Source organism: Monodelphis domestica, chromosome 4 (genome assembly GCF_027887165.1).
Source record: "Monodelphis domestica isolate mMonDom1 chromosome 4, mMonDom1.pri, whole genome shotgun sequence".
In the NCBI taxonomy this organism is placed as follows: Eukaryota; Metazoa; Chordata; class Mammalia; order Didelphimorphia; family Didelphidae; genus Monodelphis; species Monodelphis domestica.
This window is the reverse complement of record NC_077230.1, coordinates 122,732,972-122,877,150: the sequence shown is the minus strand read 5'-3', so window position 1 is coordinate 122,877,150 and position 144,179 is coordinate 122,732,972. Positions and strand designations below refer to the sequence as shown.

At 37.2% G+C, this 144,179-nt stretch overlaps 1 protein-coding gene across 1 annotated transcript; it reads left to right on the top strand.

The window, feature by feature from the left end:
• The first annotated feature begins 77,744 nt into the window (after positions 1-77,744).
• Positions 77,745-143,871, top strand: MARCO (macrophage receptor with collagenous structure). Its single transcript, XM_007494065.3, has 17 exons — positions 77,745-77,917; positions 92,760-92,861; positions 94,416-94,673; positions 96,663-96,698; positions 101,817-101,906; positions 102,003-102,047; positions 102,884-102,928; positions 103,473-103,580; positions 115,944-116,042; positions 116,133-116,168; positions 116,831-116,929; positions 117,139-117,201; positions 138,990-139,034; positions 140,343-140,432; positions 140,930-140,947; positions 142,376-142,540; positions 143,503-143,871. The coding sequence occupies exons 1-17, from the start codon at positions 77,809-77,811 to the stop codon at positions 143,631-143,633; spliced, it is 1,539 nt and encodes a 512-aa protein (XP_007494127.2). The 5' UTR covers positions 77,745-77,808; the 3' UTR covers positions 143,634-143,871.
• The last annotated feature ends 308 nt before the right edge of the window (positions 143,872-144,179 follow it).

The following is a 144,179-nucleotide window of genomic DNA, read 5'->3' as shown; positions in this document are numbered from 1 at the left end:
CATCTGGTCCTTGTGATTTTTTCTTAGGGAATTCTTTGATGGCTTATTCAGGGATTATCTAAGTATTATATTTCCTCTTCTGTTAATCTAGGCAATTTATATTTTTGTAAATATTCATCCTTTTCAACAGATTACCATATTTATTGCCATATGATTGGGCAAAACATAGCTTAGTAAATAACTTAATTTCCTCTTCATTAGAGCTGAGATCACCCTTTTCATTAATGATACTGTTAGCTTGGTTCCCTTCTTTCTTTTTTTTTAAATTAGATTAACCAATACTTTATCTATTTCATTTGTTTTTTTTTTCAAAATATCAACTTCTAGTCTTCTTTATTAGTTCAATAGTTCTTTTATTTTCAATTTTATTAATTTCTCCTTTGATGTTTAGGATTTCCAATTTGGTCTTTATCTGAGGGTTTTCAATTTCTTCTTTTTCTAGTTGTTTTTTTTTTTAGCTGTATGCCCAATTCTTGAATCTCCTTTTTCTCTTTTTGTTAATATGGGCAATTAGGGATATAAATTTTCCCTTAAGTAATGTCTTTGCTGTATCCCCAAAATGTTTATATGTTGTTTCCTCATTGCCATTCTCTTCAGTGAAAGCATTAATTGTTTCTATGATTTGTTCTTTAATCCACTGTGATATTTAAGGTTGCCAAGGATTTTACTTATGAAAATCCTAAATGAAACACTCAAGGCAGAATGGAGTTTTATGGTAGTTTAATCACAACAGGAGTAAGAAAGAAGGAGAGGGAGAGGAGGAAAGAAGGGGATGAGGTAAGAGGTTAACTCAACCTTCTGGCAAAGCCAGAGGGAGTTTAGGCCTTGGAAGGCCAAGGTAGAGAAGGGAATCAGTCCTTCACTCATGTGACCAATCTGAAGGAAATCTGCCTGCGGGCCTCCTCCCTGCTCGAGCTCCTAGAACAAACTGGTGCCTACCCCTGTCCATAGGAAGTGAGTGAACTCCAGAGGCTGTTCTCTACCTCACTTCCTGCGTCTCATACGTGCCAATGGTGGCTCAAGCTTGGCTTAGGACAGCCCAGGTGGGTAGTTAGTTATTTCTGATTTGTCATTGACTAGCACATAAGACTTTGATAGTCTATATTTTCATTCAGAAATTATCTTCTTTTATTTGGATTTTTCTGATGTCTTTTTAATTTATCTTGCCAATTGATCATATACCTAATAACTCAGCCATGCATCCCTAAGTGATCCCTGTGTTTTTCAATCACCCTTTTCAAGGGGGGAATGTAAAAATATTATTATTTTAAATTACAAAGTTTAAATTCCTTTTGAGAAGAAATTTTAGGTTAAGAAACATGCAACCTCTCCGAATACAGAAACTGAACTGTTTGGAGAAGACACCATGAAGATGCCTCCAGACCACAAGCTGCACGAGAAGATCAAGAATAAACTTTGGGTGTGGTTGATTGAATATTTATTTGTATATATACTTTCATGCCAAAGGGGAATGCCCCCTAACTGGCTTTTTGTCAATGCATCTAGCAATTATTGGTTTTGTTCTTTTTTCCTCGTTTCCTCAAATTATTGTAATCTTTACATTGATTGTTTTCATGATCCTTTTGGGGAAACTGGTTTCCCAATAATGGTCAAAGGGGGGGAAATGTAAAATGGAAATTTGAACCCTGGATTTCAATCCCCAGAAGTCCCTGGTACTTCCCAGAATTTCCTATAATCTCACCTGAGTCCTCACCTGAGTGCAAGAGCACAATTTTAATTTAAAGGACTCTCTGCCTCCCAAGACTCTCTTCTTCTGCTACTAAGCACAGGCATCTCTCTACCTGGCAGGCAAGATGTAGTGAGTAGGTTGTGAATGGGCTAATGTGTCCTAGGCAAATGCTTTTCTTATTTTGTATTTTCTTATTTCTTTGATTTCTAATAGTCATTAATAAACCTCATGAAATTATAATACTTTTATCACTAGAGACTAATTTAACTGTTACACCACTGGTTTTGGAGAATCAGATTATTTAATTTCCAATTATTTTTTAATTTGCCTCTCCATGTACCCTAACTAATTATAATTATGATCTGGAAAAAATTGCATTTATTATTTCTGCTTTTCTGCATTTGTTTTCAATGTTTTTATGCCCTAGTACATGGTCAATCTTTGTGAATGTGACATGTGATGCTGAAAAGAAAGGATATTCCTTTTTATCCCTATTTACTTTTCTTCATATATCTATTAACTCTAATTTTTATAAGATTTCATTCACATCTTTCTTATTTATTTTTTTGGTTTGATTTATCTAGAGTTGATAGAGGAAGGTTGAAGTCTCCCACTAGTATAGTTTTACTTTCTATTTCCTTCTTAAGCTCTAATAGTTTCTCCTTTAAAAATCTGGATGCTACACCATCTGGATGCATACATGTTGAGTATTGATATTTCTTTATTGTCTTTACTGCCTTTTATTGGGATGTAATTATCTTCCTTATTTATTTTAATCAGATCTATTTTTACTTTGGCTTTCTCAGATATCATGATTGCAACTCCTGCCTTCTTTTTTCTCAGTTGATGCCCAATAAATTCTGCTCCAGCCTCTTACCTTTACCCTGTGTGTGTCTACCTGTCTCATGTGTGTTTCTTGTAGACAACATATGGTGGGTATTTTATTCACTCTGCTATGTGCTTCCATTTTATGGTTGAGTTCATCCCATTCACTATAATCTCTCCTAAGAGTTTTATTTACTCTCTAACCTTTAAACTATTCAGATGGTGTCCAAATCATTCTGTCTTCTGAGATACAGACCTGCTTCTAAACGTAAACTATTGAGAAGGTAAACATTTTAATATATATTATACATACCCCTCATGTAAAACATATTTCTATATTATTCAGGCTGTGAAAGCAAAGCTCAAAAACACATATAAGAAAAATAAAGTTTAAAAAATATGCTTTGATCTGTATTCAGACTATCAGTCCCCTTTTTTCTGGTTACAGATAACATTTTTTATCATAAGTCCTTTGCAATTGTCTTGGATCATGGTATTGTTGAGAATAGCTAAGTCTTTAATAGTTGACCATCCTTACAACATTGCTGTTACTTTGTATAATATTAACCTGGTTCTTCTCATTTCACTTTACATCAGTGCATGCAAGTCTTTACAGGTTTTTCTGAAATCATCATGAAATCATTTCTTATAGTGTAATAGTATTCCATCATAATCATATAACACAATTTGTTCAGCCATTCTCCATTGATGATCATTTCCAATTCATTGCCACCACAAAAAAGAGATGATATAAATATTTTTGTACATGTATGTCCTTTTCCTTTTTTTTAACTTGCTAGTATATACAGGCCTAGTAGTGATATTACTGAGTCAAAGGGAACTTTTGTGGATATTTTGGGATTGTATCTTTTTGTTAGTAAGATGGGCCAGTTGTCTTAACTTTGTAACAAAGTTAATATAGGCTGGGAAGAACAGTGGGCCTTTTTGAGGGATTTTGACTGACACAACTGTGAAGACAGTAGCTAAAAACAAACCCTATGTTTATTAAGGCTATAAGGATTAAAAGGTTTAACAGAAAGGTAAAAGCATGAAAGATTCCTAAAAAACTAATGGGTTACTACCTCCAACCACCCAAACTCAAAGTCTATCATGAGACTTCCTTCCATCTGGTAAAAACCAGACCTACTCTGTCTCCTTATTACTAACTTACCCAATTTCTAACTCTCTAAATCTATTTCTAATTATTAATAATATTTATTATTCAGTACTGCCTCCTTGTAGTTGTTCAGTTAGGTTTTTAACTTCTAGTAAGTCAAGGTTTTAGCCTAGTGGTTTTAGGCCTGAAAAGACTGAGCTCAGGCTGCTCAACTCTGTAACCAAAAAGGAGCAAAAACCAGATTTTCTTCTCTCAACTGTAGATCATCCTTTCACAGCTCTTCCCCAAACTTCCACCTTCCTCCTCTTTCCAAAACTACCACTCTGGTTTAAGGAATTTCCATAAGCCATAGTTTAGCCACCTTTCTGGGAAGGGAACACTAGCAGAAAGAGAGAGAGAGAGAGAGAGAGAGAGAGAGAGAGAGAGAGAGAGAGAGAGAGAGAGCAAAGAAGCCTCCAAGACCTTGCTTATTCCCAGAGACAGAATGACAATTGGTTTTAACAGAACTTTTCCAACTCCTCTCACAGAATTCCTAATTTAGATCTTAGCTTCAAGGTTGTATCTCAGGCAGTCTTCCAGCCTGACAGGATTCGGACTCCTGTCACATGCTTACCAAACCCCCAAACTTATTTTACCCCTAATAATTCCCCCTTATGATCATAATTGGGAGATGTAACCCCCCCAATTTAGATCATAGTAAATTATTCCTAAACTCATCCTATTAACCCCCCAAAACACAGTCTTTAGCTAAAGCTTATCTTACTCTCACTATGCCATCACTATACTAAGCTAAGCTATACTAAGGTTAAAAAGAGAATATCAAGAAACAGGAAAAAGAAATCAAGGAAAACATTTGAAAACATGAAAGTCCTAACATTAAAATTACAAAAATCCAAAATGCAAACATTTGTGAAAATACAGTAGCAGAACAACAAATTTGCAACCTATGCTGTTACAGAAAACAAAATCTATCTAAAACAAAATTCTATGTAAAACTAATGCAAACTGCATCTTAAAAATCCTATGGAAGAAAACTTCAAACCAAAGTTTTTAACCTATGGCGAAATACTGTGCTAATACAGGAAACCAAAAAGTCTACAGTTAAAACTTAGAATTAACTTGCAATGCTAAGAAAACTAAGAATCTTTTAAGGAACCTCTGTGTACAAATATACAGATATGTACAGATATGTGCTATATAATTGAAAATCTGTTACCCTAAAAAAGAACTACATTTCCTGGGAGCCCACTGACTTCCTGTTGTTAGATACTTCCTGTAGACAGGGGATATTAGGTGGGAATGTGGAGGGTCCCTCCCTCTTTTGACTCAATGATGGTGAATGGGATTTTCAACAGTCTGATCAGCCATGGGCACATGGTCTTCATTGTGATTCCCTCTTATTCCTTTATTTCTAATGATCTTTTAATAAATCTCCTAAAATATGACATTTTATTATTAAGATTTAATTTTAACTTTTACAGTAGAAATCTACAGTATCTACATGCTTTTTACATGCTATTTACATATACTTTACACTATTTATACACTCTATACAACATATATCCATTTTCTGTTAGAATTACCTATTAGGAAAATCTGACATCCCCCTTGAAATTGGTACAGAAAACCTTAACATTTTTATTTTACTAAAGATGCACAATGTCCTTTGTTGTTATCTAATAGGAATATATGAAATCTTCCTTTGAGATAAGAATCTAATCTATAGTGTTCATACCCATTGCAATGCTTCTACTATAAGTTGATTCTCTCTCATTTATTTATCATGTATTCCATTTTTCTTGAGTTATGTGGTTTTGCAAATCATATTATAAGTGTGTCCTATATGTTACTGATCTTTTAAAACTAAACATTTACCCAAATATGTTCTGTATACAAACCTTCTGTGTTACATAAGTCCATCTGTCATTAACATGCCAAGCAATATCTTCAGTCTTCTGTCTTCTTGTACCAGCCTGCTTCTCAGCATTCTATGTTGTTTGCAGCTATATGCTCTTAGTGCGTTTTATGTATGTCAGTTTATACATACAGTAAGTGTCCATAGTCATTCTGTTATCCTCTTCCCATTGTTACTGACCTTGTCCTTGTGCAGTTGTCTCCATTTTAGCTGTGCCATTGTTGTTGTTGTCACTGTTGTCATTGTTGTTATGTAGCTATCACTCTGATTTTTTTCTCCTCATTCTTGATTAACCTCTTCATGTGCAGACATTTGTCAGAAGCCTCTTTGTGTGGGCCATGCAGCAAACCACTGCTAATTCTTTAGGAAGTTATATAGCTTGCAGAAGCTCATGGATTATCTCTGCATTAGCTACTGTTCTACCAAATGATGTTAGGAAACCACACTGAAGCCATAAAGAACAAACAATGTGACAAATCCTACCTAAACTAATCCACTTATTCAATGCAATCCCAATCAAATTACCAAACAAATCATCTTATTGGACTAGAAAAAATAACAAAATTCATTTGAAAGGACAAAAGATCAAGAATAATCAAAGAATTAATTAAAATAAATGTAAAGGAAGGATGTCTAACCGGACCAGATTTTAACCCATGCCATAAAATATTAATCATAAAAACTATCTGGTGCTGGCTAAGAAACAGAAAAGTAGATCAGTGGAATGGAACAGACATACAATGAACAGTAGTAAAATATAGTAACTTTATATTAAAAAAAATAAGCCCAGGCTTTGGGGATAAGAAATTACCTTTTGTTAAAAATTGCTAGAACATCTAGAAAGTAGTTTGGCAGAAACTAGGCAGAGGCCAATATCTTACACCATTCATTAAGAAAAGTTCAAAATGTAATACATGATCTAGACACAAAAGGAGATATAAGCAAATCAGAAGAACAGGAAACATATTACTTATCAGATTTATGGAAAGGAGATGAATTTATGAGTGAACAAGAGATAGAAAGTACTGTGAGATGTAAAATGGATAATTTTGAATACATTAAATTGAAAAGTTTTGTACACATAAAACAAATGTTGTCAAGATTAGAAGGAAAGAAGAAAATTGGGGAAGTTTTCATAAATAACCTCTTAGATAGATGTCTCATGTCTTAAATATATATGGAACTTTGTCAAATTTGTGGAAATAAAAGTCATTCCTCAGCTGATAATTGAGCAAAAGATATGAACAGATAGTTTTCAGATAAATAAATCAGAACCATATATAGGTATATGAAAAAAATGCTCCAAATCATTACTGATTAGATAAATTCAAGCCAAAACAATTTTGAGGTATTGTCTCATACCCATCAGATTGGCTAAAATTACAAAAGGACAGGTTAACAAATGCTAGAGATGGTGTGGAAAAGTGAGGATACTAATAAACTGTTGGTTGAACTGTGAACTGATACAACCATTTTGGAGAGCAATTTGGAATTATGTCCAGAAAGCTATAAAATTTTGTATATTCTTAGACCCATTTCCCAAGGAGATCAGAGGAAAAGGAAAAGAATCTATGTGTTCCAAGAATCCTTGTGGTGGCAAAAAACTGGAAATCAAAGGGATGTACTTCAATTGGGAATGGATAAATTGTGGTATATGATTGTGAAGTAATGCTTTTGCACCATAAGAAATGACCAACAGATTAATTTTTTTAATTTGGAAAGAACTATAGAAGCAGGTTACAGAGTAAAATGTAGCTGATTAAAAACCAAAAGTTATCAATAAAGATCAGTTAAAAATATGCTAAAGATGTGCAAATATAGGGAATGGCTCTGAGGAAATAGAAAGGCTGTATTACCTACTTTAAAAAAAATATTAAGTATGTTTTGGTAAGTTCTTGGGAAATATGTGTACTGAGAATAAAAAGAACCGCTATGAAATTCCAAAGGGCATTTCAAGAAGATTCTTCCTCTAGGAAAATCTTGTGGCCTGAGTTTAAATTAACAGAAACTGAATTTCTAGCATGAGAACAGATGATGGTTTGCCTACAACTAGCCAGGAGGTGGCATTGCTAAATCCTTTTGGTATAAGTTATGTTTTAATTAGTAAGAATTCTAAGACAGTAGTTACAAATATAAAATGAAGAATAAGAATGGTGGCAATTGACCTGACAGCTCAATTAAGTGCAATTTTAAAAGTAAATATATATATATATATATATATATATATACATATATATATATATATATATATATATACTTATATACTATGTGCCCAAAACTAGGTGCTAGGAGCTAAATGTCAGGGAAACAAGATGTAAAAGACATATTTTCTGCCTTCAGAAACTGATCTTCTTGTTAGGGACAAATAACCAATTTTTTTCCCATTTAAAAAAAAAAACCTCTGAACTTAACAAACTAAAATCAGCATGTTCATATATACTATACATTAAAATAGATAGGTTTGTATCTGAAATCAAGATTCCATTATGTATAGAGTGATTTTCTTTTTAAGAATATAATAAATTCAACATATAACTTCCAAAGTGATCCTGCTTATGGAAGGAATTATTTATATTCATGAAATAACTTTTCACTAAACTGTTTTCTATCCATTGTGAGCTTCCAAACCCTCAAAAAATCAATGGCTCCCTACTACATTTCCTGTAGGATGGAATACAAAACCCTCAGTTTGGAACATAAAAGTTTCTGTAATCTGGATACCATGATTCTTTCTAATCACATTTCCTATTACTCCTCTTGACACACCTGCCATCCCAGTTAAACAACCCTATTAGATGCTTCCAGAGAGGACATTCCATCTTCCACCTCTGCAGCTTTGCACAAATTGTCATCCATTCCTGGAATGATGAGACCCAGTTAGGCTGCTACCTTCTTCCAAGAGACCATTCCTGATAACTTCAGTGGTTATTTCTTTCCTTTAGAGATTACTTTATGTTGTTTTTATATGCTTCATATTTGCTTCTCTGTGTACATGTGGTATCCTTCTAATAGAAATTACATTTCTGGATGGCAGGGACTTATGTTTCACTGTTTCATATTAGTCATTTTATCCCCGTTTCCTAGAAAAATAGTTTGCACAGAGAAGGTATTTAATAATTGAAAGTAGAATCATAATCTATTTAAATAAATAATAATCTTTAAAAATTAAAATATATTTATATTTTATATAGCATATATTGTTATATATAATATATTTCTATTTATTTCTTTATAATATATAGATATAATATAAAGAATAAATTATATTATACATATAATACATTTTAAAATAAAATAAAATTAAGAATAAACAATTTGTCTACAAACAAACCTCAAACACTCTATAAATTCCAGCTATTATTACTAGCAGCAATCATAGTAATTCTTGGACATTAGTTCATGACTGATACCTTGACTGTTCTTCCCAATACTTCAGTGTGTTTCTTAGTAGCAAATTAGAAAGAGGAGATCCCCTTAGAACTTAGTTGTGTGTTGAGTTTTGAATCAGATTTGATCTTGTAGTGCAGATTGTCAGCCCCTAGGGCAGAGGTTGGGTCTCCTTTCGAACTTGGAGGAAGCCAAGTTGTTCTGTCAGCACTTAGTTAATCATGAATAATGAGAATTAGATCATAAGACAGATTAATTGTGGTCTCTCCATCAAAGGAGCTCCAAGCCCTCAACAAACACACAGACCTGTTGTTACTTGTGACTCTCCTGGGAGGCACAGAAGCTTGTGGGAGGCATGGATTGGCAAAGAGTTTATTCTTGGCTTGACAGGGGGAGAAGGCAGAGTACTGATGAGTAAACAAATAAAGGAAGTTGAGGGAGTCCCTTTCTTGAAAGATTCTAGACTCATAGACACACAGAAAGCTAGAAGTGGGAGAGCCCCTTGCAGGGTCATCTAAATTACCCACCTACTCCAGCTGATAGAGTAAGAAATTGAGTTCTAGAGAGAAGTGATTTGTCAAAGTGTCAGGGCAAAGATTCAAACCCAGGTCCTCTGACTCAATTGACATCCCGCCCAAATAATTAGTGGAACTTCCCAGCTAGTTGCAATGCCAACTCCCTAAATAGGGAGAGACACTTTTAATACATGTCATTTTAGGGGAATGGGGTTATTATTGACATGGTGAATCTCACATAGAGGGTCTAGCCCTAGACATAAGGGTACATGAATAACAACAAAAAATCAACCATATCCATATTCAGTGATAAAATAGTTTATATTGACATGGGATTATAATACTAGTTGATACGTTTAATTTCTATATCATCCAATTGCTCAAAACATCTATTAATTCATTTGTAGGTACTCCTTCCTCTATCATAACCTGAGAATATCTGTGGTCAAAGAATCATTAGCTGATGGCCATAATCTCTAGCGTTGAGGTTTTTAAAATTTAGTTGAACTGGTTTTCAGATGATAGACATACATAATTCAATTAATTTAAATTAAGATTTGATAAACTCCTGCCAGGTATTGTACTAAGTGCTTTGGTTGCAAAGAAAAAGATGAGAAATGGTCCTGGCCCTCAAGAAGATTACACTATCCAGGGGACTAGAGGGTAGATATAACAGGCAGATAAGGAAATGCTCAGTGATTGGAGGAGGAGGAAGAGCTGCAAATAATAGAGAGATTAGAAGAAGCTTCCTGCAGAAGGTATCAGATGAGCTGAAACTTGAAGGGAGCAAGGGTTGTAAGATATAAGGGGAAAAGGAAGTGCTTTTGATACAAGGAAGACAATCAATGTAAAGCCAGGGACACAGGAGATCGAATATTATTTGAGGAACAGGCAACAGGCCAATTTGACTGGAAATAGAATTCAGGAAGGGGAATAATGTCAAGTAAGTCTGGAAAGTTAGGCTAGAACCAGATTGCTAATGATTTTAAATGCCATACAAGGAGATCTCATATTCTATCTTAGAGGCAATAGGGAGCCACTTAAACAAGGGTTTAGCAATTTAGCAGCGTCAGACTTGTGAGTTAGGAAGATTGTATTGGACATTGTGTGGAGCACTAGAGGGAAAAAGAAGAGGCTGGAAGCAGAGACCAATCAGCAGGCTAGCCTAATAGTCAGGGTGAGACGTAATAAGGGTCAAAACTGGTATTTTCTACATTTTGAGTGAAGAGGGGGAACTAAAATGAGCTAAGTTATAGAAGCAGAATTAACAAAGCTACATGAATGATAAGAGAGGACATAGAAGGATAGGGTATGGGGGAGAGAGAATGAAATGCCAAAGAGGGCCCAGGTTGATATTTGGATGAATGGAAGGATGGTGAATTCCTTAACAGAAATGAAGCACCTTGGAGGAAGGACAGGTTTAGGCATTCTTAGAAGGCAGAATAGAAATAATGGTCCAGTAAAGCCCATGGTTTGACCCATATTCAAAGGCTTTCTATTTTGGTAACACTAACTATAGCTTTGCCTTAGCTGACATAGTTTCTCTCTACCCCACCAAAGATTATTATTTTTTTCTCAGCTGTCATAGTATTGAAGATTAGTGACCTCCATCTAATAATAGGAGTTCATGGCAGATGAGATTTGTCCATATATTTGTATGTATATGTATATATATTTGAATATATACATATATTATTATAGTCATATTACTGCCTCTGAATAATTAAAAATGACTCTCACAGAAGGGGTAAGGAAGCTTGTCTGTCAATCCATATGGATACAGGATACTGTAGGGGAAGAGTGTTGGAGTGTCAGGGGACCCAGGATCTAAGCCCAGGTCTACTGAAAAAACAACAACAACAACATAATTATGACATATAAGCTTTGCCTTCTGGAAAGAAATGGTTCTTCTTAGATTATTCCCTAGAAAAAGTGACTGAACATGTATCCAATGAAGCCCATCATGGAATTGGCTTGGAAATCTCCAGAAGCATGGTTGGCATTCCTTTTTTCTTTCTTTCTTTTCTTTTTTTTGGTAGAGCCTAGAGTTAATTAAATATAAATGGAAAGTTGTCACTCTTTCCATCAGAGACACTGAAGCCCAAATCAGAAGGAAATGGAAATATTTCTTCTGATCTTCTCCTTCCTAGGGGTAATCAAAACCTCTCATCCTTTATAGTTAAGCTATGTTGTTGTTTCACTTTTTTTTTGTATTTCTGTATTTTAAAATATCTTTCTATGTTTGCATTATTCATTTTCTTTCCCTCCCTTCTTCCCTCCCCTCTCCCAGAGCTGACAAGCAATTCCACTGGGTTGTTATCACTTGTTACCTAATATGTTGTTGTTTCTTAATGGGCACCTAGGTGATGTAGTGATTAAAGTTCCAGGCCTGAAATCAGAAAGATCTGAGTTCAAATACAGCCTCAAATACTTACTACCTGACCCTGGGAAAGTCACTTAACCATGCTTGCCTCAGGTTCCTCATTCGTAAAATGAACTGAAGAAGGAAATGGCAAACTACTCCAGTATCTCTGCCCAAGAAAACTACAAAATGCGTAACCCTCCTCTTGCGTAACAGGTAGGAATCTGGCAAGACCCTATTTCTTTACAAAATAATGACCTTGGGTGAAATAGAGGGCTTATACAAGCAAAAGATACCTTGGAAAAGTCATCTCCCCTCTCTAGGTCTCCATTTCCCCATTTGTAAGATGAGGACTTTGGACTAAATTGTCTCTAAGGTCCATTCCATCTCTAGCATTCATTCTATCATCCTATGATTCTTCGACTAATGGATTCATTGCTAAAATGTGGCAAACTATTACAGAGTTGGAAAGAGACCTCTAAAATCCTCTGGTCTCAGAGGAGGAAACAATCCAGAGGGACATAAGGAGATTATTGAAAATGGGTCCTATTTTCATATCTTGTTGAAACATCAGCTTCACTCTCTCTAATGATTCTTGGCTTATAACCGAATCTGTTATTTTTCGACTTCACAGACTATGGTATCCTAAGATGCTTTGTTTAAGGTTGTTGGCCTTAGTAGCAAGATATTCAGTGAAATTCCCAGCACTTTGAACCATAGATTTAGAGCTAGAAGTCCCTTAGAAAACTTTTAGTTCAAACCCTCATTTTGCCGACTAAAAAACTAAGATCCAAAGAGGTCTTTGGTAAGTGACTGACCTAAGGTCACTTAATTAGTAAAGTCTAATTGCTTAAGGATTCTGTTTTTTACCATTTTCATTATCAGGTGGAAGAATTGTTCCCTAGTTTGGGCTTAGATGGTTGTATGTTAGAGAAGAGGGAAGGTTAAGTCTGAAATAATGGCATATGGGTAGTTTGACATTATTTCAGACTTAACCTTCCCTCTTCTCTAACATACAACCATCTAAGCCCCAACTAGGGAACAATTCTTCGAGATGAGAGCTCCATAACCCTCACAAGAAGGAAAGGACAAGAAAGAACAAGTCCTTCCATTAACTTCTGATTTAAGTTTAAGGTCTCTGGTGGAAAGGGAGGAGGCTTTGCATTGACCCTTAATTAACTCTCCATTCTACAATGGTAGAGAAAGAGAATGTCAGCCATGTCTCTGGGATTTCCCAAGTTCACTTCATGCTTGTCTTCACTGGATATAAATTCAGATCTTTTCTCTAAGGAAGGGTTTAAGGAAGGCCATTCATTGTTTCCCAGTCCTCCATAGGTCCTACCCTACAAATTACATTGAAGGTCTAGAACCTCTCCTACCTCCTTGCCCCATTTTCACCTCCTTCTGGCCCAATGGGATACATTTGTCTCAGTAAAACCCACCTTCTCTTACCAGACACTTGTTCCTCTCTCATGTCCACATGCTGCCTCCTCACCTCTCCACCTCTTCACTGAGGTTGCCAAATGTGATTGCATTTGACCAGGATGGATTGTATCTCTTCTAAAACTCCACTTTCTCTTCCTGGAGTTTTCCTGTATGTCACAACAATCCTATCTCTTTCCCATAATTTCACCCTATACTTGCCCTTCTCCTTCTACCTGCTACAGGGAATTCTTCTGAAAGCAGCTAGGTGATGAAGAGGATGAAGTGCTGGATTTGGGTTCAGGAAGACTGGAATTCAAATCCAACCTCAGATATTTACTTGCTCTGTGGCTTTGGGTAAGCTACTTAGCCCGACTGCCTCAATTTTCTTACCTGTAAAATAGAGGGTAACAATAACATACAACTCCCAAGCTACTGTGAAGATCAGACAAGATAACATTGTGAAGTGCTTTGCAGTCCTGAAATCATTACATAAAATATTAGTTAATATTGTTTTGTTATTCTGTATCTCCTCTATCCATGGAGATATCCTGGTTTGATTGCAGAATTTGGAGGGTGGAGTGGGGTGGGGTGGGGTGGGGTGGAAACTCTCCTATTGCTATAAGAAAAGACAAACAGGATGATTTAAAAAAGAAAAGCTGGAAAGATCTACACAAACTGATGCAGAATGAAATAAGCAGAACTGGGAGAACATTATACACAGTAACAGCAATATCATACGATGAAATACTCTGAAAGATGTTGCTACTCTCAGCAATATAATGATCTGGGACAATTCTGAAGGATTTATAGTAGAGAATGCTATCCACCTCCACAGAAAGAACTGTTGGAGCCAGATGCAGGTCAAAACATGCTATCTTTCACATTGGTTCATTTGCAGTTTTATTTTGGAGTTTTGGTTTGCTCTGAGTATTCTTTTACAACAATGACCAATATGGAAGTATGTTTTCTATGATGATATGTATATAATCCAGATCAAATTCCTTATCATGTCTGAGAAGGAGGAAGGACAGGAGGAAAGAATATAATTTAGATCTTAAAATTTCAGAAAACATGTTGAAAATTGTTATTGCATGTAATTGGGAAAATAAAATGTCATTGACTAATAAAAAAAAGAAAGAAAAAACTCTCCTATATGAACTGCCCTTCTTTTAGTTCTTCCTAGGGTTTGCCTGGCATGACTATATTGCAGGGAGAAGATTGTCCTGTGAGGTGTACTGACAAAGATTGAGTAACTGGGTCTTTGAAACAAAAATCTATGCATGACATAATTTTAAATCTAATCTGAATTGTTAACATTTTCTCCATTACTTTCTTAAATAATTGACAGTGATCAAAATAATGAATTAAACCCTAACTTTGTAGCATTTGCTGATTCTCACACCTCTTTCCCTAATAATAATAGCTAGTGTTTGTCTAGCATCTATTATGTACCAGGCACTTTACAAATATTATCTCATTTGCTCCTCCTTCCCCTTTGTTCTAGACATCCCCAATTCCTTCAAGTAATCCTTGTAGGGCATGGTCTCCAGTCTCCTTATCGTCTTCCTTGCCCTTCTCCATGTAATTTAATGGAATAAAGCATTTCCAGGGTGTGCTGGATCCAGCTGCACTGACAAGCCAATTATTAAATTTTCAATGTGAGCATTTACCCCTCATTTACCCTTTAAAGTCAGGGCTTGATTTATTGTTTTGCTAATAGCCTCGACTTTAGAAAATGATGGAGAAAAATGTCAATATTGCAGATTAACCTTAAAAATGTGCCCTGGTTTTTAACATTTACCAAAATGTTCTTGAGTACTTCAGATAGTTCTGACCATAAAAGACTCCAGGGGAATTATGCGAGATTTTATGAGTTTTGGAGGTTGTTGACTCATACTGAGCTTGTTTTACTCTTATGCCCCTAGATCTTTTTCTTGGGAATGGTCATTTGCCACACCCAATAGTTAGACTCCATTTCCAGATACTAAACACCTAGATTTTTGTAAATGTGTTTAGGAACATCCAAAAATGTAGAGGAAATAGCTTTATGATTCTCCCCACTCCCACCCTTTGGATCTGTTGTATTTACAAAGGAACAAATGTGAAGAAATTGATTTCTTTCCAAACTGTCAAGAGGTAGAGGAATGGCCCAAATGACCTTTGGAGTTCTCATGAAGCTCCATTTTATGCATCTTGACTTCCGAATGCTTCCAAGTAGACCAGCAGGGGCTGGCAGCCTGCCTTTCTTTGTCATTTTCCATTTAAATGGGATGATGCTTGAAGAACAGTGTTATTAGAACAATGTCCCTAATTGAGTCTTAATTACTTCTTTTTAGAAAGAGTGGAAGCTAAACCTTTTTTCTCCTCATATGATTAAATTAAGGTTAACAGATTGGCATATTTCTTATCTCACACATGTATCATTTCTCTTCCTTATCTGAGCAGGGAATTCAAATTTGGACACTATTTTTTAATAAATGAAGCTTAAGAATGACACATGGGCTTTCCTCCTTTTTAATTAGTGATGGTTAATTGGAAGATGAACTTAATTAGGTCTCTAACAGAGGGAGAAGTATGTACAGGTGAAATGTATCTCCTAGGTAGGAAGATTTCTAAGGAAAGAGGAATTGAGTAAGTTTGGAGAATTTCTGGAGCTTCCAAGAAGGGTGGCTTTCCAATGTGAATAATTAAAATCCTTCAAGGAGGCTGATTCAATTTATCTCAAAAAATAAATAAGGAAAACCTATTCTGTGCAAAGTACTGTGGTCAAGTGGGGTGGAGGAAATGAAGACAGGATCTTGACTTTCAGTAGGATTATTTTTTAATAGGGGACATATTGAATTCAGGGAAGGAGCTAAAGTTTTGACTGATTAGATAAATTAAATCAAGGCAAAAAACATTTATAAAGTGCTTATGATGTTCTAGGCATTGTGCTAAGTTCTTTAGATATAAAAAAAGGCTCTATAGACTCGGATCTCAAGGAGTTCCTATTCTAATAGAGATGACAATATGTAAATAACTAGGTATGTAAATAGGTACACAGAGAGACATGGATAGATATAGATAAACATAGATATAGAAAGTAGATAAAAAGTAGGTAATCTCAGGAGGGAAGACATAAGCAGCTAGAAGAAGTGGGACTAGGAAAGACATCCAGAAGATAATGAAATTTGAGCTGTATCTTGAAAGGATGCTAGAGAAGTTAAAGAGGTGGAGATGAGGAAGGACAGTATTTCAAATAAAGGGAATAGTCAATCCATAGCTGTAGAGACAGTTGGTAGTGTTGGCATGTGGGAGGAACAGTAAATAGGCCAATATTGCTGAATCCTAGAGAGTAGAGAGGAGTAAAAAAAAAAATCCTAGAGTAGAAGAGAGGAAAGATAGGAAGGGGCCAGGTCCTCAAGGGTGTTGAAAAGGCCAAACTTTCAGGGGCAGCTGAGTGACTCAGAGGCTAGAGAGCCAGATCCAGAGACATGGGAGGTCCTGGGTTCAAATCTGACCTCAGACACTTACTAACTATGAGATCCTGGGCAACTCACCTAATTCCTCTCTTCTGCATTGGAACCAAAAACATATTATTGATTCTATGATGGAAGGTAAAGGTTTTAAAAACAAACATTCCCTACAAACAGTGATTGGGGATATAAGTCCTAGAAAGTTGCTAGAGTCAGTCATATAGATGTTAAATGATTACCCCACAATTGTCAGCTAGTAAATGACCCAGGGAAGTAAAACAAATTACAAAAGGCCAGAAAATTTAGTAGGGAGCAGAGGCAGAATTTGAACTTCTCATTCTAAATGCAGTGCTCTAAATTCATACATATCAGATGAGATATATAAAGTGATTTGCAGATGCCAAAGCATCATGCAGGTAGGAACTGGCTGATATTATTACTGCTAAGTAACATTAATTATGGTTATTACTAATTACAAATGTTTATTGCTGTTACTATTGTTAATTAATGTTCATATTCTTTTCCCTACTCAAATATCACCCAATGAGGAATCCTTCCATAACAGACCAAACTCAAGCACTGGTCAGCCCTGGATTACATAAAAACTAATGATTCCCTTTTGTACTCTATGATTTTATGCCTCTTGGGTATAGTCCTGGCAGCAGGTAGGAGGTGCTGGGTGGTGCAGAGGATGGAGTCCTGGTGTTAGAGTCAGAAAGACTTAAGTTAAAAATCCTGCCTCATATACTTACGTTGTGACCCTAGGCAAGTTCACTTAACCACTGTCTATTTGAGTTTCCTCATTTGTAAAGTTGAGATAATAATTGCATGTATCTCTCAGGGTAGTTATAAAACCTTGAGCCTGATACAAATGCTAGCTATTATCCCTGTCCTCTTCATTGGAAGAGGCAGCTACTGTTGGGCCTGCTTGCTTTTTCTGGCTGCAGCTGTACCAAAGGACTGATGGATTATTTAGAATTTGGAAGGGACCTTGGTCCAACCTACCTAATTTTCCAGATGAAGACCAGAGATAGGAGACATGATTTGTTTAAGGTCATAGATATTTTAAGTTACCAGAGGCAGGATTCAAACCTAGTTTCTTCAACACAGCTTTCTATTGCTACTGTTCCATTGCTCTCACTTTCTATTACTATTGTTGAATCAATGCTTTCTTCTTCACAATCTATATGTATACTGTTGGTCTCAGGGTCTCTATTATCATTCATATAATTTTCCCCACAAATTGTTTCCTGTTGTCTTTTGTCTCCTATCACTGTGCTGTACTAGGTATACCTTCATAATGCACAGGCTCCCTTCTGCATATCCCCATTCTGGCAACTACTCCCTGCCCCCTGCGAGTACTTAGGTCTAGCTCCATTCTTTACAAACTCCTGCATGGTGTGGAGATCAGGAGCTTGTTGGCATCCTTGGCAACATGCGTGGGCACAGCAGTTGTTTTGGTCTTGTCTCTAGTAGGCATAGTCATAAGAATTTGGCCTAGACCCATTGTTATTATTGTTGTAGTCATTATAGTTGCTATTTCCTGTTTCCCCTGAATGCTTGACCAGAGAACTGCCCCCTAAAACATCACTCTCTCATAAAATGGCCAAATCTATTACAAAGGTAGCATCTTGGTGGATTTTGTCTAGGCTGCCTAGGAGTAAACTCAGTTTTAGGTCTGTATGATCTGAAAGCTGCTATTGCTTTGACTTCTTTGGTTTCACTATCCCTTAGTTTTTGATTGGCTTCCTTCATTTGTTTTCTTAGGTTATCAGTCCAGTCACTCTTATCCTCTGTTTGTTTTTCCTTATCTGCCTAATATACATAACTAGTTGTTCTCTTTATCTCCTCAAGACCCATGGTGTACCAATTAGGACAGTTAGTCTTAAAGTTTTTTATTGAGTCACAGCAGTTCTTAACAAATTGACATCAGATATGACTCAGATTTTCCTCTGTAAGAGTATCCATCCCTAATAAATGTTCCCTAGCCTCTATAATCCTATCTAGGAATGTTGCTGGGGTTTCTCCAGGCTCCTACCTAAACTTCTCAAATTTAGACCAAGTATCTGGGTGCTTAGAGTTAGCCTTCATTGTCTTAGAGTTAGCAATCATTGTCATGATTGATTCCCTTGTCTGTCCTACATATATGGTTGCTTCCACAGAATTCATTTCCAGGTCCAAAGAGTCCATGGGCCAGGATGTCAGGGCTGTTTACTCAAAAAATTGTTGTTTTTCTCTTTTTGTTAACAGTTCTTCCATCAAGATTTCAAAGTCTCTAAATTCTTGACTGAAGAGTCTAATAACCCATTGAATTCTTTGATCACTTTATGGGGATCATCATAAAATTTTGGGGTTCTGTGTTTGATGGCACCCAAATCAGCTGATGTAAATTGCTTATGGGATTTGATATGGACTATGCCCACATCTGGTGTAATGTAGGACACATCACAGAGTGGGAACAGATTTACAGCATTATTTTCCAGTGCCTTGGTTTCCAACTGAAGCTTGGTCAGTGCTTGGGTACTGTCTTCACCCCCTTGCTTAGTCAGTTGCCTTGGCATAACCCCATTTGCCTTGCCTAATTCTATTCCGTAGACCTCTTGTTGATTCAGTTTCAGTTGCAAAGATAATACCAATTGTTTTAATTCAGTGTCACCAAAGTTAAAATATCCAGCAGCCTTTAATTGTTTAACCATAGCTACCACTACCTTCTTAAACTGGTAGGAGCACAGCAATAGCAGAACTATAAGTGACAAGTATGATAGCATTTGTTGGAGGGTTAAATCCTTAGTGGGAAGTAGAAGTTTACATCCCATAAGTTGATATAAATACTCTGGTAAAACTACCAGGAAAAAACAAGGTATTATGGTGAGTTGATACCAGACTAGTTCCATTATGTTATTCAGTTTCTGTCCTGAGTAGATTGTATATACTCAGGAACCCACAAGGTTCTATTTCCCTCCACTTTAAAACTCAAGCAATCTGAGTAAAAAAGAAACTGCTTGACTGTTTGATTGACAGCTAGTTAGAGAGAGGTTTTTGGAGCCCCCTCTGGCTCAACCACAGCCCAGCAGTGTTGTGAGTGTTCCATTGGGCTTATGATTTCTGAAGATTCTGAGCCCTACTCCAATTGCCTGTTCAGAGAGCAAAAGTTCCAAGTAGGCCTCAGAATGGCAAGTAGGCCTCAAAATGGCTGTTATACTTTTCAACTCCCAAATCGTTTAGGTTCTCACCCTTTTATGACTCAGCCAACTGAAATAATAGAGCACACTCAAGTGTATGGGATTTCTCAGTGAAGTAAGGCTGATGGCCCTACCTGCTGGTCCCAGTGCACAACCAAGCCTCCAAGCAGTTGTAGGTATAAAAGTAAAGATTTATTATTAAAAGTTATGAAGGGAGGATTAAGGGAAAAGTTTTCCCTGACACTATAATTCTTACTTCCCTTTCCCTCTATATTCCCGGCATGGCGAAGTCTTCATTTTTCTTCTTCTCTCCCTAAGCCCTTCCCGTCTCTGGCTAAATTCCCCAAAGCCCTCTCTGAATCTACCAGACTCGGTATAATCCTCCCAGGTGGTTTTTCAAGAGATAATAGTCTTTTAAGATGGAACAGGGATGAACCCTTGATGACTGAGTTCAACCCAACTGGGCCAGGCCCTGGGCTTGGCCTCAGGCCTCACACCACAACTGCCTCTTGACAATGAGGTTTTATCAGCTTCGATGTTATACAATATCTTCTCAGATGGCTCTCTTCAGAAAAGTACCCCCAAGAAAGTCCAAAGGTTTCCCTTCAACCTCACTGTACTTTTGGTATCTCCAGGATCAGCAGAGCTTGGCTACATCCTCTCCTCTCAGCTCCCAGAAAACAGGAACTCCTTCAGTTGGTCAGTAGCCCCTTCAGATCTCTCTCCAGACTAGAATCTACAATCACAAGGTTCCTAGCATGCAGCCAGATCAGCCTCTGCAAAACCAACCTCTCACTTACACTTAAACCCATTTCTCTCTCTGCCATTTCTACACTAAGTTTCAAGGTGCCAGTACCATTTCCACCATATACCAGTATGACAACCAATCTCTCCTCCATCCCTTCCAAACCTATGCTTTCCTGTGGTCACGTGTACAGAACTGACATATTTAATCTAGCTTCATTTATTCATTCAGGTATTTGAGTTGGTTAAGTTGAACCATTCATTCAAATGATCCCATTAGCTCAGAATCCTGAGTATATTTCCCATGAAACCCAATAAACATTTGTGCCAGGTGCTAATTTGGGGATACAATTAATAAAAAGAAAGACAACCCCTGCCTTCAAGGAGTCTATAATCAAGTGGAGAGGGAGATGGTATACAGGAAGAGATAGGAAAGTCTGGGACCAGGGAGTATCTTGTTCTGGGGAGTTGAAACCAGGAAGAACAACAGAGACAAAATAGAGTGAGGGAGTCCATCTTTTGCCCTCTCTAAAGGGAGGCTTTGGGAGGAGTTTGTCTACCCTCCAGTCCTCCAATAAGTGGAGAGAGGAGGCTGAGGAAGATGATGAGTCATTCAAGGCTTGAGTTAGCAGCCTGGTGATTGTGTGGGATGAGATTCATTGTGTAGTTCTCAGAGTAGTATTTGTTTTGTTGTAATCTCCATTTTCAAGATCCCTTCATATTACTATTCCTTAGACTAAAACTCTCTACCACCAGTACCCCATAAAACTTATTTTTCCTGGCCTATTTTCAAAAACCTTGAGAACAGTTTATCTCTAGCCTGGGAAACTTGCTAACTCCAGGAAGACGGGCAAGATAAAAAGGAATATCAAGTTTCAAAAGCTTCTTTTTTTGTCCTAAGCTGGGAATCCCATGATAATCATGAGGTTTTCTTGATCAGGGGGGTCTTTAGGGGTACCTAATGTTGAAAATCACATGCTCAAGAATCTGAACATCACAACCCCCTTTTCTGTGGGATTGGACAGAGGGGAGGAGGAGAATTGTGCATCGGGATTATTATAAAAGATTATTATTAGAAGAAAAGAGGACATTTTTGCCCCAAGCAAGCTGCTTGTGTGGGCAGAATCCTTTTTCCTGTCCTTGCCCTCCCACTTCCCCCCCATGCCTGCTGTCTGCTGTTTTCACCAAATAAAGTGGCTTTTCTCTGCCAGCATCTTATCAAGTCTCCTGTCTGCTCATTAGAGTGATTTCTGGGGGTACAAGCCTCCCCAGAATTCCACTCCACACAGTGATGAAATTAGAAGTGATGAATTGAAACCAGGCAGAATAACAGATAGAGAATATTGGAATATTGTTGCCATGGTTATCCTCCATGAAATGAAACTCCCAAGTTTAGGATGCCCAAAACTTCTTTTGATAGCCTGCTATGTCTCTGAAGTTGAGGAATTTAAATCTTTCTTGAACAATCCTCATTAACGTGTAAACTTCTTGAGGGCAAGCATAGCCCTAGTCTCTAGTGCAGTGCCTAATACTTGAGAAATGCTAAACTATTTATTGATTGACTAATTGAACTAGTTATGTTTTTAGCTTTAGCATAAGCACTCTTTTTTTTATTTTTATTTTTTAATAGTATTTTATTTGATCATTTCCATGCATTTTTCATTAAAGACAAAGATCATTTTCTTTTCCTCCCTCCCACCCCCCCTGGCCGACGCGTAGCATAAGCACTCTTATGGGTAATGAATCTTATTAATTTTCTTCCTATGCAATGTCAAAGCAAGCTTACTGTAAAAGAGAATGCTAGATAACCAGGGAGCACCATGATGTCAATAGTCAACAAGGAGACCTAGAATGTGAGAAGAAATAGGATTTCAGAACCTGAAAGGAGCTTAGAGCTCACCCATTTTAACCCCTTCCTGCTTTCCAGAGATCAAAAAAATTAGTTCCAGAAAAAGGGACAAATATGCATATACAAGTTTGAATTGAGGACAGAGGAAGAGAACTTGGGGAAAATCATGAGGAAAGAGCTAAAAGGAGAGATGAAATGGCAACAAATAGAATCACAAATTTCATAGTTTAAAAGGACCCCAGAAAACATCTAGTCTAACCCAGAGGAAAGAAAAATCTTTGCTGTCTATTTAATTATTTTGCCAATGACTAGCTCTGACTTAAAGATACAGAGACAAGTGGGGCAGCTGATTAAACAAACCACATGTGACTTGGTCCAAACAACAGATCAGGAGTTGTTGACCTGGTTTCAAATCCTAGCTGTGAAACCTTGTGTTAATATAGCTCACAAGGACCTGAGTGAAGTGATGGCAGTAGGAATGGAGAAGAAGGGCAGATGTTAGAGATGTTAGCTAGCTTTCTTCTCTACCCTCCCTCTGATTGTCTCTGGAGGTTTCCTAGAACCCAGCTGGACCACTTGACTGCTGCTCCTGTGGCTTAGATGTGATGGGAGTTGCTAACTCTATGCCATCTAGAGAGATGGACAACTACTAGACCGTATCATCTGAAGCACTTCTCTGCCCTGCAGACTTTTGGCAGTATCATCTGACCTATTAATATAACCTAATGATCCTTGGACCTTGCCATCTGTTGTTCTGATACTCTCTTAGGACTTCCAGGATTTTTTATTCCTATTTCCTTTATGTATGGTCTTTCCCATTAAAGTGTGAGCTCCTTGAGAGTAGAGGCTCTCCAGCTTTTTCCATTTCTGTCCCCAGTGCTTAGCACAGAATAAACACCTAAAAATACATTTCCCCATTCATTCATTCAATTGACTTTGAATCACTTTTCATCACTAGGCTTCAGTTTCCTTATTCGAGAAAGAATAGGGTCAGGAAAAATTCACTTTAAGGTTTATTACAGCTTTCAATTCTAGAAACTCAGAAGGCTTGACCACAAACAAAAGAGCAATTTGTCTTTCAGCCACAAGATGGTGATATTGGGATGCTTTCCTATTAGACTGACTACCTGTCCTGCAACACTACCCATCCTCTAAGCCCTATTTTGGAGGAGTTTTCTTTCCAAGATCTTGTTATTTCACTCAGGTGAATCCTCTCCGGTCTCCCCTTTACAAAAGCAGAGGAGCCCTCTTTCAAAGGATACAATAACTATCTTTTCTGGGAGCTAGAGGGGATCTCCTACAAAAATCTGGTTTAAAGATTTGGAATTGAAACTTAGCACTTCTTAAGCACGTCCGACCTCATCTTCCTTCCAAGTCAAAGTAAAGCTTAGGCCAAGATGCTGGCATTTGTCAGAATATTTTCCAAAAAATTAGCTTGGCCTGCCTTGCTTATCTTGATCAATGAGACAGGGAGAATATACCAGTCAATATGCATTTATTTGTTACCTACTATATATGCTAAGCACTAGGGGGAGAGGGAGGGACAAAAATACAAAGACAGTCCCTATTCTCAAGAAGCTAGTAGTATAATAAGGAAATATGTGGTACAAGATGAGAAAGGCAAAGAAAGAGGGGAGGAAGGAGGAAAAGAAGGGGTTTTTTTGAAGCCTAGAAGGAGGGATGAGGCACTATTTTCCAAGAAAATGTCAAGATGCTTGGGAAGAGGTGGCTCAGTGGAATTGAGAGTCAGGATGAGGTTCTGGGTTCAAATCTAAACTCAGATATTTCCTAATTATGTAACCCATGGCAAATCACTTAATCTCCATTGCTTAGCCCTTACTGCTCTTCTGCCTTGAAATCAATACAAAGTACTGAATCTAAGGTAAAGATTCTTTAAAATGCTTTGGGGAGGAGGGGAAAATATTTTTTGGATACTGTCCTTGGTATAAATAATTCACAGAATCATAGAATTTGGAACAATGGAACAATTTTAGAGATTATTTAGTTCAACCACTTACTTTCACAGTAAGGAAATAGAAAATCAAAAAGGTAAATATCTTGCCAAAGATCATATACATGAAGTAAGTGGTGGCTTTAGGATTTAATTTAGGTCATCTCATCCTAAATCCACTGCTCTGAAAACTATACTAGAAGTCCTGAGCAATCTTGTTCTTGTTTATTAGTGTGAGATCATGGGAATGGATGATTGTGATGGCAGTGTCAATGGAGAAAAGGATTCAGGATAATTCATGCAGGTAGACAATTTACAAATATATAGTTAAACTTCCATTAAGCAGAATGCTTGAACCTATTCTAGAAAGATAGAATTTTAGAACTGAAAGCAGGCTTAAATTTACTTTGTATATCACCAGGAGGGCAAGGTTGCTGGTGAATTCTTAACAAATGACTCTCTGAAAAAAGAATGTGTGCAGGACACACTTTTATGATTTTTATGATTTCTCTGTCACTTTCTTAAGTGATGGAAACAATCAACCAAACCATAAATCAAGCCCTGTTTTATAGCATTTGGATATCTGGAGAAAAAATGCTCAAACTGAAAATTGAACAATTGATTCTCAAAAGTCAATTTGAACCAGCTCCAGCACACTCTTGAAAGACCAATGGAGGAAATTTTTAGAGAAGTAGATTTCAGCTCAATAGAAGTATGATTTTTTTCTGATACTTACCACATCTTAAAAAAGGAATGACTGCTTTATGATATAGTGACCTTCAAGCATAGTCAGCCAACCAGGCAAGAAGAATTTATTAAATGTTGATTATGTAGAGAACATTGTGCTAAGCCCTGTGAATGGTGACTAAATAAAGAAGATGAGAGGAGGGTAGCTAGATAGCTCAGTGGATTGAGAGCCAGACTTAGAGATAGAAAGTTCTGGGTTCAAATTGGGCCTCACACACTTCCTAGCTATGTGACCCTGGGCAAGTCACTTAACCTCCAATACCTAGCTTTTACCACTCTTCTGCCTTAGAACCAATACACAATATTGATTTCAAGATGGAAGATAAGGGTTTTAAAAAATAAAAAGAGGATGAGGGGTGGCTGAGTTTGATTGGGCTATTTTCCAATATGGAAGTCCTAGGAAGAACTCCCCAATGAGAGAAGGAGCTTAAAGGAGCAGAGGCAAGAGGCAGCTGAGACATGGTGGCATAGCCTGAATAATGAGGAATGAATAATTATCTGGGCCCTTTCCCATAATGGAGGTGCTAGAAAGAACTCACCAGTAAGAGAAAAGACTTGCAAGAGCAGAAATAAGAGGAATTCGAGGCAGGATAGTAAAATCTAGAGATTCAGAAGTGGATATTTTGTCAAACATGGACTGGATAACCATTTTTCAAAGATCTTAGAGATTTTCAGTATCAGGAGGGAGGTTATATTTGATTAGTGGATAAAGTGCTAAACTTGGAATCAGAAAGACCTGAATGTGAATCCTCCCTCAGACATTTACTGTGTAAGAATGGACAGATCACTTAACTGGCCTATGCCTCAGTTTCCTTATTTGTAAAATAGGATTAATAATAGTACTTGCCTCCCAAGGTTATTAGGAGGATCAAATGAGCTTGGCAAGTCATAAAGTACTATATAAATGTTAGCTATTATTGAAGACTTCAAGATTAAGATCCATTCCAACTATTACACATGATAAAATGTTTTAAGGCTTATGAAATGTTTTCCTTACAATTATCTTGTTAGAGTAAGTATCATTATCTTCATTTTATAATTGAGGGAATGGAGGCTCACCCAGGAGAAGTTACCAATACAGCTAATGAAAAGCAGAGTTGGAACTAGAATCTATGCAAGCTGAAGAGTTCTCCAAATCATAAACTAAAGAGAGAAGATGAAAAGAGGCTGAGACAGAGCCTTGGGGGACACCCAGAATTAGTGCATATGACACAGATGATGATCCCATGAAGAAGATCCAGGAAAGAGTGGTTAGACAAGTAGGGAGAGAACCAAGAAAGGACAGTGACACAAAAACCCAGATCAGAGAGAGTATGTGGGAGGACAAAGGAGATCAAATCCTTCAGAAGGTTCAAGAAGGATCATTGGTAACTTTCGACAGAGCAGTGTCCTTTGAATGGTGAGACTGGAAGCAAAATTCCAGGGTTTAAAACAGAGAGAACATCGGAAGTGGCACCAAGTTTAGGCAACTTTTTAAGGGGTTTATGTGAGAGGGGAGAGGAGATAATAGGATTATAGCTAGGGGGAAGTATAGTGTGGTCTATTCTTTTTACTTTAATTTACCCTCTCCCACCACACTTATCTATAAAAACAGTTTCCAACATTTTTCAAAGAATTTTGAACCTTGAATTCTCTCCCCTCCCCTTCTCCCCTACTCCCTTGATGCAGTAAGCAATCTTATATAGATTTTACTTGTGCACTTATGTAAAACATTTTTCCATATACTTTTGTGAAGTGAAAATCAAAAAGAAAAAAATTAAGTCTAGATTCAATCTCGAGTCCTTTTTCTTTGAAAGTCGATGGCATTTTTTTTCTTATCATGAGTCCTTTGGAATAGTTTTAGATCATTATATTGCTGAGAATAACTATTATTCTTAGTTGTTTGTTGTAAAGTACTCCTGTCAGTGTACAATGTTCTCCTAGTTCTGCTTATATCACTCTGCTTCAGTTAATGTAAATCTTTCCAGGTTTTTCTGAGCTCCTCCTGCTTGTCATTGCTTAGCACAATAGTATTCCATTATAATCAAGTACTATAATTTACTCAACTATTTCCCACTTGATGGATATCTCTTCATTTTCCAAATCTTTCCCACACACACCAAAAAGAACTGCTTTAAATATTTTTGTACATATAAGTCTATAGTGTGATCTATTAAGAGGTTTTTTTCTTAATAACAAGGAGACAGGCATATTTCTAGGCAACAGGAAGGAGACAGACAGATCAGAGATTAAGAATGATGATGGGGCAATCTACTAAAAAATGTGAGAGGTGAGAGCATCTAGGGCACATATAGAAAGGTTGATCTTAGTAAGCAAAAAAGTCACCTCTCAACAGAAACAGAAGTGAAGAAGGATGATGTCAAAGGGAGATAATAAGAGGAAGAGGAAAAAAAGGGAGCTTTGGATGAATTTTTGTTGTTCAGTCATTTTTCAGTCATCCAACTCTTAATGATCTCATTTGGGGTTTTCTTGGCGAAAACTAGAGTAGTTTGCCATTTCCTTCTCTGGTTCATTTTACATATGAGGAAACTGAGACAGAGTTAAGTGACTTGTAAGGGCCACACATCCAGTAAGTTTTGGGGGCCAAAAATGAACTCAGAAAGATGAGTCTTGCTAAAGTATGAGGTAAGGTCCTCAGTTTAAAGGATTGGAAGAAAGTAAAATAGGAGGTTTTAAGAGAATAGAAGTTTAGTACAATTGTGGTAAGTAGAATAGGGAATCAAGTAGTCTAAGTAATTATAGTTCTCTACTCCAGTGGTCGAGATTACATAACATAAACTTATAATATACTCAGACAGCCCAATTTCATATTTTCTCCAGTTATATTCATTAGCACTTGAGTTAGAGTAATGGAGGTAGATAGTGAATAGGTTGGGGTTTGGCAAGTTGTGAACAGTGACAGGATGAGGAAATAAGCACCTTGATAATAAAAGATAACAATGAGTTGAACTTGCTTATTGCAGGGTCAAGATTGGGGAGAAAGGAGAGTATAATCAGAGCAGAAATAATGGCCTAAGATAGTTTTGAGGAATAGAAGAATTGGAGATCATGGTGAGGATTAAGAGTAAGTTTAGGAAGAGTAAGCCATAGGAAAAGATGGAAAGATAAAAGATTATTATTGGCTAACATACATTTTTAATTCTTGAATGTAGAAATGGAACACTTGAGAGTGAAAGATCAATGATATGATCATCTGTGTGTTGGTTTCAATGTGTGTGTGAAAGGATGGGTGGAAAGAGAGAGAGAGACTGATAGATTATTAGACAGCAGAAGTGGAGTGAAGGAAAAAGGCATGAGAGTTAAGTAGATTGAGGAACATACATGAAAGAACAATATATACAGGTTGAAATCCCCTAGAATGAAGGACAGAATTCCAACAGTTGGGATGGAAAGGAAGACAGTGAGCCAGGCACTGAACTAAAGAGGATGTCCTAGAGCTGATAGATAACAGCTTCCAAACTCAGAATTAAATAATAAATTCGATTGTTTGACCTTTGAAGGAGAGATTGTTGTGTTATATTGGGTAGAGAAAGGGTCTGAAAATGGCAACAAAAGGAGCAAAGGGTATTTCAACAACCAGTGCTCTGGGAAAGTATTAGTGAAAATGCAATGGTTACTGGAAAGGGTAACCAAGGGTTCAATGTCATCTGGGAGGAACTAGGTCTCTGTTGATCTAGAAGATGGAAGGAACAAAAGAGGCAGTGGTAGAAGATGACATGGCAGTTTGGTATTTATGGGGCAGGAGTGAAGTATTTCTTTATGCTCTACTACTATGCTTCCTACGTGACTAGAATTTTGTGATTCTTTATTTTGAAGGCGAGAGGGAAGCTGGAGAATTCAGAGCACTGGATCTTATCTAAAGAAGAAGGCCTAAGTGGGATGCCACAATGGAGGGCTCTGGTCCCTCAGGGACCCAGCATAAGGGCACTTGATATTCGTGGGTGGGCCAAACAGCAAAACCAGACTTTGCCTATTTCACAAATTTCTACTCAGGCTGAAACTGTGTATAGCTTCACCATTTTTTTTTATTTCAATTTCTGATTTCAGAAACCTTTGGTCTCTATGGAGCCAGTCTCACTTATATTTTCTAATATTGAACATTAAGGTGTTTGTGTTTGTTCCACTCATCAATGAACTTGTATTTGTTAACACCTAGTAGCAAATAAAATCTTCAGGGCCATCTGAGAGGAGAGACAGTTCTTTGTGTTACTTAGCTTCACATAGTCAGCCTTACAATGTGTTGCCAAAGGACTATGAATTGTAAGGCTGCCTTAAATGAAGCCGAGCAGCCTAAAAGAAATATGTCACCCATCTCAGACAGACAAATTACAGAAGTTCTGCTAAGTTGGTAAATTCACACTATAGAACCTTAACTCAGGTGACTGAAAAATGAGGGATATACTTCTATGCAAAAGAAGGGGTAGTCTAGCCCCAGAGATGTGTTGCAAAATATTTAATAATGCATTCTCAAGAGGAAAAGCATAATATTCTATAGCTACATTATATTATTATGGTGAGCTGTATCTGAGGCAAGTGCCTGGGCAAACTTCATGAATGAACTAAGGAAAGATTTTTTTTTTTAACTTTTAAATGAGAAGTCCCATTGAGGAAGCAAACTACAACGGAAAATGTGTTAAATATCCGAGATTCATATCAATCAGGACTGGGAATTGGTAGGGCTACAACAGGAAAAAACTCTATTACTTCTCAAGTTCCTTCCCAGATATAAAACTTCACTGAGGATTGGGTTTTCCCCTTTTATACTTGGTTGTACACTCTCCTGTACAGTCAAAGGAAATGGACTTTTCCTTCTCTATTTTGTCTCCTCAGACTCAGCCAGTCTTGGGGTTCCTCCAAAGACAGTGAGGTCCTTTGCAAAGCAAAATCCAGGCAAAATTATGATGTAGTTAAAGTGTGTCTAATGCCCAAATTATCATTCCATACATAATGGTTAGGTAGATGGTCAAAAGGAAAGAATCCTCTGGAATTCCAGCTCCATCTTCCCAGCTATGTGATCTTGAAGGGATTGGGTTTTTTTGTGTGTTTTTGTTTTTTCCATTTGAATTAGTTTATTTAGTCAATTTAGAATATTATTACTTGGTTACAATAATCACATTATTTCCCTCCCTCCCCTCTACCCACACTTCTCGCAGCCAAAGTGCAATTTCATTGGGTATCACATGTGTCCTTGATCAGAACTTATTTCCATGTTGTTGGTGTTTGCACTAGGATGTTCATTTAGAGTTTACATTCCCAACCATATCCCTTCAATCCATGTATTCAAGCAGTTGTTTTTCTTTGGTGTTTTTACTCTCACAGTTTTTCCTCTGGATGTGGATAGTGGTTTTTCTTGTAGATTCCTCCAAGTTGTTCAGGATCACTGCATTGCCACTAATGGAGAAGTCCATTACATTCGATTGTACCACAGTGTCTCAGTCTCTGTGTACAATGTTTTCCTGGTTCTGCTCCTCTCACTCTGCATCAATTCCTGGAGGTTGTTCCAGTTCCCATGGGATTCCTCCACTTTATTAAGGTATTTTTTTAAAATAGTATTTTAATTTTCCCCAGATACATGGAAAACAACTTTCAACATTCATTTAGTTTTTTGTTCCAGATTCTCTCCCACTTTCCCACCCTTCCTCTCTTATTCCCTTCCTCCCCACTCCCTGAGATTGTAAGACAACTGATATAGATTCTACATATGGAATCATGTGAAACAATTTTCCATATCAATCATTTTGTGGAAGAAAGCAAAAACAAAAAAAGAAGTAGAAACAAATTGAAATATAAAATGTTTCAGTTTGTATTTAGACTCCACCAGTTCTTCCTGGAGGGCAGATGGCATTATTCATCATGAGTCTCTGGGATTATCTTGGATTTACTACATTGCAGAGAATAACTAGGCTATTCAAAGACATTCATCCAAAAATATTGCTGTTACTGTGTGCAATGTTCTTCTGGTTCTGCTCACTCCACTTTGCATCAGTTCATGTAAATCTTTCCAGACTTTTTTGAAATCATCCCACTTGTCATTTCTTTTAGCACAATAATATTCCATCACTATTATATAATAATTTATTCATCCCTTCCCAATTGATGGGAAAAAACCCTTAATTTCCAATTCTTTGCTGCAGTAAAGAAAAGCTGCGATAAATATTTTTGTTAAATAAGTCCTTCCCCCACCTTTTTAAAAAATATCTTTGGGATACAGACCTAATAATGGTATTGGTGGATCAAAAGGTATGTACAGTTTTAGTGTCCTTTGAGCATAGTTCCAAATTGCTCTCCTGAATGGTTGGATCAGACTGCAACTCCACCAGGTAGTAGTGTACCAACTTTCCCATATCCCCTCCAACACTGATCATTTTTCTTTTCTGTCATATTAGCCAATCTATTAGGTATAAGGTAGTACCTCAGTTGTTTTAATTTTGCATATGAGGGGAGTTTTTTTTCAGGTCTGGGTTGGATTAGATGGTCACTGAAGTCCCAAGTCTAAGTATAATCTCTCTGGATCTTAAATTTCCTCATTGGAAAAATGGGAATGATACTCTTTGCATAATTCTTGCATCAAATAAACATTAAATGATATTACATATGCAAAAATGTGTATTCCATGCATGGTGTGATTTTTCTAACTTCTTTGAATGCATGTATTCTTTTTTAATTAATTAATTAAGAATATTTTTCCATGGTTACATGATTCATGATTTTTCCCACTCTTCTTCCCTCCCCCCTCCCCGGAGCCTACAAACAATTCCACTGGGTTATATATGTATCATTGTTCAAAACCTCTTTCCATATTATTAATATTTGCAATAGAGTGATCTTTTAAAGCCAAAACCCCAATCATATCCCCACCAAGCCTCGTGATTGATCATATGTTTTTCTTCTGCGTTTCTGTTTCCACAGTTCTTCCTCTGGATATGGATGGTATTCTTTCTCATAAATTCCTCTGGATTGTCCTGGATCATTGCATTGCTGCTAGTAGAGAAGTTTATTATATTCGATTGTGCCACAGTATCAGTCTCTATGTACAGCATTCTGTTGGTTCTGCTTTTTTCTCTCTGCATCAATTCCTGGAGGTGTTTCCAGTTTACATGGTATTCCTCCAGTTCATCATTCTTTTCAAGCACAATAATATTCCATCACTATCAGATGCCACAATTTATTCAGCCATTCCTCAATCAAGGGACAACCCCTCATTTTCCAATTTTCCAAACCTGGTACTGGTATTTCTGGATCAAAAGATAATCATTCTTTTAAAGCCCTTTGGGCGCAGTTCCAAATTGCCCTCCAGAATGGTTGGACCAATTCACAACTCCACCAGCAGTGTATTAGTGTCACAATTTTGCCATATTTCCTCCAACATTTATTACGTTCCTTTGCTGTCACATTAGCCAATCTGCTAGGTGTGAGGTGGTACCTCAGCGTTGTTTTGATTTGCAAGGAAATAATTTTTTTGCCAGTGGAAGTGATTTGGCAGGTTCCTATTTTTGCTTCATTGTAGCAATTGCTTTACAAAAGGTTAAAATTGCTTTACATTTCATCATCCATAGAGAATTGTTGCTACACTCCACTGGCATAGCCTTCAAGACCCTAAAACTACTATGATAAAAGAGTAGAACTTTTGTGAAGGAAATGGGGTTTAATTCAATTAAGATTCAAGGATTCAAGAAGTGACTAATAGTAAAAGAGACTGATGTGGAAGAGATCACAGAGACTTTGTGGAAATGAAAAGAGCAAAGGTTCCAGCAACAGCAGGGGATAGGCTGGAGAAATTTGGAATCTTGACGGAAGAAAGGAATACAGGGAGTAAGCATTTGGGACTCTGAATCTGAGACACTCTCTGGCTCTGAGACAGTTGAGGTGAAGTCCAGTCTTGGCTGGGCTGATCCCAAGAAAACCTTCCTTTCCTGAAATTCTGATTTCCATCCTCTCAAACACCCCCCCTACACACACACACAAGTGGATGAAGACAGAAGAAGAAAAGCCTATAAAAAGAATCTCCATAGTCTCCCCAATTGAATTGAAGCTCCTGCTGGACAGGGAGATCTCTTTTCATTTCAATACACTCATCTTTGGCAAGCCATTCTATCTCCCATGGCTCCCTTCAATTAAAGTTCTGATCTTTAAAAAAAAATCCCCTTTTTTCCATCTTAGAATCAATACTAAGTATCAGTTCTAAGGCAAAAGAGTAAGAGCTATGCATCTGGGGTTAAGTGACTTGCCCAAGATCACACAGCTAGGAAGTGTCTGAGGCCAAATAGTACTGATCTTTAATAAATATCTATTGAATAAATAAATTGGCTACAAATTTCTCAATAGTCAGCTTTCCTTAGGTTTTGGAAACGCATGGTGTGATCAATAGGGCCATTCTGCATGCAAAGATGTAAGTCAGCCTACTAGGATTTATTGAGCAACCATAGGTCACAAAAACCATTTCCCCTAGTTTCTGCATGGGGCAAGAACTCATTTCCTTCTTCAAAGAGGAGGTTTTGTAGAGTAAAGAGGAAGTCTTGGAGCAAAGTTAAAATTTGTTTAAGGGCAGAATTTTCCCTTTGGTCTTTTGTACATATAAGATATCCTTCTGCTGCAAATCCACTCTTGATGTCTTTACTTCCTCATCATCTATTCATTCAAATACTTACAATCTAACTTCTGGCACTACTACTCTAATGAAACTGCTTTATTGTCAACAATGAACCATTATTGCTAAATTCAGGGTATTTTTCTCATTCTTCATTATCCTTGGTTTGACATTTGACATTTGACACTTTGACTTGGTCTATTTTTTTTGTACTCTTTGCTCCCTTGACTTCTGTGATACTAGTCATTCCTGCTTCCCCTGCTACTATCTGACTTCTCTTTCCCAATGTCCTTCACTGCATCATCTTTTTTTCTCTCTAAGACTCACTCCTATCTTCTTATCTTTTCTCTGCACATTTTCTCCCTTTTTATCTGATCTACTTTTTAAGCTTCAAATATTAATCCTATGCAGATGATTGCCAAACCTAGCCTCTCATTTCTATCTTGGGCTTTTTGCTCCACATCTCCTGTGGTCTCCTCAATATTTTTACCTATGTGTTCTGTTGGTATCTGAAATGTACTCATTTATCACATCCACATTTAAACATTACACCCTTCTCCTACTTTCATTATTTCTATTGATGACACCACCATTCTCTAAGTCACTCAAGTTTGAAACGTGTCCCTTTCCCACCTCTGCCTCTTCAAAGCCAGATCAGGTATCTTCCTTCCATGATCCCTCTAAGTTAAAAAAAAATCTCTTTATTCATACATCCCAACAGAAATCTGTGTGAATCCTTTGTTATATGCTTTTAGCTTTATTTTTTGTATATATGTTTTATGCTATTAGAATACAAGAATGAAGAAATTGTGTCCCTTTCTATCTCATATCCAGCAGGAAACTATGCCTGTTTCATCTTTTCATCCCCAGTGACTTGTTTATAGTAACTGCTCAACCATTTGTTGAATATAAACGAATTGCTCCAAATGCAGACCTAGACTACAGAGTAAAATGACTCCTTCAGACAGTTGGATATGTTGAATTTATGATGCCTATAAGGTATCAAGTTTGAAATGTCCAAAAGACAGTGAGAAATGGGACTGGAGATTAGAGAAGAGTTTAGAGGTTGATTTGCAAATCTTAAAGTAGTCTGCATGGAAATAGTCATAAAGCCCACAGGAACTAATGAGGCCACTAAGAGGATATGTAGAGAGACGAGAGCCCAGGTCAAAATGCTAGGGACTACCCACAATTAAGGTTGATAATCCAACAAAAGAGACTGAGAAGGAGCCATCAGAAATGTAGGAAAAGGACCTATACAGGGTAGTGTCACAAAACCTCAGGAAGAGAAGAGAATCTTGAGCCAATAGTCAACATGCCAAATGGCACAGAATGTTTAAGAAGGATGAGAACTGAGTAAATGTCATCAGATTTGGTTGATTAGAATATAATTAGTGACTTTGGAGACAGACTCTACCATGACAGACTCTAGTTGAGACCAAGACCCTGTCAGCAACCCAAATTACATTCCTTCATTTTGAGGAAGATTGCTAGCTCCCATGAGAAGCAGAAACTGTATCACAATGTGTTCAGGAATTTGGGGGGTCAGAAATGACTATGGAAAAGAAAAACCTTTTCCTGCTGAGTATGATAAAATCAATTATATACATACACATATATATATATACACACATATATATATATACGTAGGCTATTTTGAGATTTGCAAAACACTTTATATATTAATAGTTAACATTTTTATAGCACTTAGTAAGTGCTAGGCACTGTTCTGAGTGCTTTACAAATCTGAACCATAACCCTAGGAGGCAGGCATTATTATTATTTTCATTTTATAGATGAGGAAATGGAAGCAGACAAAGGTAAAGTGACTTGCCCAGAGTCACTCAGCTAGTAGGTGTTTGACATAAGATTTGAACTTGGGTCTTCCTAATTTGAAGTCTAGTGCTTTATCCACTATTCTACCTACTTGTCAATCCTTTCTTCCACTCCCCAAATAGCTCCCAAAGGGATATTTCTAAAGACAGGTCTGACCATGGTACTTCCTTGCTCAAAAGTCTCCCTAATGTTCCTAGGATGGGATAGAAACTCCTGTATTCAACATTTAAAGTCTTTATACTCTGGTTCCAACCTATCATTCTAGTCTTCTTGTACATTAACCTTTTTCACACATTCAATGTTCGAGTCAAACTCTTCTATTGGCTATTTCTTCTAGAGGAGGCTGGGTGGGGCAGTGGAAAGATAGTTCAAATCTGACCACAGACACTTAAGAACTGCTTGAGGAAGACTCTGGGTGTCACAGGTTCCTTAATTATAAAATGAAGATAACAATAGCACCAATCTCTATATTTGTAAGTCCTCAATACAGCACCTGGCCCATTGTAAAGATTTAATAAATGCTAGTTCTCCTACGTAACATTGTGTTTTCTATTTCTGTGCCTCAAACACACCCCTTAAAATCTGGCTCTTAGAATCCCTATTTTCTTTTAAGATGGATCCAAGTGCTCTGCTCTCCTTTGGAAGGTCTATGCAGATGTTTCTAGTTGTTACAGTTTCTCTACTTTGAAATTACTTTGTATTTACTTTAAATATATTTTGCATTTATTCATTTGGTCACTTATTTATTTATTTTTTGTTTATTCAATAATTCACTCATTTCTCAAGTTATATATCCATGTATTTATGTACATGCATACTTATTTGATTGGTTAATAGTGTATGTGCATATGTTTTCTCCAGTAGAATGTAAAGACTTCTTGAAAGTAGGGACCATTTATCATGATCTTATTATCTGGAATGGCTTCAATCCATTCAACTGGCTAGGCAGGATCCTAGGAGCAGATGAGGACATCATCAAAGAAAACCATGAGCTGATGGTCCAGGAGGTCTTGAAACAAAACACCAAATGCACAGGCCTTGAAGAACTGAAGGAGGGTTGTTCAAAGGGCATCATTAGGTCATAATGAATGCAGAACAATTTCTTCCACTGATATTTAAGCCAGCTCATCCATCCTTAAGAGCAACAGTTAATGATTGATTACTGCCATTCACTACTATTATTGAACTGATCAACTAATTATTAGGTAGCAGGCATTGCAAAGAGTTCTGGGCTACAAAGACCAAAGTGAAATAAGCCTTGCCCTCAGGAAGCTTACATACATTGGGGGAGGTAGAGGCTCAACCTATTGTCAGATAGATACAATTTTAATTTATAAAAATATGTAAAATAACTGGGTGGGGAACCAACCTGGTAGAATTAGGAGAAGTTTCTTTTGGAGGGTAACACAGACTGAGCCTTGTGGAGAGCTAGGAATTATGAGAGGCAGAAGGAGAAGAGAGAGCATGCCAGCTATAGAAGACATCTTATGCAAAGGTGGAAAATGATATGTCATGTCCAGGGAATTTGCAAGGTTAAACTGGGAAGTATGTGAGAATGAACGATGTACAATTACCTTGGGAAATTACGTTGGTGTCAGATTGTGAAAGATTTTTAAATGCCAAAAAAAGTTTTTATTTTATCCCAAAGGTAAATAGGGAGCAATTAAAGCTTCTTGAGCTGAGGAGTAATATCACTATTATGGCACTTTGTGGCTGAGTATGGACACTAGTATTCATACACAAAAGTAGTCAGTTCCAGGATGTCATATTTTAGGAAGAACATATATTATGTTAATATATTAATAATACTTAACAAATTAGAGCAGATTTATAATAGAATAATAATGACATTGAGATGACTGGAGATAATGAAAATGGGTTGGTGAACTAGGTCTGTTTATTCTCAAAAACAAAAGTGTTAGGAGAGACATATGAGATATCTAAATGCTTTTGAAAGTCTTTCATGCCAAGAGGGATTAGATTTCATTCCAGTGGGAAGATCTAGGAAAAACAGAAGAAATTTGCAAAAAAGCAAATTTTTTAAAATTAATTTTTATTAAATTAAATGTTATTAAAGGAAAAATACCCAAGCAATTAAAAATGTCAAATATCAAATGGACTGACTCTGAAGAGAGTAGGTTTTCACTTACTTGAGGAAGGTTAGCCATTTGTCAAAAATTGGGAATTCCTGTCCAATTATGGATTAGTCTAGATGATCATTGAGAACCAATCCATCTTTGAGATCTGTGATCCTAAAATAGTTGCAAAAGAAAAGTTAGAGCAAAGTACAATGAGAAATTTGGGAAGGAATCACTTTCATCTGTGGATATCAGCGTCTTCAAAGAGGAAATGGCATCCAAATTGGACCTTTAGGTAAAGGAAAGACGGGTGAGTGGAAAGGTAGTCTTTCTAGGGTTGAAATGATTTCTTCTGAACCATGATCTTAAGTGACTTCAGGAAATCTTCCTTATTATTAATACAACAGTAAACAGTAGTGGGTTTAGATTTTAGAGGCCATTTTGTTCAACCACCTCATTTTACAAATGAGGAGATTGAGGCTAGCAGAGGTTAAGTGACTTGCCCAAAGTTACATGCTAATAAGTGACAAATTTGGAATTTGGCCCAAGACCTCATATATTTTCAATTCTCTTCACTGCACCAGGCTGCTTCTGAGGGGACAAGGGATGATGGGGTGGGAAGAGAGACTCATTTATTCATAGCCCAGTATGATTTTAGTCAAGAAAAGATAGGCCATTCAGGAGTTAGAGGAGTCTTTATTTTATTTTTAAGAGTCCCATCCAAAGTGATGAATGAAACAGCTTTCATAATCTGGAAAGCTCATCTATGGGCTCCACCTCACTTTCTGAGAAGCAGGAGTCATGAGGTTCCACTGTGCATGCATGCAGTTTTAGGTTGGTCTCAGTTGACGGTGGTTTTTGTTTTATTTTTGTTTTTAATGAGTTTAGTTCTTATATCATTAATTGGCTTGTTACCTACCTCTGCAGAGTGTATTAGAGAGGAAGTTTTACATCTGTATATCACCTTAAAGAGAAGAGGCTCTGAACAGGACTGACTGTATTAAAAAATAATAATGCGTTAATGAACAACACCACAGAGAGTGCGTCAACTCTGATTTCTAATAGAATAATCTCAGAGAGGTACTCATTAGAGATTCAAGGCTTGTGACTGACTTTAATTAAAATTTGAGCTGAGACAGTTTGGAGAAACCAGCCCAGCGAATTAGTTTTAACAGAGAAAGAGGGGAGGAAGGGGAAGGATGTTGACAAGAATAAGGGTGAGCTTAATTAAAGGATTAACATTGACAATAACAATAAAAATCTCTTTTTCGTCATTAAGCCCTTGCCATTGGAAGATCTCCTAGCATTCTTATAAATGCTAGACTCAGGACTATGCCTTCACACTCCAAAGGGAATGAAGAGCTGAGCCATTAATCTGATAATTCAGGCAAAAGATTTTTTTTTTCCTTTTCTGAGTGTTGCTTGATTCTTTCAGACAGTTGAATTTGGTACCCAAATTATCTGGACCATTGCTTCCAGTTCTCTACTCCATTTTTGTACTGTGTTTTTTAAAAAAGCATTACTTACTTTTTTAATGGAGACCACCTCCATTAAAGAAAGATTGAAAGAAAGACCATTTGACTTCAATTGTTCAATTCTATATACCTTTTTAAGACATCTACTATGCACACAGTGGATAGGTTGCAGGGCCTGAAGTCAGGAGGACTCATCTTCCTGAATTCAAATTTCATCTCAGACATTTACTCGCTTGTGATCTTGGGCAAGTCATTTAACCCAGTTTGCCTCATCTATATAAAATCAGCTGGAGAAGTAAATGGCGACCCACTTCAGATTCTTTGCCAAGAAAATCCCAAATGGAATCATGAAGAGCTAGACATGACTGAGATGACTGAACAACAACTATGTGCCAGCCCTGTAATAGAGCCTCGAATGTAAAGCAAAAATAAAAGCAATCCTTACCCTCAAGAAGATTATATTCTACTAGGGAAAATAGCATGTGCATAGGAGTTTGAATACAAAATATAGACAAAATAGTTTCCAAGTGAAGATTATAGGTCTAACATGAAGAAAACTTGGTTAACAATAGACCAGGGGTTCCAAAGGCACTATCTGGCACAATGGAATTTATAGAGGCTTAGAGATTTGGGAAGGAGGTGACTGACACTGATGGGGATGAGTCAGTGGGGAGTAAGGGTTCAGAAAGGGACCTCCAATTCAGGCAGTCTGTTACTCAGACTCAGAGATTCTGAGTGGAGCCCTAGGGCAGTAGATTGGCATGTCTCTCAAAATAACTGTGATAGTGTTGATTTGATCATTGACCCTGAAAAAGAAGTTGGGAATGTAGGAAGACACCAGCAGGCAGGTAGACATCAACCAAAAGAGAAGAGCAAATGTCAAGTGCCTGCTCCCACTTTATGGTCAACAATGAGGTCAATAGAGTCCACAGGAGACCTGGTCTCCAATCCTTAGCTATTAGTTTTATCTCGGGCTTCATTCCAGTTCTGAGTAAGCTATCTTTCCCCAAAGTGGTTGTGGTTTGGGAAGGGGCAAAGAGAAGAGATGTTTAAGAATATCTTTGGGAGGCAGGTAGGTGGCTCAGAGAATTGAGAGTCAGATCCAGAGGCAGGAGGTCCTGGGTTCAACTTTAACTTTAAACACTTCCTAGCTGTGTGATCCTGGACAAGTCACTTAACTGCCATTGCCTAGCCCTTACCACTCTTCTGTCTTGGAACCAGTACTCAATATTGATTCTAAAATGGTAGGTAAGTTTAAAAAAAGATAGAATATTTTCACATCTTGGACAGGTGGCTAGTATGGAGGAGGAGAGGTGGCAGAAAGGCAAATGACTTGTCTAACATTATACAAATACTAAGTAGCAGAATGAGGATAAAAATCCAGGCTAACTCCAAATCCAATGCTCTTTCCACATTATTATGCTACCTCACGGCACCTAGATTGAACTCAGCTTGTGAAGTATAAAAGATGGGAAATCCTGATTCTGAATTCTAAATCAGCTTCCACAGCTGCCCTTTACTTTTCCCTTTTCAGAGAGATTTAGTTTCCAAAGAAGGGCCAGACACTTTAAGGAAAAGAAAATAAAGCAGCAATTAAATTATAATAACAATATTCAATATTTGCATAGTGCATTACATGAATACTTTTCAAAGCATGTTCTCATTTGTGCCCTCCTTTGATTTTCACAACAAATCTCTGAAAAGAGCTGGCAGATTTTGCAATTTTCCATGAGAGTTTTAGGGAAGTGTCAGTGATTTAGCCAAGGTCACATAGATAATAAATAACAGAGGCATGATTAGAACCCAAATCTCTTGCCTCAAGTGCTAGGGTTCTTTCCACTGTACCTCTCTATTTCAAGGAAGGTAGGATGAGGAAGACAAAGGCCTTTGCCCAATCTAGCTAAGATAACTGTGATGATATGGAAAAACCTATGTCTTGTGATAAGGTCTCTCAGCTACAGACATATTTGCTCTCTTCTCTTGGATGGCAACACATTTTCTGGAATCTGCCAAGACTGAAAACTTTCCCTGAAGAAATTTCCACTGCAACATTGCAAATTAAACTCTCCCTGCCTGTGACATCAAAGAAGGTGAAACAAATCAGATGGATTGGAGTGAAAACTATCCCCCATTTCCCACTGTTTTTTCCTTCCTGTTGCTCCAGGATGCCACCTTTCCTAGATTATCTCAATCATTGTTCTGTTCTAGTATATAAAATGGCCCTAGAATGAACCACTCAGGTTGTAGTATCCAATCTCCTCTGATATCTATAAAGCAGTATAAAATTATAATTCTACTCTAATGGTTTGGATTTTCCTTGAAGGAGTCACCTGCCTTGGTTTTAATCCTCTCACTCTCATGGTCCTTCAATGGCTGGCCATGTTCATATATAATTCTTTTTTTTTTTTAATCTTTACCTTTAGCAACAGTTCTAAAACAGAAGGGTGGCAAGAACTAAGCAATCAGGACTTAAGTGACTTGCTTGGAGTTACACAGGAAGCATCTGAGGCCATATTTGAACCCAGGTCCTTCCTGGCTTGGCACTCTATCCACTGTTCCACCTACTCCCCTTCTCTTTCCTTATTTATTTAGTAAAATGTAAACACTCAGAAAATACAGTATAGGAAAATGAAAGATCCAGAGTCTCATCCTAATTCTATATAATCTTGGAAAAGTCAATAAACTTTTATGGGCCTCAGTTGGCTCCTTTGCAAAGTGACAGACTGGACAAGGTCATCTCGAAGGTTCTTGATTTTTACAGGTGCTACACTCATGTAAACTGTGTGACTAGAAGCATCTGGTCAGCCTGAGGGAGTTAAAGTCCTTTGATTATATCTCTTGATGGGTATACATGTTCATTGACTCTGATCTAAGGGGAATGGGGAGTGCTTTTGGCTTGAGCATTTTTCAAGTCTACTGGGTCACTCAGAAAGGAGATGTTGGAGGTGGAAATTCAAGAAAAAGTAGAAATAATATTAAAAGATGTAAAAATATGTGGTTGAATATGGAGATGACTAGAATTTCTCAACAGAAGCTGTCTCAAGAGAAGCTAATCCTTTTCTTCTGTAAACCATCCCCTGGGGCCCCTGCCAAAGGAAAATTTTGGCTTGAGGGTTCCATGAGGTCAACCTACAGAAGCAATTCTGCCCTGATCCTTAGCAGTGGCAAAAAGCAAGGGAAGTTCTATGCTCATATTATCCTTTCTTTGGAACATTCAGATATTTTTTTGAAGGCAGGAAATGTGTCTTTCCTTGTTATTTTCTTTTTGTGTATGTGTATTTGTGTGTATGTGCCTGCATGTGCTTGGTACATATGACTTTTTGCTAGGATAGTGAAAGATAACCATTTACTATCTCCATTTCTTGGGTACAGGCAATGTTTTCCGTCTCTCACTCTTCTTGGAATTCCCCACTGGCCACATGGCTGATGGGGCCTCTTTACACATTCCCACGGACCTGGCCAGTAAACTATCAGCCATAATGGGTGTCCATGGAGGCTATCCCCAGAGGCTGCCCTGGAATCTGCTGGTTACATTTCCCCCCTATCTCATCTCCCTATTAATGGGCAATCCAGGGCCTTCCTTCAGTGAGGCCAAATCTGACATGCTGCCAAACTTCTGAATGGAACCTGGTGAAGATCTCATTCCCAAAGATCAAGTTCAGGGTCTGCCATTTAATCATCACAACCACCACCATCATCATCCTCTCCCTTTAGGTCAAGGGTTCTTTTTTGTGTCATTAATCCAAGGCAATGAGATGAGGACTTCTCAGAATAATGTTTAAAAGTTCATAAAATGAAACACAAGATTGCAAAGGAAACTAATTATTTTGAAACATAGCTATTGAAATGCTTTTTAAGTAACAAGTTTATGGATCCCAAAGTAAAAGTCCTTCCTTTTGATGGTATAGGGACCTTACTTTAGCCACAACAAAATTATAATTCAGGTAGCACAAGTATTATTACTAATTGTATAAACTTGAGAATATCACTTAGCCTCTTCCTCACTGAGCCTCAATTTCCTCATCTGTAAAATATTCATAATAATGTCTAACCTGATTACCTTACAATCTTATGAGGATCAAAAAATATGTATATGAATGCATGTGCATGAAAGTACTTCATAAATTATTGTGTGCCCTTCTATTATGATTTTGCATGTGTGTGTAGATATCATATATCACACTAATCATCAAATTTTGTTAGCATTCAGTATAAGATTTAAATTAATGTCTAATATTTCAAGTATTTTATTTTATAAAGTTTATTATCTAACAAAATAGAACCACATGACTAAGTTTTTCTACCTGCTCCAAAAGCCCATTCCACCAAAGCTGCAACAGGAAGACAAGAGGAAGAGAGATGAAATTCCACCCAATTTATATCCTGTCTACAGTCAGCAAGACTGGAAGTGAGTGGGATTCTGGGAATTGTAAGTCTGCTGGGTATTTTTTTGGAATAACAGATTCTAATTACACATCTGTGAGGTCTAGCAATAGGACTGCCAACATTGATTGGGACTTTTTAGGTGTAGGATCCCAATGTGATAGAGAATAATTTGGAGAAATTAGGATTCCAGGCTTGGCGGCAATGGAATATTGAATAGAATACCAAGGAAAAGCCTTGATCAGAGGAAGCAAGGAAGGACACTTAGGAGAAGTGTGGAGATCTAGCCATTAGGACTGTGATTTGGGGTCAAGATTCTAGTCAGTCCCTTTGAGAACTCATGAGATCAGGGCAGAATCTTGGAGCCAGAGTTACTCTGATTTCAAAAAAAGTTCTTCAGTGAATTTTTGTGCTTCTTTTACAATTAGGCCAATTTCATCTCTTAAGGTGATATTTTCTTCAGTATTTTCTTTTCTGCTTCTTTTGCCAAGTCACTAATTCTATTTTCATAATTTTCTTGCATCATTCATTTATTTCCCCAATTATTCCTCTTTCACTTTTATCTCTTTAACTCTTCCAGGAATTCTTGCTGGCTTTGAGCCCAAATAGAACTTTTCTTTTGGTTCTTTTGGTAGCTGTTTTCACATTGTTGCCTTTTAATTTTATCTCTTGGTCTTCCTTTGACACCTTAGTAGATTTTTATGGTTAAGTTTTCTAATTTTTTTAGCCTATTTGTTGATTTTGAACTTTATATTAAAGTTCAGTTCTGCTTACCTTGTGGTGGGAATGTACCATGCCAAGCTGCAGGTTTTTTATGTTCCTGCTTTCATAGCTAGTTCTGAGAGTCTGCAAAGTTTTAAAGTGTTTCTAAATTGGTGTGGTGTTATGCTGAGATAAGTGTGGTCATTACATTCTTTGTCTATGCCATGGTGTTTACCTACCCTGATGCCAAAAATATTAGCATTCCTGTTGGTTCTGAAACTGTGTCCAAGACCTCTGGTTCCCTATAGTCACAAGTGCTAGTGCTCCTTTCTGCTCTAAAACCATGACCTGGGTTCCTACTCGTGACCAATTATCAGCACTCCTCTTAGCCCCAGAACTATGACACAGAATTACTTGTGGACAATAGAGTTGTCAATCAGTGCTAGCAAAGAGTCCCCTATAATATCTTTCTGGCCAGTTGTCCAGTGTCCCTTACTATTTCTAGTCCGGGCAGTTAAGAAGCCACTTAGAAGGTGACTCCTAGAACTCTGAGAGCAGTAATAGATTCTCCTCTAGGGCCTCGGAGTTGGTGGAGGGAACCAAGAGGAAATGCTACAAAAATAACACTAAAAGCAGGGGGGATAAATTCACATTAATCATAATGAGGAATCTCAGGCTGAAACATGGTTGCTAATGCTATACAACTTGGTTTCTTTGTTGGTCAGTTTTGGTTTATTCTTTGTTGCCAAAAATCTTAAGTTTGTATGGTTCTTTATATTTACAAATTATTTTCATATTAATGATCTCAATTGTCCTCCTAATACACAGGCAGCTACCTCACTTACAACTGAAAAAAGTTTTGTACCTAAGGTCAAATTTCTTCTCTGTTATTTACTACATGTATGATTCTGGGCAAATCAATCAAAATTCCTGGGCCCTAATTTCCTCATCTGGAAAATAAAGTTGTTGAACTTGGGGCTTCTGTTGTCTTTGTCAAACATTTGGCAAGTTATATTTTTAGGAGAGACAATGAGGTATAGTGGAAAGGGCACTAGACCTAGAGTCAGGAATACCTGGGTACAAGACACCTGAGTAACCCTAGTCTGATCACTTTCCTTCTCTTTATCTCAGTTTCCCCAACATTAAAATAAGAAGATTGGTTTTGATGGCTTCTATGGCTCTTGGAAGCTCTAAGTTCTATGAGTCAGTGGTCATTTGACTTATAAGGGAACTAAAGGAAAAACAGGTGAATCAATCACTGAATTAGCAACCATTTGTTTATACAGCTATATATCTGAGAGAGTTGAGTAGAAACCATATGGGAATTTGAAGAAATCAACTTATTTGGAATGTACCAGTATGGCCAGAGATGCAGAAGAGTAAGGTGTTGGCTCTACTCTCAATGAGTTTACATTCTTGTTGGGGAGAGAAGAAAAAGACTTTTATTAAAGTAATATGTGGTTTTGATATTCTGGGGAAAATAGAAATATGAAAAACAGTGTGGTTAAGGGAATTTGGAAATGGTTAAGTGGACACCTGCAGTAATAGAATCAAGATGATAAGGACACTAAAAACCACTCCCCGTTGTAGGTAGTTTGAAGATAATGAGATTTTAAAAATGAAGACTAGAGGATTTAAAGGTGACATGATATCTATATTTAAGTACTTAAAGGACCAACATGTAGAAGAAGGATTAGATTTGTTTTTCTTCAGCCCCAGGGTACAGAACTAAGAGTAATGAGTAGAGGTTGCAGAGCTGCAAAATATGCCTTGAAATGAGGAAAAACTCCCTAAAAAACCAGCTGAGGCATTGAAAAAGGAGTAAAAACCATGGAGGGTTCCTGCCTATAACTTTCACTTCCAATTTGAACACTCTGAGGTGTGTCTGAGAATAACCCCAGGCATAGAAGGTTGAAATAGTTCTTCCTCTGCCTATTTCTCTTCTCATTTTAAGCTCTAGGGTCAAAAGGGCAAACAATTCCATCTTGAAGGACATAGTGATGATAGGCAATTCACTAGCCATCAAACATTGGTGTTACCACTTTTATTGATGCCTGGAGCATTATAAGTCCTGGTAAGTTCCATTCAGTTCATTTTGGGTTAATTCATCTCATCACATATCAGTCCTTTGTCTATGACCCTTACCCACCAGCAGTTTTGACTAAAGAATAAAATGGACCTATTAGAGATGACTTTTGGGTACCAGCTGCCATGTTGAACAAACCTTCAGGTACAGATACAGCAGCATGTGTCAGGTAGAGATTGTTGTAAATAGTAAATTAGAGATGTTCACCATATTTCTTAAAAAGCCTGCTTCTCAGATTAGAAAGAAGTCTTAGAATTTTCTACAAGACTATGAATATAATTTGGCTACTCTAGTCAATGAATGTTATTTAATTTTAGTTTTAATTTAAACTTTTCATGCTATAAATTGATTTTCATGAAATTATTCTTGATGGATCCCAAGTTTCCATTGAAGAATGTTTATTCAAGTCCATAACTTGGAGTTCCCACCAGTGTATCTCTGTGTCAGATAATCCATGAATTCAAAGTAAAAAGATATTTGGTGAACTCAAATAGGAAGGTAATAACACATAATTAAGTCAGCAAATTGTTTTGCACTTATACATAGATAGCTGTTACTTTCAAGGGAAACAAGGAGTCAACTCCCTATTCAAATCCCAGCACAGGAGATAGACACAATCAGTTTAAACTCTTAACACTGATGTCAAAGTTTGGAGTATGGACTGATTAATCAAGTTTCCTGGGGAAGACTGTAGATCTAGAGCTAAAAGATTACTCAAAGTCCATTTAGTCTAGCCCTCTCATTTTATAGATGAGGAAATTAGGGTGCAGGAAGGATAAGGGGCTTGCTCATGGTCACATAAGTGACACAAGCAGTTAATCATCAGGTATAACTGAAGCCAAGTTCTCTGACTCAAGAACCATTGATTTTTTCCACTATAACATGTCAATGAATTAATCTTTTAGGTTTTTTTTAATTTTGAGGTCCTAAAGTGACATATAAGTGGAGATATCCAGCTGGCAGTTGTACACGTGAAATTAGAGTTCAGGGTAGAGACAGGGGCTGATGACTACATGGGTATGTCAAGGCTTGGAGTCAAGGTATGTTCTTAGCACCTAGAGTCTGAGTTCATTGGTAAAACAATCTTTCTCCAGGATTGTTAGCCAAGAAAAGACCCTGGATATTTGATATATTGCTTAAAAGTAAATATATTGATATAAGAAAGAGGTGGAATGCCCCCTTTTAGAGACAAATACCTATTAATGCAGTATAGCTGGTCTGGGGGTGAGAGTTTCAGCAGCAAGGAGAGAAACAGGTGAGATCTTTGGCATTCTTGTAAAAGTACCTAATGCCACTGAACTATTTTCCTTTCGCTTTGATAAAAAACACAAGGCAGAAGCCATGAGTTGTGGGTAAAAGAAAAATCAGTTCCACTTTGGTCTGAGATGCTTGGAACCCCACTTCCTCTTGGGCATTTAAAAAGCAAAACTTTTAGATGGGTGGAGCTAGAAATCAAGACAGACTCAGTAAAGTGGCTGGAGGAATGAATACACTTGCAATGGTGGAGATGCCACTGATTTTTGGATTTGTTGTGAGGCTTCCCTGGCATTTAGAAAAGTAAAGTCATAAAACAGACTAGAAGGAGGTAAAGAAAATGTATAGGGGAGGAAGAGAATGAAATGAGTGTAGATTATTCTATTTTTTGCAAAACTCTTACTTTCTGTCTTAGAAACAACTCTAAGGCTAAGCAAATGGGGTTAAGTGACTTGCCCAGGCTCACACAACTAGGAAGAGTCTGAGGCCAAATTTGAATTTAAATCCTCTTGACTCCAGACCTGACTCTCTACCCACTGTGCCACCTAGCTGCCCCTTGTAGATTATCTTTCTAGAAGTATAGTAGTGAAAAGAACAAGAGATATGAGATGCTAGTTTATTGGAATAACAAAGTTAAAGGTAGAAGTGTTTTATTTTGTTTTACTTTTAGGATAAAGAGTGCTTGAACTTGCTTTTAGGCACCAAGAAAGGAACTATCAGGAAGAAACTACAGATGAAAGAAGGGTGACAAATTTTGCAGATTTCCAAATTAGGTAAGAGGGGAAGAGATTCCTTAGCTTTCACAAAAGAGAGGAATCTCTTCATTCTTGAGGCTGGAATAAAGGAAACAAGCATAGAGGAAGATTTACAGATGCTTTACATGATGTGAGATCACTTGGTCAGCTGCCAGCTCTACCTTCTCAAATGAGATCATCTGAATGGGAAGACAGGTAGGTATGGGACCAGGTATTGAGAAGAGAATTGTGGAATATTCATTGCAGGGACCATATGATGGAAGTCCATTAGAGATGAATAAATGGATTTCACTGTAGGAGAACTCAGATGAAGTTAGAGATAATAAGTTTGGAGAGAACCCAGGAAGCCAACACAAAATTTAATTTTTCCTCCATTCACATTCAGCAGCTTAGGAACAGGACTACAGGTGATCTTAGTGACCTAGGTTTAAGAATTAGCAGTATTGGAACAGCAAAAGGACAACAAGGAGGAAATTTAAAGGTGGGAGGACAGTGATTTATCAAGATGTTTATAGGAACAAGACTAAAAGAGGGAAAGGTGGAGATTGGTTTTATAGGGGATGGTGGAAACAATTGGGTTGGGTTAAAATTGGTGGAAGAGGAGAGCTACTGATAGTGATATTAAAAAAAAGGCAAAAGAAAGAAAAGAACACCAATGAAACATTTAAAAGAATGTACAGAAGAGAGAAGAGAGAGGGAAGAGAAAGACAAGCAGGTCAGCTTTGAAACTAGAGTGTGGAATTTTTTATATACTCTCAAAGAAGAAACAGGTTGGCCATAGTAGAAATTCATATTTTAATTTGCAATTCTTTACATATGAAAATGTTTGTGTTTATTGTCACTTGTCAAATTTAGAATGAGAAAGGTAAAAACAGGGCAGAATCAATTGACTGGGAGAATTGAGAAACAAAGATGCTAAAGATTTTGATGAAGAGAAATAGTCATTTCAAGATGTATAATGCTGATATTTTGAGATTCTGAAACTAAAACACAATTGGAAGCTGTGGCATATTGACTGACTTCCCCAGTTGTTACCCAACAACTTGGAGCTACTTTTGATTTCTATCCTAGGGTTTGTTCTACCGTGCCAGAAAACACATGTGGAGAGGGTAGCCTGATGCAGGTCATTTTCCATCATTCCCAATGATGTGATCTACATTCCAGTCAACTGGCTTACTTGCTGATCCTTGGACCTGACTTTGGCATAGATTGTACCCCATGCCTAGAAAGCTCTCTTTCCCTACCTCTGTTTCTTACAATCCCTAACTCCCTTCAAGGCTCAGCTCAAGAGCCATATCCTTCTTATAAGAGTCTCTTTCCCTGGTTCACCCTGTTGCTCATCTCTTTCCTACACATAATTTTAGTTCTAGTATTCTTAATATTTTTAATATCATGGATGATTTAGTATCACTGGAGAAACTTATGGACCTTTTCTCAAAAAACGTTCTGCCTTTCTGTTTCTTAATCTATAACTGGAAGAAATGCTCAATTTCAGTTAGTGGTAAATGAAAATATAAAGATTCCATTTTTCCCAGTCAGGTTCACAGACTCTGTAAGATATATCCATAGACTTTTGTAGCACCTGTGGTCTCAAGCTTAGGAAACCCTTCTGAGTGCATTTGTCTATTTATTTATCTGTGCACATGTTGTTCTCTCTGGTCTAATCTAGGTTTCCTAATCTAATCCAGATCTGAAATCTAGGACTGCTTGTCTTTAGGAGAATTGATTGAGTTAGGGCTACAATCTATAGCCAGAATACAGTGGATCTTTCTGTGTGAAGCTGCCTGGCTCAAAGGAAGTAAAAATGGGACTGAACATGAAATCACTATTTTTGTGACCATAAGAAAGTCATGTGACACTTCTGAGCTTGGTTTTCTTGGTCTATTCAAAAGGGTGGAACATGAATACCCCTGTCACTTACCTCACAGGGATATTATGAGAATTATATGAGACCATATTTCAAAAGGGCTTTATAAAACACTATATTTTTACCACGATGCCCTTAATTGAGGTCATTAGCTTCATCAACTCACTGAAGAAACTGGTCCCACTTTGGGGAATCCAGACTGACTGGCTCTATGGGGAATGAGGAATGTCTATCCTCTCAGCAGCTTTTTGGTGCTCTAGACTGTGTGTGTCTAAAATCTTCTCTAACTGGGACACTAGGATGCTTAGTAGCTTTGGCCAGCACAAATCTTGGCCCTCAGCACTCCTTGGCTCAAAGAAGGTAAACACCAGTGATACCCAATTTTAGTTCTGGGCTGCTAATTTCAGCCCGGTTCTGAATATAAATGAGCTACTTTCCTTTACATTTGCTCATTCCCATCCAAGAACCCAGGCTGAATGATAAATACTGAATGCTGGCTCATCAAGACAAATAATGACAAGCAAAAAGGGGACTGTTTTCTTTGACCTGAACTAAATATCTGGAAGGTGAAGGGGACTTCACCAGGGGGGAAAAATTGCTGATTGTTCTTTTGCACTCAGCAAGCTTTACTTTTTACTTTTGGCATCTCCTCTGGGTCTCAAAGTCATTATCTTTAAAATGAAATGGTTGGCTTTTAAAGCCCTTCAGAATCTGACTCCCTCTTCATTGCTAGTCTTCCTATTCCTATATGTTCTGCACTCCACGTATCTTACAATCCAGGGAGACTGACCTTCTTGCTATGGCTGTCACAAGACATTCCATCTTCTCCCCACTACAAGACCCTCCTTCCTCCCAACTAGAATCCTTTTCCCTCATCATCTTTTGACTTCCCCGACTTCCTTCAAGTCCTGTCTAAGATGTTGCCTTCTGCAAGAAGCCTTTCCTGGTTTCCCTTTGATACTAGTGACTCTGAGATCATCTCCATTTTACCCAGGATATTCTGGTTTGTACATAGTTTGCATTTTATCTCCTTGACAAGGAATGCTTCTACCTTTCTTGCTCCATTGCTACAATGTCTGGCACATAATACAAGCTTAATAAATGTTTGTTGGCTTGATCAAATGGACCTGTATGGTCCTTTCAGCTCAAATATATGACTCTATGATCCTTACTGAGGAGAGAGCAAGACTTATTTTAAAATATATGGCCTGCATAAATAAACTTAAAGAGTCATCAGCTTCTCTAAAAAATATTAAAAAGTGACAGACTCTAGAGCCATGTGAAAATTCTTCAGGATCTAGGTCATTAGAACCATTATCTAGCTTCAATTAGAAGGAAATCCACATTAGGCAAAAATTTGAAATTAGAGGGGGAAGGATAAAGATTCTGAGTACATCATTTTCTCTTCAAGGCTGGCAAGCTTAGTGGTTCACTATACCAGAGTTCAGTTGAATTGACCTAAAGATTATGGGGGGGGGGCAGTGCAGAGAGGGTGGGGAGAGTGAAATCCAAACTGACCCACTTAACCTAGCTGTGAGCTGAAGGTGGAGGGGCCCCTAGTGTACTGAATAGGGCAGAGGAGGAAATGCCCACTTTGACGATTGGGTCACTGGGGAAACCTATGATGGGGGTTAGGGGTGAGAGTTGAGAGTGGGGACAAAGAGGTAAAATAGCAGAGCAGGTCCTATTCAGAAGTCACAAAAGGTTTGCAAAGTGGAATCTGACAGAGGCTTAAGTAAAACCTTTCCCTGTCCCAACTTACCTTCATCTACTTCTTGGGATTTCTGAGATTTTTAGACAGACAATGGCAGAGCTGGAAGGGACCTTAGTAAAAGACTATTCTAATTTTGCAGGTGAGAAAGGGGGTGCCTAGTCATATGAAATTCCTTGTCAAGGTCACAGAGCAAGCTTCTTCCACAATTAAAACCATTCCTATGGGCTTTAGCCCATAGATACAAATTTGCAGCCATTTGCTCCATTCACACCTTAGCAAAGGGAAAATAAATCATTGGTTGAGAACCTGGAAGTAAAAAACAGGTGAGTTTTGATGGAAGAGTTCAAGAGAATTCCAGGGTATACCAGTCTTGGTAGAGATGGAAAGCAGCTGGGGAGGATAAACAAAGCCAACAGGCAACTGGTATTGCTGATATGTTGAAGGGGAAAATAAGGGTCTTTTTTATGTAGCAGGGGTTCCCCTTACAGGAGCCTAGCAGTGTTGAGTAGTTTGAAAGGAATTAGAGTAAAATCATCTCTAGCCTCTTTTCTCCCCATTCTCTGCCAAGGGAGACTTTAATTCCTGCCAGGAGGAAAGGAAATGATTGGGGCCAAAAGCTTAGCCAATCTATTCTTCTGAGATAGAGGGGGTTCTGGGCCAGAATTATATCTGTCTGATCCCTTAAATATTATTAGTCTAGAGTACATAGTTTTCAGGATTCAGTTAAACTTCTGATCATTGCTCATTATTGGGGGAAAAGGAGAATTCTAGCTTCATATCCAAGGCTTGACTATCTTCCCACCAAATGCCAGTTCCACAATGGACACACACAACAAATAGCACAGAAACTTATTTATCTAAGTCAACAGGAAAACAGAAATCAGAAAAAGGATGTATATAGGTGAGAGAATATCTATCAGACAATATAGAACTCTTCTATTGGGAGTGAGATAACTCAGCTTAACTACCTCCTGCAAGGGGAAGTTCCCTGAAGTCTCTAGAGATTTTGATGTCTGGAACAAGCAAGCAGAACTCAATGGGCCCAAGTCAAGCAGCATGGAACAGGCTCTCAAATAAACTTTATAATTCATGATGGGAATTTAATGCAAGAAGAACTTAAGAGAAATGAATGTAATGAAAGAGATTCTAAGACAATAGCCACTGTAGGAAAAGACTTTGGGGAATAGACCCCCATGGTGGAGGAGAAAACCCAGAACAATTAGAAGTTGCAACTGAGGGAGGACACTGTCCAATAGGGAATAAAGTAAGTGGGGTCAGGGAGGAAATTATTTGGAGTGTGGCCACATTGGGAAAAGTATCCTCCATTGTTTAGCGCACTGCCTGGCACATAGAAGGTTCTTAATAAATGGTTATTGAATTGACTCATTTTAAAACTAATTTTCTTGCTAAGAACTAAATTCAATTAACAGACCTTGAATCTGTCAGTGATTTAGGAGGATGTCTACCCAAAGCATGTGAAGACTTACTGGCAAAAGGAGCAAATGAGAACAATTTGTCCCAACAGTTATGGAGGGGGCTGAAACAGATATTGTGGAGTGCTTAGACTTGATAAGACATCAAAGATGCCAAGATCATGCACTGTAACCCAGTTCATTGTCAGTCATTCTGACTTTTGTCTTGCCACTGGACTTTAATGACTCTGGAAGAGAGGATGAGGCTGATGATTTTGTGCAGCTCTGCCTCCCTTAAACCCAACTCATGAGCAAGTCATCACCCTGGAGTATCATTGATCCTTTTTGAGAAATTAAAGGACAAGCAACAACAGCAGTGCCAGTGTTGTCAAAAATGTACATTTAACAAATCTCAAAATGATAATTTTGTCAAATCATTATTTTTATATTTTTGTGCCCTCTAAATCTCAGTGCTCTGCAAAAGAAGCAAAACCAGAACATTGTACACAGAGATAGATACACTGTGGCACAATAGAACTTAATGGACTTCTCTACTAGCAGCAATGCAATGTTCAAGGACAATTCTGAAGGATTTATGAGAAAGAATGCTATGCATATCCAGAGGAAGAACTGTGGGAGCAGAAATACAGAAGGAAAGCAATTGATTGATTACATGGGTCAATGGGGATATGACTGGGGATGTTGACTTTAAAGGATCACTCTATTGCAAATATTGATAATATGGAAATAGGTTTTGATAAATGATATATGTAAAACCCAGTGGAACTGCTTGTCAGCTTCAGGAGGGGGGGGAGGAAAGAGGGAAGGGAAAGAATATAAATCATGTAACCATGGAAAATATTCTAAATTAATTAAATAATAAAATAAAATAAAATTCAATTAGAATTTTGGTAATAAATAAATAAATTAATAATCTAAGTGCTCTGGCTAAAAGTCCTGGTCAACGCACCTAAGTTATATCTCTGATCTTTATTTTTATCATATAATCATTGCATACTAGTGTAGGGAATAGAACACCGGAAAAAACTCAGAATAACCAGATTTTGGTCTCAACTCTCACAATAGGAAGTAGCTTGGTACAAAAGGACAAAAATTGACTGGAGACAGAGAATCTAGATTGAAACTCTAATTCTGACATTTATTTATACCTGTGTGATCTTGGATAAGTCATTCAATCTCCATGAATCTCAGTTTCCTCATCTGTAAAATAGAGGAGTTGGATTAGATATCTTCTAAGATACAAGAATATGGGGAAGCTAGATAGGACAATGATAGAATGCAGGGCTTGGAGTCAGGAAGACCTGAGTTCAAATCCAGTCTCATCCACTTACTAGCAGTGTGACCCTGGGCAAGATACTTAACCCTTTTTACCATTTTAAAAAAAGATACAAACAAATAAGTATTTATTAAGTGTTTACTATGGGCAAGACACTGAGACAAGCATTGAAGATACAAAGAAAAAGGAAAAACAGTCCCTCACTTCAAGGAATTGACATTCTTATGATTCTGTGATGATGATTGTATGACTTTGGGCAAATTATTTGATTTTTCAAGGTCTCAACTTCTTTAGCTGTAAAATAGGAATAATAACAGGTTAGATTAGATGGTCCTGTTAAGATTCCCTTCAACTAGTCAATCTGTTATTCTGCTTCTACTATATTAGAAGTACAATGGATAAAGTCCTGAGCCTGGCGGTGGTAAGTCCAGAATTCAAATCCAGCCTTAGGCATTCACTTAACCTGTTTGCTCAGCAATAAAATGAAGGTAATAACAGTACCTACCTCATATGAGATAATAATTATAAAGCATTTAGCACAATACTTGACAGATAGGTGCCATATTAATGTTGTCCAGTTGTGTCCAACTTTTTGTGACCCCATTTGAGGTTTTCTTGGCAAAGATACTAAAGTGGTTTGCAATTTCCTTTTCCAACTCATATTACAAATGAAAAACTGAAGCATACAGAGTTGTGACATTCCCAGGGTCACAAAACTAGTAAATGTTTGAGGTTGGATTTGAACTCAGGTTTTCCTCACTCCAGGTCTGGTACTTTCTATCCACAATGCCACCTACCTACATATAAATACTGGTTATTATTAATTTCATCTGCCATTTCCACTAAACTTGGTCTTTAGGTATATGTTGTTTTCTTAGCAAAACAATTAAGTCCAGCAAGTATCATCTCTACCTTTTTTCCTGATTCTTCCTGAATCCCTCTGGGTATTCTTCAGACCTCTTCATTAGTCTCATCTTCTTTTTCCCCTCCTGACTTTGAGGTTAGAGAGAGAAGAATCTGGCAAAGCCTTGTTAGTCCAGCAAAATTACTTCTCTGATTTCTGTTTTCAAAGTCATTGTTCGTCCTTAGTTCTCAAAGAGTACCAATAGCATTGCTGGGTGATATTTTGACTAGTTCATGAATTGGATTTAAGTGATACAGAATTGGAAAGTCATCAGCCTCACTCTTTTTTCCCCAGAATCATTGAAGTCCAGTGGTAAGATACAAGTCAGGATGACTGGCATCTGGTATGTAGTGGATGACCTTGGCATCTTTGATGTCTTTTATTAAACTGTAAGCACTCCACAATTCCTGCTTCAGTCATCTTCATGGCAATGGGAACAAAGTGTTCTTATCCACGCATTTTGTCTAGGGGAGTCTTCATATGTTCAGGGTAGACATCTCTAACTCAACGATGACTCTGTGGTTCATTGGTTCCCCTCAACCTGATTTAGTGCATCTGTTGAGATAATTTACTGTAGTGTGGCCACTGGGTGTGGCCACCAAAGGTGAATGAGAAGCTCTGAAAAGGGCTTGGCAAACCCCACCAAAGGTGCTAATCCTCCTTGAATACCCCCCAAAACCCAGTCATTGTCAGTCAATAAAGCTCCTACTTCACTACCTCATCAATTATAGAATTGTAGAGAAAGGGTGGACATGTAAAAATCATAGATTTAGGACCTGAAAGGTATCATAAAGACTGTTGAGTTTAGTTGCCCTATTTTGCAGGTGAAGAAATTCAGACTCAAAAGGGCTGAATGACTTTTGTGAAGATTGGATTTAGCTCTTCCCTGATTGTAACAATGAAGGTACTTGGCTCTTCCTTGATTGTGAAGATTAAATTGCAATCCCCTGTCTATTTTTAGATTTTAATCCCCCAAAATGTAAGGATAGTACTTAAAGTTGAGTATGGAGATCTACTCATTTGGGAGTTTAACCACAAAAATATAAGAATACCTATTTCATACACTGAGTGGGAGGTCTGTGACCCACATGTGAAAGAGTGGGCAGTCCTGGAGTGGAGCATTGGCTGTGATTGGTAGATGTAAAAATTTAGGGGAAGTGGCACAAGAGAAAAAGGTCTTTAAAAGTGGAAAGAGACACACAGAGACACACTTGGAGTAAAGAGAGACACTTGGAGTGGAGAGGGAGACTTGGAGTGAAGACTCACACTTGGAGTGAATCTCCTATAAGAAGCAGCTCTACTGGTGTTGAGGATGATAAAGAATCTGCTGATTGAACTGTAAATTCTGACTTTAATAATTCATTTTTGGGATTTAGTAATTAAATCTCTGGTGACCAATTAAATATATTCAGTCCAACCATACATTTAACACTTTTCAAATGTCATGAGGCTAGTCATAATAGAACTGGATATAGGACTCTGGCTTCCTGACTCCCAACCCGTCATTCTTTCCACTACATCAAGATCCCTCCCTGCCTCAAGAGCACCATCCTGGACAACAGGAAGATGCAAGTTGAAGAAAGAGAAGGACAGGTATGTTTAACTTTTTTGCATGATTGATCCTTTTGAAAATCCAATGAAGCCTTTATGACAGTCACAAAGAGTCAGAAAATGACTGAACAACCTCTTCTAAGAATAATGTTTATTAAAAAATTTTAAATACATAGGATCAAATAAGAAGTTAAATTTATTGAAATACATTGATCAAAACTCCCCCCCCCCAAAGAAAATTCTCAGACCTCTGTGAAATCTACTCATGGACTCTAGGACCAGAAATACTTTCCATTGAGGCTCCCAATTTGATTGGGAGCCTTTTTAACTTTTTCTCTTTCCAGTAGCTTTGGAGCAAAGCTATGGACTGAGTCACCAGCTCCCACTCTCAGTGGGAAGATAATTTTGATAGGTCAAAGCATCCCAGGACCCTTTCCTTGATGCCATTCTAGTTGTGGTCCCCTAGAAAATTACAGCAGAATTAAAAGGAAAGCACAGCACTGTGTAAGAGGAAACTTCAGTGACTATAATTTTCAGTAGCTATTATAAGTCAATCATTTTTTGCCAGAGGCATAAGTTCTGTACACATTTTGCAGTATCTACTCTTTAAGGATCATTGGCATATATCTGAAAATTCCATTTAAGTAGGATGATCCTTTTTCATGTATGGACTAAGATTCCTGCCCTATCACCTGCTCCTTGCCAAATACTTCCCAATCTTCTCAGAGATGACTGAGAAGGCCGGATGTATAATGGAACGAACCCTGACTCAGATCTGCCAGACTGGATTCTGGTCCTAGTTCTGCCAATTACTTATTGTGACATTAAGTAAGATACTGAATTTCTTCAAGCCTCAGTTTCCTCATACACTAAGTTAAGAGTTTAGATTAGATCAAGGATTCTTAACCTGGGATCTATTAATTTTTAAATAGTTTGAAAACTATATTTCAATATAATTGGCTTCCTTTGTAATGATCTACATTTTTATTTTATGCATTTTAAAACAGTACTCTACCTAGAGATAGGAGATCCTGGGTACAAATCCAGCCTCATCCACTTACTCACTGTGTGACCCTGGGCAAGTCACTTAAACCCCATTGCCTAGTTCCTACTTCTCTTCTGCCTTGGAACCAAGACATAGTATTGAATCTAAGATGGAAAGTAAGTGGTTTTTCAATAAATAAAATAAAAACAATTCTCTGAGGAGGAGTCCAAACTTCCTGAAAGGTCCATGAGAACAAAAATATTTAAGAAATCTGTGGGTTAGGTGAACTCAAAGATCCTGTCAAACTCATATATGCAAAAAAAAAAAAGTTCCAGGACAACAGCTTTTCATTCCACAAATTTGGGACAAGACTTAAAATGTAAATACTCTCCTTCCCTCCTAAGGAGGGGAAAGAAAAGGGCAAACATTCATACTAAGGTGTAAATGACTGAGTTTTTTTACTCCTTTTTTTTTAGATCAAGTTTTGATGAGATTAAAAAAGGAGAACACTGTGTTCTAGAAAGGTCTGCTATCTCTGAAGTCACCACTGATCTCTTAATTGACAAATTTAATAAGCATTTCTCATTCCTCACCCTACTTGACCTTTCTGCATTTTGATGCTGACTGTGCTTCCAGGCCTCTCTAATTGAATGATGGTGATCTATAGCATTAGACAAAATTTTTCTCTGGGCACCATCCCAAAGAGATCTCCTGACCGAGTAGACATGAGTAGTAATATTGAGGAAATCTGATGACTTTATCTAGCACCCCACCCATCCCTCAGAGACTTTGTTTAAGGAGTTTCTATTCTCTCAGTTAGAATTATGCAATTGCAAAATCAGTTTTAGATTGTTGATCAAGAGTTGACCTAGCAAAATATTGTAAAAAGTTATTAGTAACAAAGAATAAATTTCACACATCCCAAAAAAACCCAACTTTGCATTGGTGCAATTATATTTGTCAAATTCCTTTTGTAGGAATTATTTATTACAAATTCAACAAACATAAATTGAGTGAGAGACAGGATGGCATAGTGGGTATAGTCTGCCAGCCTTAAAAACCAGAATGATTTGAGATTAAGCACCTCCTTTGATACATAATTCCTTTGTATTGTAGGAAGTTCTCTAAGATTATAAATTGTAGAGAAAGTAAACCTATTCTGAGAGAAGTTTCTTCAAGTGGGAATCTCTATACCAGTGAAATAAGAGATTCAATACTAGCCCTTTATCTCTAGGGTTAAATTAAGTGTTTATTGTGTAAAGAACACTCCATCAAGGGTACAGGGAGGGCAGGTGGATACAGATAATAAATAAGAACTGGTCAAGTAGGGAAGGCTGGGAGAGCGATAAGTGTGCACAAATATTTGTAGGAATTAGGATGATGCAATGTAATCTCAGGCCAGAGCAGAAGAAATTCTCTCCAAAGAGAGATGTCTTCACACCCTCCTCCTCAATAAATCCTTCTTTTATTTCTCCATCTGGAAGTAATCTTTCCCTCATTTCATAGCATTTTGAGTTATAACTATTCAATCACATCCTGATGTGTATTATATGAATCTATGAACAATTACTCTCCTCTCTTTCCTTCCCTTCTATAAGATTGTAAGATCTGGGGGGCTGGGGGTGGGGGAGAGATCTATTCCAGGATTAGAACACTTGATCTTGTTATATTTATCATTATATCTGTCCTGATACTGGACACAGTATCTTGTATATAGTAGATCTTTAAATATTCATTTTCTCATTTCAGCTCTTTCAACTAACAAAATCTAATTTCTCCTTCCCACCCACTCAATACATTGAGAAAAGAAAGAAGAAAAACAAAAGCCTTATAACTAATAGACATAGTCCAACAAAACAAATTCTCATATTGGTCATAGCCCAAAATATGCCTCAGCTTGCACCCTGAGACCTCTGTCAGGAGGTAGTGAAGTAGTCCAGGTCTTCTGTACTCACTCCATCACTGTATTGATCAGAATTCTTAAGCCCTAGAAAATATTTGTCCTTTCAATGTTGTTATTGTATAAATTGTTCACGGAATCAGTTAATAGGAGTCTTTCTGGGTTTCTCTAAAACTATCCCTTTTATCATTTGTTATAGCAAAGTCATATTCCAACACATTCGTATACCACAATTTGCACAGCCATCCCCTAATTGCTGGGCATTCCCTTAGTTACCAATGTTCTGCTAATACCCAAAGAACTACTGCTATAAATATTTTCCATACATATAAGTCCTTTCCCTATTTTTATTTTAGATTTTACATTTTGTAACCTTTGGGATATCCTTCCAAATTGTCTTCCTGAATGGTTAGATCAATGCTTAGCTCCACGAATAGTGCATCAGTGTTCCTGTTTTCTTGTAGCCTCCTCCACCATTTGCCATTTTTCCTTTTATCATCAACTTTGTCTACCTTAGGGGTATGAGGTAGAATCTCACAGTTTATTTAATTGGCATTTCTCTAATTTAGTTATTTGAAGCATCTTTTCATATGACTGTAGATTGATTATCTTCTTTAGAAAACTTCCTGGAGGAACAAAAGGGCAGAGCAGGGAACAGCCTAACACCAGAGACAACAAAGAAACTTAAAGCAAGGGGAATAGGATTCAGCTGGAAAAAATTGCTCCAAGACTCCTCACAAGAAGCTGGTGGACTCACCCCCTTGCACTGTAATAGACTTTTCAGGAGAGACAGGATTAAAAAGAGAGAGAGAGAGAAAGAAACAAAAGAAAATGGGATGAACACAATAACACAGTTAATAATTATAACTCTGAATATGAATGGGATAGGCTCACTCATGGGAACCATTTGGCAAAATGGATTAGAAACCAAAATCCAACAATATGTAGTTTACAGAAGACACATTTGAAAGAGAAAAAAAAAAACACACACCAAGTTAAAATAAAGGGCCAAAGTACAATCTAACATGCTTCACCTGAAGTACAAAAGGCAAGAGTAGCAATCATGATCTCAGACAAAGGAAATTAAAAAATAAACCTAGTTAAAATAGAGAAGGAAAACTATATCTTGATTTTAAAAATAACAGGCAGTGAATTAATATAAAAATGATTATATCATTTCTCTGAAAAAGGCTTCATCTCTCAAAATATAGAGAATTTAGTCAGATTTCTAAAAATATGAGTCATTCTCCAATTGATCAATAGTCCAAGTATAAGAAGAAGCAATTTTCAGAAGTCAAAGCTATCTATAGTCATATTAAAATGCTATAAATCACTATTGATTAGAGAAATATAAATTAAAATCATTCTGATGCATCACCTTATACCTATCAGAAATAACAAATGCTGGGAAGGATGAGGGAAAGTAAATCAGCATGGTAGCACAGTGAATAAAGTACCAGACTTGGATGTCAGTCAGGAAGATTCATCTTCCTGAGTTCAAATCTGACCTCAGACACTAACTAGTTGTATGACTCTAGGCAAGTTACTTAATTCTACTTGCCTCAATTTCCTTATCTCTAAAGGAGCTGTAGAAGAAAATGGCAAATCATTATATTATCTTTGCCAATAAAACCCCAAATGGGGTCACAAAGTGTTGAACACAACTGAAACAATTCAACACCAACATGAGGGAGAAATAGGCATATTAATGAGCTATTGGTGGAATAGTGAACTGGTCCAACCATTCTGGAGAATAATTTAGAATTATGCCCAAAGGGGATAAATTGTGCTTACCCTTTGACCCAGTAATATCACTACTAGGTCTATACCCCAAAAAGATCAAAGGAAAAGGATCTATATGTACCCAAAAAATTATAGCAGTTCTTATTGTAGTGGCAAAGAATTGAAAATCAAGCAGATGCTCATCAATTGGAGAATGGATGAACAAGTTGTAGCATATCATTGTGATGGAATACTATTGTGCTATAAGAAATGACAACAAAGGGGTTGATTTCAGAAAAAAAACATGGTAAGACCTACATAAACTAATATAAAGTAAAGTGAAAAGAATCAGGACATCACTGTGCCCCGTAACAGCAATGTTTTAAGGATAATCAGCTGTGAAAGACTTGGCCACTAATGGCTATATGACTCAGTGGATTGAGAGCCAAGCCTAGAGATGGGAGATCTGTCCTAGGTTTAAATCTGGCTCAGATATTTCCTAGCCATATGACCTTGGGCAAGTAATAGCCCCCATTGCTTAGTCATTACTGCATTTCGGCCTTGGGACCAATGGAATGAATCTAAGATGTAGGGTAAAGTTTTTAAAAATAATATTCTCCACCTCCAGAGAGAGAACTAAAGAATTCTTTGTTTTTAGTTGAAATATTTTATTTAATTAATTTAGGATATTTTTCCATGATTACGTGATTCACATTCTTTCCTTCCCACCCACCCCCATAGCTGTATATCTATATACATAATCCTTGCCTTCTTAGTGGATAGGGTTGGGGCTGAGAGGGAGAGAAATTTTTTATTTTTTAATTTTTTATTATTTTTATTTTTTTCAATATTAATTTTATTTTACTGATTAAGAACATTCTTCCATGGTTACATAATTCATGTTCTTTCTCTCCTGTCCTCCCATAGCCAATGCACAATTCCACTGGGTTTTACATGTGTCATTGATCAAGACCTATTTCCATATTATTGATATTTGCACTAGGGTGAGTTTAGAGTCAACATCCCCAGTCATATCCCCTTTCGACCCCATATGATCAAGCAATTGTTTTTCTTCTGTGTTTCTTCTCCCACAGTTCTTTCTCTGGATGTGAATAGCAGTCTTTCTCAGAATTGTTCTGAATCATTGCATTGCTGCTAGTAGAGAAGTCCATTACAGTCAATTGTGCCACAGAGTGTCTGTGTATAAGGTTCTCCTGGTTCCGTTCCTTTCACTTTCAGAGCATATTATAAACAGATTAAATATTTTCAAAAATCCTTTTGGAATCAGCAGATATTACTTTTCCACACAAATAGTAAATGCTGACAATAGGTACACTTCATTGGATTTGTCGAAGTGGTTGAACCTAGATTCAATTGGAAATTTTTTAAAAAGAAAAGAATGTTAAAAAGACAACAAATTAAAAAACAAATGTTTGTTGACTGACTGACTGATTGACTTTACCTTGTTCTTTCTTCCTGTGGACAGCCGTTAGCCATAAGTTTATTTAGGATTCAAATGGTGTGTAGCATGGGGACTTCCTAGGGTGCCATATTTTCCAGTTATACACAGGTTCGAGGCAGTGTTTAGATCACCTATTCAAACTGGTAGCTGGATCCCCCATTCAAAGACTTTAGTTCCAATTAAAACAGATAAATAGTGAAAACCAGAGAAAATGATATTTAATAAAACAGTGTAACAAAGTAAATACGAGGAATTGGATTCAGTATTAAATGTTCTCAGCACCCATTTCCAATTGTCTCCCAGGTACTCTAGTTAACTCCCTCTTAACCTCTCTGTCTCAAATCAATGGAGAAGAAACACATCATTTCCCTCACTGAAGGATGCTAGAGACCAGCATACAAATCTGCTTAATCACTTCCCTCATCATCTTGAAGTTTTCAAAACATAGGATTCTATTGCAGCAACTAAACCAACTTTAGTCTCAAGAGTGCTGGCTTCTCAGCACACAACTAGTCAGACACGGAAACCTTGAATCGTAACTCCCTATCACCCAAGAAGCTTTCTGTAGCTCAAGATATGGCCACCATTGCCCCCCTCCCATCTTTGCCACACCCCTCAAATGCAGCCAGCCATAGCTAAGGACTATTGCAAACCCCCTAGCCACCACTTTAGTAGGATGCCCAGGCTTTTTAAAAACAAGTCAGGCTAGATGCCAGCCTACCTTATCAGAATACAAACTAGGTGATGTAATCTCATTATGGAGCCTCCATGAAATGCTGGGAGAGAAGAAGCCATTTGAATTTCCCTCAGTGAAGGAGACTCTCTCTTGGGCCCATTCTCTATGGGAACATACAGAGCCTATTCATGAATATAAGCCCTGTAAATGTCAAAGCTTTCTCTACCTATACTCAGAATTTTATATCACATGTTATATGTCTTCTACACATTTTTTTCAAAAAATGAAAACCCATCTTTTTAATTCTAATATTCTATAAGTATTTTTTCTTTTTGGGTTATCATTTTTATATATAAGATAATATATAATACATGTAATTTTTATAAATATGAAATAAGTTTTAATAGATATTTTTATCCAAGTGTTATATCCAAAAATCTGTCTCATTGTTTTCCCCCCTCCTTTCCAGCCTTCCCTCCTCCTTCCCCAAGAAGGCAGATTACATGATATAAGTAGTCCATATATGAACATATTACAGATATTTCCCTCTTGGTCTTGTTGTAAAAAAAGAAAGACATATTACTTACACTAGAGAATAAGGAGAAAATAAGGTGAAGAGTGGTATGTTTCCATCTGCATTCAGATTCCATCTGTTCCATCTATGATGGTGGATATTCTTTTATCTCATGAGTACCTTGGATTTGTCCTACATCTTTGCCTTGTTGATAATATTGAGTCATTCACTGTTGATCATCATGTGTTATTGTTACTGTGTACAACATTCTCAAGGTTCTGCTCACTTCACTTTGCATTATGTCATCTAAATCTCCCCAGGTTTTTTGTGATCGTCTTGTTTGTCATTTCCTATAGCACAGCAATCTAAACTTGATGCTCAGTTTGGAGCAGAGGTTTTCAGTCTGCTCGGAGTGACCTATCAAAAAGCAAGATAACAATGTGCATATTAGTACAATGCTTTGGGGAGGGTCCGTTCTTTCCTGTTTGCTTAATCACAAATGCCCTTGGCTTTACAAGTTCACGTGGACTTTTTGTCCATCATCTTAGCAGGAATCACAGAATGTTTATATGATGGGAATCATTACATTTTGCCACCACACCATCACGCCCACTGAGTGAGATTCCATCATTTTTCTATTCCATTACAAGCATATACTGCAACTTGTTCAGTCATGTCCCAACTGACGGACATGCCTTCAGTTTCCAGTTCTTTGCCACCACAAAAGGGCTCCTGTAAATAATTGAGAACATATAGGTTCTTTTCCTTTCTCCTTGGTCACCTTGGTAAATAAAACCAATGCTGGTATTAGTTGATCAAAAGGTATACGAATTATACATGTTTCTAAGCTTGCATGTCTGTTTAATACTAGAAGCCATTCCTTATCCACGGCTAATTTTATGACTTGGCAGCTATGTGATATGATTTAAAATTTCTCAAGAAGCTACCTTTTCCTACTATTTAAGGCTTTTTTTTCCTCTATAGCCTGTCCCAATGCAGATGATTCCATCAGTAGACATTCATTATTTAGGATTTTATGAATTTATTTTTAAGAATCACTTACTAAAACACACACACACATATTAGAAGGTTAAAACCTTCTAGCATAAAGGCTAGAGGTATTACTTCACCAAGACCATAGGGTGGGCATAGCTACCCAATGCACAACCATTGTGTTTTACTTAAGTTTAGCTCTGGAGGAAGCCTGGTTTCTCAACAAGGGAAGTAGATTCCTCATTCTCACATTTGTTGACCTACTCCAGGGACTTTTAGCTCTTGTCTAGGGCTTCCTCAAAAATCAGAGAGTAAAAGAGGTTCCCAAAGTACTGATGAATAAAGTACAGAGAAGTTCATGAATTTCCACACAAAAAGTGATGATAAACATAAGAATGAAAGTATGTATTTATTTAATGATTTAAATAAGATTCAGTATCTTAACTCATCACTATTAGTACAAATAGCTAGAAGACTAATATTCAATCTCTGTTGTGACATAAGAATTTTTTAGAAGGTTTCTAATTAGCCATTTCATTTTTTACCTCTGCACTGGGCACAGATCAGACAACTATGCTTGATTTTACTGGTAGGTTTTCTCTCTGAGGCGAACACCTTTTTGGTACCAGCCCTGTCTTACTGTTGCCACAACTGCTCTGATAGACAATGCTATTTATTATTCAGTCATTTTTAAATCATATCTGACTCTTGGTGACGACATTTGGGGTTTTCTTGGCAAAGATACTGGAGTGGTTTGCCATTTCCTTTTTCAGCTCATTTTACAAATAAAGAAACTAAGGAAAGAGGATTAAGTGTCTTGCCCAGGTCACACAGCTATTAAATGTCTGAGGCCAGATTTGAGTTAAAAAAGAACAGTCTTCCTGACTCCAGACCCAGTGTTCTATCCACTGTGCCATCTAGCTGTCCAAGACTATACCATCACCATCAGCAAATAAGCTCATTAGACTACTTCCTAATAGTAAGAAAAGACTCCCCCCACCCCAAATGGCAAAGGAAGTCAGGAATCTTATAATAAGGCTCTCTATTTGAGCCTACATTTCACATGAGAAATCGTGGTTGCCAGTATGTCAAGGTAGAGCATAGTCATCCATCCCTTGCAGAAATCACATCTTATTACTCAAAATATGGAATCCAAGAGAGCCATAAGTCATATATCTCCTCTTCTATTGGATATGGTAACATAGGGTCAGCAGTTTTTATGGGTCTAGAGACATGAAGTTCTCAGTGGAAGAATCATACTTGATTAAAAACGGATCCCCAAAGTTCCCTTTTGGTGAACAGGGGAAACATGGGCATGGTATGAAAAACACAAGGTACAGGAAAACTTGGACAAAGAGGTATCACTTCTCTGGTTAACTTCCTGGGTATGTATGTGGGGCAAGGGGGTATGGGAGAGAATAGCTTTCAGTATAATGGGAGTAATATCCAGAAAGAAAGTAATTAGGAAACTTTCTTGGAAGATAATATAGTTATATTCTTTCCCAAACCCCAAATACTTGCTTACCTAATGCTGATTCTGAATTCTTAAACTCAAAAGCCATCAGAAAGCGATAAAATTGTCATCAACCAAATAATTTCTTGGCATCAATTGTACTCTCCCTCCTAAAATATTCTAGATATAACAGAGCTCCTACATGCTGATAATGGAGGTGCAATTCAACTCATTTGTAATGTCCTCCCTAGTCATGGTACTGTTCTGAGTTGGGCTGGCCTTGGGTCAATTCCCTGGAACTTTTTTTGTTTGATGATGGAACAAAATGAGACACTGGTAAGTCATTTGACAGTTAACTAAAAGAGACTAACTTAGCCATTGCCTTGAGTTGGTTTAGCAAACTTTGCCTGAATTAACCATCTTGTTACACCACCCAAGCACTGATCTTGGAGCTCCTTATAGCTGCTTGGTACTCAGGTAATAAAGAAATGACATCAGTAGTCTGAGCCATTAGCCCCCTAAGTCAACCAAATGTTTAAGAAGGTCATAATACCTTTCAAAGAAAATCTCTGCAAAAGCTAGGAGGTGATAGAACACCAAGTCTAAGTTGGGAAGACTTGAGTTCAAACTTGACCTTAGATACTTACCCTTAACCCTGTTTGCCTCAGTTTCCTCTTCTATAAAAGGAAATGGCAAACCACTCCAATGTCTTTACCAAGAAAATTCCAAATGGGGTCATAAAAAGTCAGACATGATTGAACTACAAAAAAAAATTTCATGGGAGGAGTTATTTTAATATTGCTCCCATTACCCTTTTGTAGTTAGGTGCTTAACATCTTCTAGGTCCATTCTTTCACCATGTAAATGACTCTAATGCTTTTACTGCCTACTCTTGACCTCTGATAGTAAAAAAGCTTGATATCATCAGGACTAAAGGACAAAGAGAAAATCTAAACAGAAACAGCATAAATAAAATAAAAAATGTGATAGTTCCTTAAAGGAGTGACTGAATCTAAAAAGAGTCCCAAGAAGGGCCAAGTTCCAGGTATAAATTAGGTTCATAGGTTCAGGGATGAGAGTGGAAATATTTTTAACCCTTACTTTCTGTTTTAGAATTGATATTGAGTATTGGTTCCAAAGCAGAAGAGCAGTAAGGGCTAGACAATGGGGGTTGTGTGACTTGCTCAGGGGCACACAGGTAGGTCTGAGGTCAGATTTGAACCCAGAATCTCCTGTCTCTAAGATTAGCTCTCTATCTACTCAGTCACCTAGCTGCTCCTGTCAATACCTTTTAAGGAAATAATTAGTCTAGTTTACATGAGGGGAGAGGTTAGGATAGTTCCTACCACAAGTGCTAAGAATATAAATACAAATAGTTTAAGAATAATTTAGCCTCAATTTGACTTGGAATCAGTCTATCTGGGACCACTATGTGCCTAATTAGCAAGAGGAAAGCAGGATTTGTGGTTCCAGAGAACATTGCTAAGGGATTAAGAGAAAGAATTCACTTTTCATCCATCTTTCTCCCTGTCCCTTCATTGCTCTTCTCCATCCTATTTTCTCTTGTATCTCATTGCATAACCTTTGGCTCAAAAAAGCAATTGTAGGAGCTTGTCTTTATTGGTGGAAATCAATAGCCCATGCTTCCATGAAGAGCTGGAGGGCCCTTCTGGCTTCCAGTTTCAAGAGAGAAGATACAGAATACCAGAACTTCTTTTTTTGGGGGTCACTGAAGGGAGAGAAAGTCTTTGGGAAGAAGTTAACATGTAGAGCTTGACTTATATCCTTATTCCCAGTTTATTCTATTAGTGACTTTAAAATATTTCTCCGTGGATAAGACATGGAACTCTCTTGTTTGAACTATCTCATTCCCTAAGGGAGAGTTCATTCAATCTATATTATTGGCTACATATTCTCCAATACAGTCAAACCTCCACTTTTGCAGGGGTGGTGTACCTAGAAAATGGCACGAAAATCAAAAATACAAATGATAGAGTAAACCTATGAGAGACAGCCTGTGACCACCAAAACCTGTGATCATTTTCTAGACATTGCTGAAAATACACTTTTCTGCATACAATTCTTTATAACAAGGCATCAATTCTGATGATATGTACCTTTCCTAACATAATAGCCATAAAATAACCCACAAAATTCAATATACAGAATAAAACTAGTAACATGAAAAACATTTTCTTCCTAATAATCCCTTCAAAATTTGTGATCTTCTGTGCTACCTCAAAAAAAAAAAACAAAAAACATTGGTTCCCTCTCAGTGCCATAAATACTGTTAAACAAATAAAATTCTTAAAACTAAAACATTTTTCAATCTGAATCTCATCTTCCAGTGGATCAGATAGCAGTGTAAGAGCATGTTAGCTGTAAACCTCTCTATTTTGGTCACCCTCTGAAAACCAAGGAAGAGGTTGCTGGGACTTCAGTTGCTGCTGTTGGAAGATGCCAAAACTGGTGAAGTCTCAACATCACCTTAGAGTCAAAGCACTTAGCACTATGTTTTGGGCACATAATTGCAATAGAAAATTTGAGTTTTAAAGACAAGCATTGAAATATACAATATTGTTTTGAACATTGAAAGTATACAACAAATGCACAGGGAACTCTTTAGTCTATTATAGGGTGAACAAGACCAGTGAAGCACCTAGTAGGATACCAGCTGCTCTACACATGTGTACTCAGAACACCTCTCATTTTTTTTCTGCTTTGCATAGCCACAAATGCACAGCTTCCAACACAAAAGTGAAAATGAGGTTACTAATACAATCAGACAAATGGTTGAAATTATGAAAGTTAAACACAGGAATGTTGAAGATTGACTATACACTTTCTCTAATTTGTGTTTGAATATCCACTTGGATAATTGGGTTTATTTGCTATTTGCAGTAGGAAGAAAGAAAGAAAGAAAGAAAGAAAGAAAGAAAGAAAGAAAGAAAGAAAGAAAGAAAGAAAGAAAGAAAGAAAGAAAGAAAGAAAGAAAGAGACAGAAAGAGAAAGAGAGGAAGGAAGGAAGGAAGGAAGGAAGGAAGGAAGGAAGGAAGGAAGGAAGGAAGGAAGGAAGGAAGGAAGGAAGGAAGGAAGGAAGGAAGGAAGGAAGGAAGGAAGGAAGGAAGGAAGGAAGGAGGGAGGGAGGGAAGGAAGGAAGGAAGGAAGGAAGGAAGGAAGGAAGGAAGGAAGGAAGGAAGGAAGGAAGGAAGGAAGGAAGGAAGGAAGGAAGGAAGGAGGGAGGGAAGGAAGGAAGGAAGACAAATAGATGATAGATGGATAAACAGATTAGATAGATAGATAGATAGATAGATAGATAGATAGATAGATAGATAGATAGATAGATAGATAGATAGATGGATAGATGGATAGATAGATAGGTGGGTGGATAGATAGATAGATAGATAGATAGATAGATAGATAGATAGATAGATAGATAGATAGATAATGTCCATTGTGAAATTGGCATGTGGTGGGAAAACCTGGCATATAGAACTTGGGACCTTTTTTTTCCCATTAAGGAATAGGGATCAGGAGTTTAGTTTGAACTTTAAATTTACAACCCCTAGACTAATGGGAGATAAGGGAAAGGAAAGGAATAAGAATCTAAATAGTTTCTATGTATCAGAAATTATTAAGTGCTTTGACAAATATTATCTCATTTGATCTTCAAAACACTAATACTATTTAAGGGAGAAGATAGTTATGATTCTAGCCTGGTATTCTCTTCTCTCTCTAAGGAAAGTAGAGTGACCAAACCATCTGGCTCCAAACTCCTATTTCCCCTTCTTCAGGAATCAGTCTCCTTTGGAGAAACTTGAAGGGAAGAGGTGCTAGAGATGTCTTTCTTTGCCTCTCTGAGGGCTACCTCTAGACAAACTCAAGTGGAAATACATATCCTACATGGGCAAAAGTAAAATAGCACCACATGCATATTTACAATTCTCTACACTTTATTCCAAGAATAGATCATTTCTTCCAGAAAAGGAGATGATTAAAGGTCACCAGACTGAATCAACTGCTTAAATTTTGCAGCTATTTCTTAATAGAGTATCAAAATATCTGCCAGGAAACAGGCAGATCAGGTTGATAGGAGTTAATCTTTGAAAAAGGTAGGTGAGGGGGCAGCTGGGTAGCTCAGTGGATTGAGAGTTACACCTAGAGATGGGAAGTCCCGGGTTCAAATCCGGCCTCAGCCACTTCCTAGCTGTGTGACCCTGGGCAAGTCACTTGACCCCCATTGCCTAGCCCTTACCACTCTTCTGCCTTGGAGCCAATACACAGTATTGATTCCAAGATGGAAGGTAAGGGTTTAAAAAAAAAAGAAAAAGGTAGGTGAGCAAATGCCCTTTCCCCCTTCCCATGCAGCCAGACTTTTAAAGTCACTCAGGCCCTCTCTTGTCTGAAACAATAGATTTAAAATCTGAGTGCTTGGGAATGAATCTCGATTTTAAGACACTCACAATCTCTCTGGACAAAACAAAGCAAAAAACTTCACCAAGAACAAAGTTATAAAAACATCTCTATAAAACTGGGGTTTGATTAAGTTTTTTTAGTGTCCACTCTATCTCTAGCCATACCCTATTTCAGACTGTAAGCCTGTTCCTTGAGGCTTTCTCTGTCACTTTTGACTCTGACCTCCTGGGTCTCTGACCCTGCTTCCTGTTTTTCCTTTATGCTTGTCACCTCCCTGACCACATCCACCTTATCTCTTTATTACAATTTGGTTTTGATGTCCTTGACCCTGGAAAATACCCTTAATATAATGAAACCTATCTTCCAGCCTCAAGAGGAAGGACTAAATCTTTCCCACTAATACAGGGGAACAGAGGGAGAAAAAAATTCCAATGCTACTTGAGTCCAGTCAAGCTTCCAGGGTGTGTTGTTTGTTTTCAAGCAGGTTGTTCCATAGCAACCTGAGCAGACTCTAGGAAGAGACTTTCTCTGAGTACAAGTCTGTAACAGACTTGGTAGTTTTGTTCTTTTATAAATTCATGTATTTGGTCACAAGGGAGACCAGTAGAGAGTTCAGTGTAGCTCATCCCTACTGCTGGATACACAATTAAAAGGAAAATGCATAATTAAAATTCACTGATGACAAATTACAGCATTTTTGTCTACCCTATTAGCAATTTAAATATTTTAATAATATATGAAAACAGTTTTGAAGTCTTAGACCCCCGAAAAGGTCTCAGGGACCCCCAAGCATCTCCAGGCCACACTTTAAGAACCGCTGCTCCAGAATCCATCTTCCTTAAACATTGTCACCAAAAGCAGACTTACTTTTAGTGGCTTATTCCTTTTACATCAATTATAGCTGGAGATCTGGGTTAGCTGGTTAGCAATCACTTAACCTAAGCACCACTAGGGTTCAAGGGAAATTCCCTTCCCAGAGAAGTGAAAACTTCCTAATAATTTCCTTCCTATAGGGGAATTTGCCCCAGGAGGAGTTCTCCAGTTCCCATAGAGGTGCTTTCCAATGTAAATAAACCCGAAGCAACTTCTCCCTTCATAAGTGGCTCTGGTATGTGTGGACTTGGTGGTTTAGACACTTTTAGCACCACTCTTCTGCCTTGGAGCCAATACACAATATTGACTCCAAGACAGAAGGTAAAGGTTTTTTTTTTAAAAAAAAGGGGGGTGTATGGGGTGCTCAGGGAGGAGGAGTATCTCTGGTATGGAGGGCTTGCTGTGCCCTCCTAGGGCAGCTCTCCAACCTCTGACCCTCACCTGACACCCAGCTCTCACTTGTGGCTCCCAGTAGCTGCTAGCATGTGGCAGCGGCCACACCCCGGGCAACAGCATCGACAGGGTGGCTAAACCTTGTGAGGGCAGCCATCGGGTCGTTATTGCTCACCCAGCATGTGAAGACTGCTTTGGCCGAATGGAAGAAACCAATAAGAAGGTTCAACAGCTGAGATGGCGATGCAGCAAGGCACTGTGGAGTGCTTAGGGCGTGATGGAGCACAAAAGACAACACAGCCATCCAATGCAGCTGAGGAAGTCTCCAGGTGTTATGACTTTTCATGCCACTGGACCCAGGCTTCCAACGCTGAGAGAGTGGGACTGTCTCTGTGCATCAACTTTTCCACTTAAATCTTCATGCACAGGTGTCTTTGTGCACAAAAACACACAAAGACAATCGTCATCCACAACCAACAAAAAAAAAAGGACAGGCTTATGGGATAAGAGACTGAGAAAACATGATTCTGTGATTTTTACAACCCTTTCTACCTCCTTTGATTTTACAATTAATGATAGAATGAGAATCCCCCCAAAATATCTTGACAGGAAAGAGCATTAGGCTGAACCTAATAAAATGAAATGCCATAGGGCACAGGTGACAGAGGTTAAAAGTAACGGAGATAAAGTTAGCAGTTGTTTTGAAAAAGCTCAGGTGCTTTGAATGGATTACAAACTCAAAAAAGAATCTGCATTGTGATGTGGTAACTAAAAATACTAATTTGATCTTGAAAGAGGTAAAGCTTCCAGTTGTAGAAAGATGATAGAGACACTCTACTCTGACCTCATCAGATTTCATCTGGAGTAGTGCATTCAGTTATGGATACCATGGCTTACAAAGGATATTGAAACACTGAAGATTGCCCAAAGCAGGAAAACTAGACTCATGAGGAAATTAGAATACATTTCATATGGAGATCAGTTGAAGAAATTGGGTGTGTTGAGCCTGGGAAAAAAGACTTGGGGAACATGTTAGTGGTCTTCAAGTATTTGAAGGATTGTCATATGAAGGACAGATGAGACTTTGGGGGAGGGGTTATTCCCTTCTGACAGAACAAGGAACAATGGATGGAAGTTGCAAGAGGCAATTTTTTGGTTTAATATCTAGAAAATCTTTCTAACAATTATAGCTGTTAAAAGTGGAATGGTTTGCCTTGAAAGGTGGTAGGTTCCCCTTCCTTGGAGGTACCACTTGTCAGGTATATTATAGTGGAGTTTCCTTTCATGTGTGGGTTGGAGAAGATGACCACTGCGGTCCATTCCAATTCCTAGATTCTATAATTCTATTATTCTTTTCATCTACAGGTGAAAAATTTTCCATTTCTTCTACAGATCCTCATATGGTATGGACTTGAGTCCATAACTGTGTTTCCTATCATCTGGATATGTTCTATTCTTCCCATGCCCCTTCTAAACTTAACTGAATATAAGCATACTCCATATTTAGCCCAATTTGTCTAAAGCAGAGGTGTCAAATATGAAACCTCCTGAGTGCCAGATTAAAATTTAATTGAAACATATTTAACAAAATAAAATTAAAATATATTAAAACATGTGAAATGTTAATATGTAGTTTTCTAAGTTAAATGCACCCACAGGGATCTTTCTATATTATTTAGTGGCCCCCATTTCTATCTGAGTTTGATACCACTGGTATAGAGTACAAATATCTCTCATTGTGGATATCCTTTTTCTATTATTGCAGCCTAAACTAGTGATAACTTTAGAGTGTACAGAGGTGCTGTCTTCTCCCATTGTGAAGAGTCAGGCCAGTCCTTTTCTTTCTGGCTGTACTGGCCAGAAGAGGATCTGAATCAGTACAAAATGAGCAGAGCCGTCCTTTCCTTCAATGCCTTGGGTATAAGGAGCACATACAAAGTAGAAGGAGAGAGCAAACTGAGAAAGAGAAGCAATCATGAGGAAGACAGCTTCTAGGTTATGGCCATGATAATGACTGTGAGGTGGTGGCAGCAGCGGATGGAGGTACCTGCAACCAGATGAGCAGTGAAGAGTTCTGAACCAAGCCAAGACCCAAAGGAATGCAACATTCTGGCAGTACTGTTCAGGGTCACACAGCTAGAACTAAGAGACAAGAGGCAGAACCTGTACCATAAAGAAAAGGAGTGAGCTGAGATCCCAAAGAGAAGAACGTAAAGCAGAAGTATGCTAACATCAATCTTCAATGAGGTCCTCAAACCTTACTTAATCAAGTGGTATTTCACCTATTGGTGGTTTGGGATTTTTGTATTTTTAGTAATGGTAACAACTAACTGCCTGGGGAGGAGAAAGGAAACTTCACTTATCTCAAGGCAGGATATAACTATTGGGTGACCAAAGGCTTCAGGATATTAGTTCCTTCACTGGGGTGTACAGGCATTATAACAACCCCCCCTAAATTTTATGCTTTAGTTAGCATAGTACTTGAAGGGCAACTTGATACCCTCAGAGAAAAGCTAGAAAAAGACAAAAATCATAAAGAGAAATATAGACATCCTTCCACAACAAAGGGTTAGGGGCATGGTACCCCTACCATCTGGAAAATCCATTTAACGTTTTTTTTGGCTTTTGCATTCTTTTGTAAATTTTAGCTTTTTAATTTATTTTAGCTTTAAAAAAGAAATTGTATATACTTGTGCTATTAAAAGTTACCTTCTTGGGATCTCACCTCACTCCTTTTTGTAATGACACAGGTTCTGCCTCTTGTCTCTCAGCTCTAGCTGTGTGACACTGAACAGCATTGCCAGAATGTTGCATACATACCTTTTGGTCTTAGTCGAGTACAGAATTCTTCACTGCTCATCTAGTACAAAATATATGGTATATTGATATTACAAAATACTAAACTTATATTTTATGCATTTCTGAATTTCTAGACTTTTTTTCTGTGTCTTCGGCTCACCTTCTCAGGTTGTTTGTGGCTTCCACAAAACTCTCCCCAAATTCCCAATTAAGTTTTAATGCTGATTCATTATATATATTGAACCCATGACAGAGAAAGTAGGGATGTAGAAGGGTCCCTGTATGAGAAGGTGAAGAGTTGAAAGTTATAGATCATGAAGATCAAACAGTTCAGAGTGATAGTGAGATCAAGGCTGTGATCATCCCTGAGTGTGGCTGAGGTAGAGGGAAGACAGAAGTCTTAGAGATTCAGGACATTAATGATCAAGGTTTTGGAGGCAACACCAGTGTGTATTTTGAAGTACCTGAAATTTGGGCAAGAGGTTATGGGAGAAGGAAATTGTGGGCTAGATATTGAACTTGTTGAGAAATGAAAGTACTGGAGGTCAGCAAATTCAGAAATCAGAGCCAAAAGGAAGCGTCCTGTGTGCTTCAGATAGCTGCAGTGTTAAACAGGGAGAATCATTCCTGTTTCACTGCCTCTGATTGGTGAACATTTCTGCTCACTTTAGGAAATTAGGTTTGCTTTAAAGCAATGACAAGAATTGGCCTGAGTGATAAAAATGGCAATGGCAATGGCAAATCTCAAAAGAAGAGAAGCCAATGAGCTTAGAGATGGTTTGGAAATGAGAGTGAGGCACTAAAAGTATGCCTACTCTTCCTCCTGCTTCAGGTCTTTGGGCCAGAACAGGAATGGCAATATGAGAAAAGGAGCTATCAATATTAAAAAGGATGGAGAGGGATGCAGTGTTTCCTGGGGAAAGCCAATGTCTATTCTGTGAGCTAAGGTGAGTTGGGAAGACAGTAGGGGGAGAAACAAAAGGGGATCAGCTCCATAGATATTGACTGAAACAAAGGTAGGGAAATGGAAGTCAGAATTTTGTGGGCACATCCTCACCTGCCTCCTACCCTCACCAATGTAAAAGATGAGGACTATTAATGACTCTCTTCCAACTTGCCCCATCAGAGACTGACTGTTAAGCTGAATAGCCCATCTAGATAATTTCTGGGGATTAAAAATGGCATGTTGAAAAGTGAAAAAAGAGTTGACTTTGAAGTCAAACTGGGGGTTTAGTCCTGCTCCAGAAATGTACTGGCTGTGTATAGTGCCTTGAAGTCTGGGCAACCCCAGTTCAAGTACAACCTCTAATTCATACTGGCTAAGTTTAACCTTTCAGTTTTCCAGACAATACCTTCAAGGCAATTAGCCATGGAGTAGCAACTTATTTGTAGCAGCAAAAGTAGTTTTCTTAGTAGGGAAGTTCTTTATACTCATGAAATCTCAGGAATAGGATTCACCTGTTCTCTCAGCTTTCCTCCTGCCATTCCTCAACCCAATGTAATCAACTATCCTATTTTAAGGATAAAATATCGAGGAAAAATGTTCTAGAAGCTTATGAATTGTTATTATGAATTATATTATTTAAAAATTTTACTAAGTAAAATCTTTAAGGGGTAAAGACAGTAGAGGCTGAGGAAACATATCTTTAGTTTTTAATCTAATTGAAATCTGACATTTCCTTCAATTATTTGAAAAACATTATTCTGAGAAGGGCTTTATCAAACTGCCATGGGGTCCATAATACAAAAGAAGGTGAAGAATTCATAACCTAGAGGCAGAGGCTTGAGATGAATGTAAATCCCTTTCTAGCCAGCACCCATGGTCTTGCCTTCAAGGATCCTTTAATACATTTGGAGAAACAGACCAGCATACATGAAATGCATAGAATAAAAGGAACACAAAGACTTAAAGTGCTCTCATAATACTTGGTGGATTTTGAAGAACCTTGAGGACAAAAACTCTTGCTTTTTAATCTTTGTATCATTCGTGCCTAACCTATTGCCTTGCACAAAGTAGACACTGCTAAATATTTGTTGAATTGAATTCAATCAAAAGAGAGAATAGTAAATGTCAGCTGACATGCTCAGAAAAGACTTTAAGGAAGATGTGAGAAATGGACTCGGCCTTAAAGACTGGGGTAAGGGTGGGCCAAGGAGAAGGAGCAGAAAGTTAGCTAGATGGGCCACTCAGCTTAACGGTCAATCTCTGATGAGCTAGTGGAGGCGAGTCATAGTTTCCCTCCTTTATGTTGGTGAGGGTAGCAGGTAGGTAAGGATGTGCCCACAATATTGTCAGTCACCTCTTTTAACCAGCTACACTAACCAGGACCTTCACATGTGGACAGATCATTTATGAGAAATGGCTAATTTGGTTTGGGTTGGAAAGCATTCTATAAATCCAGAAATCACAGCCAAGGGGAAGTGCCCCACCCCCTCACCAATGTCCCAAATCACCACAATATTAATCAGGAGGGATAGTCACTCATGTTGTGGTTCCTCTCATGGGAGAGCATTTCTGCAAACTCTAGAGCTTTATGCCTACTATAAAGCAATAGCAATGGAAACTCAAGAGACTTTTAAGGAGGAAGAGGGCAACTGTTACACCAACAGATTGACAGCTGCAGAACAAATGATGTTTTCTTCTGTGGAGACCTTTGAAATCAGTGGTAAAGTACTCTTCACTGTTAATACAATCCAGGGGAAATGCATTCAATTCATTATCCAGATTAGAATGGAATATTAGATTAGAAAGATTTAATTTGTGCTGCATATTCAATGTTTAAAAATCCTGACTTTTTAAAGATGAGTTTCTAGTAGGTTTAATTCTGCAACTTGCTGAAATTTCATTATCTTTAAAGATTTTCTATTTCTTTTTTTAATTCAAAAGTTGCTTCTGTTTTAAAATGTTATTCCTTTACAAATGAATTATCCAGCCTCTACTGTCTTCCTCACCATTAAATATTTCACTGGGTGGGTACATTTTTTTAAACTTCTAGAACTTTTTTCTTCAATGTTTCAACCTTAAAATTGATTGCATTTTGGGAAGATGGCAGGGGAAAGAGGGCAGAAGTGACTCTAGACCTGCAATTTAATGGTTATAGGAACTTCTCTTGAGGGAATTACCTCTAAAATACAAATAAGTAGTTAGTCTCCAACTAACTTGCTTTATAAGGTATTTCCTGAAATAATGAAAGGTTAAGTGACTTACCTAGTATGGGTCAGAGGCTGTACTTGAACCCAACTTGACCTGACTTCAAGAAATGTTTTCAACTCAACTTACATCAAGCTGTTTAAATGTGAAAATAAGCTTTTAAAGTGGAAATGATTCAAGAGAACTGAAACCATGAATACTAAAATTTTAAATGAAATTTCATTTAAAAAAAAAACTCAAGAAACTTGGACTTGTAAGACATATGTTGAACCAATTGACACCATAGTAATGATAGTCAAAAAGCTGTTTCTCCTCTACAGAGAAGGGGTGAACTATGGGTATAGAATGAGGTTGTATTGCCAGATATGGTCAATGCATTGGTTTGCTTTGCTTAACTATACTTCTTTATAAGAATTGAGGGTTGAACTATAATCATTTGAATGCATTATTTTAATACTTTAATTCATTAATTTTTTAAAAAATTGGAGTTCTAAATTCTCCCTCTCCCCCAATTCTCTCCCCCACCCATTGAGAAGGCAAGCAATGTTATTATCCATTATATATGTGAATTCAGTTCAAATGAATTCTTTTAAAAAAAACTTAATTTTGTTTGTTTAATTTACTCAGTTCAATATTGCACAGGTGATTTTTTAAAAATAGATTTTATTCATGCCTTTTGTCTTCACATCACCTTTTCTTCAAATAAATGAATTTTGAAAAGCTTTTCTCTGCTTCCTTAGCCTGAATTCTCATTCTTGAATATTAGGCTGGGAAACCTTTTCTCTTAGCCTCCACTATACACCCCTTTTCCATTTCTGGAAGCATTACACTCTGGGATATTTGGGAATTCTATTCACTCCTTCAATTTTTATTGAGTCTCTGGGATCACAGGATAACAGATTTTAGAGATGAGACTATCTAGCCTAACTGCTTTATTTTCTAGATGAGGAAACTAAGGGGGAAGAGATGAAGAGAGTTGTCCAAGGTCATACAGGTAGTCTACCAGGTGTAATTACATTGTGAGGATTACAATGACTAAAATATAGACCCCATGCACAATATGAAAGGGAAGAAGAAAATAGCAAGGAGTATGGGATGTACCCTAATAAAATCAGAGGCTAACAATGAAGGGGAAATAATTCCTGTTGTCTCCCAGAAATAGAAGAGGCGATAGGAGAATGAGTGAGGAGGCAAAATGAGGTATTGAAAAAGTGGGCAGGGGGAGAGACCTTGTTTTAATGGTGGGAGGAGGGTAGCACTGGTTAATTATCAAATAGGAAAAAGAGATATTCTTTCTATAAAGGGAGATAGGGATCTTGCAATGGATATTTTCTGGCAGAGATTTGATATTTAGAGATAGCACTTATCTGTCTCAGGAGAAGGGGGGTAACTGACAGAGACTGTGAGGACAGGGACTCAGGAAAGAGATTTTGAGGCAAATGGGGAAAAAACTGACTAAGGGGGCAGCAAAGGTAAATAGAAAATATACCAATGGAAGAGAATATATAGACACAACAGAAGCAGGGTGAGGACCAGACTCTGGAGATATACCTATGTTTTGTACATAAGAAGAGGAAGATTAGCTAGAGGAGGGCATACAGTAGTATCCCTTGGAGAACAAGTAGGAAACTAGGAGAATGCATTGTCATGGTAGCCAAGGGAGAAGAGGATATTAAGAAGGATGAGATCAACAGTTTTATATGCTGGACAAATATCAATGAAAATTAAAACTGGGGAAAGGACATTGACAGTATTGACGTGATTGAAATAGCAGTGAATTTTTGAGGCACAGAATTATATATTTAGAGAAAGAAGGGCACTTAGTCTAGCCCCCTGATTTTACAAATGAGAAACCTGAGTCCCAGAGACTTGTTCAAGTGCCTTGCTGAATATCACATAGATTGGTAGGGGGAATACACAAAATTTAGTTCTTCTGACTTCAAAGCCAGCATGCTTTCCAATATATCATATTTGTATCTGAGTGAGGAGGCTTAGATTGAATTCCGTTCCTTTTTTTTTTTACCTGTTTTAAGTGAGCTGTCTAAATGAATCATTTCATTTTCCTGGTGCTGAATTTCCTCATTTATAAAATGAAGTTGTTTAGATGCCCTGTAAGATCCCTTCAAGCACTAATATTCTGTATTGGGTTGTCTAAGAAGCAATTAGTCTCAGAGAAGAGATATAGAAATACAGCTTCCCTCCTTACCCAAAGGACTATGATTAGAGGATGCTACATACACCATGGTCACTGGACATATTGGTTTTGTTTAACAGTTTTTGTCAGAATTTTCCTCCCATCTCCTCATTTGAAGTCAAAGGGAGAGGCTGCCAAAATCACAAAGTTATGGATTTAAGAGAAAGAGTTTTCTTTTCCCCTCACTCCATTATATTGCCTACTCAATGAGTAATCTTCCTAGTTCAGTTGACCATAAACATTAGAACAATCCCATAGTCACAGGAAAGAGTAAAGAATTACTGGTCCATTTCAGAGTACAAGTCCTTCAGCATCAAATGGAAGCATATTCTTCATAGTATTGTTTCTATTATATTTTTGTATAATTTGTATACAATGTGTACTTTGTTATGAATCTTACTGCATATTCAATGTTTAGAAATTCAGACTTTTTTAAAGATGAGTTTCTAGTATGTTTAATTCTGGAATTTTCTGAAAGATTAATAATAGCTTCATTATCTTTATGCACTTTCTATATTTTAATTCAAAAATTGCTTCTATTTTAAAATGGCATTTCCTTACAAATGAATTATCTGGATTTGGGGGTGGGGAAGATGTATATAGAAACAACTGATATAAAAATAGAAGGCACCAATTCAATTTCAATTGTTTTTTAAGGAAAGAGGCTTGGGGAGACTTTAAAGAGAGCATTTTCAGTAGTGTTGTGAAATGGGAGCCTGGTTACAAGGGGTTGTTGGCGAGAAAATTGGGACACCAAGTAAAGCTTGCTTTTTCTAGAAATTTGAGGAGAAATAAAGCGTCATCCCTGTGAGAAAAAAAATCCCACGCAGAACAGGGTTGGGGCCCTCAAGCCTCAGTTCTTACTAATCTACTATTAGGGTTCCCTTTATTGGATTTGTTCTAGTAACACTGTTATAGCCTGTGTGCCTTGGATTCTTATTTTTTGCTGACTGAGATGTATATGTACAATGTGTGCTGTCCATATAAGATGTGTATGTCTCATTTATATCTCTATGGTATCTCTAAATGAATGGGCATGCAACTGAATGGGCTGCATTGAGCAATATCTTTGGAAACTTTCTTATCCCTCTCCAAAGGAGACTATGATTCTTTTCTTGATGGGAGAAAAAGGAGGGCTTATAAAACTGGCTACTTTGTTCTCCTCTGAAAGAGGGGATATTGGACAAGTATTATATCAATCTGCTCCCCCAAAGAATGCTGGTCAAGGCATTTTTAAGGTTCCAAAAGATGCTTTTATCTGGACACTTCCTCTTAAAGTAAGAGACCAACCAATCAAACATATCCATGTTTTTGACTCCTCATGAAATGCTAGTTATGCAAAAGATCATCAAAAACAATGAACAGCAAGTAAACTCATTTATATAAGTAGAGAGCAAGCAGAAATCGGATAATTTATACAAATTAGAATATGCCATAAAGTACATGAGTTCCAGTGTTTAGATAGGAGTAAGAGCTCTTAGATCATCAAAAGAAAGAAGCAACAATTTACCCAAGGATATTTTCCAAAGTCTCTAGAGAGACCAGTTGGAAATCAGAGGCATGTTGAGGCTCAAGCTTTGCCTACATTCCAAAGTCTAACTATCTTTCTCTGTCTTCAGTCTGACTCTCTTTTTCTCAAGCTTCTGTAGTCGGTGACTCAGATTCTATTACCATGCATGTACTCTCTTGAAACAGGAAATGAAAGTGTTTCTTCTCTTCAAGATTTTCACACCAACTCTGCCTTTTATGCTGACACACATAATTAGTCATTATTCTCATCAATTAATAATTAAAATAATAATAAATAGCTAACATTTATATAGTGCATTAAATATTAATAAAGTACTTTAGAGTCTATCTCATTTGATCCTAGCAACCTGGGAGGTAGGTGTTATTTTGATTTCCATTTTGCAAATGGGGAAACTAAAATGCAGGGAATTTAAATGATTTTCCTAGGGTCATATAAGTAGTAAGTATCTAAGGAAAGACTCAAACTCAGGTCTTCTTGAAAAAAAAATGTCTCATCCAAAATATTCCAAATTTAGTCAGTGGATTTGGTAGGTATGTTTTCTTTTTTCTTGAGAAGAGGTTAGGATTTTCCAAAAGGAATTTTTAATCGAAACCATCAAAAACTATAGGAAAAGCAAAGCAAAGAAAAGAACATGAAAATAGTCCAGTTTGTTGAGGAAAGAATGCTTGTTGTAACCCTAACAGAAATCTATACACAGATTGACTTAGAATCACATAGCATTGGAGTTGTAAGGGGTCTCAGAAGTGATCTAGTATGATCATAAATTTAGAATAGGGAAAGACCCACAAGTCATCATTTTACAGATAGGGAAACTAAGACCCAGGGGAGGAAGTGACTTATAATAGGAGATATAGTTGATAAGTAATAGGACTAGGATCTGAACTTGGGTCCCCTGGCTTCAAATCCAGCATGCTTATTTCTGCACTCCACTACCCTTAATTTGATAGAAGTAGAAACCAACATACCAGAGGGGAAGTGGCTGGCTCCGTGTCACATAGTGAGTTATTGGCGGAGCCATAAGTAGAACTAAGTCTCCAGCTTGCGTGATACAGTCCACATTACCCTCTTTGAGGAGTTCTTAATTTCTCATGCTCATCCCCAAACTTTTTAGTCTTTAGATATTGTCATACTCTGACTCTCACTTAAACAGTAATTAACTCTGAAGTTCTACTTCATACCCAGCAAAATAGAAAAGATGGCAAAAGGCAGAAATAGTCAATACTAGACAGACTACAAGAAGACAGACTCCTTAATATATAGGTGAAGCTATAAGCTGGTCCAGTCATCCTAGAAAACAATTTTGCCCCAGTTAGCCTAAATTTCTTTTACATTATTGCTAATACTAGCATTTCTAGGCAATGTCAAATAATGGAAAGAGGAGTAATGATTGCTATACTCTTATGTTTATTGGAAAAACTTTTAGTGTTTATAGAATATAAATGATGTTCACTTTTGATATTTATACACATATATTTCCATTATTTTTCAAAGGATTCCTTTATGCCTATCTATATTTTGTAGGGTTTCTATCATAAATTAATGCAATATTTTGTCAAAATATTTTTTTATCTAGTGACATAATCATGCAGATATGGCTGGTTTTGTTTTTGATATGATTAATAATACAATAGAACTTTATTTTATGTAACTAATACAGACCATTTGAATAAATGGATAATTATACAAAATAGCAAAGACCATTATTTAATAAGTATTTCTTATACAAACATACTTAGGTAATTTATGACTTTTCTTTGGCTTATCAGAGAGTCTAATATCACTACTCCTATACTTTAGGGCCATTATTAAAAACCAAATAGTGTCAACAAATAAAAAAGAGAAGCACTGCTCTAACTTGGACAAGACTTGTTACAAACTAGAACTCCAAAGACTGATATAGGAGCTAATGCTTGGCACAAAACAATGTAATGACTCACACTAATGATTCTCAGGATATCTGTGATTGGATGAACTGCTGTGTGACTTTATACTGCTTGGGGAAATTATGAGGACTTAATGTGTATTTTAAATTTTTTTTTATTTTACATGTTTTTCTGTCTTTATTTTTTTAATCACTAACCTCGTATATTTGAATTCATGTGTGTTGAGTTCATATAAAATGAAGTCTTACTATACTAATTGTTTCTCTAATTCAAAGTCATCCTTGTATTCCTGGTATAAATACTACTTAGAATAGAAAATAATTTTTAGTTTGTTGATTACATTAAAATTCCCAGGCATCTACCTTTTCCCTTCCCTTCTTCACACTAGAGAAGGTATCATTTGACCAAAAAAAATCAAATATGTATATATAAACTGTATCTTTCATGTTTCTGTTTATCCAGAGATAAACATTCATAAGTTATTTTTTCAAACATTGAGTCTGTAGTTGTATAGAAACTTCTCATGGTTCTACTTGTTTTACTTTTCATGATTTTATGTGGGTCTTTCCATCATTTAAAAAAATTAACTTACTCATGATTCCTTATAGCACAATATTCCTTCACAATCATATATCACAACTCATTCAGCCATTCCCCAACTGATGGGTATCTCCTCAATTTCCATTTTTTTTTGCCACCACAAAGAGAGCTGATATAAATGTTTTAGAATATATAGGTTCTTTCACTTTTTCCCTGCTCACCTTGGGAAACAGACCCAAGGGTAATATTGCTGGGTCCAAGGGTCCAGACAGTTTTATAACCATCTGGACATTATTCCACATTACTCTCAAAACAAGTTCAGTTCAAAGTTCCACCAATAGTGTATTAGTATCTCCAATTTTTTTGCATCCCTACCAACATTTATTAAATTTGTTGGCACATAATCAGACAAAATAACTCTTAACAATTACTTTGATTTCATCTACATTGGTGGTATAGTCACTTTTTTCATTTTTAATGCTGATTTGGTTTTCTTCTCTTTTTAAATCATATTAAATACTGGTTTATTTTGTTTTTGTCTTCATAAAAACATCTCCTAGTTTTATTTATTTATTTAGTAGTTTTCTTATATTCAATTTTATTAATCTCACACTTAATTGTTAGGATTTCCAATTTGGTGTTTAGTCTGGGATTTTTTCCCCCCTAGTTCTTTTTAAAATTGAATTCCCAGTTCATTGATCTTCTCTTTCTCTATTTTATTGATATAAGCCTTTAGAGATATAACTTTTCCTCAAATTATTGCTTTTTCTGTATTCAATTGGTTTTGATATGTTGTCTCATAATTCTCTTAATAAAATTATTCATTGTTTCTATGACTTGTTCTTTAACCCACTCGTTCATAAACTAAGTTATTTAGTCTCCAATTCATTTTACTCTGTTTCCATGATCACTTATTAAATATAACTTTTATTGTTTTACTGAAAAGGATGCAGTTAATTTTTCTGCATGTAACTAAAGTTTTGTACCCTAACATATGGTTAATGGTGCCATGTGCTACTGAAAAAAAGATACTCCTTTCTCTTCCCATTCAGTTCTCTCCAAAAAACTCTCATATTTAGCTTATCTAAGATTCTCTTCATCTCCTTGACTTCTATTCTTATTTATTTTTGGTTGTATTAGGAAGCCCTAAGTTCTCCACTATTACTGTTTTACTATCTATTTTCACCTGTAACTAATTTAGCTTTTCATTTTAAAATTTAGAAGTTATAACGTTTAGTGCATGTAGATTTAATATTAATAATATTTCATTATCTATGGTGCTTCTTAATATAGTTTCCCTGTTTATCTCTTAATATATGTTAACTCTAACTTTGAATGTGATCATTATTATCACCACTGCTTTTTATCAAAATATATTCTACTCCAGCACTTTATTTTTACTCTATGTGTGACTCTCATTAAAAAAAAAATTTTTTTGTAAGCAATAAATTCTTGGGTTTGGGGTTTTGATCTATTCTGCTATTTCCATTTTATGCATGAATTCAACCCATTCCCATGTAAAGTTATAATTATTAGTTGCATATTTCCTTCCATTCTATTTTCCTTCACTGTTTGTCCTTTCCTTCTTCTCTTTTCACTCTACCACCCCCCAGAAGTTCAAATTTCTTCTGACCACTACCTCCATATTCAACTTGACTTCAAACCTTCTATCTCTTCCATATCTCTTCTATCTCTTCTATACTCTTTCAAATTACTCAAGTAGTGATATCATTCTTAAGATTATAGATAACGTTTTCCCATATAAGAGGTAAATAGTTTTACCCCATTGAATCCTTTATAATTGGTCTTTCATGTTGGCTTTCTTATGATTATTGTAGATCAAATTTTCTACTCAGTTCTGTTCTTTTCCTCAAGAATAGCTGAAAGTTCTTCAGTTCATTAAAAATCCATTTCTATTTCTGTATACTTATACCTAGATTTGCTGGGTTAGTTATTCTGTTAGGACTAAAATTCTCTGGAGACTGTATATTAATTTCTAAGTATTAAATAAATAGTAAAAGTTGGAGTTGGAGAGAAAGAAAAGCATCTCGTTCCATAGCCATGCTTAGCTAATCTAGTCTACCACTTCATGTCGCCATTTGCTAGCCAAGAGAGGCCTCACCAGGAGAAGTCAAAAGGGCCATGCTGCCTCCTATCCATAGCCTGTGCACACCAGCCAAGTCCCCAGACCAAATGCCAAGATCCAAGAAACCAAAAGCTCTTGTAGGTTCCTCAGTTCCCTCTCTTATAATGCCATTGTCATCACTCCTTCTGGGTCTTCCTGGTTGGACAGACTTGACCTAAGTCTTCTAGATGCTAGAAGTTACAGAGGATGAAAGGCAAGCATCTTCCGAGATACAAGTCCTCTGGCATCCTCCTATAGTATGCATGCATGTCTAATCAAAGGGTGAGGCTGTTTCAAAACTTTTTTTTTTCCAAAAGGGAAAAGGGTTACAAAAAAAAAGAGGTACAATTTATGTTAATTTCACAATTCTTGGATATAAATCCAGCTCTTTTGCCCTTCAAAATATTGTGTTTTTATGTCCTTCATTCTTTTAATAATGAAGTTAAGATTTGGGTTATCCTTACTGTACCTTCACCATATTAATTTTTTTCTGGTTCTTAGTAGTATTTTCTCCTTAACCTGGGAACTACAGAATTTAGCAATAATGTTCCTGTAAGTTTTCATCTTGCAGTCTCTTTTAAGTGGTTATCGGTAGATTCATTCAATTTCTTTTTTCCCCTCTAGTTCTGAAACTTGCATGTAATTTTGCTTAATAATTTCTTGAAGTGAAGAATCTAAACTTTTTTTTTATAAAACTTTTAGTAGTCTATAATTCTTATGCTATCTCTCCTTGATGTTTTTCAGGTCAGTTGGTTTTGTAACAAGATGCTCCATATTTCTTCTGTTTTTTTTTTAATACTTTTGATTTTGTTTAATTTCTTATTGTCTTGAGTCATTAGCTTCCCCTTGCCCAAATTTAATTTTTAATGAGTTATTTTTTACAGTGAGATTTTAGATCTCTTTTTTTCAATTGGTTGACATTATTTTTCATAATTCTCTTGATTTTCTTACATTTGCTCTTATTTTCCACCCAATTTTTCTTCAACCTCTCTAATTTGTTTTTTTAAGCTCTTCAAAATATTCTTTTTGGACTTGTGACCATTTTGTGGTGTTTTTTTTTTTTTTTGACATTTTAGGTGTTTTAACTTCATTGTCTTCTGAATTTGAACCTTGGTCTTCTCTATCCCCATATGGTTGGATTCTTTCCCGTTTGCTTACTAATTTTTTTTTTAGTTTTAGCAGCTGAATTGTTAGATTTTTGCTAGAGTCAGGATTTGCCTCCAGTATATGGAGGATGATGTCTCAGATCTTGGAGGGAGTTGTACTATTATATCCTGAGTCCTATCTGGGTGCCTTTGGCCTCTTGGTTTTTCCAATTTCTATAATCCAGGGTCAAGTGTGGTCCTTGCTCCCCCAGCTCACTCTCCAGTCTGTGAGTGACCTCAGATGATCCTCTCTGCCCCTAAGCCCTGACCAGGGCCCAAGGAAGTGCTGCCACTGCAAGCAAAATCTTTTATTCTTTGACATTTACAAGGAAGCAGACTTTAGTTTCTCTCTCTGCCCTAGAGCCACAAACAAGGACTTTGCTCTCCTGCTAGTGACCACAGCTAGTGGAGCCTTTGCCATTCAGAAACTGCACTAACTCAGGTGTACTAGCTTTTCATTCCTCTTAGCCTGAAGTAGAGTAGTTTATGGTCAGCATGTTAGAGCCCCTGAAGTCCTCACCTGGTCAGTTGCCCAACTCCCACACAATGAGTGGATGAAAATCTCTGAAATTTAGGCTCTCTTATACCAGCTGCCCTAGAATTTGTTTTTTGATTCAGTGGCATTTGCTAGAGGTGTTTGCCCTTCAGTAAGGTGAGAGGATCACCAGGAAGTCAGAGATGTGCCTTCCAAGTTGTTCTGGGCTAGACTGTTTCACTTTCAACTCAACTATTTCTGTTGTTTTAAAGCTGAATCAGAGGCATTGTTTTTTATTATTGGGTGGGAGGATTTGGAGAGCAAATAGGAAATTGTAGAATCTCATGCCCTATTCTGCCATCTTCCTACTATCCTCTCCTGAAAATAATTTTCAAGTGCAAATTTGTTGTCTAGTGAATTTTACTTAAAATTTTGAAATTAATATTACTGATAATTCCCTCCCTCTGCTTTTTATTTCCTTATTTTAGGTAGTAAAAGTATTATCGTCTCATGAAAGTAATTTGATAGAATGCTTTCCCTCCCAACTAATGACAAAAATTATTTGAGTTACACATGTAATTATTGTTCTTTAAACATTTTAAAGAATGTGTGCATAAATTTGTTCACCTGGACCAGGATTTGTTTCTCCTTACTTTGGAAGTTCCTTTTTGATTGGTCATTTTCTGATATTAGCTTATTTAAGATTTATATTTCATGTTCTTTTGTTTATTTGCTATTTGACCACTTTTATTTTGTTCAATTGCTTTTGTTGAGAAATATTTCTAGTAGTTCTATACATATCTTGGCTATAAAATGCTTTTCAGAGATATTTGATATAAAGTTTTTTATTAGTTGACCACTTACCTTCTCATCACTACTGCATTCATTTTGTACATGCAAAACTTTTCAATTTCATGCAACCTAAATTATTTGTTTTACCCATTATAATCACCTCTATCTAATAATTGGTTAAGAATTTATCCCTACATTTACCTGTGAAATGTTCCTGATCTAGCCCATCCTACTTTGGGTCATCTTATTAAGAAGTTTTCCTTGCATAGAGATTCAAACAGACTTTCTACAGCTTTGCTGATTCTTCCTTAATGACAGCAAACTATTAATCTACACTATTTGGGTACAGTCATTCCATGACAACAAATCCTTTCAAATCTGCCATCATGAAACACCTATCTCTATCTGATGAGGGACTTTGTCAAATGTATTGCTGAAATTAAAATAGCATTGCTCCAATATGCCACTCTAATAACTCATTCAAAAGAAGGAAGTGAGATTAGTTGGTCATAATTTGATTCTGATGATTACCACTTTCACTCTAAAGCATTAAAAAAAAAACCCACATCTATACATATTGTATTATTCCCCTTAGAACAGAAATGTGGGATAATAAGAAGTAATTTCTGATATATATATTTCTGGCCATGGAAAAAGTATGGATTTGTCTTGTTTAATTATGCTTATTTGTTGTTAAAAATAATTATTAAATGGAATAGGGAATTTAGAAGGGAGATGGAGACAAGCGATATTAATGCCATTATAAAAGAAACAAGAGGGAGGCAGCTGGGTAGCTCAGTAGAGTGAGAGCCAGGCCTACAGGCAGGAGGTCCTGGGTTCAAATCTGCCCTCAAACACTTCACAGTTGTGACCCTGGGCAAGTCACTTGACTCCCATTGTCTAACCTTTACCACTCTTCTGCCTTGGAACAAATACACAGTATTGATTCCAAGATGGAAGGTAAGGGTTTAAAAAAAAAAGAAAGAAGGAAACAAGGAAGGAAGGGAAGGAAGGAGAAAAAAAAAAGAGGGTCAGCATTCCATTTTTAATATGCAGAAAAGAAGAGAAAGAAATTCAGAAGAAAACACAAATATGATAGCTTTGAAATCAGAATGAATTTATATTTTTTAAATTAAAGCTGTATGTAATAAGCATTCATACTTTCACAAGCAATAGTCTTACTCTCTAATTCTTTATATATAAAAATTTTAACATTTCTCAAGTTCAGAAAAACAAAAAAAATTAAATAAATATAAACTTGAGCAGAAGGATTCCTATTATCCTGGAACTCTTAGTGCTTTAGCACAATGTCTGTCACATACTAGGTATTTAATTAATCCTTATTTAATTGAATTGAAGTATTTAACAATCTACTACTTTGTTGACATTAAGCTTAATCATCTCCTAGTTCCTGATATCGGTCTATATCCTCTAAATCTAGTTTTCTAGCACATTTTGCATTTTTCGTAATTCCTTAAGATTACTGATGGTTGTCCTAAGATTTTATCATGGAGTACTTCAGCATCCTGGGATAGAGTTCTCTTAAGTCAGAAAACTTGAATATATTAAACAAAATGAAATATTTTCTTATTATTTCCTAATCCAAATTGGGCTTCCATTCTCTCTTAGCAATGATTTTTCCATCTTTTATGCTTATAAAACATTCTCTATGAGGAAGAATCTAGGAAGAAATTGGAATTAAATGGTTCTTTTTTTTCTTTCTCTATAATTTGCCAACTAATGCTTCAAGCAATGAAACTACCTACTCCTTGTTTCATAAAGATTTTTTAAAAATCTGAATAAACAAACATAAAATAAAATTAATATTTTCATATGCAAAATAGAAAAGAAAAGGGGCAGTAAATAAAACTGAATCTGGCAATTAAAATGTGATTTTTTTAGGTATATAATAAGTTTAATATGTAACTTTCAAAGTTGTCCTGCTAGTTTGTGTTTCCTTCTGTCCTTTCTGTTATCCTCAATGAATTTTTTAAGAAATGCTTCAATGACCCTCTTTTATTTTCTTTTTGCAGTGGGGAGGGCAAAGCTCTCTGTTCTAGACCCTCTCTTCCTCTCACCCCCCTCCAATTCAAGTCAATTCAACACATTAATCATTTATTATGTAGCAGAGTGGTGATTCAAAGTAAACAGCAACACCATCCTATAGTTTCTGCCCTTGATATTATCAGAGGAAGCACCTGACCTTAGAATCTCAGCAAGCAACCTTCTAAAGCAATGGACTCCACTTTTTACTTGGAGACTGACATAAGGCAAGAGTTGAACAGATTGTACAACACCTGGACATGGGGTGAGACTAAATAAGTGCAGTAATGGTAAGACAATGACTCCACCCCACGCCATGCCCATTTGTGACTGAGACTAGACATGCTTGGTACAATAGTTTTCTGTGCTTTCAGTTGAGAGAAGTACCTAGTCTCAAAATCCCCTCACAATGAAAACAACCAAACAAAGAATAGAGTTGGGAAATTGAGACGACTAGCAAGCAAAGCTGTAGCCATTAGGAGTTGAAATTTTGAAGCCCTCCAGAAATTATTAGTTGCCCTGTTCCTCCTTTCCCCTCCGCCCCCCCCCTGGAATTTTATATCCAAAAATTTCACTTCATTGTAGTAAAGAGTATAGGGAAAATGTGAGTTTTCAGGCGCCCGTCTGCTTCTTTGGACTGCAAATACTGTAATTTGCTCGTAGAGTGCCGGACCTGGAGACAGGAAGACTCATCTTTCTGAATTTAAATCTGGCCTCAAATACTGACTAGCTGTGTGTGACCCTGAGCAAAATATTTAACCCTTTTGCCTCAGTTTCCTCATCTGCAAAATGATCTGAAGAAGGTAATGGCAAACCATTCTAGTATCTCTGCCAAGGAAGCCTCAAAGGAGGTCATGAAGAGTTGGCTGTGACTGAAATGATTCAACATCAATAACTCACATGGTTGATGTGAAAATAAAATGGAAAAAAGTGTTCAAAGATCTTTGCAAACTTTAAAGTGTTGTGTAAATGTGAATTATTATTTCATTCTGCTCCTATTTGTGTTTGATGGAGCTCAGAGAGAATTGACCTTAGGACAAGCTATTATTCAATGTTTATTTTTATTATTAGTGAAGAATCTTTTCCTGTCAGGCATAGTTGGGAAGGATCTGAGTCTCAATGAGATGGGGGTCAATAAGCGCTAATAAACCCCAAAGTCAATAAGTCATGAATTATTGTTGGAAGTGTGTTCATTCCCTTAAAGTAGCCCAAAAGGAAAAAAAAAAAACAAGGGACTAAAGGCATTATGAAAAGAAGGCTGGTTGCTTTGAAACCTCTATGAGACCCATCTCTGCATGGGTAAGGGGAATGAAAGGAAGGTTTAGAACTTAACACTTGATAGGAGGGAATTGGAGCAGTTTGAGTACTGGAGGATCAGGTGGTTTATCCAGAGCTTCCAGAATGAGTGGTTCTTCCAGTCCTGTTCTGGTAGGAACAGGAAGCATTTGAGTGATCCTGTGTGGGGCACATTTACTGTTCCTGCCTTTTTTATATCTGATTCCTCTTCATATCAAATGTAAACCAAGTGCTGAGATCACGGGAACTTAATGATTTATGCCTTGCTGGTAAATATACTTTTAGAGACTAGCGTGATTTGCTCCCAGCAACATTCTCCTTTCTGTCTTTTAGAGTCAAAGCCCAAGAAAAAATGTGGAGGAAATTGTATCACATCTGCAATAATCATCTACCTAATCCTGTTTACAGTGGGTGTGGGATTTCTGGTGATGCAAGGTAACTACTTCTCTTAGAAACAAGGTCTGGATGCTAGAGAATTATTCCTACCATCTTACAAACTTCTATTGATCCAGAAGACTTGGGGAAATCTTTCCCCTTGCTTTAATTGAGTTACTTAACCAAATATAAGGACATTTTGAATTAATCATTCCAGGGAATTTTCTGCGTCATCTCTCAATTCTTACTGATGATAATTGGCTAGACAGAAAAAGCACATTAATCTGGAACCACCTTCTTTGGAAGTTGTGATCAGTTTAGACAAGGACTGGACAGATCATGAAATCCTTATTCTCTCATCTATACAGAATTGGCTTAAGCTATTTATGGTGTGTCAATATAAGTGAGGAGGAAATTCAGGACAAACTATTTTCAAATACTTTATGGATAATATTTATATTTATATGCTAATTCCAAATAACTTTCATTTAAAAAGTCTCTCCAAGGCTTCTATTAGGCAACCCTCTGTTAGTTTAGTTGGCATTACTGTATGCTCTTGATATAATTTTGCATTTCTTTAAAAACTCTTCTGCTATTTAGATTCTTTAATAATTCAGACAGGTCACCTAAGCTGAATTATCAAGATCTTAGTGTAAGCACTGATGGAATAATATTACAAAATCTACTTATTTATAAAGTCTGGGACTTGCCAGCTTTTGTTTTGTTTTACACAGAAGTTGGGGAGGGAGTTTGAGTCATTAAAGGGTTCTTCTGAGATACCAAGATTAAAATAGGGAATAGGGAAGAGGTATTGGTAATGAAGTCATTATTGTGGGAAGCTAACAGCATTCCAGCTGAAGTCAATAGAAGAAACAAGTATCACCCATGAGCAATGAGGAAGATGGTAACGTAGAAAGCCTGGTACCAACACATGCTGCTTGACATGCCAGGGAGTCCTGAAGGGGAGCTTGGGGAGGCTAAATGGCAGTCTCTACAAATCCTTAATAACCCATGATGCTTTTAGGTTGTGGTCTCTATGCTAAGAAAATTGATTCTACACGTTAAGTCTAAAGGAACAGATAAAGCCAAGGAAACCAAACTGTGGTCACATAAGAATGCCATTTAAATAATCACCTGTAGGAGTCGGGATGTCAGTGTAACCCCTGGCTTAGAGAAACATTCCCTAAATTCAAATTCTTGGTAATAATTCAGATGTAACAGATAGATAAGAATGAGGTAGTTTTGACAAGTGATATTTGAAAAAGAAAGACTTGAGGCTCATATGTACACAATCAGCCTGTAAATGCCTCACTATAGCCAAGGCAAAGGAGGACAAAATTTATCCTCCCCACCAAACTTGCAATAAACCATTTTTTTTTACAATTTATTTTCCACTTCATGATTAGCTCTTAGCTTATCTTTAAAATGAGGGAAGATTACAGCTCATAAAGTACATGACAGACCTAATTTCAGTAGTCTTATGATTTGGAAATTAAGAGAACTACAGTGTTGGTTTGTCCTAAATCCTTGTAGGGACATGTGAATATATGAAAGTCAGACATTTATATCATGCATGAATATTAAGATTCTATAAAAAAAACCACATTTATATAGTTTTGAGTCTACAGAAGGAAATGGCTTCCCAGAGATTTCGGCTACTAAGATTGGAGAGTCTGCTCTTTCCCAATGAAACACTGCAATCACCCCCAGAAGAATCAGATCCATCCTTCTCCTATGTCCTGTCCAGCCAGTCAGATCCTAACATTAAAAATGAGAGACATTTGCTTCTGGCAATTGAAAAGGAGATTAATGAGGTGCAGACCAGTCAAAAAGAATTACGTGAAAGGATGAACAACATTACCATGAACCCAGGTGAGTGGCATGTCTATTTTCTCTGCTCTTTCTCTGGCCCCTTCTGCTTTTGTCACAATGGGCCACCTCAGAGAAGAAAAGGAGAGGAGGAGGTCCCATGTTCATATTATCAAATCTGTCTTATCTTGGAAACAAGGAACATGGGAAGGCAGACTAATGTGCCTGGAAAATCATTTCCTGAGAGTAAGGAAATATGGGTTGAATGGACTCCTAGATCCATCCTTAATTCATTCATCATGCATCCTAGGGGCAGGAATTTTAATCACCTTGGACCTTCATTTCAATGTTGTTTTATCAAGGATAATAATTTCTGCCTTTTCTCCCCTTGTACCCTACTGAGAGTTGGAGTAAGGACAAAAGATAAATTATCATGTTGATAGTTGGGGAGGATTTGAGATAGGAAAACCAGAGTACTAAATACTTATCATGATTTGCAGTAAAGATTCAGGGACTCAATCCATCCTTTCATTCACTGCAGTAAAGATTCAGGAACTCAATCCATCCTTTCATTCACTCACCTATTTTCCAAATGGGATTACAATCTCCACTCTCTCACAAACTTCCCAGGAAGAATGAACAGATGAATCACAAAGCACTTTGGATGTGCCAAGCATTAGGGATACAAATGCAAAAAGGAAGGGGGAAAAGAAGAGGGAGAAGAACCTGATTCCTGTATATGGGTAAAAATGATGAGGACAAAAGAGTTAAAATTTCTGAATGACACAAGTTATTAAAAGAGATATTTGGAACACAGGCCCTATCTTTGAAAATGATATCTGTGCAAATCCAAAGGACTCATGATGAAAAATGCTATCCACCTCCAGAAAAAGAAATGATGATCTCTGAGTGCAAGCTGAATTATAATTTTCTCACTTTATAATAAATAAAATGTTATATATGACATATAAAATAAAATAAAAATGTTTTTACATTATTTCAAATGTATAATTGATATATTGCTTGCTTTCTTGATGGGTAGGGGAGAGGCTGGTAGAAAGAAGAGAATTTGGAACTCAAAATGGAAAGAAAAAGGAATGCTAAAAATAATTGTTTTAAAGAAGAGATAGAATGGTGTCTATGAGGATAATCCATACTTCCCCATGGTTCCCTTATCACAGCCAGAATCTTGGGCTGTAGAGACTTTAGGAATAAATTAAAAGGGCAACTCTGCTACTCCTATTACATGAGGTAACTATGAATGTGGTCCCCAAGTACTACTCCCTATAGGTTTGGACCATTGATAATTTTTGGTACTAATATCAACAAAACTATCTCAACTGATAAGATGGTCCCATTCTTGGCTTCCTTGGGACTCTGTATTTCAGAGTGTGGTGGAAATGAATGACATTATCCTTCCACAAAGACCTAAAGGCCAAGTCTGCATGACTCTAGAACCTTTGAATAGAAACTAAGACATTGAGGCTCATTGGTTTCATAGAAAGACTGAAGGGAAAGTCTTTTCCCTTTTGGGCCAAGAAGCTCTCACTGAAAGTATTCTTTTTCCAGTTATAAAGTTCCCAAGGATCTTTGCCATATAAAGAAAACTATCTTATTCTTCTTTCCCACGAGAATATGTCTGTCAGAGTTTGTGTCTACATAAAGCAAAGGATAAGCAAAAGAAAGTAAAAATTGTAGTTACTCCTCATCCAGATCATCAGCCTACATACCCAATATCTGGTTTTTCCAGGTGGTCAGTACACTTTAGGAACAACAACAATATTTGGATGAGCAACCAGTATGATCTCTCTTCACTTAGGGTGCTTTGTCCACAGTAGAGGCACCCTTCAGAAGGTATATTCAACACAAGACAGGAGACTATATGACCAGAATCCCAAGTCATCAGAAGAATATACTCTTGGGGAAGATGAAGTGCCTATGTGTTTTTCTGAAGGATAGGGACCTCCTTCAGCCTTGGCAAAACTGAACTCTGTGGGAGAGGGATCCAAAATGGTCCAGCACAAACTAACAGACAACACTTCCTTGTTTCAGAGTTTCCAGGGAGAAAAGGTGAACCAGGCTCTCCAGGTAGGTCCATTCTTGCCTCCCCTACATCTTCAAATGGTTATTTTAGAACTTCTTTTTTGGAGTTTCACAAAATATGCCCCCCACCTAATTTTCCAGTCTTATTCCACAATGAGATTTTTACTCCAGTAGATTCACATCTTTACCATCTCCACAACAAACCTTGCATTTTCTTCTCTCTCCTTGCCTTTGTACCTTCCCCCTTCTTGGGAAATAGTACTCTATTCCCCACCCCATCCACATGGATAATTCCTACCCATCTTTCAAGGCCAACTCTAAATCTTACTTCTTCTATCCCTCTAGGCAATAGTCCATCTCTTCTTCCTCTGAACTCCTATTTCTGAACTGTCTATACTCCTCAGTTAGTACTTAACATACCTTACCTTTTATTTTCAAGGATGTCTTGTCTTCCTTATTAGATTGCAATATCCTTGAGGAGAGGGACTGTATCTTATTCATCTTTCTGTCCTCCAGAGGACCTTGCACGTAGTATCTGCTCAATAAAATCAACAATAAATAACTTTATTTGGTTGACACTCAATTCCAGGAATAAATAGATGAAACCTTCTCAAGCCAAGAATCTTTGGATCCATTATTTATCAAGTGATTCCAATGTGTACTTGTCCCGTCTAGACAATAGCAAGTCACTTTGCAAGGAGGAAATTTTGAGCACTTCTAATATACTAGATGCTTTCCCAAGAACCATCAGCAATCCAGCCAAAATAATCTATGTTTAGAATCTTTTCTCACCTTATCTGATTAATTCTTTAAAAGTTCTCCTCCCTACTCCCAGGTGTAGAATCCCAGGTCACATATAGATACACACTGAAGTTCTTGACCCAAACATCTTTGGCTACGGGGTAATCTCTAGGAAATAGTGAAGAAGTTCTGAATCCCTGCTTTCTGTCATTTGTTGCTGGATGCCAATGATTCAAGGAAGGCAGTTATCGGAAAGAAGATGGCCCCTCAAATTGGTGCTAACAATAATAAAAATAAATAATAAGATGATGACAACCAAAGATAGTTTATATCCATTCATATAGTCCTTAAATTCACCTATGACCAAAATAAACCTTACACCTGCTTTTCTCCAGTTCTTCACATCCCATAGGCTTTCCTTTTGTCACTTATTTCTTCAAGATTTTCCACTGTTTCTTGTAAAAAGTTGTTATCTATCATAAAATGGATATATAGTACCAGTAACTAGCATTTATATAATTCTTTAAGGTTTGCAAAGTACTTTATAAGTTACTCCATTTTATCCTTATAACTATCCTGTGAAATAGGTGTTTTTATTATTTATTATTATTATTATCCCCATTTTACAGAGGTACAGAGAGATTAAATTATTTGCTCAGGGTCACACACATCTAAGCAAGTATCTGAAGCAGGATTCAAAATGGGATCTCTCTGACTCCAAGTCCATCATTATGTCACCTAGCTGTCAGTCACAGGGATGTTCTAACTGTAAAATAAGAGAAAAGGGTGGAGGTGGAGGGCAAAAAAATCACAGAATCACGATTTCTCACATTCCTATAGCAAAATCTTGTCCAAAGTATCTAAGTCTCCATGTCCACACATACCATAGCCACCCATTAAAGGGAAAGATTTTTCACATTTATTTTCATTAGCAAGCAGCTCTGGGAACTAGGGAACTTCTCCTGGTGCTGAAATGCTTTAGAACCTTGTCCTTCTCCTAGGACCACCATGGCACTCAGGAAAGTGAATGCTAATCAGCTGACTCAAAACTTCCACTCTAGTTTAAACAGAAGGAATAAACCACCAAAGTCATCTTCTGGTGAGGATGCTTAAGGGAGATGAATTCTAGATCATCACTTCTCAAAGTATGGTCTGGGGAACCCTAGAAGTTCCTGAGACCTTTTCAGAGGATCCATAAAGTCAAAACAATTTTCACAATAATAATAAAATGTTTTCATTTCTAACAGAATATATATATATATATATATATATATATATATATCAATGGAGGAGGCAACTAGGTGGCCCAGGCCTGGAGTGGGGGAGACCTGAGTTCAAATCCAGCCTCAGACACTTACTAGCTATATGACCCTGGGCAAGTCTCTTAACTTATTGCTTTCAGTTTCCTTATCTCTAAAATGAGCTAGAAAAGGAAATGGCAAACCATTCCAGATTTTGCCAAAAAAAAAAAAAAACACCCCAAATTAGGTCATAAAGAGTCAGACACAACTGAAAAATGACTGAAGAATAGTATCAACAAATATGTTGATGGCTATAATCCATATAAACAAAAACTCTTTAGAGTATCCTTGATAACTTTAAGAGTATAAAGGGATCCTGCGATCAAAAAGGTTGAAAACTACTGTACTGGAGGAATTGGGCATAGTGTTTTCCCTTTGCCCCTCTGTGACAATATATATGACTTCCTTTTCATTATTAAATAATTAATGATGAGGAAACTTAAGCCATTCTGAGAGATCTCTGTGCTAGAAGTCTAGAAACATAGGCTCCAATCTGCAACAAATTGCTATGACTCTTTGCCATCTATAAACCAACTCCTTTGTTCCTCAGTCTCATTGTTCAAAGATGGAATTGCTAGCACTGGTTATAGAGCTTTTGTGGATTAATAAGAGGGAAAAATAAGACAGTAGGCGTGAAAACACTTGGTAATAAAAATACTATCTGAATACATATAATACGGTATAAATATAATTGTCTATATATCAATATATTTCATTGAATTTTAGAACTAAATATACCTAAGAAATGATTAGCTTATTTCCCTTATTTTTTAAGTGAGGACATTAAGTCTAAGACTGTTAAATTAATTGTCCAACTTGATACATTTAAATTAATCACAAAACTGATGCTGGAACCTAGCCTTCTGATGAATCCTAGATCAATGCCATTTTCACTGTTATAAATCAAGTATTTATTGAGTCTTTGCTACATGCCAGGACTGTGATAGGCATGTAGAAGGACACAAAGAGGTATGACATGAACATCTGCCCTCAAGAAATCATAGACTATATCATGAAATGAATAGTATGGAAATATAAAACATGAAAGTATAGGTATAACCTATATCAGACTCTTCACTGTCTTGGGAGTAGGGGAGGGTATGAAGGGAGAAATTTTTAATTTTAAATTGTTAAAAATATTGTCAAAAAGTGTTTCTACATTTAAATTAAAATTAAGATTTTTTGGGGAAAAAGAAATCATAGAATATCACATTTTAGGTATTCTCAGAGGTCATATCTAATCTAACTCTTAGCTCAACAGGAAACTAAAAAAGAACTATATAGCCCTCACTTTAAGTTTTCTAATGTTTACTATCCATTTTCCCTTGAGTCTTCTCACTTTAGAACATTCTTCCCTATGCCAACCCCTTCTCCCATTGATAATTTCCTCCTGGATCCTCCATTCTAGGAAGAAGCCCAGGATAGCCAATCTTCAATTCTGACTTGGTTCTGCTTCTGACATTTTGGCCTTGGACACCAAGTCTCTTCATGGGTCACTTCCCTCCCTTACTCCTTTTCTACCTCCCTTTTCTTCAGTGTCTTCACCCATGAGAATGTTAGTTCCTTCAGGTCAAGAACATCTTTCTTTTTGCTTATTAATGCCCAGTCCTTAGCACAGTGCCTGACATACAGTAAACAATTAATAAATGTGTATTGTTTTGCTTTACTAGCAATGTGACCATGGGCATGCCATTTAAGCTCCTTGGGCTGTAGTTTCCTCCTCAATAAACTGGAATTTGACTAGTTGACTTCTGAGGTCTCTTCTACCTCTAAATGTATGATCTTTGATGCTATATTCTTCAGCAATGGGAAACTGACCACTATTGTCATTTTGAAATTCTTCCTTAGGTTAATCTGAAATCTTATGGCTTATAGTTTTTAATCATTTCTCCTAGTTCTGTACCCTGGAACTAAATGAATCAAGGGTAATCTCCAAATCATTTTCTATATAACAGCCTGGAAGAAAGGAAGGAAAGGAAAGGAAAGGAAAGGAAAGGAAAGGAAAGGAAAGGAAAGGAAAGGAAAGGAAAGGAAAGGAAAGGAAAGGAAAGGAAAGGAAAGGAAAGGAAAGGAAAGGAAAGGAAAGGAAAGGAAAGGAAAGGAAAGGAAAGGAAAGGAAAGGAAAGGAAAGGAAAGGAAAGGAAAGGAAAGGAAAGGAAAGGAAAGGAAAGGAAAGGAAAGGAAATAGATGGGGAAGGGAGGGAAGGAGGAAGGAAACAAGCATTCAAAACATTTATCAAGTGCCTACTATATTTCAGGCACTCTGGTAAACATCTTAAAAATACTATCTAACTTAACCCTCACAACAACCTGATAGTTTAGGTGCTATTATTACCGCCATTTTACAATTGATGAAACTGAGGTAGCTATAAGTTAAGTGACTTGTCCAGGGTTACACAGTTAGTGTGGTCTGAAGTCAGATTTGAATTCATCATGTCCTGGCTCCAGGTACAGCATTTTATCAACTATGTCACTTAGCTGCCTTTATCTTGGCATAGAATCATATCCTGCCAAAGCTAGAAGGGACCTACATTTTAAAATAGATCATCTAATTCAATTCTGTCATTTTGCAGATAAGGAAACTAAGACTCAGAGGGATGAGATGTCCAAGGTCACTTGGTAACTGGCAGGGTTGGGAGCTGAATCCAGGTGCTATGAGTGATTCACAGTTCAGTGATTCTTTCATTATAACAACTCTCTTTTTCCAGTATAAAGATTCCTGTTTTCTCTCATTTATCCTTGTATGCTAAAATTTACAACCATAACAAGACCAAACACACACACCCATCTAGAAGCCTTGACTAAGGATTGACCAAATGCCAGGCATTGTTCTGCATGCTGATGATACAAAGCTAAAGAAGGAAACCATCCTATTCCCAAATAGCTACTAACAATAAAGAAAGACAAAGCGATAGCTCAAAGTGCAAGGCAGCCAAATGAGTGATGTTGATGAAAAGTGGTATTGGAGTTCAGAAGAAGGAGAAATCTCAAATTTGGCTTTGGTCTGGTAGAAAAGGCCTTATAAAATAGGTGGTGTTTTTTAACTAGTATAAATAATTGTTGTAAAACAGAAGTCAGTATCTATCATTCTTTGTTCCACTTATTTGTGTCTTTTTTCCAGGACAAAAGGGGGAAAAAGGTGTTGCTGGGTCACCTGGAGGACCAGGTGTGAAGGGAGAAAAGGGAATCTCTGGAAGGGATGGAACTCCAGGTAAGCAGGAATATGCTAAGTGTCTTTCTGGCACTGGAGAAGCCCACTGTCTCTTCAGGCCCTCATAATGCATGACCAATTTGCTTTCTCTTTCAGGACAACCTGGACCCAAGGGACCACCAGGGGACCCAGGATCAGTGGGTAAATAAATGGGAGATGGGATTACTATGCAGAAATATAAACTCTTAGAGAAGACTGAGTTTTATTTTTTCTGAAATGAATTGCCAACACAAATTAATAAAGGATTTTTTTTTCTGAGCTCCTAGCTCCTGGCTAGCACCAGAAGAATGTAAAGCCCTCCCTATGTAAACACCAGCTCTGACTATATTCCAGCCAATCTGATCAATTTATCCTTTCCTCACCAGACTCTGTGATTTCCCCACCTCTGTTTTGGCTGTGTGCTTTTTTTGTTCACTCACCTAGGATGTTCTCTCTATTCCTTTCCACCTTGCCAAATCCTGCACATCATTCCAGGTGGAATACAGTCAATATGTAACTTAATTCAGCTCACAACATCCTCAAGACTTATTTTCTGTGCCTTTCATTTGGCACTGATCACATGTTTCTTAATCTTTTATTTTATGTGTGTTGATACTGTTCTTCCCACATTACATCTTTATTTCCAAATATCTCTTCCCCCCTCCTATCCAGTGAACCATCTCTTATAACAAAGATAAAGAAAAGGATAAAAAAACTATTCAGCAAAACAAATTAACACATTAATTGTGTTTGGTAGTATTTACAGAATTCCATACATAGACACCCAACTCTACATAGAAAAGAGGGAGATGCTCTTCTCTAAGAAAAACTTAATTGTTCAAATTTCATGCATGCTGTCTTTTATGGCTAATTAGATTTCCATATTCCTTTTTGATTATTGTATCCCCACAGTCTAATAGAAGCTTATAAATGTTTGTTGATGGCCTAAATTAGAGAGTAGTGACTGAACTTATTCTTTCTTTCTTTCTTTGCACTAGGCATCCAAGGACCAAAGGGTATTCCAGGGGAACGAGGACCAGCTGGTAACTTATTTTCATTTTGGCTATTGATATAGTTGTGTAATTCTTAGTTAAACTAAGCTACAATCCCTACTAGCCCATCTCCATCACTCTAGGAAAAGATACAAAACTGGATAGGACTAAGGCTGGCTGTCTCTTTTGCTAAGTTCCTTCTCCCTAGTCAGTTTCCTAAAGTCAGTCAGTTTATGCCTGGTAAGTCTAGGGTCGGGTCTGGACCACAGACATGAATATGTATTGTATGTGGGGTGGATAAGCATCACCGTAACCAAAGACATCCTCCTCTTCCTCATGCATATGGGACGGGCACATATCAGAAATGGGGAGGCTTTTGACCCTCATCGAGTTATTTACTCAGCAGGAAAATATCCAGTGCAAATAATAACAAGCCAAGCTAATCAGATGAGCTAAGTGAGGCATCACTCTGGAATGTGCTCATTCTCTCAGTTCCATGGCTGCCTGCTTTTCTCAGAATTCCCATTGCCTCTTCACCTGTATACCAAAGACCAAGTGGATTGGTGGGCTTACTCACTCCATGCTCTGTGCCTAGGTGTTGCAGGACCCCAGGGGGAGAAAGGAATCAAAGGGGATGCTGGCCTGATGGGCCCTAAAGGTGAAGCTGGAGCCAAAGGAGATAAAGGAGATCTGGGGGCCATAGGTGAGTCCGTTCTCAAAGGATTTTTTTGGTTACCTGAAAGCCATATCAGAATCATGAGTGGCAATTTATTTAGTAGATACTTAAGTATTTTTACTATTAAGTATTAAATTATAAAAATATTATTAAATATTAAGTAAATTTATTAAGTAAATACTATATGAATCACACTAGTCCAGCTACTGAGAACAGAAAAAAAATGAAACAATCTGATATTAAGAAGTTTACCTTTTCCTAGGAAGGTGGGGGTGGGGTGCATAAATCATGAAAATTAAAAAAAAAAAGGCTATAAGGCAATTTGAAAAGGGAAAGAATCCTGACATCCAGAGGGACCACACAGATGACCAAAGCCTAGAAGGAAGATAATAACTCAACATTATGAAATTGAGGATGGAGTATATGGTAGCAAATGGAGATAAGTGACAGAAAAGGCACAAGACTAGGGCATGGAATGTCAGATTCTGGTAACAATAGACCAGATGCCTGGAATAGAGTGTGAAGGGAATAATATTAAAAAGACTAGAAATGTTAGGTTGGAACTGGACTGTGGAGGGCCTTAAGTGACAGCTAGACTAGGAAACTATCCTAGAGGCAATAGGAATCCACTGAAGGTTTTTGAACAGAAAAGTGGACATGGTCTGCAAAGTGCCTTAAGAAGATATTTTAGCAGTTTTGTAGAGGATAGATCAGTGGGAGAAGACTGAAATTGCAGAAGAGCATTTAAAATAGATTGTGAAAAACAAAGCACAAGAGACTTTATTACAGACAAAAGATTAATAAGAGGATGAAAGAGAGGGGATGAAAATAGTTGGAAATAAATTAAAATGGAATGGCTAAAACTTGCTGACACATGATGTAAACATTCCAATAGAGTTAGAGGTAGATAGATAGATAGATGTGGTTTTTAAGTTTGTGTTACTATTTTATTATTTAGATGCTAGGATCAAAAAGTTTGAGGCATTATTGAAAAGTTCAATGATTATAATATATATATATATATATTATATACACACACACTATTTGTTACATATTCCTGTGACAAAAGTACATCAGGGAATAAAAATTCATGATAACCTTATGAAGAAGTTATGGCAGATATGATTATCTCTATTTAATAGATTAAAAAACTGAAGTTCTGAGAGATTCAAGAATACTTTAGAAGGGGGGCAGCTGGGTAGTTCAGTGGATTGAGAGTCAGGTCTAGAGACGGGAGGTCCTAGGTTCAAATCTGACCTCAGACACTTCCTAGCTGTGTGACCCTGGGCAAGTCACTTAACCCCCATTGTCTAACCCTTACCACTCTTCTGCCTTGGAACCAATACACAGTATTGATTCCAAGATGGAAGGTAAGGGTTTAAAAAAAAAAAGAATGCTTTAGAAGAGATTTAGGTACTTGGCAGGAAATAGTGAGCTGGACTTAGGGTTAAGAATTCCTAGGTTTTGATTACTGACATTGATATGTATAAGTCATGTGACCCTGAAGATGTCATTAATCTTATTCTCTCTGAGCCTTTATTTTTCTCATATATGTTAGTATAATGAGACCTGTGTTGTCTCTCTCATATGACTTTTGTAGGATTCAACTGAAAATATATGTATATAGTGCTTTGCATTTTTAGAATATAATATGCATTATTATTATTATTATTATTATACTGGATAGCCCTTGAGGTCCCTACTATTAATGTACCCATATATTATGTTGACTCTTTTATCTAGCCATATCATACAATTGGTTCAGATTGAGTTTAAAATTTGTTACTTTTAATTCTTGATTTTTCTCCAGAGTTGTCACAACTTTTTATTAAACCAGGTTTCTCTTTCCTTAATCTTACATAGTTTCTTTTTTTTTGCCTATATTGGTATTTTGTTTTTTATTGAGATTCTTTGCTTCTAAATCTTTATTGAGTACTTACCATGTACAAGGACTAATGCTAGTTATATAGAGGCCACCAAAAATGTCTAAGGTTCAGAAATCTGATCATCTAATTGGGGTGCTATAAAAATCTGAAAAAGTTAGGCCATCTCTGTTCAATACAACTATATGTGAATTGTCACAATATAATACAGGATTATTCCTTAAAGAATAATATAGGCATAGATTTGCTAGAGCCAGCTTCCACCATTTACACAGAGCTAATTGTTCAATTTTCAACATGAGAATATACACTTTGGAAATTGGCAAACACTATTAATTAGAACTTCATTTATTTTTTATTGATTGTCTAGACTTAATAAAATAATGGAGACAATATTAATACTGATTAAACTTAAAAGTGTTTTGTACATATATACCACAATCATCACAACCTCAAGACCTGGTTGTTAAACATTTACAACATAACTCCTAATTTTAGGAAATTAGGACCTTGACTTCAAAGAAGAAAGTGATTTGGATGGTCATGAGAATATAGGTATTTAAATATTTAGAGTAGAAGGGGAAATTATTTTGATGGGGGGATTCTAGAATGGATTATCAAAGAGATACTTAGTGAACATAAAGAAAAGGAAGTGATTATCACAAAAGCTGGCTCCATTAAAAACAAATTGGGCCAGATTTAGCAGCTGAGGAAACAAGGGAGGAAACAGAGAGGTCAGATGATTTTCTGTCTTTAATTCAGCTAGTCAGTGAGCTTCCAGTCATGATGGTTCCTAGATGCCAGGTCTCCTCCCTCTAAACCCTTTGACTTTTGGCTCCTAGCCAACTTAAAAAGCATTTCCCTGAATACCAAGCAATACTATTGCCCCATCTCCCCAGATCTGCTGTCGAAAGTCTTGCTACTTTATACTTTATCCAAGTTGGAAAATGAAATCGTCTATTTTTGTGATGAAAAATTCAATGGTTTCAGTTCCTCAGAAATCAGGAACCCCATACTGCCCATCCCTGAGGTCTCCCTATGAGACAATCACATGATTACTCTTACCCAATTCACCTCAGTAATTGTGGTTTCTAGAAAAGTCAAAATAACTAACTCCAAATACATTGAAGACTCTAGGGTAAAAACTTCAATCTTCTTGTTTCTCGGAGGCTTCTGAAAAATCTAGAACTAAAAGGATAAAATCTCAGTCAAAGGGATTCTCATGGTCTAGCTAATCTCAAAGTACCTTCTAGCTCCCAATCATGGCAGCCTTGGATTTGAAAGCTAGAAAAATCCTTAGAAATTATTTTATCTAGCCAGGTAGAATAATGAATCAAGTGCCAGACCTGAGTCAAGCAGACCTGAGTTTAAATCTCGGACACTTATTTGCTGTGTGATCCTGGACAAGTCACTTCATCTCTGTCAGCCTCAGTTCCTGCACCTATAAAATGGGAATGGTTCTCAAGTTGTTGTGAGGATTGAATAAGATATTTATAAAGTGCTCATCTTAGCACAGTTCCTGGCACATAGCAGGTATTTAACCTGCTATGTTAAAGGGTGTTAAGGGTGTATTCCCTTTCTTTTTCCCTTCTAACCCCCCTCAAGCTGAGTTCTAAGCATGATCCTAGTCTGATAGAATGCTGGCTTTATTATTTCTATGCTGGTAATTCCCAAGTCTAATATCTAGTCCTATACTCTCTCCAGAACTCCAGCCTCATATTACCAAACTCATGTTAATTTGGATATCTCCTACACAGCTCCAATTTGACACATCCAAAACAGAATACATCTTCTTCCTAACTAAAACTTTTCTCAATTTCCTAACTAAACTAGAACATTCTAACAAAAACTAAAAATTTCCCATTTCTCTTCAATATTCCTATTTCTATTCTTTTTTTTCTATTGAGAGTACCATCATCCTCCCAGTAATCCAGTTGTGTAACTAGGTATTATCTTTGACTCTTCCCTTTTCCCCATTTAATTAGTTGTCTTTCCACCCTAATAGCATAAAATATTTTTTACATTCATTCCCTTTTCTCCACTCACACATCCAACTTGTTGGTTTAGGCTTTCATTCTCTCTTCCCTGGACTTTATAATACCTCCTAATTCATCTCCCTACCTTCAGTCTCTCATCTCTATAATCTATCTTTGGAACAGCTACCAACATAATCTTCCTAAGACCTGATAATGTCATGCCCTTCCTTGGTCATCTTCAGGGGTTTCCCTATTACTTTCAGCTGAAATGCAAATTTGTGGTCCTTCAGAATCTGATTTCAATCTACCTTTGCAGGCATTTCACATTTTTCCTCTACATACTCTATGCTCGAAACCAGACTCCATCTCTCACCTCAGTGCATTCCCACAATCTGTCCTCCAAACCTGGAGTCCATTTTCTCTCAACTCCTCCTTTCAGAATTCCTACCCCCTTTAAAGCTAAATTCAGATCTTTGTCAAGTCTTCTCTGACTAGCAATCAGTTGATGGACCCCCTGACCCTCAATCAGTTGCAGTTTCTTGGGGGGAATGCTATTTTGTAGCTTCATTCTACAAAATAAAGCTACGGTGCCTTGTACACAATATGATTGCTGAATAACATCCTAGCAATAGGACCTAGCACATAGTAGGTGCTTAATGAATATGATTAATAAATATTTATTGATTGATTTATTAAGTTGTATCAAGGACCTGGATTCCTGCCTCACCTCTGCCAACATGTAAACATACTATAGAGCAACTTATTTTATAGGCTTTGGTTTCCTCATCTCCAAAATAAATAGGATGTCTTGGATAATCTCTTAAATCAATTCCCTTTCAAGTCCAACATGTGGTAATTCTCTGTCTCTGGCCTCTCATTTGATATCTACTGTGCTGACTTCCTTTTTGAAGAGGAGTTAGAATTCATATAAATATGGATACAATTCCATACCAATGTAAAGAAGTGGTCAGTAGAAAAAAAGTTGCTTTTTTGGCTTTCTTTTTTAAAATGTTCACACCCTGGCCCATATATAGTATCAATGACTGGTTGACTTTGTTTCAATTCATTCTTTGTAGCAAATATCTTCATAAATTCCTGTCCATGTAAATTGTCCTAAAAAATGGAGTAGATTGTCATTGCAGAGAAAGAAAAGCTCAGCTGGAGTTGATCTTTTTCAAGTTCCCTTGCCCTACCCTGTCACAGAGCCACTGACCCTCAACTTCCCATTCGATAACATTTGGATTTTCTGAACAAAACCCACCTAAGATCAAAAATGACACAGCCAGGGGCAGCTGGGTGGCTCAGTGGATTGAGAGTCGGGCCTAGAGACAAGAAGTCCTAGGTTCAAATCTGACCTCAGACACTTCCTAGCTGTGTGACCTTGGGCACAAGTCCCTTAACCCCCATTGCCTAGCCTTTGCTGTTCTTCTGCCTTAGGGCCAATATACAGTATTGGTTCTAAGACAGAAGGTAAGGGTTTAAAAAAAAAGTGACACAGTCTATCAAACATGGCCCAAAATAGATCCCTGAACTTTACAGAAACTTTCACATATCGAGTTCTTTTTTTTCCTTTTTCCCACCCAGAGGCTGGGTATCAATTTTTTAAATCTTTATTTTTTGTTTTATTATGACTCATATTATTTTTATTTATTATACATACTATAATGTTATACATTAAAATCAAAATTTTAAATCTTTAATACTAAAATGAGAATGTGATTTCTATAAATGAAAATATTTTAACCCATTTTTATGTCAAACTGGAATGGAAGTTACAAGGAGTTCATAATTAAAGTATTTTATTTGTCTCAAGTACTCAACTGCTAGTATTTCACTGATGTTTGTAAAGGGTTGTAAATTGATAAAAATTGAACCATGTCAGACAAGACCTGTGGCTCAAAGTGGATAGGAAAGCCATGTGAGACCTTGTAGGGTCCTTATTTGGACTGAATTGCTGAATAGAAACCTAAAAGACTTCTGGGCTGGGGAGTTTTCCAACCTCCTCCCTATCCCTATTGATATGCACCATGGCAAATAGAGAGCCTGATGGAGGGATGAGAAAAGGACAGACCTAATGCAAATGAGCTTCAGATGTGATGAGTGGAAAGTTTGAAATCAAGGTGCTCTAGGAAAATAGGTATAAAACACAGAGGGAAACACAATCATATACTTTTAAAAATTCTTTGAATGTTTTGAGTCTTGAATTTATTCCTAACCATTTAAATCTATGTAATTGAAGTCCCAAGAATTCATTTTTTAAAAGATTAAATTTAAAACTCAGAGGCTAAGATGAGTTTGGGAGTACTGATTGCACCTGAAGGTCTGGTTTCTCATAAGGTGAATGGTTGATTGCTTAGAACTCATAGCATTTTTTGTCTCTGCTGCTCAACGTAGGCAATGAATCATGTGCCACCTTATGACATCCCTCTCACTGTTGTCTTTATTATTAACTCTTGTATTGTTTAACCTTGTACTTGAGGATTATTTGATGGAGAAGAGCTATTGAGATCTTACCCTAGCAGTTCTCTCTACACCTTTTTTAAATGACTACATGGCTCAGACCTCAATAACCCTGAGCCACTTAAATCATCTCAAGAATCAATCAATCAGTGGGGATAATAATAATAACAAGAATTATAATAATAGACTAGACCTCCAAGAAGCAGTATCAGTGAATGGAAGGCCAGTCACAAAATCAGGAAGACCAGAGCTCCCATCCCACCTCTGATGCTAGCTATGTGACTTTTGACAAGTCAGGTAAACCTTCAATACTATGGGAATCTCCATAAGTCTGTAATTTACAGATGAGTTGCTCATCTGCATTAATAGAATGACTTTTCACATCATAGATTCCTTGTACTTTTGAAATCACAAACCCAGACCAAAAATAATAATAAAGATTAATGTAGCACTTCATAAAGTCCTTCCTATATTAGCTATTGAGTCTCATAACCACCTTATAAGGTAGGTACATTGATATCATTACAATTATATTATAGATTGTAGGATCAGAGATTAGAGCTTTATTTTACAGAAAAAGAAATTGAGACTACTTTACCTGAACATGAAAATATATGATGGAGTAAGAATAATAGGAAATGTCTGGAAAGAGTTCAAATGACTCATTCCAAGGTCACAGAGTTTGGAAGTGATAAAGGTGGGATTTTAACAACCAGATCCTCCTTACTCCCAAGTCCAACACCTTCTCTACTATACTAGGAATGCCTAGATATTTGGAAGTTCTCATAGATCCAGGAGATACAATCAAAATTCTTCAGACCTATGAAGACATAACTGTAGTCTCAAATAATGTCTTCTTCCTTTAACCTCATCAAACTTACTGGTCTCTTCTCATGGCCTTCTCCACATGGATTTACTAGTGCATTCCCAATGAGATTGTAGGTTCCTTAAAGACAGGGACTTTATCTTGTACAGCTCGGAATATGAGTACTAGATGTGGAGTTAAGAAGACATGGATTCTTACTCCCATCTTCTTCACTAATAATCACTCGAGGAAGCATGTATCATCTCTGAGTCATAAGCTTCACATCCATAAAATGAGGATAATACCTTCAGCACCTACCTTATATGAATGTTAAGGAATTCAAATGTAACAAAGTCTGTGAAATGTTTTGCATATTTTAAAGAACTATATTAAATGTTAATTATTGTTATTTATGCAGAGTACGGTTGTTGAAAATACACAGGATCAAGAGTAGAGATTTGTGATCTAGTCCCAGTTCTGTAACTAACTATATGACCTAGAGAAAGTCACATCATCTCTATGGGCCATAGTTGCCTAATCTGAGAGAGATGATGGGAGTTAAGTAAAATGGGGAGAATAAATTTAAGTAGTAAACAATGTTGAGAGAATAAATAGTTGTTTGGGGACTTCAATTGGAATACACTCAAACGCGGTGATTTCCCCAGTTCATCAGCATCTTCAACTCTGTCCTCGACTTCTTTTCCCTATTTGACTATACACTCCCTATAGCTCTTGGGGCACTTAGGTAGTACAATGGATAAAATGCAGGTCATCATCCTGAGTTCAAATCTGACCTCAGACACTTCACTAGCCCTGTGACTCTGGGCAAATCATTTCACTCACATTTCAGTTTCCTCATATGTAAAATGAGCTGGAGGAGGAAATGGCAAACCACTCTAGTATCCTTGCCAAGAAAACTCCAAATGGTATTATGAAGATTTGGACATAACTGAAAACAACTAAATAACAACATAACTGTTGTTCTGAACCTTCTCTTCTCTCCTCAAGTCTACCGCCTTATCCCTCCCTATCTCTCTCAATGAATAATACTTTACTGAAAGATCATTACTGAGTGTGACTGTCCTGTCCTCCCCTATTACATATATCAAAAGCTTTAGCATTGAATACACATTCTGTCATCCTTTTCTCTGCTAGTTAATTTAAAAAAATGATCCTTCTATGTATGCTCTTAGCCTGGTGCTCTTCCCCCTTTGCCTCCAATAACTTATTCTTGCAAACATCTTGGTGATTTCAGTTTCTCCCTATAAATTAGCTCCTTTCCTGCTGCCCAAGAAAAAAATCTATGTCCCCTTCACCTAAAAATAAAACTAACAGACGAACTTGGAACTTCCATTACCCTTACAATTTCTTTAGGCTGTCATCCTATATCTTTCCTCTCTTTCACAGCCAGACACTTAAAAAGAGTCTACATTCCTTTCTTCTTGCTCCTTGTACCAACCAAGTATCTAACCATGACAATGGTCCAAGTTTGCCAATTATCTCTTTAATCATTACCTTCTGTCTTAGAATCTATATTACATATTGGCTCCAAGGCAGAAGAGCAATAAGACTAGACAATTGTGATTAAGTGACTTGTCCAGGGTCATGTAACTAGGAAGTGTCTGAAGTCAGTTTTGAATCCTGGACTTCTTGTCTCCAAGCCTGGTTCTCTATCCATTGAACCACCTAGCTATCCATTCAATGATCTCTTAAATTCTAAATTGCATGTCTTTTTCTCTGTAATATTTTACCTTCTTCTTCTGGATATTATCCTCTCTGTTTTGTTTTGTTTGTTTGTTTGTTTTTTGTCCTGACGCTGCTATCTTAGTTCTCTTCTAATTTGCCCACCTTTTCAGTTTTCTTTGTTGTGTTATCATCTATGTCTCATTTTTTTACTCCAAGGCTCTGTCCTGAGCCCTCTTATTTTCTTTCCCTATATCCTTATAGTGGATAGAGTGCTGGATCTTGTCAGGAAGACCTGAATTCAAATCTTGCCTCAGGCACTTACTAGCTATGTGACCTTGGGCAAATTATTCAACCTCTGATTTCCTTGGTTTCTCCATCTGTAAAATAAGTTTAAATAATATCAGCTTGTTGTAAAAATAACCATAGATATTTGTAAAGCACTTTGAAAACCTTAAAGCACTATATAAATGCTAGCAATTATTATTATTATTATCATTATTTATTATATCCTCTTGTGATCTCATCAGCTCCCATGGGGGCAATTATCATCTCCCTAGAGCTGAGCCTCAGGCTTATATATCTATTCCAACCCTTTCTTCTGAGCCTGAAGTCTTTCCTGACTTTCTCAGTTTAGTTGCATCCAAATTCTGAAATCATTTATTTGCACATACCCTACATTTACTTATCTGTGAACATTTTGTATTCCTCTAACAGAATGTAAAAATAGCTTTAAAAAAGAACTATTTGTATATATAGGTGTTTAATATATGCTTGATGGGTAACCCTCCCATCTTTTTCATTTTCCTGTACCTGCTCAAGGCACCAACATCTTTCAATTCACTCAGCTTCATAAACTTCAAGTAATTCTAGATTTCACTCTGCCTTGCCCATATATTCAAGTTGTCAAGCCTTATTGATTCTGCTTCCACAGTTTCTCTTACATTGCCATCCCTTCCAACTTATTCACTACTACTTCAATCTAGGCCTTCATCACCTCTGAACTAATGTAGGAGCCTCCATACTGTGGGGAAATTATTGCACAGAAAAGGTTTGGAATGTTAGAGTGAAGATTGATGGACAGAAAAGGCAGTTGGAGGGGAGGGGAGACGGAGAGTGACAGTTGCTCTTGAGTGTTGCTTTTTCCTGGATCTCGGACTGAAAGGAGCTCTCCCTGTCTTTGGATAGAACTACCCCTATTCCTGGATTTTTCCCAACTGTGTGCTCTACCTGGATTCCTGTGGATCGTGCCATCAAACAAAAGGATTTTAGGAGAGCAGTTTGAACTGTAAAGCCTGTCTTTAGGGGTATTAGCCCAAAGAGATAGGCCCAACCAGCTCTGAAGATCAGATTCTCTTTTCCCTCTTGCTGTCTACTGCTAAAGACTTTGAACTTAAGAAAGCTGGCATATATATATATATATATATAGAATAGATAGTAATAAAAGAAACCCTCCACAAGCCTATGAGGCCTGGACTCAGCTCAAAAGCTGAGAGAGACTCAAACCCAATCTGTGGCAAAGTATAAGGCAAATCCCTATTCCCTCTACTATGATACCTTCCCGATTTAAATTTGTAATTAAATTCATTTTTAGTTAAATAAATGCAGTCAGATAATCTTTATAAAGGTGAGAGGATTCTGATGAGAGTAAAGCTTTTAGGGGAGAAGGCTCTCTGTAACCTCAAATACCCTAACTCTTGAGGTACACTTCCATGCCTCTCTCCCCTTTCACCCTGGCTTATTATCTGTAAGAAGAGTATTTTCTTATATAACTAGGCTTCTTGCCCTAATTCTTTCCCTTCTCAAATCCATGATCCAGATAGCTCCCAAAATGATATTCTTAGACTCATAGGGAGTCATAGAAGGGTGAATAGATGAACAACTAAACAAGTAAGGAAGAGAAAAGGGAAGAATCCTTAGATGGGCAAGAGAGGAAAATAAAGATGGGACTGAAGAAGGGATGGGGATTAGGGAGGTAGTAGTTAGAGAAAAATTAGATTTTTGGGGAAGAATAAGATAAAAAGAGAGCTGAAGAAGAAAAACAATGAAGAAAAATAGAATGGGGGGAAATACACCACTAATAATTAACACATCGAATATAAATAGGATGAATTCACTCATAAAATAGAAATGACAGAATGGATTAAAAACCCAAACCCCAAAATACGTTGTTTACAAGAAACACATTAAAAATGAGAACCACACATAGAATAAAAATGGAGTCATTGAGCAGAATCTATTACAATGCAGCTGACAAAAAAAGCAGAGGTAACAATAATGATCTCAAACAAGGTTAAAGTGAAAGAGATCTGATTAAAAGAGAAAAACAGAGATAATGCATTATGTTAAAAGGCACTGTAAATAATGAAGGGTTATCAGTACTAAACATATATGCACAAAATATTATAGCAATCAGATTTTTAAAGGAAAAACTAAAGTATTTATAGGTAGAAAATTGATTACAAAATTTCAATATTTGGGTATTGGAATCTTCTCCTCTCAGAACTGGATAAAATTTGCCAAAAATAAAAATAAGAAATAAGTTAAGGGTATAAATAAAATTTTAGATAAACTAGATATGATATCTGGGAGAATTATATTGAGATAGAAAGGAGTATACCTTTTTCTCAGTGGCAAATGGTACTTTTACAAAACTGACATAGAACAAATATCTTATGAGTAAATTGGATTTAAACGAGGCAGAGGCAAGATAAGACATCACTTTGTGATGTCATTGATCCTCTTTGAAAATAAAGGATGAAAAACAGAAGCACTCTGATTATGTCACTCCTGTTCAAGAAGCTTTATTGGCTTCCTATTGTCTCTAAGATAAAACATGAAATCTTCTGTTTGTCACTTAGAGCCCTTCGTAGTCTGATTCTTGTGATTACAAAGATTACCCTTCATGATTTAAATCATACTATCACACTTCATAGATTTTCTCTCCCATATACCTATGGCCAATATTCCCTGAAATGGGCATTCCATTTTGTGTTTGCATGCTTTTAAATTGGTCAATCCCCTTGCATGCCTTCCTCAGTACTAACTCTTACAATCCTTAGTTTTCTTCTAGTTTGAGTTCAATGTCCTCCTATAGAAGACTTTTTCTGATTTCCAAAGTTGGTAGGGTCCATTATTATCCCCTCTACACACACACACACACACACACACACACACACACACACACACACACAACTTGATAATCTAATCAACAAGAATTTCTTAAATACCATGTGTCCAGCTTGTGCTGAACATGCAGAACAAAAAGATGAAAGTTAAATACTCCTAGACCTCATGGAGCTTAAATTCTAATGGTATTAACGTTGCATATATTTTATATTTACTTAGTTATATATTTGCTGTTTCTTGCCTCCACCCCCCAATAAAATGTAAACTTCTTGGGGACAGATATGGTTTCATTTTAGTCTATGTTTCTAGAATCTAGCATAGTACCTGTCACATAGTAAATATTTCGTGAATGCTGGTTGAATAAATAAATGAATTAATGGATTGAAAATAGCCCCCAAAGGGAAGCAACATTGTCTTCTATTTAAGCTTGACTTATGCTTTCTTGTTTTCCTAGGAAGCAAAGGAGAGGTGGGTCAGAAAGGAGACAAGGGTATGACAGGGCTTCAAGGAATACCTGGTCTTAACGGTATCGCTGGGGAACCAGGCCAACCTGGTAAGATGTCATATGATCAAATGTCCCCATTTTCCATTCAGGTGACCCTGAGGGAAATGTTGCCTGAGAAGCTTTTTTTTTTAATTTCAGGAAAGAATGGATCCCCTGGGACAAAAGGAGAGCCAGGTAAAATCTGGGAGAAAGAATATCTATATTAGCTTCATCCCTTCTATCATTGCTAACATCTAGTATTTATTAAGTCCTCAAAGCATCTTGATTACTAATCAGAACCCCACCTCAGGGTCAGCCTGAGAAACCCTCTCTAGTTCATCATTCCTATATGCATGTGTGTGTTTTTCCATGCACAATTAACCCAAAGATACTCTCTTCAGGAATCCGAGTTTCCAAAAAGGATAGGTCCCCTAGGGCAGTCAAGAAACATGCAAGGGACAGTACTGATTGATATTCTCCATTACACCTTTCCCTTTTGTCTTCTTTTGAAAAATAGTACTATCAAAATCCAAAGTATAGTCTCTAATAAGTCTCCCATAAGTACTACCAGCCTTTATTTGCTAATAGATTTTTTAAATGAATGAACAAGTCTCCATAATGGGAAAACAACTGTTACCCCTACTTTCCCAGCTCCCCTTTACTAGAGGGTTATTTGAGTCACAGTTGAGACTTCTTGAAGGGAAATGTTTTAAAGGGGTGTTCTGAGATGTTTACGGGAGGGGAGGGCAAATTCTTGACCTCTGAGGACAAGAGCCAAGAAGATATCTTAACGGTTTTTTTTTCCAACAACCTCACTAAAAGTACCACAAAATTAAAGGTTTTATTGAATTTTTCAGGTCAGCCTGGAGTTAATGGCATTCCCGGCATACCAGGTTTACCAGGAGCTTCTGGTGCGAAAGGAGAACCTGGCAAAAATGGCTCTGTTGGACTACCAGGTAATTCAATTCAATTCCATGAACATTTGGTGATGGCTTACATTGTGCCAAGCACTGTGCTTAGAATTAAGAACACAAAGACAAAAACCAGACCATCCCTATGTTCAACAAGCATACCTTCTACTGTTCCATCTCTTGGTTCTTATGGCGACTCCTGAAGGCTACCTTTACCCACTTCTAACCATTTCTATGTTTCATTTTTTCTTTAGGGCTTCCAGGATTGTCTGGTCAAATAGGAGCACCAGGTAAAAAAGGAGACAAAGGAGATGCAGGTAATATAGAATGAACAAGAACCCAGGAGGTCAGATCTTTGTGCAGAACATTCAGGATCTCAGGTCATTGCAACATCTCACAACTTGCCAAAGTCAAGGAAAGCTATTTTTATTTTAATCCCTTTCCTGTCTATCCCTTCTACTCCTCTCTCCACTGAGGGATATTCCCCATCTCCATGCTCCTATGGGCACAAGAAGCAAACTTTGATACTGGTAACTAATCTAACCACAATAGTTAGTAATTTGGCACTTTTATGAATGTAAAGCATTTGAATAGTCTTGATCTTTAGTTCTGCAATCAAAATTTATACCTGGGGAATTGAAGGAATAATGATTTGCCTTCCATACTTCCATTGCATCTGTGGCCAGGTACAATTAGGTACAGGAATAATTGACACCTATAATCTTTCATCATTGATAGCTGCCCACCAGCAGAAATGATTCCATTCAGGGCTTGGTGTCTACTGACCCTCAGTCTAAGTCCTTTGTGTCTAAGTCCTCCGCTATGAAATTTCAGAAACTCAGTCTGCTTGCAATAAGAGGAAAGGAGGAAGCATTGATTCAAGCCAATCAAACTTGGAGTGTCATAATTCTTTCAATTGACTAGCATACTCTGAAAACCATAACTGTCAGAGGCTAAAACCAGATAGAGCATTGGGCTCAGTCAGCTTGCCTATCTCAATAAGGAAAATGATTTAAGAAACCAGATATATTTTGGAAGGTGATTGGGTGGGTCCAGGAAAAGCAGAGAAGCAATGAATCTTTTTGGTTTTAAATATTTACAAAAATTAAATTTATCTTTTTTAATTAACTAACATCTTTTTTACTCCACTCCATCTCCTCAGTCGAAAAGAAAAAGAAAGTCTTTGTAAAAATTGCATGATCAAGCAAAACAAATTCCTATATTGACCATATCCAAAAAAATATATGTCTCATATACCCTGAGTCTATCTATCACCTCTCTTCCTGAAAATTTTTCCCAACCAAAGGGGTAAGGTTTGTGAATAAGCATTCATATAGTGACTATCATGTGCCAAGTACTGTGCTAAGCACTTTAAAAATATTTTCTTATTTGATCCTCACTATAACCCTTTAAGGTAGGTGCTGTTATTATTCCCATTTACACTTGAGAAAAACAGAGGTTAAGTGACTTGCTCAAAGTTATACAGCTAGGATGTGTCTAAGGCTGGATTTGAACTTGGGTCTTGTAGACTCTAGGCTCAACACTGTATCTAGCCTTTGCCACGCTGGCTCTGAGTAGAAGCATTGAGTCTTTAAAGGGGAGAGTAGCATGGTGAATCCCTACTGTCTAGCATCAAGGGTTTACCAAGTGCATGGGAATGTCCAGAACTTTCTTCCTCTATAAATTTGAATACATCCCATAGTCCTTCTTTATAAATTCCCAGCTGCCTCATCTGTTTTCACATCCTCCTTCTCTGATTTTTATTACATCAGTTTCCAAATCCACTGCACTTTTCTGTGAGTGTTTTATACTGCTTTCTGAACTCACCTAGGAAGGCACCTTGATAATACTGGCAGACTGACTGTTGGATGGATCCCTCCTTAGGAGGTGGAGTATGATGGGGAGTATAGCTCTCAAAGTCAAGTAATACTATCTTTATATGGAAGTGCTCTTTAGCCTCAGGACTATATGACCCATTATGGACAAGCTGCATCCAATTCTTTTTCCTTAGGGAAAGGTTGGGGGATAGATAATTGGATTCATTTTAGACATATTGGATTTAAGGAGAACCAGTCTGAAATATCCAAAAGGCAATTGCTGATATAGGAGTGAAGCTGTTGAGAGAGATGGGGGCTTGATATTTAGATCTAGGAGTCATCTGCATATAAATGAGAGTTAAATCCATGGGACCACTGAGGTTATTAAAAGTATAGGGAGAGAGGTGACACAAAAACTGAGAAAGGAAAAGTATTGAGGGGGAGAGGGGGATCAAAAACTACAATAGACTCCTACTCTTAAGGAATTTACATTCTAATAGGAAGACATAATATATACTCAATCCTCAAGATTCACACATCTAATTTAACTTTTCTGACTTTAAACATTATTGTGATTTTATTAGTAACCTACTTTTCATTTTTCTGTTAGCAACTATGTACTTTTGCAGCTATTCATGGCAGATGATAAAAAAGGAGAGACATGATATGTGCAAGTTTGTAGAGCATCTGGTATCCTACTTGTATTTACTTCACTAGTCTTGTTCATCCTATAATTGTAAAAAAAACTCCCTATACATTTGAAGTGTTGGAAATGATGTGGAGACATCATCAATCTCTGTGTTTTCTGACAACAGTTAATAAAGCCCCAGCATCCTCTCCCTTGGTTTTCAGAGGGTAGCCAAGGTAGAGGTTTACAATACTATAGTATCATCTAAAATCCCTGAGTTTTTAAAGTTTGTTATTATTATTATTGACATGTTAGAACAACAGGTCATATAATTCCAAGGAATTATTGGTGAAGAAAACAGTTTTGCATGTTACCAATTTTATTTTGTGTGCTATATTTTATGAGTTATTTTATAATTACTATGTTAGGAAAAGTGCTTAATATCAGAATTAATGTTTTGTTATAAAGAATTGCATGCAAAAAAGTGTATTTTCAGTAATCTCTTGCAAAAGATTATAGTTTTTGGTGGTCCCAAGAACCCAACCCTTTATTTCCCAGAGATTCAATGTATCAACATTCATGTTTTTGACTGTTGCATCTTTTTCTGCAAACATAAATCATGCAAATGTTAAGAGTTGACTGCATAATGTAATAAGGAGATTTTAGGAGAGAAAGGGAAAGGGAAAGTTAACAGATGTATCATTCTAATAAAATATATAAAAAGGGTTTTTATTAAACCAGACAGGGATAAGGGGTACCAGGGAATGACTTATCTCTAACCACACAGAGTTTAACACACTATGGTTTCTAATCCAAGCTCAATCTAACTAACAAAAAGTTAAATAAAAGATAAAGTCCAAAAGGGGCCCAGATTCTCACAAACTCCAGAGTCCTTGGTAGGGTCAGACTGAAGAATCTAGTTGTAGGGTTCTTACAAGATCCAGGAAGGGAGGAAGTTCGCACCCTACTCACATTTGTCTACCAGTGTGAAATGGGAACATACTCAACCTTTTCTTGAGGACAATCCAAGTCAGGCAGCTTCAAAGATGATTTCTTCAGGGAGATTCTTTGACACACAGTCTCTCTGTCTGAATCCTAGCTTGAGAGAGACTCCCAACTGTCTTAGAATGCTGACCCAGCGAGCTCTGGGGAATCCTGGTTTTGCAACATCCCAGTCTGTCAGCCTGCTTTGCTATGCCCTGCTAGAAATCTCTTTCTACAATATATGAGAGTGATGGCCAAGGAGAGGTATTTTGGTTCTGAAAGTTACCTACTTAGTGAGTGGGTCCATAGCTTCCCTTGAGGCGATGTGATCTTGGTTCCAGAACAAAAAAGTGAGTATGAGTTCAAAAGGGATCTTAGGTAACTACAAGTTAATAATGGTAACTAGAATAGAGAGAGTAGAGGATGAAGTGAGGTATAATTACTGCCTTTCTGAAGGAGTTTACCAGGAGAGGAAGCCACCAAAGGAAAGAGGGACTTTAAGGCAGAGGTTAAAGTAGTAAAGATTTTAGGGCATGGTCTGTGGTATGGGCTAAGAATCCATTGGCAACTCATAAGAAATTAACTACGGGTTAGTTAGGGAAAGGAGCTGAATCACCTTTGGGAAGCAATTCCTTTCTTCCTTGACTTCATTTCTTGGCTTTCTTTTAATATCCCCTTTACACCTTGATTCCTATTTCCTCTTTCATGAGACCCATCCTTCTCCTCAGACAGCAATCCCTAAGACTTGACTTGCTGGGGCCTCTTTTTAGTTTCTCATTTCTAATGCCTCCCCAACTGAGATTCCTGTTCCCAGAGCTTTTCCATCAAAAAAAGACACAAGATTGCTGTCCCTTTTCTCTTGCCCTGCTTCCTGTTAAGAATGCAAGATTCTTAAGTTGTTTTCATGTAGAAGCAATTTCTACAGTTTCTTGTACCTATAGAATTTGACGTAGCTTTTTCTTTCCTAGTTGTCAATGTATAATATTCAATGTGCTTTTTCTACAAGCTTATCCATGCCTATTTTTTTTCATATTTTAAATGCATACTCCAAAAAAGGAAACTTAGATTATACTTTACCCTTGCTAAAGATATTACCCAAAAAGATGGGTTTTCAGGAATTTTGAAAATATTGGTAATGTTATATGCTTGGCTATCATATTGATGGGTTTATTTATACAAGCAGAAATTTAAATAAGGACGATATAGGAAATATGCAGTCAGAACTTGAAATGTCACCTAATTATCATCATCCTGGTTATTTAAACTACAAATCAGAATGTAATGTATATGGGAATATTGATATTTGTTAAAAATTTCACAATAATTGTTGTATTAATGTTTTTGCAAGGCCTTTAATGGTGCAAAATTATGTTCATGTACAAGGCAAATTTTGGTCAATTTAGATTAGGAATTAGAAACCATTTGGAATGTAAATTCTGATATTACATATTGGCTCAGCTTTAACCATGCCACATAAACAGTGACCCAAGAGCCTAAATTTTTGTATTAATTTTGGGGATCATGTTCCCAGTATCATTTTCTCAAATTATTTGGTATGTTATATATACGATCCTCCGAGATTGCTCAGTGAGGATGGTTTTTCTTTAAAGGGATCTCTCCCAACCAAAAAAAAAAAAGGGAGAAGAATCTTAAAGATGTAAGTATTTTCATTTTATAGAACACTTTTAATTCACTTTCAAGTATTCAACTTTGATTTTTCTTTTGCACAACTGTTGCCAAAATTTTTTTAGTACATGGAAAGTACAGTTAACACTCTGATACGGGGCTATGAAGGTGCAAGAACTTTACTATTTCAGACACCCAAAAGTCTGAGACTACAAGAACATAACAGCATTTGTTAAATTTCAGATGACTATTCTGGAAGGTGATGTCTGATTGCATGTAAAGGGAATCATAATGAATGTCTCTTCGGGTACCAGACAGCCATAGCCACACACCGATGCATATTCCATATGAAATGGATGTTTAAGGTTGGGGATGCAGAGACATGGTGCTCTGACGCTCTCATTCACTGGTTGTCCTGGCATTAAACTTCCAACCATTTTTCTATGTGGCAGGCATCTGGAAGTGCACACACAGATTCCTAAGATGCAGAATCAGTACGAGAGGAGGGAAGGATTCATCCTTCATCTCCAGAGATAGTCTTTTTGTTAACTGTTGTAAGATCTGACAACTTCTTGTAGTCATGACTTGTGAGGGTGGCATATTTGATTATTGCACCTGTCCTGTGAGTCATAGAACTTCTACCTCATCGAACCAGGATCGTTAGAGTGGAAAATATTTTCTTAATATTTTTATCATTGCTAAGACTGTTACATTTATTTTTTATAAGTAGATAGGAAGATCAGTTTTGTTTTTTAGATTTATCACTAAATCAGGTTTTGCTGAGGATCACACTTGATTTTTATATCTAAGTTTTACAATCTGATCTGGTTATCACTTTTGAATCAGGATATGATTATGCACCAATGTGTTTGTATTTGTTAAAGGTATAATCTTGTCATTGCACAGCTTTGTTTTTATGTTAAACAAAAAGGGGGAGATGTAGCAGTTACATAGGGAAATAGTTAAAATGTAAAGATTGTCTTAGGAGAGAACATGCTCAGTCTTGCGCATGGCAAGTGAAGCCTTTGACCCTTGATCCCAGAGTCCACCAGGTTTAGGTGCGAAATCAGGTTTCTTTGTGCTCACCTGGCTGAGACAAACCACACCTATACCTTGTCGTAATTTACAATTAACCAATGGCAATCCACTATGTATTCATCCATATGTATTGTGTACATTTGCATCTCAATTATAATAAATAGGAGCATCCACAGAAAGCCAGCTCTCTCTTTACCTTATCACCCCTCACCTGTCTCTGTCTTTCCTGGAGCTCGGCCTCTGGCCAAGCTCAACTTTAACTTCCTCCCTCTCTATCTCTCTCTCTCTCTCTCTTCCTGAAAGACCTTTCCTCCTCAATCTCTTATCCTCAAGTGGTTTGTGCTTAGAGTACCAGCTCTGAGGAACCAGTGATTGCTTTCTTAATCTCCTCTCCTCAGGTGGACTGATCCGTACTTGCAGCCCAGGCTGTAAGGGATCCTGGATTTTCTTTCAGCTAATCTCCATGTTCATTGCTTACTCCCCTATGTTAGTTTATAGTTACTTAACTGGTTCATGTCCTAGTGAAAGCTAAGTAGCTGAGCTTATTCTGTGGAGCTCAATTATTATTAAAAAAAAAAAGAATGCAAGATTCTCCTTTTGGGGTGGGAGGGGATATTTATTTGTATCATTACACAAAGGGGGAAGTTGATAAGTTTACAGAGAACTTCTTTCATCTGGGACTAATCCCATAACCAAATGCAGTAGGAACAAAATCTCCATCTTCCACATTTCCTTGTTGCTCATTTGCCTGACCCAGTTTCTTCCTTTTTTCAGCTCTTGTCCTTAGTTGTCTGGTCTAATCCTATCTCATCCACATGCTAGATCAAACTTGGATTTCAAGCTGGCCACAAAAATTCAAATTTACAAAAGGAAAATGTGTGTGTGTGTGTGTGTGTGTGTGTGTGTGTGTGTGTGTGTGTGTATGTCCCTTTCTTATCTACCTCTACTCCATGCTTTGAATAGGTTTTTCTCCTGGGCTTCAAGACTGTCTAGTAGTTCCTCATCTCAGGTCTAAGAGGCCCAGTGTGAACCAATCTGGAATCAGGGAGTCTGGGTGCAAATCCCAGCTCTGTTGCTTACTATCTGGGGAAGTTTAACTTCTCTGGGGCTCTGTTCCCTCATTTGTAAAATGTGGGGTTTGGCCTAAGATCTCCTCTGTGATATAAATCTATCATCCTATGACAAGTAGTCTTCTTATTCCTTTGAAAGAAAGAGCTTTCCCTATTAAAGATTTCTCCCTTGCCTTTTTTTTCAAGTTATTTTTTTTTAATTTGGTCAATTTTGAACATTATTCCCTGGTTTCAAAAATCATTTCCTATTCCTCCCTCCCCTCCCATAGCCAACACACAACACCACTGGGTATTACATGTGTCTTTGATCAGAATCCATTTCCATATTGTTGGTATTTGCACTAGGATGTTCATTCAGAGTCTACATCCCCAACCATATCCCTTCGACCCATGTAACCAAGCAGTTGTTTTTTCTTTGGTGTTTTTGCTCCCAGAGTTTTTCCTCTGAATGTGGATAGTGTTCTTTCTCATACAACCCTCCAGGTTGTTCAGGATCACTGCATGGCCACTAATGGAGGAGTCCCTTACATTCGATTGTACCACAGTGTATCAGTCTCTGTATACAATGTTCTCCTGGTTCTGCTTCTTTCACTCTGTATCACTTCCTGGAGGTTGTTCCAGTCCCCATGGATTCCTCCACTTTATTATTCCTTTTAGCACAATAGTATTCCATCACCAACAGATACCACAATTTGTTCAGCCATTCCCCAATTGAAGGGCAGCCCCTCATTTTCCAATTTTTGGTTACCACAAAGAGCGCAGCTATGAATATTCTTGTACACATATTTTTCCTTATTATCTCTTTGGGGTACAAACCCAGCAATGCTATGTCTCGATCAAAGCACAGAAAGTCTTTTAGCGCCCTTTGGGCATAGTTGCAAATTGCCTTCCAGAATGGTTGGATCAATTCACAACTCCACCAGCAATGAATTAATGTCCTGACTTTGCCACATCCCCTCCAGCACTCATTACTTTCCATAGCTGTCATGTTGGCCAATCTGCTAGGTGGGAGGTGAGACCTCAGAGTTGTTTTGATTTGCATTTCTCTGATTATTAGAGATTTAGAGCACTTTTTCATGTGCTTATTAATAGTTTTGATTTCTTTGACTGAACATTGCCCATTTATGTCCCTTGCCCATTTATCAATTGGAGAGTGGCTTGATTTTTTTGTACAATTGATTTAGCTCTTTGTAAATTTGAGTGGATTAGACCTTTGTCAGAGGTTTTTGTTATGAAGATTGTTTCCCTTTTTGTTATTTCCCTTCTAATTTGGGGGTTTTTTTGTACAAAAATTTTTTAATTTTATGTAGTCAAAATTATTTATTTTACATTTTGTGACTTTTTCTAGTCTTACTTGGTTTTTAAAATTTTCCCTTCCCAAAGGCCTGACATGTATACTATTCTGTGTTCACCTAATTTACTTATAGTTTCCTTCTTTATGTTCAAGTCATTCACCCATTCTGAGTTTATCTTGGTGTAGGGTGTAAGGTGTTAATCCAAACCTAATCTCTCCCATACCGTCCGTCTTCCAATTTTCTCAGCAGTTTTTATCAAATAGTGAATTTTTGTCCCCAAAGCTGGGATCTTTGGGCTTGCCATAGACTGTCTTGCTAAGGTCACTTACCCCAAGTCTATTCCACTGATATTCCTTTCTGTCTCTTAGCCAGTACCAAACTGTTTTGATGACCATTGCTTTATAGTATAGTTTGAGATCTGGGACTGAAAGGCCACCTTCCTTTGTATTTTTTTTTCATTATTTCCCTGGATATCCTTGATCTTTTGTCCTTCCAAATGAACTTTGTTATGTTTTTTTTTCTAATTCAGTAAAGAAGTTTTTTGGAAGTTTGATGGGTATGGCACTAAATAAATAGATAAGTGTGGGTAGGATGGTCATTTTTATTATGTTAGCTCATCGTACCCATGAGCAATTAATGTTTTTTCAATTGTTCAGATCTAGTTTTAGTTGTGTGGAAAGTGTTTTGTAGTTGTGTTCATGTAGTTCTTGTGTTTGTCTTGTCAAATAGATTCCTAAGTATTTTATATTGTCTAGGGTGATTTTGAATGGAATTTCTCTTTCTAATTCCTGCTGCTAAGATATGTTGGAGATAAACTTAGGTGAGTTTATTTTGTATCCTGCAACTTTGCTAAATCTGCTGATTATTTCCACTAGATTTTTAGTTGATTCTCTAGGATTCTTTAAGTAGACCATCATATCATTCACAAAGAGTGATAGCTTGGTCTCTTCATTGCCAATTTTAATATCTTCAATTTCTTTTTCTTCTCTAATTGCTATTGTTAGTGTTTCTAGTACAATGTTAAATAATAAAGGTGATAATGGGCATCCTTGTTTCACTCCTAATCTTATTAGGAATGCATCTAGTTTATCCCCATTGCAGATGATGTTTGCTGATGGTTTTAGATATATACTGTTTATTATTTTTAGGAAACACCCTTCTATTCCTATACTTTCTAGTATTTTTAATAGGAATGAGTGTTGTATTTTGTCAAAGGCTTTTTCTGTGTCTATTGAAATAATCATGTGATTTTTGTTGGTTTGCTTGTTGATATGGTCAATTATGTGGATGGTTTTCCTGATATTGAACCATCCTTGCATTCCTGGTAAAATCCACATGATCATAGTGAATAACCCTCTTGATCATTTGCTGGAGTCTTTTTCCTAGTATCTTATTTAAGATTTTTGCATCTATGTTCATTAAGGAGATTGGTCTGTAGTTTTCTTTCTCCATTTTTGACCTGCCTGGCTTTGGAATCAGTACCATATTTGTGTTATAAAAGGAATTTGTTAAAACTCCCTCTTTGCTTCTTATGTCACAAAGTTTATATAGTATTGAGATTAGCTGTTCTTTGAATGTTTGATAGAATTTACTTGTGAATCCATCAGGCCCTGGGGATTTTTTCTTAAGCAATTATTTGGTGCCTGTTCAATTTCTTTTTCTGATATGGGATTATTTAAGAATTCTATTTCTTCTTCTGTTCATCTAGGCAATTTATATTTTTGTAAATATGCATCCATATCACCTAGACTGGCATGTTTATTTTCACGTAATTGGGCAAAATAGTTTTGAATGATTGCCTTAATTTCCTCTTCATTGGAGGTGAGGTCTCCTTTAGCTTCTAGTCTTATTTATTAGTTCTATATTTCTATCACTTTTGATTTTATTAATTTCTCCCTTAATTTTTAGGATCTCTAATTTGGTTTTCTTCTGGGGATTTTTAATTTGTTCGCTTTCAAGGTTTTGATTTGCATGTCCAAATCATTGACCTCTGCCCTCCCTAATTTATTGATATATGAACGATCCCATAGATTTTGAAAGGATGTCTCATCATTGTCATTTTCTTCAATTAAAGTATTAATTGTTTCTATGATTTGTTCTCTGACCGATTTTGGAGGATCATATTGTTTAATTTCCAATTAATTTTTAATTTGGCTCTCCATGTACCCTTACTGATCATTATTTTTATTGCCATATAATCTGAAAAGGTTGCATTTATTATTTTTGCTTTTATGCATTTGTATGCCATGTTTTTATGACCTAGTATATGGTTAATCTTTGTGCATGTACCATGTGCTGCTGAAAAGAAGGTGTATTCCTTTTTGTCCCTATTTATTTTTCTCTATATATCTATTAGCTCTCATTTTCCCAAGATTTCATTCACCTCTTTTACCTCTTTCTTATTTATATTTTTATTTGATTTATCTAAATTTGCTAGTGGTAGGTTCAGGTATCCCACTAGTATAGTTTTACTATCTTTATCCTCCTTCAATTCTACTAGTTTTTCCATTAGAAATTTGCATGCTATGCCATTTGGTGCATACATGTTGATTACTGATATTTCCTCATTGTCTATACACCCTTTTTTCAGGATGTATTTACCTTCCCAATCCCTTTTAATCAGGCCTATTTTTATTTTGGCTTTGTCAGATATCATGATTGTAACTCCTGCCTTCTTTCTGTCAGTTGAGGCCCAATAGATCTTGCTCCAACCTTTAATTCTGACCTTGTGAGTATCTACTCACCCCATGTGTGTTTCTTGTAGACAGCATATGGTAGGGTTTTGGATTCTAATCCACTCTTCTATTGGTCTATGTTTTATGAGTTCATCCCATTCACATTCAAAGTTATGGCTGTCACTTGTGAATTCCCTAGAATTTTGATATCCTCTCCTAGTTCTGTCCTTTCTTCTTTTGCTATATCCTTTTAAACCAGTGGTTTACTTTTAATCATTCCCTCTAATCCCTTCCCTTGATATGCTTCCCTTTCTGGTCCCTCCCTTTTTGTTCCCTTCTTGTTTTTTTTAGAGTCTGTTAAGTTCCCTCCCCCCCTCTACTTCCCTCCCTTTTTGTACTCCCTCCCCCCCAACCCCCTAAGTTTTACCTTCTCCCTTACCCTGTATGATAAAATAGAATTCAGGATCCCAATGGATCTAGATGCTCTTCCCTCTCAGAGTTGATTTCACTGAGAGAAAGGTTTAAGTATTATCTATTAGCACTCTCGTCCTCTTCTTATAAGAGTATTCTTCCCCTCCCCTTCCCATGTATATCTTTGTATGAAAAAATATTATTCTGAGTGCCAAGGTCTGTGCTCCCCTGCCCACCCACCAGGGTTTTGGGTGTAACTGCTCTCAGGGGTAGGTCCTTGGTGGTCTTCGTCAGCTCCCAAGACCTAGAGCTGCCCCTTGCTCGCTCCAGAGGTGCCCCTCGCTCACTCGCTGATTCTGATGGATGCTGCCTCTGACTCTGACTCCGTAGGTGGGGTGGGGGAGGGTAGATCAGCTCACATTTCGGTGGGTGCTATTTCACCCCCCTTATAGTGTGGAAATACCCAAATCCCACATACCTTCAATGCTGCATCCTACTGTAGAGTCCCTTCGTTCTTATGAAAATGGTTTTTTGGGTCTTTTGAGGTAATCTATATTGGCGGATCTGAGGAGAGGAAGCGTCCCTTGTCTAGACTGCTGCCATGCTTACCCAGAAGTCCTCTCCTTTGCCTTTAGGACTTGATTCCTAACATCTTATCCTCTCCTAAAGCTAGCCATCCTCCAAGCAATTTCTCTCCCTTCCTCCCTTCATCTTTCCCTCCTTCTTTCTCTCCTTTCCCTCCTCTTCCTCTCCTCTCTCTTTCTCAATTTCTCTGTCTTTCTCTGTCTGTCTCTCTCTGCATCTCTGTGTGTCTGTCTGTCTCCTTACCTGTATAACAGGATGTTTAGACTGGAAGACTGCTAAACTTCCTTCCAGCTCTAAATCTAAAACTGCATTATCCTTGTCTGAACCAGACAGGCATCCGGCTCAGGGTCTCCTAAATTGAACTTTTGTTCTTGCTCTTTCCTCATCTTCTTTGATGGACTTCCCTTTGATCCCTCATCATTGGAAGACTTGGAGTGAAAGCCTCACCCTATAGCCAGTAAACACTGGATTCCGATCTAATTTCTAATAATACCTATCTCTATACTCCCTAATTACTAAATCGTAGCTTGAGATCTGCTGCCTCAAGGGATTGCTTAACAAGTAACCAGGTTCATAATCAGAAATTTTTCTCAAATGTTCAGCAAATATGAATAGATTATTTTCTGCCTTTTATTCTACCAATGGTCTATTGCCACTGTTTCTAAGGCAACAACTCTATCATATTCATAATATTAAAAGTTTGTTTCCTTTTCATGATGCCAAGGAAAAATAAGTATTTGACCAAACTTGGATTTCAAGATGGCCACAAAATTCAAATTTTCTAGAGAAAGATATGTTTGTGTGTGGCTGCACATGCATGTGCATGCTTATTCTCCATTGACAGGTATTGTGCTTCCTCATTTCCTCAGTGTTCAGTGAGGATAAATGGGGAATGTTTGGGGGGGAAACATGCTGGTCTTAGGGTCAAAGGTCTTAGGTCTGATTCTGACTTTGCCACTTAAGTGTTACCTGGTAATTTCTAGTTCCCTTTAAGCCCAAGAATTGCAAAGTTCTTTGGGTTGACTATTTCTAGGCAATATAGGCCAAAGCTAGCTTGTAGTCACTCACTGATTTTATATTGTCCATTCAAATTGAAACAGAAATTGCAACAAAAGACCTCAAGTTGCTTCAATAGGCAAGGCAATTGAACTTAGCCAACTCTAGCCAACTATCAGGACTCTACATTATTGAATTAAATCTCAAGATCTTGTTCTATACATCAGCTGCAAACTTCTCCCTTTTTTAGTTTTGCTTTCCAGTCAGAGAGGAAGAGAACTGTAAAATAATAAAATAGACACATCTCGAGATTTTCCTTACTTCAGCTCTAGAAGGTACTGAAAAGTGATATCTGGCACTGAAGCTCCAATCCAATGAAGGTGAGCTTTTTGTCCAGTCAATGAGAAATCAGCTAACTTTTCCTTCAGATAACTGCTCTTGTTGCTGTTTTCTTCAAGCTACTCCAATAAAACATTTATCACTATCTGCTAAGTCTTCTACCAGGGTCTTCAATCTCTTCACCATAACAACCCAGATTCTGCCTCCTATTTCCTGGATCTTTCAAGACCATAATGCCCTACAGCACAAATTTCTCAACATCATCTTCCTTTCTATTTTGTGTCCTTGAAACTATTTCTTTATACTCATGTCATTCCCATTTTTAATTTTGAAAAGTTTTTCCTCTTGCTCTTCTGAACCATCAAACTATTCACTTAAAAATGACACAGAAGTTGTTATATCTTACTACAGAGTGATTTGTCTTTATAGTTATGTCACAGATCATTTTCTGTGTGAAACTTTTAAAATTCCATCTGAAAACTATTTTTCATTTGCATCTTTTAGCAATGTTTATTAAATCAAAATTCTTTTCCTACCACTTTTAGTCATCAAAATGTTCATCAATAACAGAGACAATAAATTATATCCTTAACCAATTGATATAATTCTTTTTTTTAACACAAAAATTCTTTCATTGCCCTTTTTGAGATTAACCTGCTCCCTGTGAAAAGGGAAGTTACTACCTATTGAAATTTTGTCTCAGATACTCTACCTCTATGACCTTGGATAAATCACCCAACTTCTCCAGGCTTCACTTTCCTCATATAGACAAAGAGGGTGTTGGATTGGAGGGTCTGTGACATTACGATCTAAATCTAATACACATATATTATCTATTTTATAGACATAATTAGATATAGACAAATGTTTTTGTGTATATGAGAGAGAGAGAAAGGGAAAGGGAGGGAGAGAGGGGGGGATTGAGAGATAGAGAAATGGAGGGAGGAAGAGAGAGAGAGATAGAGAGAGAGATGGAGAGAGGAAAAGAAGAAGAGAGAAAGAGAGATGGAAAGGAGGAGGTTAGGTAATTTATCCAATATGCATACATACATATATGTCATATAGATGTCACATAGACATCATGATATATGCCAAATGTATATATGCAAACATGTGTATGTATGTTTTATGTATATACAAATGAAAAGCTTAAATAATTTATCCAATGTTAAATATGTGTGTTTATACACATAAATATATACATAGACCCATACATTGTCTATTATATAGATCTATGTCACAATTATATGCATAAACATATAAACATCATATGCATACACTATATAGAGAAAGCTGGCAAAATTTATCCGATGTTATATGTATATATACATGCATGAACACATATATGTGTGGGAATATGTCGTGAATGTGTACACATGTATAATAGACAAACATATGGAGGGGTTCTATGTTCATGTATATAGTGATCCCATACCATATCTGGGTAGATATAATATAGCAATTATATGCTAGATAATAGAGATGTGTGTGTGTGTATAAGCATATACGTGCACACACAGATACACAAGGCACATGATCTACCTCGAGTCACAGCTTAATTGTCTTACCTCAGAGCTAGCATGTGTTTGAGTCAGAATTTGAAAAGCAGCATTCTTGACTTCCAAGCCAGTTCTCTATCCACTGTATTACCTCAGGCATTTGTATAACACTATATATGTAATATATATACGTGAAATCTCACAGATTTGAAATTTTATACACATCATGTGATACATTAAACTATTTTACTAATACCTTTATTTTATCAGTCATTTCTAAGTGAGTCAGTCATACACACACACACTCAGTAGACACTTCCATTGTAACAAAAACTACAGTTAAACAAAACAAATCAACACATTGGCCAGGTCACAAGCACTTCTGGCAGGCGGTATCATTAACACTCCAGGTCATCATAACCTAGGCTCTCTCTATCTTCCTTTCTCTGTCCCTTCTCCTGTTTTTTTTAAGTTTTCTTTTTTTAAAAAATGCAGCTCTCAATTTAGCTCCCCTGGCATCATCAGGGCACTTGCATTAGTTCAGTTTTTCCTCTTTTGCAATGTCCTCCATTCAGGGAGTCACAGTTCCACATCTGAATATTTAGTCACAATGAACTCATTTAACAAATACCTATTAAGCTTTGATTGTATGTAGTGAGGCATGTTAGGGATATCATGTGAGTGGAGGACTGCTCTTATTCACTGTGTAAAGAGTACTGAGAGAGGACCCTTTGATTCTAACATCTTCTTCTCTATGAAGATGTTAGTCATCTGACAAGTCTTCCTCAGTTCTCTTTTTTTACATAACTTCTCAGAATTACTGTCCATATTCTCTCTTCTACTACTCAAAGAAAAGTTATGTATAACTACTCACACTTGATCCCATTTCCTCCTGCCTCCTCTAGGACTTCTCTCCAGTTGTCATCTATTTCCTCTTAGGCATCTTCAGTCCCCCTTTTCCAATATATTCTTCCTACTTAACTACAAAAATGATCAAGGCTCTTGAATAACAAACCTTCCCTGACCCTTCAGCAACATTCGGCTATTGTCTCATCCCTCACCCCCACTTTATTGCTAAACTTTTTGAAAAAAAATTTATCAAGTTTTTCTTCTTTCTCAATATTTGTTTCTTCTGCTCCTTGGTACCTGGCTTTTTTCCGTGAATATACCACTGAAACTACTCTCCAGTTGTCACCAATCATTTTCTAAAACCAAATTCTTTCACTTTTTGTTTACATTTTCATCCTTCTTTTCATAGCTTTTGGCATTGTTGAAAATGTGACCTTGGACAAGTTACTTAACTTCTTTGGGTTTGTTTCCTGATATGTAAAAGGAATGGGGTGGATAAACTGATCTCTAATGTGCCTTCCACTATAAATCTTTTATTCTATGACTACACTTCCATTGAATCTTCTCTTTTCTCTGTATTTCAGCATCCTTCCCTTCCTGTTTCTTTTGCTCCCTTAAAGTCTTCCTTTGCCCTCTACTGTTTCCCTTGAAAATCTCATTAATTTCTACAGAATCAACTCTTTGAAGATCTCTCCAGCCAGACCTAATGGGTTCTAGATTTTCATCTTCAACTACCTGAAGTATGTCTATACCTGGATTTTTCATAGATCTTCAACTTCATATGGCTCAAACTGAGATCATTCTTTTTTCCCCCATAAAAGTATGCTCTACCTTCTGATTTCTTTATTTTGGTCTATGGAACCACCATTCATCCAGTCTCTCTTGTTATTAACAATGGGACTTTTTGACTCCTCCTTCTACCTTACTTCTCATCTAATAAATTGTCTTGATTTCACCCCCATAACATTTCTATTATGTCTTTTCTCTTTCAGTTGTCAATACTCTCATGAATTTCTCATTACTACACACCAAGGCTATTAGAATAGTCCCCTTGCATGTTTTCTCTCCTCTCTTCTTTCCCCCTCAAATTCTGGCAGATCTTCTTTTTCACCCCAAAATCTGGAAATGGTCACTTCTATACAAATACTTTCAGTATGGCTACCTAGCAACTATCAAGAAAAATTCAAATTTCTCAGCCTGGCATTCAAAAGCCTTCCACAGGCTGACGCTATTCTACCTTTTCAGCTTCATCTTATATTTCTCCATTTTTATTCTCTCAGCCAAAATACACTATCTACCTCTCCTAGCAAATAGACGTGCATGAGTGTATACACACACACACACACACACACACACACACACAACACAATGTTTCATAGTTTCCTGTTTTTGCTTACACTGTTCCCTATTCCTTGTAATAAGAGATTATTTTAATGTAAATGATAACTAAAGGTCAGGACTATTAATCTTCCTTTCTCCCTTCCTCCATTCTTCCTCCCTTCCTCCTTTCTTCCTCCCTTCACCCTCCCTTCTTACCTCCCCTTCCTATTGATCCTTCTATTGGTCTCTCTAAATCAACTCAACTTGAGTTTTATGATGTCTCAAATAAAATATTCTTTCTCTTCACTAAATTAAGTAAGAGGTTTATTGGGGAAGAAAGGAAAGATAAGAAATGAAAGGAAAGAGGGTTTGGGGTTTCCCTAATACTAGAATAAGTCTTAGGTTGGAGGATGGTGGAATATAGATCAATTTGGGGAAATAGGCTGACAGGTCTGGAAGTTCAGTCACTGAATCACAACAGAGCAAATCAGAGAGAGCTGGACTTTGTCCTTCTTTCTTCTGTCCCAAAAGCCAAGAGACCACCTTCAGGCTTCAGTCTCCAAGAGCCAAGAAACTACCTTCAGGCTTCACTCTCCAAAAGCCAAGAGAGTCCTGACTTTTCTGCCTTCAAAGCCAAAGACTTCAGACTTCAGTTGGTCTGATCCCCTTCTTACAACCATTTCTCCTGGTCACATTCCAAATAGAATGCTCTTGTTTGAATAACAGGTCATCAGTCCCAGCCACTCCAGCTTCTGCTGCAATTTCTCACTTCCACATCCCAATTTCTCACTTTCACATCCTAGAATAGCCCCTTTCCCCCTTTTTATCTATTGAATTTCTCTCCATCCTTTAAAATCCAACCAAAGAACCACTTCCTCCATTGGGGTGGGGAGAGGAACACTTTGTACAGGTAGATATTTTAGATACTTTCATATTTCCATGGTTCAGAAATCATGACTCCCATTTGCATTCAACCAGGCTACCAAAAAAAGATTCATTCAATACTAGCTTATCTATTAGTTCTTAATTCTTGCAACCAGCATAAGGATAGTATTACATTTTCTAAATTCAGGCACACAGCAATTAAATTTTACATAAATCTATGTATATCCCTTCTTTATTATTCCCCGTTGTGAAAACAATTCAAATATCCTTAAACTGTAGCCTCCTGTGGTGACTGAGAAATACACTTCTGTGGAGTTTTCCCATTGACCAGGAGCCTGGAAAGACCACATTAAGTTGATACTAGCCTTGATGTTACAATCTAGTAATCTGTTCCTAGTGATATTTATAGACATATTTTTCAATGTCAGGATGTTGGTATTCCCCAAATCAAAAAGAACTATGGTGTTTGTCCAGTTTTGATTAACTCAGGCCAAGTTCAAAATGGATTTTTTCTTCATTATGTAAAAAGGTATTAATCTTTCAGTAGAACATAAATTCTGGAAGAAAACAAAGGCATGCCAGTTCACTTAATTGTCCTAGGAATAGTCCCTTTCACTGATATCTGATTTTATTTTTATATGTGTGTGTGAATTTATAAATATATATACGTATATATTTTACCATCACAATTTCAATATATTACAGGTTGGCAATAAGAAATTAAAGGAAATTAAAGGGAGGGGCACAGCTAGCTGACTCAGTAGAATAAGAACCAGACCTAGAGATGTGAGGTCTTGGGTTCAAATCCGGACTCAGATTCTTTCCAGCTATGCGATCCTGGGCAAGTCACTTAACCTCCATTGTCTAGCCATTACTCTTCTTCTGCCTTGAAACCAATGCACAGTATTGATTCTAAGATGAAAGGTAAGGATTTTTTAAAAAAGAAATTAAATGGAAATTTTGGAGGAGTTTTGTGGAAGTCACAAATGACATTTGAAGGCAAGAAGATGACAACAAAAAGTTTAGAAACTCAGAAACACATACTAAACCCAAAAAACTGTAAACATCCCATAAAAGAAAAAAGAAAAAATGCATACTTCTCCGGCATGAAGGAAGGGCCAAAAATGTTTACAAGACTTTTCCAGATTGCAAGGGTTCTACGTCCCTAACCCCTGTGAGGTGGAAACAACAATTGTATGTTTCTAGATTTAGGATCATATTAGGGTCACAGAGTCAAAAATCTAGATCCAGAAAGAACCTTAAAAATCATCTAGTCCAAAACTCTCATTTTACAGGTGAGAAACTGAAGCCCATAAAAGATAAGTGACTTGCCTAAGGTTACATGTGTATTAAATAATGGTATGCCAAAGAGCACTGATTCTGGAGTCAAGGATCTGATTTCAAAGCCAACCTCTGATACTACCTGTGTGACCATATAAACCATTTTATTTCCCTAAAGTTTCCTCATTTGAAAAATGAAGCTAATAAATTAGATGGCCCCTTGGGTCCCTCTCAGCTCTAGACCTATGTATGCCCTTAGGATATGGATGTGGCATTTGGACCCAGGTGTTCTGACTCCCAAACAAGGACTCTTTTCAATGTACTATGCTATCTCAATAATAAATACTGAACAAAAATGATCCTCAAAAATTATGTCTGATTCAGAAATATTCTCAGGATCTGCATTAAAATCAAAAAGTTCACTATAGACCATTTATCTAAAAGTCTTATCATAAAATTGCTCTAATTGGGAAAGAGGAATGACAAACTTTCCCTGGAAGGTCTAAACTCACATGAAGTACAATTGTACTATGATCCCTTAAAAAGGCATTTAATGAAAGAAAAAATTCACTAACCTGAATAGCAAAGTCTCATTCTGTAACTAGATATTTTGCATTTCTAGAGTTGGTGCTAATCATTTGTTTGAACTAAGAAGCCCCAATCTTTTTTTTCTCTTTTTTAAAAAAACCCTTATTGATAGTTCTAAAACAGAAGAGCAGTAAGAGGTAGGCAATTGAGATTAAAGGTCTTCTCCAGGATCACATAGCGAGGAAGGGTCATCACATTGGGACCCAGGCCTGGATCTCTGTCCATTAAGCCACCTAGCTGTCCCTCCCCAGTCTTTATTTCTGGCTTGAATCCTAGTAAATGATATCATGTATGAATTTTATCTCACAGTAGAGACCAAGCCCCTGTCAATATTTTTTACATATTAACACAATTATATTTCCAAATGTGAAATTATTATCCTTCCCAGAACTACAAACAATTGCTGTACTCTAGTAAAGTGTTCTCTCTTCTTGACTTTAATCCTGATAGGGCACACAGATCCTTCAAATTAATCAAACTTTTGCTGGACTCCCACTATGTGCATCCAAAGCTCATAATGGCTGCCATGTCCTGACTGAGTCCCCTATGTCCACTCCCATCAAAAACCATATCTTGGGACTTAATGCTTTCATTCTTTATGAATGAGATGGCAAACTGTATATTGCCTCGGGGTAGCTAGATGGTGCCACAGATAGAAAGCCAGTCCTGGAGTCAGGAGAATCTATGTTCAAATTTAGCCTCAGACATTTACTAGCTGTGTGTCCCTTGTTGTCTCTGTGTCCTCGTCTGTAAAATAAGCTGGCGAAGGAAATAACAAACCATTCCAGGATCTACCAAGAAAACCCCGAATGGGATTGCAAAGAATTGGACATGACTGAAATGACTGAATGATGAAAAACAAACAAACAAACAAACAAACTCAGTTCTGTTTTACCCATTGATTTCTACTTTCTGTATCCAGAATATACCTTGTTCTCCTATCTGCAAACATTTGTTCAACCCCTCTTTAAGTCTGAAAGTCTTCCTCCCCGCTTTTGTCTGTTGCATCCCTACCTGTCTTTCAAAGCCCAATTCAAATGCTGTCTCCTCCTTGAGGAAGCCTTTCCTGATTCCACCATCTATAAAAAGTTTTCCCTCAGACTTTCCCTTTGGACTTGTCCAGTGCTTTCATGTAGAATTGTGTTCATAGCTACTGCGTGCCCCAAAAGCATTTATTTAGCTCCCACTATGTGAACGACTCTATACTAGGTATTGGGAATACAAGACCAAAAATGAAACTGTTCTGGTCATCAATGAGCTCATATCCTGATAGCTAGCTATGTGCATTCACTAGGCGGTCATTTCTGAGAGCAAGAACCATGCCTGTGTTCCTAAGCTTTGTACCTCCCTATGGGTCTAGCAACAGAAATGTTCTGTGCATGGGAAGCACCTGACAGTACTGCTGAATTCCTACATAGCATATAATGTTCTCTTCATTCTGCTCATTTCACTTTTCATAACTTCACATAGGTCTTTCCATGGGTTTTTTTTTTCAGATTAAACTTTGTATTATTTCTTGTGGCATACAATTGTATTCCATGACTTGTTCATCCATTCCCCAATTGATAGGCATTCCCTCGACTTCCAGTTCTTTGCCATCACAAAGAGCTGCCATAACTATTTTGGAATATACAGGTTCTTTTCCTTTTACCTGATCATCTTAGAAAACAAACCTAATAGTGGTTTTAATGGGTCAAAAGGTACACACTAGAAATATTAATTGAAGAATAACTTTTATATGTCCATCTCCAGGGAAAGAACTGATAAATCGAGATAAGCAAGACATGGTTTTATATATATATACATATATATTTTTGTCAAAGGATGCCTTCTCTTGTGCATGGAAGGGAAAGAGGGGAGAAGATACCTGGAGATTTTAATGTAACAACAAATAAATAAGTAAAGTTATTTTTTTAAAAAAGCCTTACTGCATAGCAGCCAGGCTCAGGCAGGCAGTATGAAGCCTGAAGAGCCAAAGTTTAAAGCCCTGTTTGGTTCTGTTGGACTTGAAGACACAGGCTAGTATTCATCTGCAATTTTGTCTCCATTTATGCTAAGTGAAGGGGCCTTTTAAAAATCCAAGAGCACCAATGTATCTTCCCTCCTGCATTAATCAGACAATAAGTAGAAGATGGCTTAAGATTAAAAGTGTCTAATATCTAAGTTTTATTATCTTCTCTCCCCTTTTTCCTTTCTTTTTTTTTTGGTTTTTCTCTTAGGGAGTCAAGGACAAAAAGGAACAAAAGGAGAAGCTGGAGTTGCAGGTATAGTACTTGCTTGATTTTAATTTCTCAGAGAGATGACAAGAGTCTTTGCATTCAAATGGCAGGTCTTTGTGACTTTGAAATACACACCAGCAACTCCCTTTTCTCCATCCTCCCTCTCTCCCCAAAGTCATAATGGACTTGAAAGGAATATATGGAAATCCAGGGCTTCTGGTTCTTATACCAGCCCCAAGTACGGTGGGACATCAAGGAAGTCAACAGATCTTTGGGAGTCCCAATGGGAAGAGAATAATGTAAATGCATCATCAAAATGGAATGTGGTAGGAATGGAAGGTATTGATGGAGAATCACCAAATGCCTGTTAAGAGCTTTATAATATAGCAAAATGTTTAGCATATATACAAATCTTTTACATTTGGATAAAATGAGGTAACTAGGTTCACCAACTATGCAAGAGACTAAAATCACAGATCTAAAAGGTTCTGTTCAAATCACCTCATTTTCACCGTTGAAACTCATATACCTGTTTGCTGCACCACCATATCTTGTTCCCACCAGACCAGGAAAATAGCATCATATATTTAGATCTAGAAAGAACCTTAGAGGTCCTCCAATCCAATGGCTTCATTTTACAGATGGAGAAACTGAGGTCCAGAAAGCTTAAAATGATTTTGTCAGGAGCACACAGCTTATATCTAAGTCAAGATTTGAACCCAAGACTTCCTGACTACAGAAGTATTGCTCTATTCCCCATCTGCCTGGAGACAGCATACTCAGACTAGGGCTACTCCACAAAGACATGGAAGTCAAGACAGCTGAACATAACCAAGGAGACAAGGGCATCTCACTGATTTCTTTGGGCTTTTATGGTCTCACCATTTGAAAAATAAGCAACTGGATGATAGGGTACATTAATCACTTGACCATGGGTCAAGCAGACTAGTTTGAGCTATATCAGGACAAATAACCAGTTTTACTGATACTCTTCAGCTAAACTAATTTAATTGACAGATTGTTATAGCCTTCAGGATTCTGGGAATATTTAACCAAAATCTGAGGCCCAGAGGAATTGGTCACACAATTAGTAAGAGACATTACTGAGGTTGAAATTAGGTCTTTTGGCTCCAAATATGTGTTTTTCCTACTAAACTCCACTCACACTTTTTTACCTCATTGTGGAATCTGAGGACAGCAGGAACCTCACAGGACTGAAAAATCTCTTGCAATTGAATATTCAGTCCCTGCTAGTTCTCACCCTGTCCTGTCCCTCTCAACATCTTGCCCCATTAGGTAACTGATAAAAATACTGGGATAGGAACCACTTACCACCTCTTTTCTCTGCTGTAGGCAGACCAGGTGAGAAAGGAGCCCAAGGAAGAATGGGGGACAAAGGAGCACCTGGCTTAGCAGGCACCAAGGGAGAAAAAGGACAGAAGGGTAAGGCTGGTTTTGTCGCAAGCACACGGGCGCGTGTATGTGTGTGTATATGTGTGTGTGTGTGTGTGTGTGTGTGTGTGTGTGTGCTGACACTAGGGAGGATGTCAGTCAACCTCTCCTTAACAGATGGACCTCAGCTTAATATCAATCAATGCCCTCTGGAGAAGATTCTATAGTCCGTCCCTATCACCTTCTATTACCTGAAAAGTTCTTTCTTAGATCTAACCTACATCTTTTGTATTGAAGATTAAGCCCATATCTTTTTTGTCTAGGGGTAGAGGTGGAGAATAGTTATAAGTTGGAAAGTCTCTCCAAAGGAAATTTAATAAATTCCTATAATTCATTTCAATTTAATCCCATTCACTGATAGATGCCTGGGCAGGACAAGGGAGAACTTTATCTCCTCCCTTGCCCCCAATCAATTGCAGTTGCAGGAAAGAAAGAAAACTCAGAATGACTTGCCTTCAGAATAACTCAGTTTCTTTCTTTCATCACAGGTGAGCTAAGACAACAAGGTATGTCCATTTTTTTTCTTAATTTATCCTTTAGGGGAGGAAGACACTAAAATCTTCTATTATTGCAACATGACCTGGATATGGCTCTGGGTCCCAAAAATCATAGTCATTTGGTAGACCCAGCAATGAACCATCATCTTATACTAGCTCAGAGACTCAGAGATTCACCCACAGAAGGTTGGTCACCATTTTATGGATTTGATTAAGGAAACCATTCAAACAAAAGCTTTGAGATCTGTGTTGGTGGAGGAAGTGCTCATAACAAAAAAAAAAGCCACAGACTTTTTGAAATATTGTCTCCACTGTACAAGAACAGGCAGAGATGAGAGGAAGCTAGCTACCAAAAAAAAAACTTTGATTATTTTTCCCTCATATTACAGTATTGCTCTTTGCCTTCAGGAATCAGGTATATATCTGGCAAATACTAGACATATCAGAGGACTGGTTGAGGATCTCTACCTCCAATTCAGAAAATTTCTTTTTCTTTTCATTTTTTTCTTCTATGATATTGATCAAGTCTAATCAGACTGGATTTGTAAGACCAACAAATATTCAATCTGGTAACTGTCCTTTGGAAGGCTTGTTCCCTGAAATTCTAAGGGGTACCATCCCATGAAGGAAGAACTGACTTCAGAATCAGTAAGACCAACCAAGGCTTAAGTCTTGCCTCTGAAATATACTAGCTAAGTGGCCCTGGGTAGGTCACTTAATCTCTTGGTTCCCTAATCAAAGATGTCTATAAGATGTAAGGCAGATTCATGATCTGCACTGCCAGAGAGACCTTCTTCAGGAGGAACTGGATCCCTAAACCAATGAAATGACAAATTTAAACAAATAAATCAACAAATTAAAAAATGGAGAAGGAAGGGAGGGAGGGCGGGTGGCTAACTGATTTCAGGCAGTGCTCACTGAGAGAAGTATGAAGTACATATGATTCAGCTAATTCTATTAAAATAATTACTTTTAAAAATACTCTTTAGAATGACACTATCCATTTAGCAAGGTTATGTAATGTGACAGTTGAATTCAAGTGGATAAAGCAAAAATATAGTGGTAATTAAGAGCAATGAATAAAGCTGAAGAAGGTGAGAATTCTTCAGAGAAAGAAGTATATGGTCCTAGTCATGCTTGGAGTAAAGCAGAAGGCACTCTGGGTCAGCCCATAAGTCCCAGGAATGCCAAATCTGAAAGGTTAAGAAGGTGGCCAAGAGAGATTTAGTAGCAAGAGTTAGAAATGCAAGAAGTCCATACACAATGTCTCAGAACCAATGTACAGGGAACAGTGGGTGTCAGTAAAACCAAAACTATTTTGTGGTCCAAAGGAGCTGGATTTCTGTCTTTGTGCCCCACTGGGTATTGTTATGGGACAGAACAGAGGTTTCCTCACATGTTCCTTGCATGTCTTCTCTACCTTCCCCTCTCCTCTAGACTCCCGTGTTAGAATTGCAGGGGGAGGGACTCGAGGACGGGCTGAAATTTACTACAGAAATTCTTGGGGCACTATATGTGATGATGACTGGGACAATAAGGATGCCACTGTCTTCTGTCGTATGCTGGGCTACTCCAGAGGAGACGGATACAGTGCAGGAGGAGGTAAGTCACAAACTGAGAGCAAACCGATGAGGCAGTATTCCTCAGATACCGATTTGAGGGATTACAAATTCCAAAATGATTTTCATGAATTGGAAGTCAAAGACTTAGAAAACTTTTGTTTAAAAAGATTTCCCCCAATATCACATTACTTAAAAATTTCATTTGGGTCATTAAGCTCTTCTCCAAACCATTACCCCCCTAAAGATAAGTCCAAAAGCTATTCACACCCATTTTAATTATTTTAATCTACTAACCAGATGACTTTCTGCTAAACCCTTAGCCACCAAATGGAAGTGAAGTTTTAACACATGCGTATAGTGGGGAACTTGAAAGGAAGGAAGAATAGGGTGAGTTGATGCAGGAGGTAATTTTGGACAGTTAGAATACAGCATGAGGGCTCTGGACACCTGGAGAACAGCAAAGAAGGGCTCTTGAAGGGAGAGATCACTATGACCTCCAGTACTCAAGGAAGATTTGTAAGGAGGAAATAGAACCTAAGCCAAGCCTCAAAGTATAGGTATCATTTCCACAGGTGGCAAGAAAGTATTGGGGGAGGAAGGAGGGAGTAGTGCATAGCACAGCAAAAGGTATGGAATGTAAGGGGATATGGAATAGGGCAGAGGTGATGACAGTGGGAAAAACTAGAGGCAAGAAAACCCGGTAAAAGTCTACTGTAGTAGTCAATGTGTAATGTCAAGGTTTGGGGCAGAATTTGTGGCAATGGTAAGAGAGAGAAAGAGAAAGGAAAGACATTTTGAAAGAAAAATCCATAGGACTTAGCAGCTGAATGATATGTGGCCAAACTCAAACCTTTTATGAGGACTCCAATATTAGCTTTCTTAGATAATCCTGCCATTATATCCACTATATATCTATATATATATATAGACTGCTGTGAGTTGTTTTGTCCTGAATTGAAAGCCTTTGATTTAATTATCTTTTTCACTGTTGTCATTTGAAAGGTATTGGAGAAATTTGGTTGGATAATGTTGAGTGCTCAGGACTTGAAAATACCCTCTGGGAATGCCAGAAAAATGCCTGGGGCTCTCATAATTGTGGCCACAGTGAAGATGCTGGTGTGGCATGCTACTGACTGTCCCAGAGAATATCTCATCTTGTCCCCCAATTCCTCAAAGTCCAAATTATAACCTGGGTGCCAGTCCTTACTTAAATGATGTTTAACTAGCTTCACTTACAAGATGTCATTTGTTAAATACACGTGCATATCTGTGTGTGAGTGACTTTACCCTGTAGCACCATATTCTGACTCTGGAAAGATCCTTAAGAAAAATAAAAAGAAAAGAAAACAAAGCTCTGCTTGACACTCTCAATGGTTGTGTTTTGTTTGATTAGAATCAACATTGAAAAGTTAGGCTAATCCTCCATTCCTAGACTAGAGGTAGGTCCCAGACAATGAACTGATCCAAGCCTCCAGAACTGTCCCAACTGCAAGTTGCTTCCTTTCCTTTTACATGGTTTTATGAAAAACAGAACAAGTCCTATGCATAGGCAGACTGAATGGCAGTCTGTGTGTCATGACAAGATGGGTACTACGAAGCTCTTGTCTCAAAATTCTCTCCCCCAACTTTCTGTATGCCCAGAAATACTACCATCAAAGTGGTCTGGTAGTCAAAGTTAA

Excerpts from the sequence above, each read along its gene's own strand:
- MARCO (XM_007494065.3), top strand. The coding sequence starts at position 77,809 with ATGGAAACTCAAGAGACTTTTAAGGAGGAAGAGGGCAACTGTTACACC. Across the intron at positions 116,930-117,138 it reads TGGCTCTGTTGGACTACCAG|GGCTTCCAGGATTGTCTGGT; the intron begins GTAATTCAATTC and ends TTTTTTCTTTAG. Across the intron at positions 117,202-138,989 it reads AGGAGACAAAGGAGATGCAG|GGAGTCAAGGACAAAAAGGA; the intron begins GTAATATAGAAT and ends TTTTTCTCTTAG.